Source organism: Augochlora pura, chromosome 11 (genome assembly GCF_028453695.1).
Source record: "Augochlora pura isolate Apur16 chromosome 11, APUR_v2.2.1, whole genome shotgun sequence".
Lineage (NCBI taxonomy): Eukaryota > Metazoa > Arthropoda > Insecta > Hymenoptera > Halictidae > Augochlora > Augochlora pura.
The window spans coordinates 4,950,709-5,094,887 of record NC_135782.1 but is presented as its reverse complement, the minus strand read 5'-3'; the positions used below and the strand labels follow the sequence as shown (position 1 = coordinate 5,094,887).

Genomic DNA, 144,179 nt, shown 5'->3' with positions numbered 1-144,179 from the left:
CGATGCGTAGGTAGCTATATAGTCCCAGAGGACTGGTATGAACGAAGGATTGCGGATCCAGGAAGAGGTTGGAATCGCTGACTGGCAGCACGCGACAAGGATCCGGCGGAAGGGCGGAGAGCTCTTCCCCCGTCGGACAATCGGCATTTCATAAGCCGTCAATTGGCGTTGTTAAAGGCGTCAGGTGAAACGGCAGGCGTGACGCCTCATCGGCGTTGGCCGTCGCCGAGGCGGGTACACGGCGAACGTCAGGTCGTTACAGCGCCAGATACGAGGATCTCTGACGGGGCGGTCGGTCCGCAGGACGTACAAGGTGCTGTGGCTTGACGCAAAGTGCAAGGAGATGCGATCGACGATTATGCACTTACGGTGTTACCGTATATAAACGGGGCCCGTATAAGCCCTCGCCGGGTATGCACACAGCCCCGGCGTACATATAACGCGGACCAAGCCACGAGAGCAATGTATCTTCCCTGTGACATTGGGGCCCGCACTAATCGCGCGACAATCTTCGCCGCGCGGCCTGCAGAGGAGGACAGAAACGGCGGGCCGGGACGAACGGAACGAAGAAAACCCGCCGGGATGCGCGTACTTCTCTTCGGGACCGACGAGCCGCGCAGAGGCGGATAGATTCGCGGCAATCCCAGAAATTGGGATCCGTGGATGCTGGCGACCAAGGAGGGGGTTCACACCTTGCTTCGTTTACGAGCCGTTTTACACGGTCCGTGCCGCGTCGCTCGTATATGGCTGTTGCTAATTTTCGATTAGGTCTGTTACTAGTTCAGCTGCTAAGGTGTTCAGGATGCAACAAGGCATATCTTCCACTGTAATGAGTTTTAGGTATGATAGTTTCGTTAATCAATTTACTCAGTTTTTGTAGGAATTTAAGGGATTGATATTTTATCCATTTCAGACTTCTTTGGTTTTTCTTCTTCTTTTAATTCTTAACAATTCTTCATCCATTTGAAATGGTAAGATTTGATTCGTGGGTTATGTGGGTAAATCTGCTATCGACAATTTGATGAAATTCCTCTAGGAAGAATTAACTTATGTTTAATCACATTGAAATCCGAATGAATAGACTTTCAGTGCATCATTGCAATAAACGCATCACACTATCAGTATTAAACTGAAAATTCTACCGTAAAGTACAACTACAAGCGACTTCGAAACAGCCTTCTTCCATTAGCTCCTTGTTGCGACTTAAAGCACACAAATCACTCTGCAACTTTGTGCATCCGGGACACAATTAGACTCATAAATGCCGCATCGAAAGGTCGTCTCACCAGTTCAGGCACAAATTGGCAACCCGATCGGCAAAAATCGGCCCAATCCGCGTCCGGACCAGGATCCAAAGGAGCCCTGAACGTTTAAAAAGCAATTACACTCGTAAATGCCACATGGAAAGGTCGCCTAACATTCTAGACACAAAATGGCTACGCGAGGCAGCTAAAAGATCGCACCGCCACCTATTTGCGCCAAGGCCGGTGAATAAATCCGACGCGAAGAAACAACAGAAACGGAATCCTCTTCCGGAGGAAGTGACGGTGCCGCAGCGTCCGAGCAGTAAATATTGCGAAAGGAAGGAACGGGAACCGGGTGTTACTTAAATCGAGGGGGCAGAGCCCGGCGAGCAGAGGCGCGAAGTGAAAAGGGGCACGGGTAGGAAGATAACCAGTTGTGCGAATCGAAAAGAGCAGCGAGGAGTTGTAAAGCGGAGAACGCGGCTGCGGAGGGATGGCGGGGAGGCGAGACGAAGGAGAGAGAGAGAGAGAGAGAGAGAGAGAGAGAGAGGAGACAGGAAGGGTGGTGGGTTGGCGGGTCCGCGATATCGTTGGAGCGCGAGAGCCCGCGACAATCGTATAATTAGGTGTCTTGGCGGACGGTACACAATATCTGCGGGGACGACACATTGCCGGCACCTAAGCGATCCAGCGGGTCCTCGGACAGCCACGATCGCGAGCGGGCCTATCGTCCAGGAATCGGTGTGTCCGGCGGGTAATCGATGCTGGAATGCGGGCCGGAATGCTCGAACTGGTCGACGAACGGGATCACCCGGATGCTGGCGTCGCTTTCAACCGCGCGGAACAGCCTAAAAATAAGGCTTTTCGGCCGCGGGGCAACGTGACCGGCATGCAACCGGCCCGTCCCCGCGTCACCTCGCGCCGATCCCCGTTTTTGCGAAGCCGACGACGCGACTCGCCGCCGACTATTCCGCGCGTAGTTCTCTCGTCCATTGATCGGCGATTTTCCGGGCGGTAGATCCGGAGCGCGGAATATCGCGCCGAGTCGCAAAATTGAATATTCACGTTGCGTGCAAGCTCACCGCCGTCGCCGCCGCCGCCGCCGCTTGAAAATACTTCGCAGCCCGTTAGATCGCATTCGCTGTAATTTTTCTGCGCCGAGATACCGATCGACCCGCAAAGTTCACCCGGCGGAGCTAAGCGTATTCGCAAAGCTTCGTCGTCGCTGCGGAAGGCAAAAAGGAGCTGACGAGGACTCGGCGATGGAGAGCACGGGGACCACGGGAATGGAGAACAAAGCGGTCGCACGTAACATTGACGCCTTTCTGGGCGCGGGACATTGTTTTCCCGCGCGGACAATTAGATTGTTGTTACGTTGTAGTTACGAGTGCAGGAGATGTTTGCGTTTATTAATTGTGATGCGTGGACACGGTGTCCTCGGAGCCTGCTATTAGCGCGTTGCATAAATTTCTCGCGAACTTTTTCCTCGGTAGGAAAGGATCTCGTTGCGATGAATGATCGCCTTCGGGCGAAGGTTGCGGAGGCATAGATCAATCGATAAGTAGACAGCGGAACATAGAAAAGTTCGATCGAATAATGCGCTGTCAGGAAACCGTAATAGATTTCAACGTCGTCGGCACATGTTTCACGTAGAAAGTTTGCGCATGGTCTGACCAATAATGCTAGAGTGTTGCCCGCCTTATTAACTTTAATGCTCCTTCTCGTTTTGCTTGGTCAGCACTGCCCTTTAAAACCTCATTTCAGTTATCGTGATCCAGAGCGATTTACCCTTTTTACAGGATATTTCAATTCGTCGGGTACAACAGCGTTACGTTCCACATATTTATATTCAACGGTTCAAAGTTAAAATTATATTTAGTTACGGTTACAATTTCAATATTTTAGAGCGATAAACTTTTGATGAATACATTTCATTAATTAAGGAAGCTATAAAACACGTTCCGTCCCTCTTTGTGAGACGTCTGCGTTAATTAACTCGATTGAACTCGGTTAAACGATACGCATGCCTTCACAGTTAAATCATATCGGACGGTAAATAAACAGTTGCTTGCTAAATTGATTTTCTATTCAACAGATAGGTTGAAATTTAGGTGGGAAGAAGGGTTGTTCGCCCGTATATTTAGATAAATCGAATTAAATTAAATGTCGCGCCGATTCGGCCGCCGATATATTTAATTACGGTTCATCGGGACCGATAAGCGATCGTTACGCAATCGTGGTAACTGTAACCCCGGCTCTGTGATAGCCGATCGTTTCATTAAGAGCATCCAGTGCTCATTTTGGAAGTTGGACACCGCGGAGGCCTTGAACGTGTGTGCCGGAGGGAGGGAGGGAGGGAGGGAGGAACGGTTTACCGGTTCGTCGGGACAGAAATTTATCTCGCGACTGTCCGAGAGTAATTAGCATCGCGCAAACGTATTCATACGAGGCGGAGTGAAACTCGAGCGTGCCGTGGCCCACGACCGTATTAATGCCGATAAAAAATTGCGGAAGCCAGCAGCTGCGGTGGCGCTCTCTATCGAACAGAATGCTCCGATACGGATCTATCGAACGCGCCTATGCCGCTATGTCGACTGCACGCAGCAAGCAAACCTGTAATTTATTTCCCGGCGGCCGCCTACCTTCCAACTCCAATATAATCATTATAATTATTGTCTCCCCTTCAAGTCGACCTCGATAATCATCGTCTGTATTTGTTACACGGCTCGCATTAACTTCGCACATTCGTATGGCCGCTGTCTAGCCCCGCCGTGCCTCGACACCATCGCTCCCCGAGCTGCATCCATTGTCTACTATTTTTGCTCACCATTTTCTTTCTCGTCTATCCGCCCATGGACGAATAGGTTGTAGGTGGATCTGTCTCAATTTTTAATTAATATTTTCATCGATTCCGCAACGTTATTTCCGAAGAAAAAAAGTTCAGGTCTGTGACATTTCTATTTCGACATTCGAGCCTTCGAATTTTAATTTTAAATATACCATACTTCTAATTTTAGTTACCTCATGCACCTTGAAAATTTCATATTGATCCCATAGAAATTCTGAGGAAATTTCTACTCTTTTAAATTTGTTTATCTATTTATCATTCGTCTGCAAAATAAATTAGAAGAACGTAAGGAAGAATTGACATTTTTGTGCAGACAAAACGAAGAGTTAACAATCGTATTAAAATTGATATTTGCGATAATTTTGTAATCTTAATGATCGCCTTCGAACATCAAACTGCAGCGAGACCCAATTAGAGATTCAATTTCATTAGCGGCGTCCCCGTTTCAAATGTACCGCTCCAAGTTCAACTTTGGCCATTTTTCGAGCGCGACAACCAGGACGTTCGGAGCCACCGGTACAGTTCGTCCGGGGCATGGTACAGCGGCCGCGACATTATAAATTGCGACGATCCATTCGCCGTGTTAATTTGTCCGCTCTTCAATTAGCGGCGGAGAGCGAGTTCGGCGGCGCGGCGTCGAATAAATCGAGAGCGGCCGGGCGACGCTTCGCTAGCGGCCGTTCGTGACTTTCTAAATCGGCCACGTGTGTGCCTGCTCTGTGTTCCAAACGGTACGTTTGGCCCCCTTCTAAACCGTGTTCACCGGCGCGGCGTTCGATTCGGCGTTACCTGCCGACAGGTGGATGGAAGAAGGCACTCCCAGCCCCTTTGGACTGCTTCCAAAATCTTTTTCCCGACCCGGCACCGGTGCCTGGAGCACGCTCCATTGCGGCACAGGGGCGAAGGAGAGAGTTTCTATAACGTGATTTGTCGAAACTCCTTTGCGTCAAAACCCGCGCGGAACGCTATTACCGTCTCGATCGATTCCGAATGCTCGCGCGACCACGTCGCGGGGGATGTTTTCCACCTCCCTGTTTACTTGTTCCCTCGTCACGCCACAACTTTCACACGCTTTCAGACACTGTTCGGAGAATTTCTACCGATGGTTGCAATGGATGTGGCGAGAGAGCAGCAATACCATTACCGAAGCGATCGCCAGCTAAAACGTTTACGATTTGCGGAGGGGAAAATTGACAGGAATAAAAAAAAATAACGACTGCATCGAATGCAGTAAACGAGAATACTAAACGAAAGCTACCACAGACGCGAGCAAACCTAGGACACGCGTAGACTCGCATAGAAAGCACACCTGTCGTTATTAATAGAAATACTTGCGGCTATATTTTTGCTGTTCGAGTTCAACGAAGTTTAACACTGGATTTACGGAGCACTGAAAACAGTCATGGATTTTTGCAACCACGGTAAATCGTAAATCATTCATTTTGACAGGTATCGTACACCTAGCGTTAAAGAGTCGTGTGGGTAACATAATAGCGAGCTTGCCGGCAGGATCTAGAAAGTTGGAGTGGCAGGAAAAAAATAGAACTCGCTGTCGGTTGTCCATGTAGAATCGCGGAAGGCACGAAGCGAACGCGGCGGTCAGAGAGAGGCGTATCGAGGAAGAAGCGGGGGCGAGCTATATCGCGATGGGGATTTGATGAATTCGCGGTATTGACATACGTGACAGTAATTTCCATGGAAAAGCGACGGTATAGTCGGACGTAATATTCCGTCATTCAAAAACGTGGCGCCGCCGCGAAGGGAACTTCGTGCCGGCCACCTGCAGGTAACCTGGGAGCGTCACGACGCCGCCGTCGCCGCGAGTTACGGCCACAAATCACGCAATTCGTAATTGCCGCTGCCGACTACGCGATTTCGTGTGAGGGGCCCTCGGGACGGGGAACGGGGGCCGGTGGTGGTAGCACGTGCACGTGTGGATGGAAATCCATAAACATCGATTGGCTTCTGGCTTCGCAGAGACGAAAACGTCGAACACCGGCGAAGGCTAAATATTTCCGTGTCGTGATCCGCCACTATGAAACCGCGGAAAAGTTGCTTGAATTTGCGCCCCGATGTCCGCATGGACGATCCGCCGGTGTATCCGTTCCCCCGAATACCCCGGGAGAACGGTTCGCCAGGCATTGAATCGCGGATGACACGACAACCTCCCTCGGTAACCGTCAACCACGACAGAAGCGTTCTCGGCACTCGAGCATTGATACAGCCATTTTGCGATCGTACCGTGCCGTTCCGAGGAAACCCTTATATCTTAATACCGCGACAATTCAACCCTCTTTTCCGCGATGCTCGTTCCACGATGTCCATGCTGAATGTCCTATACGAAATTTCAAATTCCAACAGTCATATTTCAAACGATCGCATTCGATATTTCAAATCTTAGCTATTATATTTAAAGCTTCATATTTTAATGGTCACATTAATTCTTTGCACTCAAGTGGTGACTTCGGGGCACCACTAAAACTGTTTTATCACGTTCGAAGATGATTTTCATACCGCTGAAGTTTATTTAAAAATTTGTTAAAAGTGTAACTGTTGCTATCAGAAAAATTATTTTAGATTTAAAGATAAAATAGCAAAGTGCAAGCCATAATGGTCGCATTCAAGGTTTTAGATATTTATTCTCATACGTAAAATTAAATTCATGTAAAATTAAGTTCGCATTTTGTAGTCTATATTCAAAGACTCCTCCTCCACCTTCCACATCGTAGAAATTCCATTTCAAACATTGTAATCCGATTTTCGCGTTTGAAATTTGGAACGCAGCCGGCCGCCTCGAACGTTGAACAGTTAACTATGAAAACCTGGAAGCGCGATCGTGCCTAAAATTACAAACGTCAACCGTTACACGTTCCCAGTGGCTCGCACGTTAACCTTGACGGTCAGCATGCTTTTGGTTTGCGCGAAACGACAATTTCCGACTGTCACACGGTACACGGCTCGCTCTTTCGAGAGGCCGGCTGTAAAAGTGGTAGCCAAGATTGCTAGAAAATCGTCGTCGTCGTCGCGGTCTACACCCGCCCCGCCGGGAATATTCTATTTTACGCCGAGAGCGGCCGGGGTTTCTAGTTCGCAACATAGCGCCGTTTGTTACACGCGACCCCGGATGGCGTGGGGTGTGATAGTGCAACATTGTACCAACACACTGCAATTTCCGTAGCGATATATTACCGCTCGCGATCCAAGTATTACTTGGGGCCTCCGTCGATGTCGGCAACGGCCCCCCTGCCACGGCTCGCGGCCCTTGCGAGTGGCGTGGTTTGATTTGTCGGCGGAGGCAGAGCGATCCGCGCTGTCTTTCGTAGCCGTCGCGGCAGAAATCACTGCCAATAATAAGCAGCCACGCGACGCACCGCGGCAATAACCCGTAATGGATTAGCCCGTACGTTCGGGGTCTAATACGCTGTAATCAGTAGCCCGTTCGCGAGGCGTCGCTCCATTTACATTCGAAAACGGGCTGGCCGGCCGCGGAAGCGGATTCGAGGAACGGAGAGCTGCTCCGCAACGAGCAGTAATTTTCTGAAACAGGCTCCTCCTTGCTCCGGCGATGCAGGCCGCGCGACCGGCGGCGGGGCTCGAGCGTCGCGGAAACTTAAATATTTATTATCGGGTTAACATCCGCGGCTGTTCGGTTCATTAGCAACGCAATCACGGTGTATCGAAGCCCTTTAACCATTCGCTGTCACACTTCCTGTACCACGCGCGTACGTCACACAATTCTCTAGACTCGGAGATTTCACGATACTATTATTATTCTTTCAAAAATTAACGATACCATCGACACCTAAATATTTGTGGATATAACTTGAACGTTCTAGAACATTATTTCCTTTATCAAAACTCGTTATCGTACGAGTTTATTGAATTAATTCCTAATTTCGCCGAAAAATAATATGTGGCTCATTTTGGTCCACTGTGACACTAGAAGATAACTATCTCTATTCGAAGCATCAACTACTAATACCAATGGTTAGATTATGTCAATGGTACATAATTACTTAGGTGAATAATATATTTACTGAAACATGATATAGACTGCAAACGGTACCTAGGCTTTCTGCAAATATTCAATGTGCAGATAGAGGCTTTCGAGGTTAACCAACGAAAATTCGCGTCGCATGGAAAATTCGAACGTAATCTGGCCTTAAGATCGACGCACACGACGTCTACCTCCGACGTCACGACGCACTATATCACGCACCGCGTCGGAACGTGTTACAATGGTAACACGCTCGCACCCGGGGCCATACATTATGCTACGTCCGCGTCCCCGAGTATTAGCCGTGGCTCCTTGAACGCGAGTAGTGGCACACCGTAGTGGCTTTCGGCCCCGTCTCCGAAGGTCGGCTGAAAGCTTTCTTCTCTCCGGCAATTACGGATGGTACCATGGCCACGCTGGTCCCGAAATCGAGAAACGGTCAGCATCGATCAGGGGAGCCGACCAACAATAATAGCTGTCGGCGTCGATCCTGTCCGCTACTCGGCCAGCAGGGAGAAATGATAGAGTAGGGAGTCATTTCTACCTCCGATCTGGCCACTCTTCGCATTTCCTTTCGGCCAATCAACGGTTTCGACGACTCTGAATTAGTTTTCTATTCTTCTCGAAATATTCTCTTTATCTTTATTCTAATAATGGAGGTTAACTTGGATAGAAGCAAGTGAATTAAAAGTGATCTTGTTTGTTATTTCCAGTGGTTTAAAGGAGAGGAAAGAAATTTTTAAATTCAAATATAGTTTAATGTATATTATTTGTACTGATTAGTTTACGAATACACACGTGTTCGACAGACGGAGATAGTAATAAATCATATGACAACCACACCTTGATAAGTTACTTCAATAGACACCGTGATTAGATCGATTACATGTTTCTACATTTTCTACGCAATTATTCTAACAGTTATATCGTCAACACAAATGAATAAATAGTGAGGTAATAAATAGAAAATGACAATAATAGTCAATTGTTAATAAACCTACCATGCCGTCCAAAGTGACCATTTTCACGTCTTTCATACAATAATTGTAAAAATTCTAAAGCTCCCTTCATAGGAAATGATTGAATAATTTAATGCATAATTGACCACGGTGAACGATGTGTTGAAACGAGGAAAAGCCTGCTTACGGCACAGCGCAAGTTCATCGGTTTAATTACCGGTAAGTTTCGTGTCGAAACACCTCCATCTCAATTGAATTTTCCCTTGTCCAGCGCATTGGCTGTCATCTAGATCGAGGATAAGAAAGAATTATTGCGCGCGCTCGAAATGTTCCAGCCACGGCTGCACCTTGTGATTCTAATTAGTCCTCGGCCAGATGCGTTTAATCCCTTCGGCCAATTAATGGCACAGCTTCGTCAGCCAGCAGCGTTAGCATTCTCGGTCACCGATAAGTTAACCAAACGGAACTCGAATAGCTGTCCATCCCTTTCTCGCCCGTGCAAGCGCCGGAGACGGGGTCCCCCCGGCTCCTCTTGGCACGTGTACCACAGATAGGGGTACCAGTATGACTATGTAATTGCGAGTAGGCCCTATGCCCTCGCCTTTTTTCCCCGCGAACCTCGAAAACAAGGTGGGCGCGTTCCCGGCGATTCACCGCGCCGGCATAGGTGTGTCCGTGCGTTTTCTCGGCATCCGGCGGCCGGTGTGGGTGCGTTCGTGTGTTCCGCGCTCCTTCCTCCTTCACCGGCGCTGCCTGCCATCGTATCAACATCGCACTTCATAATCCTGGCAGTGTTTCTGCGCGTCTCGATCCGTTACCTCAGCTCGATCGGCTGGTTCTCTATTGCCGCGGGTCCGTGATCATCGAACCTGCCGTTCCCCTAGTGTCCCAGCCTCCTCGCCTGGCTTCTCTACATGGTACTTCGTCCGAGTGAGTTCACCGATTTGCTCGTCGTCACTGCTTCGAGCCTTTGATCTCCGACCTGTACAGATTTTACGCGACGCTTCGATGACCGTAAGCGAGTCAGTGTTCAGAGATCCTGATCTCTGGTGTGCAAAGATGACGCGGAAAAATTGTCCACAAACCTTCAACGACTATAAGTGAGTTTGCCATTTTGTCATCGCCAGTGCTAATAAACCTATTCAGTGCTTCAGTTTTTGCAAACCCTCGACCGGTGCCAGTTCTTCAATGAATCGAGTTGGAAGACTTTAATCTCAGTGGTTTAGGCAATTTGGAAAGTCGAGTTAAAATCTCGGTTTCAGTGAAGTTGAAGATCTGTTTCAACAATTATCGCGTCTGCTTCGAAAGTGTTCCTTTATCATGAGTTTGGAGTTCGAATCCTGTCGGAAGTCACTATCGTCTTCAGGATGGAAGGTACGACGCTTAGCCGTGTTTCGGGTGGTTTTTCAGGGCTCGTGGCAGTGAGAAGGGTTACCCAGGGCTCGGAGTAAAAAAGTTCGTTACAATTTGCCCGGTTGATAGGACGGAGCCCCGCGAAATGGAGCAAAGGGACAGCGCTAAAAGACGTTCCGACTGGGGGGCCCCGGAGCGGTTTCGAGGCTCGCCGAACATCCAGAATGCTTATCTCGAAATAGATCGCGAGAATTCGGTGGACGAGAGCCGGAGCCGAGCCGCGGAAGGTACGCGGGAGCCGTGGAATGCGCGGTCCGACGGTTTTTCCTAGTTAAATCCATTCCCGACGGTTTCACCGTCGCCGCCACTATATCAAGCAATACGCATTTCTGTCGTGCCAAAGTGAAACGCCATTTCTATCCGTCAGGCATCGAGCCAGCCGTACCCGGTGAACTCCGTGCACTTCTTGACCCTGATTTTTTAGTATCGTGCCGCCGTTCGGACGGTTTCTAGGTTCGTAATGGCCGACCGTAAATCACCGGGAGCTTCAGAATCCGCTCATTTCGGTAAAGCGCGGCTTCTGCCACGGATTTCTTGAGTAACGCCGTGCCAAGACACAACGCGGACCTTCGGCGTCGCTCGTTACATTCTCGAAGGTCCCCGTCCAAACATATGATCGATTCGCTCGAACTCCCTTCAACGATGTCTAAAAATTATCCCTCTCAATGCCGAACAAAAGAGTCGTGTGCATATCCGATCAGAATATATCAAACGAGTTTCATAGAGTTTGCTAAAATTCTAGACAGAAATCATAAGAATTTGAAAATCTAAGATTATCATTTTTGGCATTAAAAGGGTTAGAATGACGATCTTAATTTCTTCTTGGATGGAGACGAAAGCTTGACGAATGTGGCCCTTTGCACTAGAAGACATTATTAATCCAGAACTCTATACATTTATTTTCTTTTTGCAGTACACGCTACATTAGAAATGTTATCAGTTTTATTTTAATTAATTGAAAGTATGGCCAATCTGATTGGTACCTCGAAGTCGTCAAACAGGAGCAAGGAGTGACCGGTGTTTATGGCATCTAGTTTACTCATATTTCTACCCAGTTTCTTCTACATAATTTCTAAAGCTACTCGATTGGAAGTTATCGAACATAATAAGCAACCATCTTAAAAACAGCGCAGCTGCTAAACCCAGCCGAAGGAATCTTTTTGTTCGAAATCTCGAAGGAGTTCTTCGAAGAGGAACATCGAAGTGGTTCCAACCCCCACCATGCGAGGGTTAGAAACGCCGTAGGAGTAGGCTGTGATTTGGTTCTAGTAGAAAAATGTGCGAGCATTTGGCAAGGAGGTGAGCCCTTTCTCCGGCCGCAATCTTTCTCCCCAGGCTGTCTAGCGACAGGAGGGTCGAAGAGAGAGAGAGAGAAAGAGAGAGAGAGAGAGAGAGAGAGAGAGGGGGTGGAGGGAGGAGGAGGGTTCGGCGGGAGGCTAGACGTAATTTGCCCTGGGGGCCCCGTGGGTGGTTGCTTGATTCTTGGTTGTGCTGTGCAGGATTGGTCGGACGTCTGACAGTTGACGGATGACGAGGCGGCCTTTCAAGCTCTCCCCTTTTACGCCCTCGACTCTCTGGACGCGCGGCCGTAGCCGGAGGTTCAGCCCGGCTCGGCTCGGCTCGGTTCGGCTGCGGACCGAGCCGCGTCCATTATGCGCCGCGAGGCAAGGCTGAACCGGGCGTAACGGGATTATTAACTGAAATAGGCGTATAAGTCATGCGTCTTCGTTCGTGCCCCTGCCCCCGAAACTGGTCCCCCCCCGGTCCCGGCCCCCGCTAAACTTCTTCTCCCACAACCCGGGGGCCGCGTCGTCCGTGTGTGGCGAAGCACACGCCGGGAAGAGTCCTTGGAAATTAGAGAAATTCCGTGTCCCGCAGCCGCGAGAATTCTCAGCGATGGCCAGCGGATAAGCCGCGGCACGCAGCTGAGATGCGAATCTCCTTTGCCGCCGAGAGTGGAAACATTAAAAATAATTTCTACTTCTCGGTGGGTTTATTCACTCGGCGAGAGTGCCCGGCCGTGATTCATCCGACTTATCGCGCCGCGATCCTGATTGCCTCGCTACACGCGTAAACGCTTTTCACCTCGTGAGAAAAGAAAATGGCTCCCGCGGATCGCGGTTTTGTCACCTGCCGCGCGAAAGTCGCCGACCACTTTCTTCCAAGACCTACAACCTGTCTCGAGATTTTGGAAGTGGCCAGTTGCTCGTTTTGAAATTTCCAGCGAAATCTGACTGAGTAATAGTACAGTTCAGTCCTTGAGCATTTCAGTGCCGGGGCAAACTAGCTCGAAAGATCCTTCCTTGCGAAACGCCTCTTACTTTAGCACAGGTGTCCCTTGCGAAGGATGTCCTTGCTTTCCTTTCTCGAGTATCCTTGCATAATGTAACTCTTTGACTGCCACGCTTACAATCTCAAAAACTTGATAAAAGTCAGAGTATCTTACTCCGTTAAATTAAAACTGAGAAGTTCAACTATACATCTAATTTTCTCACGTTCTTCGAGTTCCGATAAAATCAGGAAGACGTAATAAATTATTGTAGAAATTAGCATCCAAATTGCTCAAACGTAATCAAAGTGTTAACAGTAAAGAATTAATTAAATTGTTCAGGTCCAGGTCAGCTAGGAGGAAGAATCTCAATTCAACACCAACCTAGGACGTTTTCTAACTTCTATAATCCTTTTTTTTCCAATAATCAGACTTATTTAATTAAAATCCCAGTAGCTAAAATATTAAAAAATCTGTAAGGTACTCTACAAACTATACTACCGCCAGGTATATCGAAGTAAAGGAATCAGAGTATTCAGGCATCTAGCCGCCCTTTTCCCGCTCGAGTTCCAATTGATTCCCATTCGGACGCAGCTCGGACGCGGAAGCGTATCATCTCCGAACGTCAGCGCCGACCGGCCACAAAGCGGGAAGATATTTTTCAATAACTGGTGTAAGATCGTCGGCCAGGCGGCGTCCGATAAGCGGTTGTCGGATCGGGATTTTTCGATGCCGCGGCCGCGATAAAACACCCCTCGCGCGCGGCAATGATGCGGATCTGGAGGCGATGCGCGAAATGTTCAGCAACAGAATCCGCGCTTCGTGGCCCGAGCGTTTAAAGCCGTGCGCGCGGCGCGCAACAGCCTACAACGCCGGTGTCACGTTTATCTGGGCAACGATCAGGCGCGGAGAGCGCACCGCGCTGCGTGGCGCTCTCGAACCTAGAAGCCGGAGGATACCTAACCGCGTGTACAACCGGCAAACCGGTTGAACTCCCCGCCGGTTTCCTGCCGATCCCGTCCGTGGAAAAGTGAGCACAGTTTCCTGCGACTGAAATTCGATTTCTTGCCGGCCGTTCGACCAGCGCCGGCGATTTTACGCCGCGCTCGAACACCTTGAACGTTGATCGGCAATTAGAGATTTCTGGTAATTCCTCGTTCGTGTCTGAAGAAGCTCCGGCAAAATCGAGAGGAAGAGGGAAAGAATTTTCGCAAGCGACGAACCCGTTCGCGTTCGACCATCGCGCGTTCCGCGATGATAATCGAGCGGAGAATTTAGAAAGTTTTACCCGGAATTTCGTATTTTATCGGTCATCTGTTCTTCCCGTCAATTCAACGAGCTTGTCACGTACGCGTCGTTTTATCGGGGAACGCGATCTAATTTCACCAGAGACGAAATTCGCGGGGTCCACATCCATCCGCGTTTCCATTAAACACGCGGACTTCTAAGCCAACACAAGCGAAGAGAGAAGAAGAGTGACTTCGCCGCGAAGTGTTAATTAAGTTATTGCATCTTCGTGGTCCGTCTTTAAAAGCCAGAGACTTCAGCAGGCAAAAAGCTTGGACAGGATGCTCCGTTTTTGTCGTTAGCCTCTGAACAGTTAGCGAATTGTTTCCTGCGACTGCTTTCCTTAAACAGCGTCCCCTTAGGCTCGCCGGCGAAACGAGCGGAGCGATATTCATAAATAATTGTTCGCGGTAGATCCCAGATAAGAGGGCACTTAAGCAATGAATATCAGATGATTTCCGCTCGGATTTCCGCAAATCTGTGCGTCGGACCGTGGCCCTTTTTTTTTACCCGCAGCCTGCCTGAAAAACGGTGGAAATTAGCGTCTCCATCACCTACCACGCGAACTACAAACGGCTGCGTGTAAAGCGGTTCTGTTTCTTTTCCTCGCAATTTGCCGGGACCTGTTCCACGTGTGTGTGTGTGTGCGCGGGCGCGCGTTCCCGTAAACGTTGAGCACGCTAAACACGTTCCGCGAACCCTAGGACGCGAGTAAACAGGAACACAAGGCGCGCGCAGAAACCCGGCGCAGCGCTCGGAGGGTAAATGAAATCCGAGCGCGCGGGACGATCGGCGTGCACTTTTTTCTCGGAGGGATGGCCTAACGCGGCGCGAACCACTAATTAAGATTATTCCTCCTCCGGTTTATCGCGGTGGCCGGGACGAGCATCGCCGCTTCTCATTGTGCAGTTTCGGTGGAAGTTCGTGATGCGTGAGAAAACGGACACGAACCGGCATCCCGGTTCGTGGCGCGATTAAATCTTCGCCTTTTCCACGTTACGTGTATCGCTGCGCTTGTAAAAACGGTTATGTGGGCTAATTGGTCGTCGCTGATCTTTCTTTTTCCCCCCTTTTCTCTCCCCCCTCCCGCTCTTTCTCCTTCTTCGTGCTTCTCTCACGACTTCTCCCCTCCCTCCTTCTCTCTTTCTCTCTCTCTCTCTCTCTTCTTTCTTTCTCTCTCTCTTCCTTTCTCCTGCTCTCCGTCTTTCATTCCCTCCGTCTTCGTCGACTCTCCGCCCGGCCGTTTTGCTTTTGCTAGGGTCTACGCTCTCCTGCAATCCTTTTTCGTCGTCACGTCACAATTTCCTCCTCGGTCCCGGCTCCCATGAGTTACAGCATCCATGAGGAGTATTACTACCTGTCGAACCCGACTCGTACACTCTACCCCGGCCTATCATTTATCATCTCATTTTATAGTCAACCGATCGGCCGAGCGGACCCCGGTGTATAGCCGATAGCGTTTACGCTAGCGAAACGACGATAATCTTCTGCAACGCGCGCGCCCGCGCGCAACCCCGGCACGGCGAGAGCGCCGAGGCGAATCTGGAAACGGAAAAATTAATACCGCGTCGCTCGGCCTTTTAATACTGTCCGGCCAATCTTATTTTTCATTACCGGCCGGCGATTTATCGCGGCGATATTTTAAAAACTCAACCGTTCGACGGGCCGCCGTGTCCCGAGTACTCGATCCCTCCACGGACGCGAAATTGACGGCGAGGAATCAATCGACGTTTTCGAAATTACTTTATCTGTCAAATATTTAAACGCGTATTGCAGCGTGTTACTTTCCGTCGAGGTTCGCAGCTTTAGACGGTGAAACTATAATTTATGTCATTCGTCAACGATATGGAGAATATCGATTATCATAACGCGGATTTTACGTAAAATAATACAGGTTTATTCGAATTATGAAACTTGAAATTAATACGTTGAGATTAACTTAAATATCAATTTCTTGGAAATATATAACAAGTTCCTGCTAATGGACATTACTTTTAAACTGTTCGAATGTTTTCACGGTTTCGTGTTTATGGAACAGTGACAGGAGGAACCTGGAACGTGCGCTACCATTAACCGCACGTGTTCTGCGATAACGATTTTGTATTATGGCTAAGAAACGTAAATTCATTCTGTGAGTGTTAATATTTGAAAGTCGCAGCTTCCCTTTCGACGACGTTTTATAAAAGATCACGATGCATTTAATACAGGAAATGAAATGAATATATCTATGCGAGCTAGCGAAACTGGTAGCGAACGTGTTAACAATAGTTCGGTAGCGTGTTTTTTTCTTTTGTAAACATTTTGCTACTTCAATTTGCTTCTAATGGTAGGCTAGCAGAAAGCTAAACACGCGAGGAAGGCACACTTAAAAAGGCGATAAAAATACTACGAAAATAAATTATGTGCTGCGTTTATCATTCAAGTGAGTCATTACACTCGAGTAATCAGGTAAACGGTGACAGGTCATCGCGAATAATAGAGAGTATAACGTACGGAAAATGAAATTGTATTTCAAATAGGACTTATCTACGAACCGACGGAAGTGTTATTCGTACGAAATATGAACAGAGAATGACTATGGTATATTCGAAACTATTTTTCTATCGTTTTTAAAATAGCGAAATCCTTCCTTCGCAAATCGTTTCAATGCTTTACGAAAAATCTGCATGTGCTATGAATACATAAAAATCTCTAGGCTGCCAATTTTTCAAATGCACGTAAACGTATAAATCAACGGGTACGGTTTAGCATTTTTATCTCTGTTTTACAACGCGTCATGCTCTCGTCGACGAAGGAAACTAATCTTTAATTCTAATTTCTGTAGAGTTTGCATAAAGATCGATAACTGAGGCATTGTCGTTAGAAAATGGAAAGAATTACACGTCGCATCGTCGAGAATACTCGGTGACTTTGTAAAATCTGTCTTTCAAGACAAATATCCGCTCGTCGTTGCGACAAAAGGATGACAGAGGCCGTATAGAGCAAGCGAAATTCGCTGCATCGAACAACGATATAGACGTATGACGTAGTTCGCGAATAGCGGCAGCGAAAACAAGCGCAAAAGGCAGCCGATCAGAAATTGGTCGCCGCTTAAAGGCGTCGTTTCGATGCGGGACAAGACGGAATGATGCGCGATGGATCATCTAATCGTTATTCAGCGTGCGCCGGTCGTTCCGTGCACCGATGGGAGCAGGAAAGACCGTGGGCGCCTCGACGCGAAAACCGGCGTGCCATCACGCTCCCGCGCTCTATTCGCCCCGATCTCTAATAATATACTTTGACACCTCGCTGATCCGTCGGCCAGGACCACCCAAAATGATATCGCGGCGCGGCTGATTGGTATTGCAGAGGGGGGCCTCAGCGAGGCGCGCAAACAAACGGCAGGTCGGGCCCGCGACGTGATTGATAAGCACCGCCACGCGCCCGTTCCTGGACAAATACGCTCGTCGGGAAGGCGACAGGACCGCCCGCGGTCTGCTCCGACTCGATTCCGTTGCCATTATTCGCCTCCTCCGGCGGGCACCGGGCGCCTTTCTGGAAAAGAGAAACGAGCCGATTACGGGGCCGGAAAAACGTGCCGGTTACAATGTTGATAACGGCCACGCAATTATGCTCGCGCGGGCAAAGAAAAAGACCGCGAGCGGGATCGGTTGCGGATAGGCACGAGCGTGCTAGGTACCTACGCGCGCAGAAAACAGTGGGGACCGCACGCTGCGCGCTGCGCCACGAATAATACACGCGAACGACAAGAAAGCTCGAGCTTTTCGCATTCTCTGTTCGTCTCGCGCTGGGAACGTGTTCTCCGCCGGGTGGAAAGTCGCGATCGAGGATTTATCGCTGTCAAGAGAATTTCAGAAATGCATTGAGACGTCTTTTTGCCGGGCGACCCGAGCTCCGTCGATTCTCTTCTTCCCTCGGCGCCATCTTTACTTTCTTGGTCGCTTTGCAATTTCTGTTTCCGTCGCCATCGAATCGTCATCTGCGGGAAATCGTAGATTCGGGCGTTCTTGAATTTCTTCTTAAATGCTGCAAAACATTTGTTCAAATAGTAAAAAAAATAAATTATAGCTGATAACTTTTTTTACGAGTGAATAATCCAACTTTATATGTTATGTGGATTTATGAGGTTGAAAATTACTATCAATGTAGACTTAATTAATTATGTACAGGAAACTTATATTTTGTAAATAAGAACTGTATATAATAATCTATTAATTAATTCTGCTATGAGTTATAGCAATTTAGATCACGCATAGCGTACCTGCTGTGTCTCGAGTGATGAACGTGTCGCATAACTGATGAGATTTCGTCACAGTAGCCGAATCGTGTCTGTACGCGATACGTGGACTTTATTTATCCGACCGGGAAGTTTATTGGCGCATTAATCGAGGGGTTGGCCAAGGTGCAAACAGCAGAGACTCGGCCGGATCAAGACCTGGAAAGTTCCGTCGGTTTCGAAACCGCCTCGGCGGCAGAGTTCGTGAAACTTTTACGTGGCGCGTCGTGAGAGGCCCCCTTTCGTCGAGGCATAACCTTAATTAGCATTTCCGTACTAAACGTATGCACAATTTGTCCGATATTCGCTGTAAATAACGAACGCTCCTGGCTACCGGCGCGGCGACCGAGGCGAACGGTTATATTTGCATACATGAATATTGAGACACCGATATCGGATTAAGTGACAACTATCTCGAATAATTGCCTAAAAAACCGGGTGCCGGGCGCGGCGTTCGTTTTAGCCGGGATTCGGCAAAAGGGAACCGGTTATCGCCGATTATCATGTTAGGATAACCATTTCTTTCCTTTTTTTTTCTTGCGTCGCGATCGAGATTCCGTCGTGACCACCGTGTGTCGATTATGCAAACGAGGCGGCGGCGGCGGCGGCGGTTTCCGGGCCGCGGTTATCGCCGCGAATTTAAAAAGCCCCGCGCCGGCCACGGTTCGCCGGTTTCGTACGGTCACGTGGGCGTGACGCGCGCGTTCGGCGGGGGATTTCCTCGATTTTCCCGCCGCGCGCCAGTGCCACGGCCACCTATCGAAGCCGGAAGGAACCTCGTGAAAGCGGATGTTCCGGAAAAGCACGAGAGATGGCGTGCGGTGTGATTCGAGGTCGCGAACCGTTCGCCATCGGCCGTTTTGGTGCTGCCACCTTCTGTGGATGCCGCTAAATTCAAGGCGGTACTGACCTGCGCGTGTCCCGCACCATCATAACACACAGAACCCGTGAACGCCATGCTGCCAGAAGATTTATGGGCCGTATCATGGCGCGGCATCTAAACGATTATTTGCTGTTAAACGTAAACGGCTTATAAAAACGAGCCTGCATAATAGAGTAAATATAGGCTCGATGCTCTCGGGCCCGGCGAAATTTATAGACCCACTTAAGACGATCTTGTATCGACGCGCTGACCGGTAACCCTTAACCCTGACCAGGAACTGATCGTTTCTCAACCAACCGCAGCGAGACCGACCGCGCCAATTAATTGCGAATTCCTGAAACTTTAGAACCGGCGATTTTTCATTAAAAATCCTCCATCTAATCGATCGGACTTCTATGGGGCGCTAACCACCCCTCTCTTTGATCCGAAGCTTCTTCCACGCTGTTTTAATTTTTACCCGTCGTTGTTAACGCTTTAACAGTCTCAATTTGTATATTATATTTAGCGTTATTCTTGAAACATCGTTCTAAATGCTTATCCTAGAAATTAGAATGTTAGACGCTATCCGAGCATGCAAAGAGAGGTCGTATTGTTTTAACATAACATAACATAATTTAGATCAGGAGATTAAAAAGCTGAATAAATCTTTTTGTTTATTAATGTGACTAATGTTAGACGCTATCCAAGCATGCGAAGAAAGGTCGTATTGTTTTAACATAACATAACATAATTTAGATCAGGAGATTAAACAGCTGAATAAATCTTTTTGTTTATTAATCTCACTAAAATCGCTGTTGCCATTGGATAGTCGATTAAGTTAGATCCTGTCTAGATTACGTTTTATCTATATCTTTATTAAAACTCTCAACGATTGCGGCGCATTTAAAATGAAAAGCAACGCTCAAACCGTGCACGCCGAGATCCACCGCTAGCTTTCGAATAAAATTGCCGGTTCGGCATTGAAAAGTTGATTAAGTCGGGCGCCGGTGTTAGCGGTTTTTCAGGCGATAATCGAGCGCCGCGAATTTTCTGATTAAACGATGCCTGACCGCTTCACGATTCCCCGGATTCCGGAATCCTAATTGGAGGCGCAGCCTAGGCTCTCCGACCGCGAAAGTATTAATTACTGAAAATTATAGCCGGCGTCCGGAATAATTGATGCGCCGCGGCTGTAATAATCAGGCTCGTTTTCCTCGACGGATAATCCGACGGATATCGCAGGCTCGCGATCGTCGGTCCACGGAGGTTTCAACGCGGCCCGGGCGACAAATGTCGCGGGCTGCCGTCTGATTATCGGGCAGGTGACATCGATTATCGGGCAGGGCTTCGACGGTTAGGTCAATACTTGAGAAGCGCGGGGCAAACAGCGGCGGGGGCCTCGATTAAACATTCAGACGTCTCGATCGTCTAGCTCGTATATTAGGCACGTGCTTAGAAACGGAATCGGGCGCCTCCTATGAAGAACAATAATTTATTAAACGGATACGTCATCGCCCTGTTGCGATAGTCGCGCGCGTTTCCCTCATTGAGAGTCAGAGGAGTGAATCGGGCCATTTGAATAACAAACGGTATGCAAATTCATTTGCCCTGCAGTCGTTTAGTCCTCGTACGAATTTATCTCCCGCGGCATCCGAAAATACACCGTGGCCGTTTTCGAACCGTACAGAACACCGTCTCCTCGAACATAACTACAACAGCGTTACCAACTTCTATTTTCTATGGAGAGGCTGGAACTAAAGGGTGACAGTTTTCTGACGCCGTGGTAATCGAGGCTTCAAACAACTAGGCTGGTGCATACGAATGTTGGCTCGCTAAAAGAATAGTGAGAATTGCATATTTAAATTTTGCTCGTTTAAATTCGTAAACTAGGCTCATTAAAAAAAATTTAATAACCGCGGAATTCCTACAAAAATTCGATAAGAGCGCATTATTCTAATTCGATTAGGGCTCGAAGCACCGTAAATCACGGCGCAGTAATTATATGTAGGTTTGATTAACGGGTGTCCGCCGGTTTCCCGAAAATTCCGAGACGGAAACGCGGAGATTTATCGGAAATTCGCCGGACTCATTGGTAGCAGCGTCGGCGTAACAACAATACGGAATAAATTACCATATAAATAGGTTCGCCGTTACACGGTGTTTCCTTGTAGGAGCCGCGGCCGCTCTACTCTCTTCGTTAATCCGGCCGGACTACTCAGAAATACCATCGGCAGGGAAACCTCTTAATGTTCTATTCTTACATCTCGCAGCGACCCGAGGCTCACGTGATAGCCTCTGCCTCCAAGAAGATTTTAATTAAGCCCGCCCTTCCAATGTTTCGTCTGATTGGATGAGCTAATCCCGTTCGTAGAAAATTTAGGGTTTCCCTTCGTCCACGGCGTTGTCCTGCCCGGGCACCCCCGGGGCCGCCCGTTAACATTTTTTCGCGGCCTCCTAAGAAAATTATCATGATTTACGCCGCCGATAAATAAAACGCGTCCACCCCGCCGGGAAACGCGACGCGTTCGTCTCCCGTCGTTCATATCGTTCGCTCAGGTATTTTTAACGCGCGTCACTTCCTTCCGAATCACTCGTTCGTTCTTGTTTCACCGCGACGAAATTGTTTCTCGCGGCGAAATGAAATTTCTACGGGGTCCCCGGAGTCGTTTTATAGTCCGCTGGAGTCGAGGAAACGGTTGTTGCACTTTTAATCGTCGTTCAACTACCAAAATTGAACCGGGAAGATATAAGTCGGTGGATAAAATGGCCGCGCGGATTTTCCGGGTTCCTGCTACGCTATTTCTGCGCTGGAGAATTTTCTGTCAACCCTTAAGACGGTCTTTAAAGCGAATTCTGAAGTGGCTGCAACTAAATTTGTATATTCGAAGAAAAATGCATCGAGGAACATTAAACAATTATCAGGCAATTTTAAAAATATATTGGAGATTCTCTGATATTTTCTAAAATTTTTTTTAAATAAATTACTGTCGCCATTACATGCTAGTAAATGACTCTATTTGTAGTAATGATCCGAAACAGCTTCATCGTTAAAGGGACAGCGTGTCCGCTATGGGACACCCTCGGTAACAGCTCGTTTCCTGATGAGTTTTCCAGAAGGCCGGTCGGCATTTTTGTCCATCATCGTGGAAGAGCATTTGGGCCGGTGGGTGGAAAAGTTGCCGGCCCAGGGGTGGAGGCTAAAGGGAAAGCAGCACGTCAAGGGGATGACATCTAAATCTCCCTTTTCGTTTCACGCTGACTGCCCGCCCTTTCGCTGGCTGCGCTCGCCGCCGCGCCGGCCCTCCCCTTCCCCCCTTGCTCGCTGTCTTCGGAGGGGTGGGTTCTTTCGGTACACTCGCTCCCAAAACCTTTGACCTGCCCTTGGCTCTCCCACCAGGCCGGATTAATTGAAAATAAAATGGATCGGACGAATCGTTCGCCTAGACACGAGTAGTAAAATTTACAATATTCTTTCGCTGTTATTTCATTTACATTATTATTTGTACCTTGTAAATATACTTTAAAAAATTCTTTATATAATTCTCTGGACTGTTGTTAATATTTTATTTCATTTATTTTATTAATCAACTCTCTGTTATTAGAAGCTAGAACTCGTGTTTGAAGCAGCTTATGTTTATTTCGAAATTTGTAATCATCTTGTGTCCATTGTCATAATTATTAATTTAATATCGCTGTTATTAGCTTGAATTTTTATAAAAGAAATTAAAAGGGCATCTGACCTACTGATGCTAAATAAATAATTAAATTGCTAAGATATTCAAAGATTTCTCTTTACATATTATACTTACTATATTAAAACTCAACGCGCCAATTAAACCTTTGAGAAACTCTCTCAACACTCAACAGTTTAATAAATTGGTAAAATAATTTCGGCTGCAAGACGGAGCAACAAATTGTCAGAGGATTATACTTAAGCGAATATTTGGCGAAACGATCCCTCCGATTGGCGTAATTTCGACTTCTGGCAGTGCTGGCAGTGCGAGAGGTCAGCGAGCGATCCGTCGGACAACGAAAGTAAAATTCCTCGCAGTTTCCACGAGGGACGCGGTAACGAGCCGGCCAGCAAACAAGGGCAGAGGATTCGGATGGAAAGCGCGAAGTTCATTGTTGCAGGTATTCCAGCGGGTCCCGGGGTCTTCGGTACAGTTTCACGCAACCGAGCTCTTTTATATTTTTATGGCGGTGAAAGTCGCCGCAGCCGATGGGGTCGCGACCGTGAAGGCATTCCACGTCCCTAAGTTTTCGCCCCGTAGCCGGAAAAACGGGGACAATGCTGGGATTCGAGAAAGAGAGAGAGAGAGAAAGAAAACGAAAGAGAGTTTCACTTTTGCCCCACCAGGAAAAACCTTTGAAAGAACAAACTGCTGCTGCTGCTGTTGCTCTCCGCCGAGAAAACTAAAGGATCCTAACGGTGAATCCTCGGCGGAATCAGTTTCGCAGGATCTGCCGGCGGGATCTTTCGGCCGGCAGACTTCAAGGACCTCGTCATGCTCGTGGAGCTAAAAATTGCCGCGATACGATCGGCCGCCGGTTCAAAGTGTAACGAAATTTACGCCAGGGACCTTCGGGAACACCGGAGAACTCGTACCTCGAAGAATTCCGTTTACGGTGAAGGACAGTTTGATCGTGGATCTGCCGGCGAATTTTTCCATGTTTCGTCGGAGTTGCGAAGATGGAAGGGGCCGCGAGAAGAGTGCCCCGAACAGCGTCGGCTTAGGGGGAAGAAACTTTAATGAAGATCGAGTGCTTCGATATCGATCAGGACCACCCCCCGTGTACGAGCAGGAAATATTTTGCATTTTATACTTTGAAATTGACAGCCGTGCGACCGTGAATTTAACAGCTGGAAAATCGCTGCCGGTGGTTGAGAGTGATAAAAAAGAATTAAAGGATGGAGAGTATGCGGAGCCTTGGTATTAGCAAGTTTAATGAAAATTTGATAGGTGGGAAACGATAGTGGCGATAGCTGTTCGAAGCACGGTGAGGTTGATGCATTCCGATGGGTATTCGCGGGATCGATCGTGTACCGCCTCGCGGGCCCGCTTCTACCGTGGAATCGAAAGCGAGAAGGTGAAGAATTGCCGTGGATACTTTCGCCGACGTTGTTCATAAATTTCTGGCCACGCATTGTAATCCCCGCTTCCGGAGTTTACCGTAAACAGATCATCTTGAATCTTCCGGTTTGCCTCTCGGCGCGGCTGCGTTCCGACGTCGTCGTTCTGATCTCGTTACACGATATTAACAACGATGTAGATAAACAACCACTCTTGCGATTCGCCAAAAGCTCGGCTACCTAAATGTTCAACAGAGGAATATTAACAATATTATACCATTTCGTTCAATTCGCCTTAAACTTCGAGTTTTATCCAAGTACTCTTCACTAATCTTCCGATAAAAATAATAAATCCGTTCATAAGTTCATCTGGTTTTAATTCAGATTAATAATTGTCCAACAGTTCTGTCTCCCACGTCATTCGTTGATCTATAATTCTCTCCTGTTGTGCGACTGTTTACTTATTCGTTCCGAGTGGTTAATAAAATGATTAATTTTTTGAAAATTACGGACTCTGTCGTGTTAACAAGATTAGAATTGAGTAGTTTTGAAAAAATTAATCTCTTTATCATTTTATTACTTTATGAAGTGTGAAACATGTAAGGCAATTATTAATTGAAATTAAAATCGCGCGAATGGACCGATCCAATATTTTGGAGTCTGTTACTAATTTGCGAATATTATTATTATTGGCTTCTTTTTAGTGTCTAAATTTGATAAATGCAACGATTGCCGTATAATGAATGAAGTTTGTTTTTGGGGCACAAATTTGGAGAAATCCAATCCAGCGGGACGGTACATCCATCTCCCATCAATCGAAGACATCGATCGGGTTCGCGACGTCTCGATCGACGGCCGAAAACCGTTCAGGCCGGAAAAAGTGACAGTGGCGGTGTTTAAATTCGCAAAACACGGGGCCCGCGAGTTTCCACGTAACGCGCCGGCCATTCTACGAAATCGTGCACGTGTGCAACGCCGGATTCAGCTGCCTCGTTCGGTTCACGAATGAATTATCGCCCGTTCGGGGTTGGGCTCTTTCATTTCCAGTCCACGCGGTAGCTCCGTCCTTTCCTCCCTTCTTTCGCTCTCCCTGTCTCTCGCACTCTCTCCCTCCCATCCTCTCTTTATCTCTATCTCTCTTTTTCGCTCGCTCTCTCATTCTCTCTCTCTCTCTCTCTTTTTCGCTCGCTGTCCTTCGTCCTCTCTCGCTCCTTCTCTCTCTGTCTGCTCTTTCACTCACCTCTCTTTCTGCCGTATCGGTCGAGCCTGCCGTCAGCAACGCTTTTTCCCATCCCTCCGCGATTCCGCCTCGCTCTACACCGCCATTCTCCCCCTTTCTTTTTCCATTTCCAGCGGAAAGATACCGCACAACCAACCCCGCGGATTATTTTTATAGACTCACGTGTGCTCGCTAAACACCCTGCCCGCTTAGACCCCCCCCCCCCCCCCCCCTCCCCCCCCCCCCCCCCCCCCCCGGTTCTTCACCCTCGCCGTGTTTGTTCTTCGACTCAAGTCGCTATTTTATTCCACACAGGTCGCCGCTTTGATAAACGAGTTTAAAATATTTGGTATTATTTTTGCGAGAACGTACATGCGATTTCTTTATTTGTCCGCATCGTTTTCTTTCACCGACGAACGTAAAATGGCGGAAAGAAGCCTAATGATTTCTCCAACGATTTTATAGACTATAGAAGTTTAATTTAAATTAATTTAGCAACATGAAAGTAGTGTTCTAACCTGTTAATCTTGAAATATTTGATTTATATATTTTCTAAATACTTATATCACAAAATAATGTCAAAATAAATAATTAACTGAAAAGCGATTCTTTAAATTATTTTAAGCGTGAATAATAGATAATTATAATAATCATCACTGGGAAACGGGTTGAATAATTGTAAATTCCCGGTTAACAGGTCAAGAAGAATGCTAAAAGAATTTCATGCTCTAAAGACCGCTGAATCCGACATTTTGTGTCCCTCACCCCGCGCAAAGTTGTCTCCGCTGTTCGCAGAAGTCGGAGCCGGACAAGGGTGTGGAAATTTGATTTTATTCATGGCCACCGCGTCGCAGTCTTCTGCCTTTCAATTAGGAGTCCTTTTGAAACCAGTTCAACAGTCAATTATTTAAGAAAAGGCGGCGAGACGAGTCCGATATATATATGGACGCTTTAATGCGAGCGCGTGGAATCATCTGCTTGGTTGAGTTATGCGTATCGGTAACCAGGTGGTTGAGGGCAAGAATGAGACTCCGGGGTTCTTAAGTAACTTGGTCCACGGCGAACGTTGGCTCCAAATCCGGTCGCAGTCAGTTAAAGTCCAGTTAAGGTCAGCTGGACTCCCCGAGGTGTCTTTCGCGTGGCCATCTTGAATGAGAAATTAAAAAGAGCCTGCGAATATCTCTGCGAATGATCCTGTTGCACTATGTTCAAAAGTAAATAAACTAACTGTACGTTAGCCTGTTGAAAAATACAATTTTATAAAAATCTAACGAAAGTGCAGTTGTTACAAGTAGAGCGTTTTTCCAGGTTTTTTTCTCGCAACTTTTGAAAGTATAGATGGCCGACGGTCGCGCAATTTCCGAACCGCTTTTTCACCGGTTTGACGAATTTGTTTACGACATGATAATTTCCAAGTTTGAGAAATGGTGTCTGGAAGTTTCGTACGGATACTCTACGGAGGTGGGGCGACAGGGTCTCGGAACCTCTTTCGAGAGGGGCAAGCACCCGTCACAACAGCTGCTATCCTCTCTCGAGAGCTGCGCGTTTCCAAACTCCTCGCCGCTTCACCTTAATAAAATCGATATTAACTCCGCCGGTTCTTTTTCATCGAAACGCCAACGATGGCCGGAGAGCATTTTTCTCGCCTCTTTTCTCGCCGAAACGAACTCTCGGACAACTTGCATTTTAACTTGCATTTTAACTTGCATTCCCACTCTAGAGCCGCGCTCGTTTAAATTACTTTTCTAAAGGCCGGATGAATTTCTCGTTTCGTTTGCCGGGAACGGTACGCTCGCCGCAGAGAAAGCTCTTGGTACGTTACTGGCAGAGGCGGTTTCCCCATCTCCGAGGGTCAGAAATGCGTGGAAGGAATCAAAGGGAGAAACGCAATCAATCGAGTGTTTTCCTTCTGAACAATGGCTTGCAAACGAAAAGGGGGAAGGGGACACGACGAGGGTAAATTGAAATTCCGTGACACGGAAGGAACTCTGATTGGGAGAGGGACAGGAGACGGCAAAATGGCGAGGGACTGCCTTCGGGTGCTCTTTGATCGCTGGTTTCGCGTTCTGAAAATAAATTGTGTTCGGCAATCTGTCTTCAAAGGTATTGTACTAGTTATCAACAACCATATTGCCTTTAAAAGTAGATATAATTTCCTAAATCGCAATTTTACTAAGAATTAATATATAACAGCAAATTTTAATCAGTTACCTGTTGCAATTTATTTAAAAGGTGCGCAAGTCACTGTAATTATTATACTATACATGTTTGAAAAATTTTCTTTATATTATTTTGTATAAGTACAGCACTTATAAAGAATATATAATTTAATATGAAATGTCAATTAATAATTATTTATGAGTACACTCGTCATATAAAAATAGAAATATTTTATATTATGCAACGAGTATACTGTTAAAAAGCAGCAAACTGGTTAAAATGTTTTAAGACAAGAAAATATAAATTGTCACGCGAAAACTATATACAATGCGAACAACTAGCTCGTTCTTTTCGTAGCGACATATTCTAGTTACACGCTTCTCAAAGACCTAAGCAGTAACCTAACTGGGTTTAGACAGGTCTCGAAGGGGTTTTCCAGGTTTGCTAAACAAAACGCAAGAAGAGCGGGGTAGGGGAGGAAAGAAACAAATTGTCGATCGAAGTAACGAGCGCGACACCCGGCCGGTCCGAGGGGGTTGAAGTTTAATCGAGTAGGAGAGGAAGAATAATGGCGGGAAGGAGCCGAGAACGCCATCAATTGAATGTTTTCGTTTTGAAGCGTGCGCCGGGTCCGATCGCGGCGTCGGCAGAGGATCGGCAGGAGGGTTGAGGAGGGTCGAAGAGGAGAGTATAGAAGAGAAAGAGATAGAGAGATGGAGAGAGAGAAAAAGAGAGAGAGAGATTGGAGGTGGTATGGTGCAAGAGAGGATACAGGGGAGGGTGCAGAGCCCCCGAAGAGGGTAAATTGGAATTCCGCGACGCGAAGAGTGCCTCGGTTAGCTGCACGGGGCCAAACAGGGGGTCAGTGGGGTGAAGGCGAGAACGAGAGAGAGAGAGAGAGAGAGAGAGGGAGAGGCCAGGAAACCGGGAAAAGCGGCGCGGGCGGAGAAGAGAGAGAGAGAGAGAGAGAGGAGAGGAGAGCCGAGAGAGTACCGACACCCAAGGAATATTTACTGCCATCTTCTCTACCACTTACCCACAGATTCCCTGCCCGAAGTTGTAAACACCTCTTAACTGTATAGAGATAGTATCTCGGTTTCCCTTCTCGTGTATCCTAAGCAGTTACGCGGCCTGTTATAACTAAAGGATTATTAATTAGATCGGCCGCGATTACACGCGATATTTTCCTCTCCGCTTTTTTTCTCTTCACAGTTCATCCTCTCACACTTTTCTCCCGGCCATCTTTCCGCTCTCCCTTTTTCAACGAGCATTACACACGAATTCTCTCTTTCTCTATTTCTCTCTCTATTCCCCTCTCAGTTTTGTTGCTCTCTCTCTCTCTTCTCTCCTGCCCTTTCTCTCTCTATTTCTATTTCTCTCTCTATTTCTCTCTCTATTTCTCTCGCTATTTCTCTCTCTATTTCTCTCTCTATTTCTCTCGCTCGGTCTCTCGCGATAGCGAGTGCTGCAGCAGCGTTACCGTTCTCTGTCGCGTTCGTTCCGCTGCCGAGAGGTTTAATTGATTCGAACTGCCGCGACTATCGGATTATTAATTGCGCTGTTAATCGGGGACGACGGTAATTAAGCTGTCGACGATTCAGTTTTATGATGCCCCGCGCCCTGTCCGCTATACTTCTGTCCTTTGTGCGCCGGGATCCCGCGCCGTGTTTAGCGGGAACAGCGTTACGCGACTTCTCGCTTCCGGCGGGGCTTTGTTCCCCGCGCGATTCTAGCGCGCCGCCTTTCTTTCGCGTTCTTTTCCGCCTCGATCCCGTCCGAAAAAGCAATGGCGTCAACTTCCGTTCCTACGACAACGATACTACGACGCGACTGTTCCCTGCCGTATTTGGCACTTCAGCTTCGGAGCGCGTTAATCATCGGAATGTTCTGTGTTTGCTAGAAAAATGAGTCACTCGAATATCAAATATTATGTATGAACGCTGTTCCGGTCTTTCGAGACCGAATAAAATTATGTTCTCCTGTTGTTAATAGTTTAAAAATACCTCGTATGAAAACCATTTTTTTAAAGCATGTTTCAAAAATAGTTTTGTTAAAAATTGATACACGTTTAAAAACTGAGATATGCATTTTATATAATATACTATAGAAAAATGTTTCTAATGTGACACGTACTTTGTTATTTTATTTGCCTATTTTGTTTCATAGGTTGGACATATAAAATAGTAATTCTTAAACTTCATTGAATTCGCTATATTGTAGTACTTATGAAAATAATTATATACTTACCATTATTGAGATATTTATAACATGATCGGACATTTGTAATGGTAATAAGTTAAAGTCTCGTATCAGAAGAGATATGAAGTAACTGTACCCTAATTAATCAGTCAAGGTAGCATAGGCACACGATAAATATAAATCTTCTTTTCCTTCGAAGAAACGATTACGATCGAAAAGCTCGCAATCGTAAAGCGATATCAATCCATTCTTTATACTTTTATTTCGCACATGGATTCACAAGATACGAATGAATAATGCCCGCATTTACCGATGGACAACATTCGTATCTTAATCACGAGTCGGGTTCGGCCTCGCGCGGCGACCGTATTTCCCCGTGCAACAGCAATTCCTCCCGGCCACGTTTCCACCGATGAAATCGCGCGAATTAAAAATGCGCGCCCCGAAATCTCCGATCTTTCCTCGTCACCGATCACGCCGAACCCGTTGCAAATTAACGTCAGAAGCACCGGCGAACGTGTCAGTTGGCAGACGAACAGATGTCTCGAAAGCTCGCCGTGCCCGCCGATTACCGGCTCGGAAAAATACGACCGATAAACCGGGGCTGAAATTATCTAGATCGGCCGGCTAACGAGCGGCGATCGGTAATAACGAGAAGCTCGAATCGCGATAGCGGCGCACGAAACGAAAGTTGAATTCCCGTGGAAACACGCGCGGGAATTCGTAGGCTTCGTTGGAAATAACGGGGCGCCGATAATTCTTCGAAATCGACGAAGATCGGTAGTCGAACGTGAACTCGTCGCTCCTATTTCATCGCGAATTGCTCGTCGATCGTGGACACTTCTTTTTCTGTGTCTCGACGGTCCACCTGTACAAACCTGACGTTCGTTTGGCAATGACTGAAGCAATATTTGCCCTGTCGTGCAAAGAAATTTCGCGCGAGACGGCCTTCGCCGTAGGAAAGCTCGTCGACGATCATTATCGACGTCTGAAATTATTATTAAACTTGTGATCGTTATCGCGTTATGTTATCGCGTTTTGGCCGTCGGTTAATTAGTTGTTAGCAAATATAATGCAGATTTAACCTTGCAGACCGTTTCATTTTTAGACAGAATAATGACTGCAATTCCATTTCCTAAGAGAATAAATTTCGACCTGGTAAAGATGCTATTAAATCTTATAATTAATGAACTATTATAGCTATTTATTATATCTTAATTCATCAACGATCTTAGTTAATTCAGATATTATTATTCAGACGTTTATTTACGAAAAAGAATACCTTTGGAAGATATACGAGAATATTAAATTTTAAAAATAGTAGTCAAGAAGAGAATTTAACTAAAAAAAGAATCTAATATTTTGCATAACATATTAATGTTTTTAAATTCATACCAAAATCAAATAATCGCAAAAGTGAGTATGCTTGAATGTTTCCTAGTATCGATCATTCTTGGATTAGAGGCACAATGTGTTCGGAACGTAGACGTCAATGGGGTCTCGCGATCGGAGAGCTAACTCGATCGTCATGGCGACGTCAACACGGAAATCCGCGACTTCTATTTTATTCAAGGAGAGAGTCAAAGCGAAGAACGTTGTTCGGCTACGTGTGCTGAAAGCGGAAACACCGAGGATTCGAGACGAAGATCCGCGGAGACGCTCGCGCAGATGCTCGACGCTTCGAGAGTATTTTATTGCTCGTCCGCAGGCTCGCTCCTCACGCTCCTGTGAAAAATACTGGCGAACGGATTACGGACGATTAACGCTCTTCAAAAATGTACACTCCGTTTAATGTCGCCTCGCTGCTATTAATTTTTCATGCTTTTCGAAGAACCGTCGGAGAAAGTCCGAAAAAGATCCGTGAAATAGGGGTTGAAATTTTCTAAACGATCTAATTTAATTTATTGTTACTTGCATGGATATTTCTTAATTTCAGTGCAGAAATTAACGAATTTGGATTTCAGAGTTAATTGTGGTTTTATTCGATGTTTATATTAGAAGGATGAAAAATTGCAGAGTGCTAATTTTATTACAATTTTTAGACTGCAGGTTCGAAGACTTGCACCTTGTCTTTTAAGCCCTTTTCCTCGGTGCCATTTTAACTTTAAATCCAAAATAGTTAAATCCTAACTGTTCCCTAAATACAGACTTGTTAACACTGCAAAGAGTTAATTCCCGCTTCTCGCAATCGAAGCGGAAACTTTTTATTCCGTCCAGAGATTCCCAGTCTACGCGAGAAAGTAGAATTCTCTGTAACATATAAAACTAGCTGCTTAAATTTCTACGCCTTAAGATTACGAATTCCCTCGAGCGTAACCTTCCTCCTCTACCCACGATTCTCCTCGAAACCAGAATTCTATCAATACACATGAGTCGAATATAATATAAACCAGAGGAGCCGCAATAAATCTCAATCTAAAAGGAGAGCAAATTTTCCAAAGACCCGACGAATATTCTCCGAGCATATCCCCGACCAAAATCCACCCCCGCGAGCCGACCCCGAAGTCACGGTTTCGCTTTCCGGTCGCTGTTTAAGCAGTCTCGCGCAGAGAGATCGAAACGTTGTACCGTCGCGGTGGAAAAAGCAAGGAGCGTCGTCGAGCGGAGCGGAGCGGCGCGGCGCGGCACCGGAAAAGCCAAGAAATCGAAGCCCTGAAACAACGAGCGAGACGAGCCGATGCGCCCTCGCCAGCCGGAGACGCGGCGGAGATGTAGAACGAGAGAGACAAATAGAAGGAGACGGTGAAACCCACTAAATCAATACTCTGCCATCGCTCCAACTACGGCTGATCCCCTCGCGCGCACCCCCTTAGTCGCCGTTTTCCTCGCGCGCTCTCCGCACTCCGCTCACGGCGTCCTCCTTCGGGCGTCCTTCTCCGCTCGGTTCGTGGCGTGCCACCCTTCGTTCCACCCCCGTCACGCTCTCCGGGGCGAAACTTCTCTCCGGCTACTCCCGCAGAGAGTTCGCTTCTGCCGGGGGGTTGGATATTCCCCTTTCGCGTCCGAACCCGAGCTCCGCGAGACGTCGACGATCACCGGGAAACAGCCGCGCGACGGATCGCCTTTAGGCTCCGCAGATATACGGCGGTCGCGATTCCTCATCCGAGCCTTTCCGAGCCGGAACCGACGGACCGTGTCCGACCGGGTTTCTTCCTCGTCCAGGTTCGATGCTGGACGTATACGACCTGGAACGTGCTATTCCTCCGACTTTGATGCTCCTTGCGAGCAATTTATCCAATTGCAATAAACGTATTTTAAATCGTCTGAATACAGACGGAAGTAGAAAAATTATGATATTGATTTTACTGTGTTTAATTTTATTAACTGAGTGTGATTTTTTACTGTGAGACCTCCATATAGCTTTAGATTTAGACTTTTATGTATATAATGTATGTTTGAGATATAGTTTGCTCAATAACGTTGGCAATAAATGCTGAAAATCAACTTTAAAAAATTCCATAAAATCTATGTAATTATATTAAAGAAACTAGAGAGATAAAATTCATTGTAATGAACATATACAGATAACATTAATTTTGATCGAATAGGGCAGTGGAGTCGGTTTTACTGCAATTTTATTTTATCAGAAATCACATATTTAGAATAAAAAAGAAATAATAAAATTCCAGCCCTAATTCTTAAACCAACCCTTATATTACAATTAAAATTAAATATAAAACCTGTTCAAAAATTAGAATTACGGGAAAAATATACTCGTCATCTGCTTTTGAGAAGAAGCTAGTTCTTTTTCAGTATTGAATCTAAAAAATACAAGCAACCTGCGTTGACTTTGCCGAGACCTGCTACTTTCGAGGGACCGTCCCCGAAGAGAGCAGGACGCTGTCAAGCTTTAATAAAACTAAAAATACAGCCCCTCCGGGGCCGAATATCGCCCCGTTACTCGAAAAAGAAGTATTAGCAGGTTTCCCGTAAATCGTTAAACGTTGCGGTCTTCGAGAACCGAGGAGCCGGGAGCAGGCCACGCGGATATCACGCGGCTGATCAACGAACTGGGTCACGTAGCTTGTGCGGCACACGCTCACGCAGCCGACGACCATCTGCGGACCACTGCCGAACGTACATAATATATCTACGATCGTGAGATTCGAACAGCCTCCGAAGAAGTAGGAGGAAGAGGTCACTGATTGCCAGAGGGGCCCCCGCTTCCTCTGCGCCCGGCTAACCGCTAACCCGGCAAACGAACGGCCCGGCTACCGTTTTGACGGTCACCTAGCCGACGCCATTTGCCTTGCCATAATCTCCCTACTGTCCAGCCACGTCGACACCGTGCGTGATTCTGCTGCACGCGGACCTCCGCTGAGTTGACGCGTCGCTTCAACCTTTCTCGCGTCTTTATGATTAAATGAATCGTGGCGGTGTAAGTCAGGTTTTCTACAATGTAGAGATACAGGCAGCGTATCGGTCATGTGAGTTGTTTATTGGCTAAAATTGTTTAGACAATTTTTAGTAACTTTATCATTTATTTCAGTTGTGTTTTTAACACTTTGGTGTACAGACGATGATTTAGGTCTTCGTGATTCTGACTCAGTCAAATGTCGAAATGAGAAAATAAGCAGAAATAAATGCGATTCAAATAAACGTGGTCTTGTTCTCGCAAACGTACACGGGTTAATTACTTTCCGGGCTCGGCGAGTTCAGTGTTAACTAGTTGGTCGACTTCGCAGTTTCTGTTCCACTAAATAGCATCGATCCTAATTACCCGCGGTCGCTAGGCGAACGAAGAATGCCCTAAGAGGGTGCGGAAACAGTTCCATCGACTGCGGCGCATGTATCCGCAGACTGGTTAGAAGGTGCCGCGAACCGATGTCCCCGGAAGAATGCGAAACATTCGGTAACGCGACGGGTCACGGAGCAAGCCGCGTTGCAGCCGCAGGCGAGACCGATTAAAAGTCCGGATTAGCAAGTAAAAAGGAATGGATCCCGGTGTCTGCCAGGTTCTTGAAGGGAGCATCGAGTCCCGGCGAGTCCAATTACACGGGCACCGGGTTCTGCTTTGTTTCACGGCCGCTGCCCTGACGCCTGTATCCAGAGCCCCGGCACACACTCTCTCTCTCTCCTTTTCCCGCGAGCGGGCAACTTCCGGCGCGGCTCTCCGGCCCTCTCGACGAGGCGCGGCGCGGCGCGGCGCGGCGTTGCGATTCCGCTCGGCCCGAACGAACCGAGCAACGCGTTCTCCGTTCCCGGCGCGCCACGCTCCTGTGACTCGCCACGGTGTCCCGTTAATTTCTCGCGATCCGCGCCGCGATTACGCGCCGCCCGCCCGAAAATTTAGCGCTTTTCGGCCACCCTTTAAATCTTCGCCGCGGTCCCGCAGCCGGAAATAGCGTGGTCGCAGCCGCAGCCGCGGCGCTACCGCCACCTAATACGCCACCGGGCGACCCTTTATTTATTAGGCGTATCAGCCGAGAGTCCCATTGAAACGCAACAGTTAATTAACCGCGGACCGCCGAGCTACTACTTTGTGCCTTTGCGACGGCTACGCGAAGGCGTCGCCGGCCGTACAGCTTCTTTTGACAGCGATCTCCAGTCTGTCAGACTCGGAAAATGCCGACCGTGGCACGGTTCGTCAAGGTGCTATCTTACCAGTTGTAGAATGAGCGAGTCTTGCAACCGGATTTTGTTGCAGATACGAATCAACGGAGAATTTCTTAATGATTGTCCTTTCCTGCAGTGCTCTCTTTCTCTTTGAGCACTCGCGAAATGATAATTGTGTAAGTTACTTGCACGAGATAAGCTGAAAATAATGTGACCGAGATGCAAAAGAATAAAATTGCTGTACCAGTGTACTGCATCACCTCTTAACACAATATGATCACACACATTATGCTGAATCTTTTTCAAATTAATTTTTTCAGATCGCGTATTAACATAGTACACGTTTTTACTGATACTTTGCATATTTACTGTCTAGCGAAACCTGTTTATAAAATTAATCTAACGGTCCATCGATTATATCGAGCGTTAATGCTTACATTTGAATAATTTACACACGATAATACCGTCGGTGAATTAGTTTAAAATCGGGCAACAATTTATCGACCGCGAACGATCCGCGCCGATCTCGACAATGCCCGAGGATCATGCGAAAGAAATTGACGCTCCAGGGAAACAGCGGAGCGTGTTTCACGGATCGCCGCGGTTAGATAAGGATTTACTTTTCCAAACATGCAATTAGAGCCGCGATAACGTGACGTAACGCGCGCGTACGCTAATAGGCGGACGCGGAATCTCGCCGGAACGGAGATGCGCCCCGCGGAATTAATATTTATAACGTAACGCACTCTTTAGCGGGCTCCCGGCGCGTACACCAGCGGCGCGTTATCCGCGATATCTTCGTAGCCGCAATTAATTTCCTCGGTGCGCGGCCGCCGCGGCCCGGCTACGTCTCGGCCTCCGTTTCGCCTTAATTAATCAAATTCTTCTAACTGTGTTACAGGTAAGAGCGCTTTGATGTTTCTGCTACGCCTACGCCTGCGTTGATAGTCATGCCGGTAAGTGTTAATTCCAGTGCCGAGCCGCACGACAAGCAACATCTTGTAAATCGTAATTGGGGGAACGCTTCGAACCGCGGCGGGCTTTATGAGCCAATTCGATGCCGGCAATTTGTCGCTCGGAGCAGCTCTCCGTGCTGCGAAAAAACGGCCGTTGCTTCTGCGAATTTATCGCTTGCCGTCGGAACCGCTGAAACGAATTCGTTGGAGCGGGAATCGAACGCGAGTCGCCCGAGAAGATAACGATAATGCTCGGTGTTATTCGGTTGAACATTATAATTTTAAAGATGGCAATACTTTTCATTCGGATCCGACTTTTCGTTGATGAGTATACCAACGGTTGAGATTCTGGTTAGCGTCTCCCATGGACAGGTCCCATGTACGCCCATGGGAGTGTCGAGGCTTCTGTCTGTTCCTCCAGATGTGACGTTTTTTTTCTCGAGCACGTCGCGCCGTGGAAAACGGAGCCATTAGCTGCTGGAAAATTAAAGTCTCACGCGTTGATGTATTATAAAAATCTCATATTATTTTCCCTTATTACTATTACCATTATCAATATTTTATTAAGCTCAATTCCGTTGGAAAAATTAAGAAAGCCTCCGACACGCTGATATTAAATAGTTCAACGAATAATTATAGTCACGAAGAAAAAAATTAAATACAGTCGAAATGATCAGTTTCCTCGCTGATCTAGGAACCGATCGATGATTCGGGGGATGAAGTGTGGCAAGGCCTGGCGACGATCGGGGCCACGTGCCTGCGGTACGAGCCACGAACGAAACGTACGCGTACGCGAATCGAATTGAATGCGAAGCTCTCGAACCTCGGCGAGACGTGCGCGGCCTACGAGTTTGCGGACCGCGCGGAAAATTGCAGAAAATCCCGCGCGCGCCGCTCGCCGACGGATTCGACCGTCAATCTTTCAACAGGCTGCGGAGCCGACCGAGCAACGTCGGCTCGCAAACCCGGGATAGAGGCGGACGGATACTTTCGTGCGCCCTCGCCGCGAATAGAGCCTGATATATCTATCTCTAACGCCCGGCTAGGCAGGAAGTGGTATAAATAGGCGAACACGCCGTGGACGAGCGCGTGTCGATCCGCAGAACGTCGAGATTCACCTGCGACTTTGATCCTTTATCCTCGATACAGCTTGCAAAATGGCCGAAGAAGGGATCCTGTTGTTCCTATCCAATTTCTTGAGAAATTACAACTTTTACGATACATTGTTGTCGTCAGTGCACCCTTTCTGGTAATTTGGAATTACCAGTAACAATGGAGGATAAAATAATAATTATCGAACCATTTTGTTAGTCTATTGCAAGTTAGATATCAAGAGAAAAGGGATTAAATAGTCTGTTAAGTAATCTAAAATTAACAAAAGCGGCATATACCCTATTACTTCTATATTTAATTTGGTATCTCTTCGTCATCGAGGATGAATCACTATTTAGAGCATTCCATATTAATTTGTATCTTCGAGTGTCTGTTGAATTCATTAATCGCCTAGTATTTGCTGGAACAGTAACGTACGAGGCTCCAGCATCGAAACACATGAAAACTGTTTTCGAGGCGTCGTATAATCCAATGATCGTTCGCAGAGTCGGCCATTGTTCTTCCGTAACTGCTGCCTCACTATTCCCCTCGGACATTGTTTATTGAATCTAATTGCGTAACAGCCGAACGTCTTCGATAAAATCAGCGATCGAATATGCGCGAGAATATTTCCGCGGCGCCTTCATTTCTGCCGCAAGAAAGTAGCGAGCGTTCTCTTCGACGAAGTTTCGAACGTTCCGACTTCGACAACGTCGCTCAATGTACTTCAATTATCGTGGACGAAATGAGCGAAGGCCGGGCCGAATTGAAATAAATCGAACGATTAACTCCCGCCCGCAGTGGGACCGAGCTCGCTCCAACGTCGTGCTCGACTAGCTGCAGCTGAAAGAGAACACGCCGTGAAACCAAATGTTGTGCACACGATTTCTGAAAAATTCTTAGGACCGATCCGGAATAAGGAGACGGTAGAACGGCGACAGTTTGGCGAAAACATTGCGAGCCGTAAGAATGTCCACGGTTCACTTCGAGGGATGGTAAAGTAAAGGCGAGTAAACACGGTCGCGCGCGGTTCACTTCGAAAAATTCCAACATCCCCATCCGCGTTCAATAAATCGCTTGGTCGCGCGGCAAGACGCGGCTTGCTCGGAAAATTCAGCACCCCCATAAACAGTCCGTCGTCGGTAGTTTCTAAGCGGGTGCCGGGCTCCCTGGTCCGGTTCGTCGTCCGAGCAATTTATTTTCCGGTCTCGAACCGAGAGACCGTCCAATACGGGCGCAACGAGAGAGATCCAATACGGGCAATCAAACGCTGTCGAGCGTACGCCTCCCTTTGTTGACGCAGAAAGAAGCAGCGTGACAGGGCTTCTCGGGCGACCCCCCTATCTCCGAGGGAGAGAAACCGGAGAGAGAAAGGCTCTGCGAGAGGGAGTGAAAAGAGAGAAAAAGAGAGAAGGAGAGAGAGAGAGTGTGCGTGTGTGTGTGCGAGGAGTGGAGAGAGGAAAAGGCGACGAGAGAAAGGCTAGATAAAGCCGTGGAAAAAGACGGAAAGATCGCGCGCGAAATAGAGGAGCGTGGAATCTGTGAAACAGCGGGGAAAGGAGGACGGAGAGAGCGTCGGGAATACGCAACCACCATCGTGCTGGATCACGGGGGCGTAAAGAGAGAGAATAGAGAGGAGAGGCGAGAGGCAGGAGGAGCGAGAAAGAGAGAGGGCGAGAGGTGGTGGCGGTGGAGGGGCGCGGGGGTGTCGCGGGTTCCACGGCGTCGAGGGGGAAGGGGCGATGCTCAACGCATGTGCACAGGGCGCCTCGCGTCGCGGCGCTCTGGTCCCGCCGGCTCTCGGAGGCTGCGAAACCGAGCGGCCGGAATTCGCGGATCAGAGTGGTCGGATCTCTCGCTTCAGATCTACGCTCGGCGCGAAGACAGAGGTGACCCCCGCGGTTTTCCATGAAAATCGAGCGACGACTCGCGGGAACCGTCCGTTCGACGCTGGCCCACGGTACGGTCGCACGAGGTTGCCTCGATCAGAACGTGGAACAGAATGGTGGTGCCGCGGTCGCGTCCTGGCCATCGGTGACGACGAGCACCGGTCCGCAGAGCAACCGATCTAGTCAGGAGCGCGGAGTGCACGTGCTGCGACATGACCGCATCCTCGAGCCTCGGGATCAGCGTGGTCGTCTAGCTCCTCGGTGCTCGACACCGGCGTCGGCCGGCTCCAGTTAACAGAGACAGAGTCGCAGAGACCGGGAGCAGCAGCATCAGCAGCAGCTGCGTCCACGAGAAGAAGCCGGAGAGAGGCTTAGACAATCGCAACGCCCGCGCGGGTGCATGACTCGCTAAAGCAATCGCTCGCTTATTTTTTATTGTTCTTCATCCGCAGACGGCATAGCCTGGATTAGACGACGCGCGCGCGAACCGTGGACCGGGCACGAGCGCGTCTACCGAACAGTGTGAGCAAGCACGGCCGGAGTATAGTGATACCGCGGAAGGGTTTTGCCGGTTAGACCGTTCGAGGCGAGAGCAAGGGTGATGGTGATTGGACTCGTATGCCGGCGTGGTTCACAGCAGAGTAAGCTACCGCGAAGGACACATGTTCCGTGGAGGGTGTCGGGCCGTTTCCACTGCACGGGGTGTCGTCTGGCTGGCCCGGTGACTGTCCGCGATCTCCATCGGACCACGAGGCTGCCCGAGGAGGAGCTGCTGGCGCGTGGTGGGAAGAACCAGCCACGACGGGGCCCGGCGCCGGGGCACGAACAAGGCCCCCGGTGCAGGGAAGAAGCCAGGCGGAGGGGGAACCCGGGCCCGGCGTAGCAGCAACGGCCCTGAAACTACAGGGGAACCTAGCTACCCCCTTGCACAGGGGGGACACCAGGCGGAGACCTCGCCGACGACGGCGACGGAAAAAGAAGCGACGGAGGTGAGCCCGCTGAATTTCAACCCTCTAGGCCGTAGGAGTTTACCTCGATTTTAACCCAACATCGCTACCCCACTCGGCGACGGACGACCATCCCTTTGTTTTCGTTAGGCTTTCGCGTCCATGTTCTCGATGCTCGAGCTCACCTCGATGCATCTTTCAGACAAGTGACGACGGCTCTCCTGTTTTTTTTTTCTTGGTGAGAATAAGTGTTTGGCAGTGACCACACACGGACGCCAAAGTGTTACCGTAGACAAGCAACCACGTCGCTGTCAATGGCGCCGCTTATTTTGGTAGTGCAAGTGATCCGCTACGGATTTCTGGGGATCTTTGTTAGGGATCTAGGACACTGGCACCAAGGTTCGATTGTGCGACAGCTGCTTGGTCAGTCCTTACGGTACACGGTGCTTTCGATCCTACGTTTCGACGCCTGCTACCGTTTCTCTTACTTCGATTGAAACGCGGTCCATTGTTAGGGGTAGTTCAAGTGAAATCGAATGCTGGCGTAACTCAACGTAGCTCGCTGCTTTATGCAGGATTATTTTGCCGACTAAACTATTAGTTACTTAAAACAATAGAACACATGACACCTTTATTACTATTTTAGAACAGGAAAAATCACTGACTCGGTTAGATGACGATCAGACTGCGGATTTTTATGCAGAGTAGAAAATTGTCTGCTTTAATTGCATGACAGAGGAGATGTAGAGACATTCCCTTTCCTTGTTAATAACTTTAATCAGCTGAAAATATTATGATTATATCAGTATTATATTATTATTATGTCACGTTATGTAACGTTACATTATATGATTATATTACATTATGCTTAATTTGAAACCCTTTCATTTTTTTAGTACTTTGTATCTGATCGCCATATCTTCATAATTTCATGAAATCTGCAGTCTAGTGATGGCTTTAGAGACTAGAGTTATTAAAAGAGAAACATTCCACTATTAAAAATAGCTATCCTACGTCGTCTAGGATTTGGATCAAATGAAAGTACTCGGAAAGAATCGAATAAACGATCGCTCTCGGTGAATTCGCCGTACAATTTCCATGTTTTCTTCTGGCTCGATCAGGATCCCGGTGTCCCCGTAGGCTCAGGTCGATGGAAAACGAAGTCCGGTCACGTGTACGCGAAAAATTCGGTACGCGGTGTGTTTCGACGACCAGTTTCTTGCCGCGCGGAGAGGGGCATCGAGCGCGACGAGTAATAAAACGATGAGTAACGAGTGGAATCGGGCGCAATAACACACGATCGGACAATAAGAAAATAAGACACGGTCGCGAGAACCAGGGTCCTGTTCAATATTCGAGGAACGTGGCCGGCGCGACGTTCGCCGTGGCAAAAACGCGAAAAAAATGCCGGCCGCTGTCCGTCGGGCGAATTTAAACAATGGAGGGATTCGTTTTCGAGCGCGGAGACCAGTATACCGGGTCTCAAATCCGCTTTCTTTTCTCTTGAGAACGCGGAGATTCGTTCGACGAGAATTCGAGGCTCGTGACAGGCGGATGATGAATGAGCCGATCCCGTGCTATTAATTAGGTTCGATAGATGTTGCGCGGCGTTCGTACGCGAGGCGCGGCGCGGTGGCAGCCTTCTCGAGATAATTACTGGCGATTCTGTCATGGGAAAGGAAAACTCGCTCGCTCGGAATCGTGGTTTTCTTTAATAAGGCAGTGGCAGTTCCTTGGACGAGAAAGTTGCGAAGCGTTTGAAATTCTTCAGGGTTTTGCATCGATTTACTCAACTAATTGAGAATAAACGGCGGCGATCAACGTTAAGTTTGCAGTTATACTAATCTATGCTGACCGTGTACAATTTTCTCAGGTTAGAGAGACGATGATATCTCAACTGGTAAACGCATCTCTACAATTTCTGTCGATTATTAATTTAATCGTAATAGAAGGATTTTTGAGAACGAAAACTTGTTAACCAGACTTTCGTTAACCTCGATGAACGGGCAACGTTCCCGCGGATCAGAAAACTGTGAACAGAAATCACGGGTGAAACGGCGCCGGTTAATCCGTGCATAGTTAATCAGCGTAGGAGGTGTGCGACTCGAGAAAGGGAGGCGCGCAACGAGGTCGCGGAGGCGAGCGGCGCGCGTGCAACATAAATCGAAGGGAAACCGAAAGCAGACAGTCGCGTCGTCTACGTACAACAGGTCACTCGTTGAATAATTTACCATCGGGAAATGTTTGAATAGAAACGGAGGGAGGGGGTGCCTCCTGCGAGCGTCGCCAAGGACCGACACGAGTTTCGCGTGAAACCGTGGCCCCGAATCGCGACGCTTCGCGGTCGCAGCTTCGCATCCATTTCTCACGAGACGCCCTGCGTCTGCGGTGCCTTGTTCTTGGAGCGGCTCGCAAATTTCCCCGCCGCCGCCGTTGCGACGCGGCTAGAAATTTCATAATTGCCGGGAACGGTGCGAGTTTTTATTTTCGGTCCGGCTCTTCTGAATTATTTTTTCACTCGGGGACCCCCTGTCCACTCGCCACGCTTGAACATTGTTGTGCAACATACGAATTTGCCGGCGAGTGACAAAGTGCCTGCGAAGAAGTCGCGACAAAATATCGCACCGGACGCCACCGGCGAGCCGCTGACTGACTTACGAGCAGGAAGCATCTAAATCGCCCGGTTACAAGCTGCATGACAATTCAATTTCTGCCAAGCGGTTCTTGAAGTTTGTTTCAACGTCGAGCGGAAGAGCGAACACGAACGTCCGTGTCTGCGACACGGAGAGTTTCAACGAGTATTTTGAAATTTCCAGAGTCCTTTGTTCTAATCCGAAATACTCTGTTCCGAAAATTGTACCACATAAATTGTGATGTATCGCTAGCCAGCGATAGAAATTTGCGTCCGTTCGCAAATAATTCGAAAATCATTTCTGCGGTCTATTTAGACCGGTCGCTGTTTACTGTCAGGTACCAAACATTTTCCAGCGGCGAGCTAATGAACGATCCGCGAAAAACGCGCGGGCGTAACACGGTCGCGCGGACACCGAACGAACGCCTCTCGTGAAAGGGCTCTTATGATAAAACGCGGGACGTGCGGGAGATAACGTGACGTTTAAATTAACGCCGGGCCCGCAACACACGACACGCTTCGAATGTCACATTACGATACCCCCCCGTAACGGTTGATCAACGCTCCCGCCAAAATTCGTTACCGGGTTCCCGCTTATTCATCAAAACTCACCCGCGCCGGTGTATCGACGAAACGCGTTCGACCGCCGACGAAGTTATCTGATTCCCCAATTTTTTCATTTTTTTTTTTTTTTTTTCATTTCCTTTCGTTCGCTCGTTCGTTCGACCCGGTTGTCTTTTTTCCGCCAGCGTTCCGCTCCGCTTTTCCCTCCCGCCTCCGGTTCCGTTACTCCCGGAGGCTCCTTCCGCCCCCCGCCTCCCCCTCCTCTCGATGAAATCGAAAGCTACGCCCGCAAAAATAAATGATCTAGATCCCGTCGAGAGAGTCGCGCCACTGAAAAATTGCCAGTTGAAAAGTTAACCGTCGATGTATCTTTTGGCTGCGCGCGCGCGCGCGCGGAACGTTGAAAACCGGCGTTTCGCGGTGCTCTCCGATGCTCTGCGAGAGAGAGAGAGGACACTGACACGTTCCATTGGATACATTTGCATTTCTTTCTCGTTATTTTACGCGTTTTCTTGTTGCGCGTTTGATCGCCGATCTTGTTCAACGTCGGCGATTTAACGACGGACACTTTTGCCTTTTTTTCTTCGTGGTACTTTTCAGCGGCGATGGTTGACGCGAGATTTACGGAGCACTGGAAACAGCTGTTTTATATTGGCTTGTAAAAGTCACAATATGGCATTCATTCCGGATCTTTAACGAGTGTTGTATTGAAAAAATAACTCGTAAACGAAACTTTACGATCTGAATAATCGTAAATTTGAAAAGTAGTGTCACTTCGACGAGTTCCGTAAGCTAATGTTGATCTGTGAGATTCTTTAGCGAAATTATGGAATGGATTTTGCAAAATTTCTTTTCGGGATTGTTTGTACAAGACGAATTATTACCTGCCTTTTTAACGTGGTTACGAACTTCAATAAGGACACTGAGATATTTCCTTTTTACTAATGACAAAAATAGTTAAATAACTCTCGTAATTCTTTTTTAAATTTCTGACTAAATGCCACCAGACCAAAGAATAAAATTACGTATTACAGAGATAAAATAATACGTTAAAGTATTCCATTATCACTGACGACAAAAACTTGATTCTGTTTTATAATTTTCACTTGAATAATATCACCTGAAGAACAAAATCGTACATAAATTCAAGCAGCAATTTAATCCGAAAAAAGAACGACGAACGAAGCTGAACCCCAAGCAGAAAAATCAGGTGTGAACCTCCGAGGGGAGTTAATGCCCATGCGCTATGTGGAAAGGAAAGGCAAGACCACCGTGTGATTCGCGTCCACTTACGTTCCCGGCGAGTTGGTCAATTTGTAAGGACGCTTTCCCAGGTTCGCCGTCCGGCAGGAATTACTGGTTCGAAGAAAATGGCGCTGCCGATCGGCGGGACGCGCGTGCCTGGGCCCATTCGGTAATTCGCTAACCGCTCTTAATTGTAATTGTACCGCGCGGCGGATTCCAGGCCGTCGTCGATGGCGGCGGGGGTAGGGGGCCGCCCGGCAAAAACGCGGATTCCAGTGTTAAACCGCTTGCGGCCCCCGGGGTTTCTTGCCGGGGAGGGTTACCGGTCGGCGTCACAATCCCGTTTTTCTTCCGTCGCGTCAACAAATTTCATCGACGTGCCGATCAGATGCCGGGGCGACCCTAAACCCGACCACCGGTGCGCGGAGCCCTAAGGGAACCCGTAGCTGGTTACACGCGCGCGCGCGAGGAACGCTTCCCGGGAAGCATTCCACGGGTTCGTTTGTCCGGCCCGCCTAGATCGCTTACCTAGATACTTTAATGGCCGGTCGTTTTGATTAAATGCCGATAATTGCCCGGTCTCGGGAAGAAATTCGCCGTTGCCGCGTGCGGCTTCGCGCCGCGCCGCGCCGGGAACGGTAATCGGCCCCCTGTCCGAGATCGAATCGATGGCGTGCTGATCGAGAACGATCTACAGAGAAACCTTCTCCTTGGGTGAACTGCCCTTTTACGGCTGCATATTTCCTTCGGAGAGGCGGAGTGGGGACGGTATAACGTGGTAGCGGAAACCGATTCCGAGGAAACGAATCGCTGTGGGGTTTTAAGTGATCCGATGCGCACCTGGGAGCGTTCGCGGGGGCCAATTCGATTCTTCTAATGGCGAAACTTGACGAAATTGCGACGAGAACGTTCACTGTGCTCAGAAGCAAATTAACGAGAGCAGATCGTTATTATTTCTGCAATGGTGCGAACAATATTCTGACAATTAACACTAGACCTTAGAAAATGCTTATCGATAATTTATTAATAGAATTATTTATTAATTTATTAATCGAAGAATTCACAAAACGGACGCCACGGTAATTATCATAACCGTTTCGCAAAGTATAGACGCTTGATACTAATACACGCTGGAGGGATGATGGTTAACCCTTAACCATCTGCTAAGCAGGTATTATACTCCTACGACCGGCACCTTAATTTTTTAAGCTTTTGATTTCCCCTTATTCTAAGCTTCAAAAATATTTACAAAAATCCTGCAATACTTATCGAAGCTTCTACTTTAATCTCCAATTGCTGATTAAATTTCTATAACCGAATAAACCAAACAACCTCACCCTTCCGCTTACAATAATATTAAAAACCAACATTTTCGCCCGAGCACTTACAATCCCAGGTAGCCGGCGAAGGGTTAAAACGCGCAAATGTATGAATCACGCGAACGCGACACGGTCAGACGAACTATGAAACTTCCGGCGACCGATCAATGGATACGAACGCGAAATGATGCGACCAGTGCAGTACACGTACCTTGCCGTCCTAGCCGCGTCGCGCACGACCATCTGCCGCCGGGCTGGAAGCTTTTTCGAAAAACGCCATGCTGGTGCGCGTTCTTTTTTTATTGTTTCGTGAAAATCGAGAGACCGGTGCCCTGGGCGCGGCTCGCGCAGAATTCTTAGGCTGGAAAGGCCGCGATGCTGGTTGGCTGAGGTTCCCCTCGCTCGTATTACGTCCCTTCCGTTCGTGACAGACCCGGCACAGGGGGGGATGTGGGGGAGGGTTGCGATGGCAGGAAATGAAGGGAACGATGGAGAAGGAGGCGCGGGGGAGGGGGGCCGGGGGGTGATAGGAAAATTTGATGGAGGGTGGCTCCCGGGAGAGGGGAACCCGCGGAGTGAATGCGGAGAGACGGAGACGGAAAGGGAGAGAAAGAGAGAGAGGGGGAGAGATAGACAGAGAGAGCAAGAGAGAGAGAGAGAGAGAAGACAGAGAGGTGGAACAGGAGGAACGGAGGGCTATCAATGACGCGTTAGAGCACGTCACGTCGTGCAACACATCTGCCGCCATGCGCCGTCATATATATTATCTTGACGATACGTCAATTCGGCCACTGATCATTATACTGATTACCTTGGCACGCAAACTGCCCGCGTGTGCGACCGTTCTCATGACTCGGTTATTAATAAGCCTAGGTCGCCGGGATTTCGACAGGATCACCGTCTTCCGACAGAGGATCGCCCGGATCCTTCTCAGTCGATCACAGTGATCCCTCCGACCCGATCTCTCTCCCCCTTCATCCAAGTTTTATGGATAGGAAAGTAACGTTGGTTTTATGCATGAAATAATATGCAGTGAAAAGATTTTAATTTAAGAATTTGCTTCGAACGAAATTCGTTCTTCAAAAAGTTTAGTCTCAAGGGCCTTTTGTCTAACACTATTTAATATTGTCGCGAGAAATTGTTCCACTGGTGCGAGAAATGAAAGAGGGGTGATTTTATTTAGAAAAATGTTTCTTATTGATGAATAATTATTTAATGTAGTCAGGTCAGTTCTCTTATATTGGAGAAGTATTAATGAACATGTTGTGACAGTTTTATTGTTAAATAATTTTCAAGAAAAGTTTGAAGATTATCTCAAATTATTGTTTCAAAAAATTATTGGATAATTATAAGATAAAGTTACGTATTATTTGAAATAATATTAGAAACAATACTATTTCTAGACCGTGTATCTAATGCAAACGTAGAAGCCAATTACAATTATGTTTCCCTCTCAAATTTAAATTTCATTTATCCGTTTACTCCGCAAAAACTCCGCAAATGTGTCGACGTCTTCGTAACGCAATGCGCCTAAAAAGGATTGTTCGGCCCCAAGTGCCTTTGCTCGCCAAAAAAAATATGGCACCTGGCCGAAGACACGGAATCCCCCGAAGTGTGAAAAGTGCGGCGCGAGAAGGTATCGGAAGAATCGACAACAGAAAACGTAGAGAGAAGGTGGAGGATGGCGAGGAAGCGGGCAGAAGGTGCCGAAGAGAAGCAACGAAGACCGACACTCTGTGCCTAACGCAAGGCCCCGGAGCGGCCTGCGCCATAAATTTCGATATTATACACGAGGCCTCGCCGGCCCGGGGAGAAAGAAGAGAAAACTGGCTGCTCGCGGCGAGGGTTGGAGGAATAGCCCGCCGGTGACGCAACCAACAATGCTCTCACGAGGTTTTAACTTTCTTTTTTCGCTCCCCCGGCCCACAATGGCCCGCACGCTCTTGCGCAAACTTTCCCCGATTTCCCCCGGCCCGGCGCGAACCGAAGCGGACCGTTCCCCACAAAAGGACACGACCACGGCCCCGGAGGATCCTCCGTGATCTCCCGGTGTCTCTCGGTCCTTTTTTTCTTTTTTTTTTCTCTCGTCCCCCGTCCTTCATTTCCGCTCACGGCGGACTCGCATTCAAGGTCGGGACATATGAAAACGTGACGACTGTGCGCACGGGATGCAGCACGATCCCGAATTTGTTCGTCGCCGTCTGCACGCTCCGGGACTCCTCTCCTAAGCTGATTCGCGCCTGAGAAACGGGCAGGGGAATTAACCGTGGACTTGGCTGCGAACATCGACTCCTGCTCGCATTTTTACGATTTTTCTTGTACCTGGAAAATGGCACCGGGTTTACGTGATTATAGAACCGATGGAAATCGAATACATGTCACGAAAATATTATTCGAGGCTTCTATAAAAATCTACGTTTACAGAATAAATCGTGACAATTTTGTAAACTTTTCCAATTTTTCTACAATCGTTCAATTTCGGTCAAACAATTGGTTAACCGATCACTGTGCAAAAGAACGAGAAAAGTCTGCCAGGAGACGTGTTCGAGATAGCGCACGTATTGTTGCCAGATAATGAAGCCATTAGGAGTTTCATTGAGTAAATGCAGAACGCCTCCGTTCGTACGAGTAAACAGCCGGTGTCCAACTCGTTTGATTTACGTAGCTTCGACCAGATTCTTGCATGACAGATGAGTTCTTCATATTCTTTCGTTGCCGTAGAATATTTCGAATTCCCTGCGACACTAGCTCGTAGAGATATTAAATCGTTCGTTTGATGTGGAACAAAATATATCGGTGAACTCGAGTGGACGTTTGCGTCTACTTCGTTTTAACATTATTTAAACATTATTTAAAATTATCGCAGCTGTGAATTAGATACTCTTAGTTACTCTGATATATTTTATAATTTTGCTTCTTTTCTGATTTCGTTTATTTGTGCGTCATCTTATAGTAAAAATCGTGCTTTCGCTTTTGGATTATTACATTTTTGTAGACAATTTGCAAGATCTTTATTTATCTAAATTTCAAAGTTAGTCTTGCGCTGATTGACTTTTGCACCGTCGATAAATGATTTCAACAGAAAAGACAGTAATAAAAATCGCAAATAAATAGTCGGCGAGTATTAAAACGTCACCGACGTGTAAACATCGCGACAGATCAAACACTCTGGACCGGCGGCATGAAAACAGCTCTAAAAGCGGAAAGACGGTGCGGCCCGCGCTTGAGGATGCGCGCCGTCCTGTCAATTATCTCCGTCACGGCGAGTAAAAATCGTCCCCGGGGGCCGTTTCCCCGGTGGCCGGTAAACAGGAGGATTCTTTTAGCCAAAAATCGGGAAAAACGGCTCGTTAAACCGTCCCGCCGTAAATCAAAGACTATTTGTCCCGCGTCGGGGTCGTCGAGACGCGCGGGATCCAGGGCGGCGCGGCGGTCGCGCGCGCGATCTTCGGGAGTGGATTTTTATTTCGGGAATGAGCGGTGGCATGCAACGTGCCCCGCTGGATCCCTCTTGTTATTTCTCGTACTTTCCATCGCGATAAATCACGGGCGCCGACGGAAGGGCTGAGGAAGTAAGACCGACAGAAGGGGGCAAACGCTTGTTGCCAGACGGGAAACCGAAAACCGCTCGCGCTGGAAAGTCCTGCGCGTCGCGCACGAATTTATCGAGACCGCGCAAAATTCTGGCGTTCGCGGCGTTTTTCCGCGCGGTATTCGTCCAGGCCGCGGTTCCGATTTTTCAACGGGCATAAATTTCTTCGGCCCTCGATCGCAGCCACCCCCGATAAATAGTCGCGCCGCGAACAATACCCTCCCTCCCTCGAAAATTGACCGCTTTACACGGTCGAAATGTGTCTTTAATAGGTTAACGGGACGCGCATCGATATCTATTGTCGGACACACAAGCGAAACGCGTCGATGTGTCTCGCCGTTGTTTCCCATCGCGACGGGAAAAAGGCGGAAAAATCGATGGGACTCCCGAACCGTGACTTCTCGATTTCTATTGTCCGCCTATCCGCGTTAATCTCTTCCTGTCCCCCCGTGGAAATTCCGCCCAGAATGCCGCCTATTCCAGTGAATTTACCGTCATGGTTACGCCGTCGTTCGTGCCGCTCGTCGAACCTCGTTGCTGCACGAAATTAGGCGCGCCGCCCGTTCAACGAAATCAAACAGGAATTAATTTGCGGACGACGACGTTGCCCGGCGATCATCGACGTGGAAATTTATTTTCTGCTCTCAACGATTAGAAGCACGATGGAACCAGCTGACGTTACGGCTGGAATTTTCATTGGCCTCGTCGGCCGAAGGAGCTTCGCGATCGATGCTCCGCGGGACGAGGTATCGAGGGAGGATGAATCATCGAAGAGAGCGCCCGCTGCATTAGGAATTGTTTCGCAATCAAGGAAAAAAAGTAATTCGTCGGTGTAACCCCCGGTGCCGTGGGCGGGCAGATATAGCGGCGGGGACCGGCCCTAACTCGATTTCCCCTAAAACTTGCCGGTGGAAGGAACGCGGAACCGTAGTCGTTAATTTCCCGGAGAACGATAGAGCTGTTACGCAATCGGCGAAAACCCGCCCCGTATTGTTTTCGAGCGTGAGCTTCTTAAATTCGAGTTATTTTCGTCTAGCGCTCTGGGCAAGATGGATGGCGCGTGGGGTTTCTGGCAACATCGTTGCTCCTCGCGATGGCAACTGCTACGCAGCAGTGGAACTAGAGGAACAGAGGTGACGAGGGGAGGAGGGAAAGGGAGACGACACGAGAGAGTGAGAGAGAGAGTGAAAGATGGAGAGGGAACGAGAGCTCGTCCTCCGTTGGAAGTTGTTCCCGAGGAACGTCGCGTAGTTGGCGAACGAAACGCCAGCCGCCCCCGTACGTCGACGATGTCTCTTCTTCTGCCCTCGGCCTCTGTCCTCCTCGCCCTTTCGTCTCCTCGCACGAGAGAAGCACCGTGTGACGCCTTCGGGGCGCCGTGTCTCGTTATCCGCGTGATTTATGCCGCGCTAATTGCACCGCGGCGAACAATAACCGCCGCGGTCTGCGGCGATTGTCAAGGCTGATTCTCTGCGACACAACGGGTCCTCCTCCTTTTCGATTGCTCCGGGGTCCTTTCGCGATTATTCCTTCTTCAACGTCGCTAAATCATTCCAACAGATTTCGGTGCCGTCGCTTCGAAAGGGGCGAGGAAACATCGGCTTTACAGAGGATTTTAAAACAGAGACAGATATGGCTCTGCGAAATGTGAAACCGCGGAAATATGTTAACAATTTGACGGCCGACCTCGCGTACGCGTGACTTCGCGAAAATTTAAATAATAAAAATTGATTCAGCTTAGATTTTTGAAGAATGTAGCATAATCATATTATTATCAAAATTTATCCTGTTTATGTTATTATAATTACAATATTAACACTTTGACTGCCGCGTCACCCATATATGGCTAACAAAATTATTTAAAATTTCATTTTCGAATATTAATTTCTTCGCCGATCCATTATAATTTCCTAATTTTATTAAAATTCGCAAGAAAAATGTTTGAATGTCGCTGAATAAAATACGTCAAATTTATGATACTTTTGAGGTTGCCGCGGCGGCAAAAGTGTTAAGAGATCCATTCGCACAGCTCTGCATACCATTATCGCGTGTTCGAATTGACTAATCTCTTCACACTTCATCTTCAAGCCTCAAATAACAAGGCGATTCAGTCGCAAGAATTATACGCAGTGTTCCCATGTTAATGTTCTCTACCTACCCGATTCCAGTTTCGTCGGACGTATCTCAATCCGGTTTGCCACCACAATAAAGAGCTGCTGCAACGATTTTACACTGGATTACTGTTAGTGAACTTGGCCCCGAAAGAAGGGCTGCTCTCCATGTCGGCTCCATTTTTCTTCCTCGTGATCTTTTCACGCAATTTTTAATTGCTTCGAAAATTTAATAAAAATATGAAAGAGAGAAATATAAAAAAGACTTACGGAATTTAATTTCATATAGATTATATAAAATGGACATCAGACAAACCATTTTGGATTTCGATTTAAAATGGCTTCGTCTAAAGAGGATTAATAGCGAAGAGTATAGAGATGTTTTTACGAACAAATGATAAAACATAAACTTATTTATGGTAAAAATACTAAAGTAAATAATTACCTTTTCGTTCGATTCGATCAAAGGAGTAATCTATAGAAAGGAAGACCTAGATCCCATAGCACCCTAAATCTTCCTCGTGCCATTACCCTTCGTCGATCCCCGATCCAGACCAGAGTTCGCTCCCAAAAACCACCATCGAGAAAACGTCGGGACTAAAGGAAATTACGGTGTGATAACGACGCGACCATGCCACGTGGTCCGAATCGGGATGCGCGAGGTATCCACCTGGCCGGTTCCCATGGATCCGCCGCCATTCCTTGTTCGCGGGTCCGAGCTTACACGTGTACATAGCCGGGAACGTTCGACGCGGTGCTTCTGTGTGCAAGCCCGGGGTCGTCTGGTCGGTTATGCAAATAACGTGCTCGCGAGCGTATTCACCGGCGCGGAGATCTCCGCTCGCGTGTGCGTGCGCCGCGAGAGAGACTCGACAATGGCCTGCCGATTTATTATTGTAAAAGTCGAAATGCGTGACGCAACGCCGCGTTAAGCAGTCCGCCCCGATGTCTCAATAGCCTGGTCCGGAGAGGGAAGGAAGGAGGACGGTGGTCCCTGACGGGGTCGCGATCTTAATTCCGCCGCGAGAAACGCAAATCACCGGCGACCGGAGCGGTTTTTTTCAACCGGCCCGTAATTTATGGCAGGCCGGGGGATGTTTGTTTCGTCTGTTAGCGCCGAGAGCAAGCGAGCGAGCGAGCGAGCAAGATATTTCACTGGTTGTAACGAGTGTAACGAGGCCCCGACGAGGCCTCGTCGCGCCACGACGTTACATAATCGCAGTTTTGCGACGAGATACCGAAGGCCGCCGTGCCTCGTATCTCGCTTTTTGACGATTTATCGCACGAACCGCCGGGAATCCTGTATTTTTGAAAGTCCGACGACTACGGCGACGCTTCAAAGGACCCGGCCGACGCACGTGCAATCGCGACGATCGCGACGAACAAACTCGAAGAACTCGCTTTCCCGTTTCACCGGGAAAAAAACCTATTTTTCCCGGTAAACGAGACAGTCTTGTGGAAAAGCCTCTCGACGTATTGGATCGAACTCGTAGCCAGAGAAAGCGTGTAAAAGGCCTTTAATCATCGGTAATAAGTCTCCCGTAGTTTTTTTCCGACGCACGCGACAGTCTGTCATTAGTCCGGTCAATTTGGTACGACCGCGATCGTTAAAGAAATACTTAGATGATTGCGGCTTGTAAGGGAATCAGCGTAATAAGTGGTCCTCGGGGAGTGGTAAAGAAACTACCGAGCCCTTGCTCCGATATTTACGACCGCCATTGTCGGACAGCCCGGAGGAGGGATTTTCGCGGCGGTACGTACGAATACTTACGAGGGTCCGGAGATTTCCCTTTTCCTTCCTCGATCCTTCCTACGACTCCACAGAAATTGTTTTTCTATCCATTATATCGCCTCGGGCGGTTCTCTCGAATCCGAGTACCGCTGTCCTCCGGATTCGGTCGTTTACTATCTCTCTGGAACACGTGCAAACTGCTCCACGATCTCGAAAACTTCCGCGACGGTTGATACTTGGAACGGTGAAACAATGCGCTCCCTCGCATTGCTGATCGACCACGATATTTCCTCTGAATGTTTATTTAAAATTTATTCAATGAAACATGGTGGGATTTTCTATTTTACAAACACGTTTCAGATATAAGCAGCTAGGGAAAATGCAATTTTCTAACTATATTCCTACGTTATAAAAATTGCACAGTATCTTTATTTCACTAAAGTTTTATTATAAACTGAAATGACTTAATAAACATATTATTAAAGTTTACTTGAGCACAGTAATTTAATTAAAATTGTATTCGATTGAGAAGGTATAAAATTTGGGGTGGCTTTAATTCAATCCCTCGTATTCTTTAGTATTTATCGGAAGAAATATTGTAAAAATAAATTCTATATTCCTGCAATAATTATGCAACTAGAAAACGACTAACATAGAGCATTAGCGATCGGATCATCAAACGAGAACGTCTCGTACGTGAAAATATACGACCAGAGGCGTTCTTGCTTGCAACCGCAGAAACAATCAGTCGCAAATCCTGTAATCGAGCCGTGCCTTGTAATTAAAAGTCCCACGCGTGCACCGGACGAATAGCAGAAACCTAATAACAGCTTTCCACCCTCGTACCTCGGCGCGGGAAACTTTTTACCGAAGAAGGGAGGACGCCCATTTCAGCTAGGAGCCGGAGAAAATCAAGATGGTCGTCGGGCAGGCGTCGCTGAGCCACTAATCGTCACCAGATGGTGGGCAAGTCGTGGCCGTAATTCGTTCCTCGTAATTTTTCTCGCAACGCTGCGTGCGCTGGCCTCTCTCTCTCTATCTCTCTCTCTCTCTCTCTCTGCCCGCATACATGCGCGCCGGGGAATATCAAACCGTATCAAAAGCGATCGGGGCAATCAAGAGGAACGGCGGACGGTCGCCCGGCTGCGCTCGAGCGGAGCCGAGAGCCGAGCGGAGCCGGCTGTCCGTTGTTGTTCGCTGGTCAGCAGGCAGGCAGGATATCATCTACCGATCCTCTCTCGTTCCTTGGCTGCGAGCGGAGGAGGGGACGACCATAGGGCAGCATATAATTATCAAGACCGTAATGGCGGTCATAAATCATAGGCGCTTCTCTCCCCTGGCCGGAGCTCGTTTCTTTCTTCCCTGGCCGGGGCCCCGAGACCGCGGCTCTGCCCACGGCTAGACGATGAATACGCATGAGAAATCGGCCGAGTCGATTGGATAGAGTCATCACTCCGACGCCACGGACGCCGGCCGACTCCATTTTCTTTGGAAACTCCGCCACACGTCTCGGCGAAAAAACCTGAATTTTTCTCCTGCGCTTTCACGGAGATTTCAGTCTCAACACCTTGTACAGAATTAATTTCGCAGTCGCGTTCTGTTCCTAGTAATTTCCCCGATTTTTGTTTCCTGTGCGTATAATTTTGTGTGAACGGAGACAGCTGGTCCTTCCACGAACCATCTATAAGCATGATTCAGAGTGAAAGGATATAAATTCGGCTTGCGTCTTGAGGGACACCTTGATGGACGAGTGTTGACCGGAGTAAAAAAAAGTAGCCGATGTTATAATCATACGTTTTGGACTTTGAGGTCCTGACGAGTCTGTCGAACCTTGGGGACGCTTTCAGCTGTCATCGTCTCCTTCGAACAATTTATATCTCCTGGTTCTGCTGAGCCTGTTACCGCTGTTTGGTAAAATATACGACCGTTTAAAAAGAGAACCGAAGAAGGTAGCAGTAAAGTAAAGAACAGGGGAAAGAGATAAAGAGCGTAGGAACAATATAACCAGCAGCGAAGATTCCCAGATCACGCTCAGCCGGACGTAAAACTGCAGAAGTAAAGCTAGCGATACAGTCGGTCGGGCGAGGAGAAAGTTCCCGTCGTCCACCCACGTCTCAATTACGGCAAATAGCGAACGATCGCGCGCGAACGAAGGGAACGAGCGATAAGAGCGGAATAAACGTCGCAATAAAGCCGTAGCCTCTCATCATCCAGCCCGGTAACGTATCGAGGGGAAACAAAGGCCGTGACGGGTGTAATATTTGCAGAATCGATTCGACGGTGGCCGGGGCCGGGGAGGCGAATTTCTCGACAAAGAAAGCTGCCCCCTTGGCTCCGCAAGGACAAAGGGATATCAGTTTCGCCAGTAATCAGGACCCTACGGTTCTATCGCCTCCCCAAAAGGTCAGCCTCCGGTTGTTCCGCCAATGGCGGACCGTTCGATCGTCTCTCCCGGGACAAGATCCTTGGATCCACGGCCTCACCAGCAAACACACACATACACATGAGGCACAGGGACTCGTTCCCAGAGACGATGGGGCAACCATAAGCCGGCTCGCGGGGCCAACCCTCCGAAACTGACATTCTATCTGGCCGTGACGACGGGGTGGGCCTTGGTCACGGTCCGATGGTGGGGGCGAGCAGGAAGCCGGGAAAAGCGGAACAGGAAATGGAACTTCGCGTCGAACAATAAGCGCGGACACGATGTTTTCGTGGGGGTACACGAGCAGCCATTAAAATGCGCCGCGATCGTTTTACCCTTCGTCGAAAATCGAGGAACGTTCGTTTTTCTAGATTAGAGGGTTTTTGTTCAGACAAGTGTTTTACCGCCTAAGGGAAGTTATAGTGGTGTGAGTGATGAGATATGAAGGAACGTTTACATTTTTAGTGGCATTTGACAGCTGTACTGTTAACAGAAATATTATCAGAATATATTGTATACGTTTGCATTAGAAATATTAGGATAACTTTTCTATACTAGAAATGATTCTTCTCTCTCTTGTCATCGACGACTCGCGCAGACACCGTCAAGCAAAGTTTCACGAGGCTTCCGTATGAATTTTTTTTCGGTGCAGAAACCGTCGCGGCGGGCGCTCGCGAATGTCCGTTCCGCGGTGAAATTTCCATTAGACGGTTTCTTGCGAAGAAAAATGAAAAACCGTGGCCCGGGGACGTCCACTTGGCGGATAACGAGGACCCGGCTTGCCCGCCAGAGAGATTTCCGTCTCGCGACGCGGCGGCCCCGGCTTGATTTACTGCATTTCGGACAATTACCGGGCCGCGTCCATCGCGCGCCGCCGTCGCGACTCTCCGCTGTCAGTCCGCTGACATTTTATCATGATTATGGGGTGGGTTCTGGTCACGGTCCGATGCCACGGCTAGGGTAGAGGACACGGCCGAAAGTCGAAACCGAAGCAAAAGGGCGGCGGAGACGCCGCGCCGCTGCGCGGAGCGGTTTTCGACCGCGAGGTAAGCAAGAATTATGATCCATCTACGTCGGTGCGTACGGGAAGGGACCAGCGATGCGCTTTTTCTCTCTCTCTCTCTCTCTCTTATTCTCTCTCCCTGTCTCTTTCCGGGCTCCCCCTTTTTCGTGTCGCGTTTCCCTTTCGTCCGGCCCTGTTCCTCGTTTTCCCTCGTTCGTTTCATTACAGTTTATCACGTGGACAACGGTGTCCGCTGATAACGAAGGCGGCGACGCTCGGGAGACGCGGATAGGGGATGATGGTCGGAAGCCCGTTTCTGTGGACCCTCGCTAGATACTTTCGACGATTTTTTAAATCATCGTAGTGGATCTGTTCGAGTCTTCACTTGTCAATTTTGTTCCGTAATTTTTGTTAACTGCAGTGATCAGAGAAGCATCATAGATAGATTGCATCTTCCATTAAATAAGAAGACGGTATGTATTTGTAGGGATATAAATGGATTATTAATTATATTAAATGGAAGCGCAGGGAGTCAAGGTGGTTATAATATAAGATTGCAGCCTTTGATAAGGAAAGATATAGACACACATTTTGCAATAAAATACGCAACATATGCATATCTATTCCAGACAATTTCTTATACAAAGTATAAAATGCATACTGTCTACTATAGAAGAATTTACACCAAACACACCACCCTCGCAAGATCCATTCCACAACCGAAACCATTTCCTGCACAATCACCCTCCGTTTACCAAGAAGCACCTATCGCTCCCAGCAATCATTTCTTAGCTTCGGCGAGTCGACAGTATTTCGATTCCTCGAAAAACTCCGGCAACCGAAAACCCACCCCCGACAATGTCCGGCTAAACAAGACACCACGGACTTTCTCCGAGGCGTGAAACCCTCGGGAAGCCGTTCGAATAATATACACGTCACCCTAACGCAGTGCCGTTCGAAGCAAAAGCTGAAAGAGAGAACCGAAAGGAGAGGAGAGGGAAGAAAAAAAAGAGACGACGAATTCCCAGCGTGTTGGTTCTCCCTCTCGCTGCCCGTTTCCCGTTTCATTCGGTTTTCTTCGATGTCGGCTGGTCTAGGGGATGCTCGGGGGTAGCAAGGGGCGTCGTGGACGAGAGGGAGAGAGAGAGAGAGAGAGAGAGAGAGAAAGAGAATGAGCATCGCGCCAAAGAGATAGGGTAGGGGTAGCGTAACCGAGGGAAAGCTCGGGAGGGAGGGAGCTCGTCACGGTAGGAGGGGTTGGTTTCCGAGGGGGGATTTCAGGGTGGGGTGCGCTGACAGCTCGACGCTCTCGTCCGCTCCACGCTCGACAGGAGGATACGCTTGCCTGCACACATTCACCGGCTAGGCACAGACACACACAGCGGCGCACACACGCGAGCGTGAACACGCGCGCGACACGACGTCCTTTTTTTCCCTACGGCTCGTCTTCGTCTCCTACACGCGCTGCACACACGAACACACGCTCGCTGCCAGTCACCGGGAACCGTCTCTCTCTCTCTCTCTCCTCTCTCTTTTTCTCTCGCGTCTCTCCGTGGTGTTTCCCTCTCTATCTGTCTCTCTTTCTGGTTCAGTCTCTCCGCGCGAGCCGGCCGTGTGTGCGTGTGCGTGTGTGTGTGTGTGCGCGCGCGTTAGCCGTCACATTGCGTAGTTTCGTTTCTGTCTGTACTTCTGCCGGAGTCAGAAGCTTCGGAGTCGCGCTGGCTGCGTCGCTCGCATGGACACGCGGCTCTCTTCCTCCTTCTCCTCAGCAACGCCGTCATCCTCCTCTTCGATGACAGTCGCCGGGGGAATCAGTCTGCGATCATGATCGACCAGAGCCGCGCCGCAATCGCGTACCGCCTGCATTCTGGTGAACCGCGGACACGTGACGCCGAACGTGACGTTCGCCGGATCCCACGTGTCGCCGAGTGAACCAGTGCCGCGAGACAACCGGTTCGATCCTCGATTGTCGATCGCCGGTACCAATACGTGTGCAACTACGAACTCTGTGTAAAGTCGACGAATAGTTTATTTGACTCGGTTTGCGAGCTCGATTGAACATTGTCGAAAGTCGGTCCGTATCGGTTGGTATTACAGTGACGTGTCGCGTTTCGTTTGGTTTGTCCAGGTTCCTCGAACATCGTGCGACATTGTTCCGTATCGGTTGGTGGTCGAGTGTCGTCGGTGAACTCTGTTTGATTCGGTGTGGAAGAGCGGATGGATGCTGAACTGTAACCAGTGGGAGAATTCGTTTGACTCGGTTTGAAGGACTCGTTGACGTTCAGGTGTGCTCTGTCGAATTTAGTTCGAAAGATCGATCGGACATTGCGCGATCTATTTCGAGTAGCGTCGTGTTGCGGACGAGGTAAATTGGTTTGACTCGGTTTGCAGAATTGGCTGAAGAGAATTCGTTCAATGTGAAGTGCGTATCGTTGTGTATTTTTCACTGGAAGGATCGATCGAACGTCGCGCGGATAATAGTCCACGTAAATTGTTATTGAACGAGGTAGCTCGTTCGATCTGGTCGGCGTTGAACTGCGAACCTCGTTTGACGCGGTTCGGCCGTGTCAGTTTACGGAGTCAAGGCTCGGATCGTGCCGTAGCGGAGTTGAGCCTCAAGGGTAAATTGATCGGGTTATCGAGCGATAACGTTCCCACGTTTATGATCGGCGGTTCGATTGTGTCGAATATTCCCGGCATTCCGCAGCAATGAGTGCCGACCGTCACCCTCGGACTAACTTGTCGATCGCTGATCGCCGCTCGGAATATTTTGTCGGCGACGTTGATCCACGTGGATAACACCGGAGAACAGGTACGCGGCCGTTCCCTGTGTTCCGTTCGTGACACGTAAGTGAACCAGATGTATTTTTTTTAAACACGGCGTTTTGCGGAGTGGCAGAGCCGCGGTGAAATTCTGAGCTAGTTAGAGTACATTCTGGGAGCCAATTTATTCGCTAAAAAATGGAATCGCGTCGGACCCCCTCCGACGCTTTCGCTTTTCCTGCTCGAACGGGCTTGGAAACGTTTGGCCATCGATATTTGCTAGTGGCATTTACAATAAAATATCAATCCGACCTACGGAACGCGAAAATATCGGAGTAAATCGGAGTGAAATCATAGGCCAACCGGATTCGGTACTTTCTAATACCTGACCAACTAAAATTCCCAGAGCAGACCGCGAACAGACCTTTGTAAATCGCCAGCTCGATTAATTAACAGTACGAGATACAAACACGTGCAATAATCTGCAAAACTATGCAGATAACATCGTCTCATAACAAAAACAAAAATTATACTAAAATTTGACACGAGCTACAGTGTATGTATAAACACGTTTTTCATAGATCGGTGGATCCATCTTACGAAGGAATTCAACCGAACAGTTGTACATACATAAAAATGAGTTTGAGGTACTCGAACCGACCAGACCGGCCGCCGACTTCCCAAACATTCTAAACCAGTTAGCAATCGGCAAGACAGTTTTTCTAGATCATCAACGATATCGGTCCCAACAAGCACGCGAGCGATTATCGTGGCCGGGTCGCGCGAGCGGATCCGAGCGGAGCCGGGAAAATTCTGTTCCGCTATCGCGGCGAGGTTCCTTCGCTTCGAAGTGCGCCGGGGAAAGCGTTGTTCGCCGCGTTGTTTCCCAACGTGTATATCGATAGAGGTGTGTATGCGTAATTGGCGGCGTGTTTGCACAGTCTGGCCGTTGCAGTAGCGCGTCGCCGGTTTTCGCGGTCGACAACGCTCCGCGATAACGACGACCGAGTCCCGCGCACTTCTCTCTCCCTCTCTCTCGCAGTCCCTCCGTCTCTGTCCCACCATCTCTTGCATTCTCTCTCAAACACGGTCTCACGTTAATCAGTCGATCCCGAAGAAAATCGAGTTTCTCGCGCGAGTGATTGTTACTTTGTGATCGCGCTGCGAGTGTCTGCGATCCTTGCTCCGATGGGATCGTGTCATCAAGGACGCGTCTCGAGACAGGTACGTGTGATAGAGAGATGACAGGTTTAGATATGATCGCGTTTCGATATGCAATCGATGAGCAGTTCCATGAAATTGAACGGAGACGAATTGATAGAAAAATTGAGGTGAATTTCAGTCGTTTTGTATAAACGATTTTAATCAAGTCTATCTTTTTAATTATTTTGATTAAATATTGAAAGAATTTTAGGACGTGTATGTGATAGTTTCTACTTACTGAAATATTAATGAAAGAGAGATCTGTAGTTCAGTTATTAATGTGGAAAATTCAAAATTTAATAATAGCCTATTTAAAATTCATTTAAGAAGTCAGTAAATAGATTCCAAGTTCATTGAGTTGTATACACTTCTCCACCATTCTTCTCCATAGAAACCATAGACTCCGAATAGACTTTGAATAATCAACAATTTAATAAAACCAGCCATCTCGTAAAAATTATCACGATCTGCCATAAAATCGACGAAGAAAAAATAAAAAATAAATATAACATCTGACACCATTCCTATCAAAATTAGACCACTTTTGTTCAACCCCCGACCCGCCGAAATCAAGAGTCAGAAATTTCAGTGGCCTCGCGGCGCGGCAAGTGCATACATGATGCATGAGGCCGAAGAAGTCTGAAAAGCGGGCCGCGCGCGACACCGAAACAATTATCCGGCTAGTGTCCCTGGTAGCGCAACGCTAAGCGTTCGTCGTGTGGGATCTCCCATCGGTCTCGGCGGAACGGTTATCTCTAGGAAGCCGTTGGAACGCGAAGACAAATGTCCGGCGGAGAGCAGCGTGGAGCGCGGCACCCCCGCATTATCTCGGATTAAAATCTGAAATGCAGGTCAAACGGTCCGTCGGCGTTCGGTGGCTGCCACGTGGCACGGGACGGCGGCTCAGCTCGTTAACGCACGGTAGCCAAAGGACACGCACCCCGTTGCTCGCTCGCCTTATTTTACCTGCGACAGATAACAGACGCGTCTTGCATAATCTCCCTGGAACCCGGCATCCTTGCCGGGCTGTTTTGAATCCCGGCCAGCACGCGACCCATCCTGGAGCACGACACTGTGCCGTAGCCGCTGTACTGCGTCGATGGTTGCCCGAACAAGGGCTGGGAACGCACGCGAGCCGCGACGATGCTGCAATTAAACCGTTGCCGTATTTTGACGAGTCCGATTCGTGACGAAGATTTCGCGCACAGTCTGCGGCATAAAAATGTTCCTCGTTTCTTTTAAATTGGAATACAATCTGATTCTTCTGTTTTATCGAAATCTCGGAATAATGGTAAATTAAAACGCACGCGAAACACGAATTACCGGGTTCCATTAAGCAAGCTGTTAACCACTTAGCTGCGTCGATATATTTTTAAGATAAATTTTGTTATGCATTTTATCGATCACACTGGGTGTAGTTTGTTTTATAGTTGTTGTAGAATTATCCTAAAGTGTGCGAAATGAATGTTTTATAAGCATTTTGAGCAAGAATGCTAAATATGAAAGAAAATCCTAGTACAAGGGGTGAAATTGCTGCACTGTCTCTTGTCAATAATTCAGCACTCGAATAAAGGAAGCCACCCAATAAATTTCTTCGAAGAAATTCTTAGAATCGAGAAAGTTGTAATCATTGCAATTGTGAACACTGTGGCGGTGAAAATAGCGATCTCACATTTTCTATTCTCAAATTGTTGAAACTGTGAAGAATCTCTCTTGAGAAACTATTAATTTACTATTTTTCAGCTCTAAATCAATTGAAATTTTTCTATATACAGTATATTAATTTTTCGAGAAATGAAAAATATTAATAATTCGAGAAATTAAAAATATTAATATTTCGAGAAATGAAAAATATTATTTCGAGAAATGAAAAATATTAATGATTCGAGAAATGAAAAATATTAATATTTCGAGAAATGAAAAATATTAATGATTCGAGAAATTTAAGGGTGGGAAGACCACTAGACCGATGAAAATAACAGAAGTCGGTGATTATTTTATATTCGGCTCCGATGCATAGAAGAAATTTGCTCGAAGATGAGTCGAGGGTTGTTTCCTTGGATTTCTGTCATAAGCGGTGTAAAGACCGAGAAAAGTTTGGATCGGGGATCGTTCCTGTTCGGACGCAAAGGGGTAGCGGGAAGAGGTGGAACCGTTTCGATATGGTATCGCGACCCCATAAATATTTAATGAAGCTAACCCGAACCCTTCGATCTGACGAGGGTCACGGATTTAATCCTCAAGGGGATAATCGCGGGAACCGGCGTGTTAAGGAACGCGTTTACAGCCGATTAAACGCGACTACGTTTTCGCGTGCGCGATAATCGCCGCGAAATTAATAGCGATCGTTTCGAAGAAAAATGTGTGGCTCGCTGCCCTATTAATTCAGCGTCACCTGCGCGGTTTTCTTCGTTTATGACGGAAGCTTCGCTTCCTGGAAGAGAACGGAAGAAGTTCTTCGATGTCGCGTTCTAATTATATATCAGGTGACAAAATCGTTGAGCAAATTTTTCAGTTGTACATATAACGTAGATTTTATCCTTTTCATTTAACAATTGCTTTACAAAATAGTTCTAAATAGTTACAACAAATACTACAATAACACCCGTTAAAAATCGGAATAAATGTCTTATTGTTACTTATTATAGACGGCAGCTCTTAATGTTCCATAAATCTATCGTTAACGGTGTTCTACGTTGACAGCACTCTGTGTTTCCACAGAAGAAACTTTAAGATCTCGATGCCGCAATATTTCGAACAGGTATCCCCACATCGGACGTGTTTGAATTTCCCCTCTAAAATTAGTCGGAATTGCATAATACGATTTTTCAACCCATTCGCGCCACCATCCGAAAATACTTCGACTGCTCGCATCCTTCCGCCACGAGGCTCGTGAAAGAACGAGATCAATCTCGGTCGAAAGATTCTTTGATCTCGCACGGGAGACAAACGTTCGCTCTTCGACACGAAAATGATGTAAACGATACTGCGCTACAAATCGTGGCTGCCGCAGGAAGCATCGATCACCTTCCGCCAGCGTTCCGCTACCACCGTTGACAGAGGAATGAGAAACACCGTGTTCCGAACGTTGCTTTTAGCTACGGCTGAAATAAATCCGAAGACCGCGCGATCAATCCTGAACCGCTTTCTAATAAATTAGGGGCCTCGCGAAAATCGAAACACCCTCGACGACACTGCTCGTCCTCTCGACGACTCTGGACCCCGTCTCTTGACGCCTCGCGACGTCTCTCCTTCCAAAAATGCCAAATCCCCGCGAATGCTGCAACGCGTCGCCGAAGGTACATTCGCTGCTAATCTCGACGCGTTCGGCGAGTACATTCTGCCGGCGAGCTAGCCGGCGAGAGCAAAAATCGGGAAAAAATGTTGATGACACCGCAACAGGTTGGCAGCAAATTACGAGGCGAGGCGCGACGCGCGCGAGCTTTCCGACGAAACGCGGAAAGGCAGAATTTATATGAGCGCGCGCCGGTGGATGTTGTTAATTATAGATTTGTTAAGAGGAAAAGAATGCCGGCCAGCAACATAGTCGCATGCGAGGAACACGTTTTCGAGCGCGGCGTCGGCGCGCGCAAATATGCCATTCCGACTGTGTGTGCCGTTTTCCAATGTGCAAACAACGGATAATCGACCAGGCACGACGACGGGCGACGCGCGACGGTTCGCGCTCCGTTCGCGGACACGTAACGCAGTCATTAGAAGTCAATGCTACGCGTTCGTTAACTGCTTACTTCCCTCCGTTGGGCCTCTCGCGGCGCCATTGCTCCGTTAATCGTATTTGTTGCACCGGGCCGCGGCTATTCCTGAACGGGCGACGTGTCGCAAATTGTCAACAAAAATCGTGCTCCCGTCGGCGAATTATCTAACCCATTTCAACGCGATAAGCAATCATCCGTTTGACGTAACGTTTTCGACATTGACCGACATTTTCCTTCCGCGCGCGGCAGGGAAGCATCGAGTTTGAAATTTGCATTTATTGCAAATTGGCTACAAATTATTTTGTCACCGTGAAACAGTTATCGTGAGCATTTCGTCATGTTAATTGGCCAATTATAGAGGTAACCTTTTTTTTCGGTTTGCATACGGCGCGAGGTAAAATGCCGCTTGAAGTTCTCCTGGTAATTGGTAGACGATAGGAAATATTTATTTTTTTAAACTACGTGGGAAACCGTGTTAAACCGTTGGACGTTCCCGAGCGTCGACGGTTCGAGGATTTTGGCGATTCTTCTTTCTTGGTTTTATTTTTTTTAAATGGCAGATCGAACCGGCGCCGTTAGCGCAACGGATCAAGGAGAGAGGTTGCACGGAGGGAGAGGTCGGCTGGCTTGTAATAATCACTATGGCGGAGTCGCCCACGTAGAAACGCTGCTGACCTTTCGCGAGTTTCCACTTTGTAGACAGCGTCGACTAGAGTTTGAACTTTGCCTCACCTTCAGGTGGCAACTACGCCCGAAACCCGAATTCGAGGGTGATCCGAGACTATTCCGGGGGTGAAGACGCTTCGCTGCGCTTCTGATTTAGTAGATTCGTAGCCGCGAGGTCGGTGTTGGGGTGTCTAGTAGCTTAGAGAAGCTTACACAGGGGGATGAGGAACGACCAGAAAGCGCAAATGTCTCGGCCTTCCGCATAAATTAACGATTATTCATTCGGACTGCCATCGGCCCTACTTCCCGCGGAACTCGAATCCTTTTTCAAATTAAAAATTTCTCTCGGACATTGATACGCTCCGCGGAGTGCCTACCGGTCATAAATTTGAATAGATTCCCGCGGAAAATCAATCGAGTAAGGCGTATTAAATGTTTTTATTCAACGGCAAACAAATTAAAAGAACTAACTTTGTATCGATCGATCGAGATATGTTAAATTCTTTTATTCTTCCATTTCGTTCATTTTTAATGAGAATATCCTTTTATCCTTTCATTTTGACTTATTTTAAACAGAATTTCTTTTATGTCGTTTGTTTTTCAATAGAAAAATTCTTTTATTCTTTCATCTTGTTTATTTTTTACTAAGAGAATATATAAATATAATGATTATAAAAGAATGTACAAAGTTTTTGATGCTACCACAGTCAATTTAACTTCGCCAGATTTTTGCTACGAATTAACATCTGTTTAACGATTAGGTGGAAATGTTTGCCAGGATAATTCTCGGAAAAGTATCCAATTACCGCAAACAGGTTCCTTTCATTGATCAAACAGATTTTTCCAGAAATTGTGCACGTCGAAGCGCAAAGTCGAGATTCGAGCAGGAAAAATCGAAGATGGCGTTTGCGTCTCCTTTGTTGTTTTTTATTCGAGGTTTTTATACAGCAGCCAGCTTCTCCGCCGACGTACCGGCGTTTATACCTCGATAGATTTAGATTCGGTGGATCTTGGTTTTCGGTAACGGATTATTAATCACACGATCGCGGTTTAATGACACGGCAATCCACGGTGGTTCGTTCTCGGAACTGCTCGGATAGCGAGAGTTCGGTTAATTCCAGGTCATCACCGCGTTGTTCCGCAGATTTCTGTTAATTTTGGGGTAGCCGCGGAGGGAACCATCCGAACCCCCTAATCAGCCACATGATCCGCGTAAAACTGACCTTCGGCTTCTTTTCGAAACTCCTCCGGTTGCCCCATAAATCAGTGACTTAAAAAAGCCCCGCTACATTTAACGATTTTCTACTTTGGAATCTCCGATGTGTTACCGATCGGATCGAATTGTAAATGCACGGATAAAACTGTGAACGCATAGATAAAACTGTAAATTGCACAGATAAAACTGTAACAGATCGCCGATCGATAACGCGATCGTTGCTCGGCTCGCGCTTTTACTCGTGTTTCAAAAGGGATACAAATGTTTCCTGAAACATAGCTGGTCACGCTCTCGTTCGCACGCTTTCGAAACAACCGGCACAAACATTCTTATCCGACCTCTAATCAATCATCCTCACTATTTATACTGTTAGCACCTCCAGTCGATATTTCTTTCGCCGCGGAGCTTGCTATCTTGTACGGAATGAACGTGGCGGGGCATCGTCGGCTCGAAGTGGAGTTTCTTCTACCCTGCTGCGTTCTGCAGATCTTTCTTCAGATAATCGTTCATCTGTTGGATAATTTGCAGCTTAATATCTCTCTTTAGTTACGAAAGTAGTACATTTTTCAAACGCGCTTTCGACGAATCAGTGAGCCAATTACAATCTCAGTTTTTCTTGGTTGTAATCATTTGTTAGAAGATAAAGAAAATTTAATATAATTTTGCTAGATATCTCCATCACGAGTCAGACATACGTGTCAAGGTATAGCAAGGGGTTAATAGTGGATCAAAGTCGCTATAAATTAAATTACCTATAAATTAATTGAGCAAAAAATTTGTCAGTAGATAATACACAGATTATTGCCCATTAAAATGTCTTAATCGAGGATCGCGAAAGCTAAACGAGCCTTCTAAACGATTCTTGAAACTGCAGCCAGCTTCTGGAGGATCAAAGGACACCGTCGCCGTGCACCGACCTCGAAAAGCTCATCAGCCACGCGAATGCCGATCGAAAAGGAACGTAACGCGGTTGGGAAAAAACCCGGGCAGGGGTAAAAAAGGGAATAATGCGAGCCGTGGCCGTGAACAACCCGGGAATGATTTTCCACAATGGCATACCGCGGCCGGCCGATACCCGTTCGAAAGGCAATAAATATTTCAGCTAACCACCGCGTGTGTAAGGCGTGCTCCGCAAAAGCGTTCCATTCATACCGCGGCATAACTCCGCCACGATGTGTACTGTGTACCCGACTCTTTCCGCGTTCCCCTACCCCCCCCCCCCCCCCGATCTGCTCCCCCCCGCGCGCGGCCCCCACAGTGGCCCCGGCAGCTCGCGTGGCCGCATTGATACATGTACGCCGGACCCCCTCACGGTTTACGAGCTGCTAGCATGATTTATCGCGATCGAGACCGCCGCGAGGATCATTAGAAACATCGCTCTCGAACCGCGGAACCCGTCCGGTACGATCCACGATCGCTATACTCCATTGATCCGCGCCGTTTCGACACGGGTCCCGATCACGGGGACCCGAGGAACTATCAATGAAATGGGGGGCGGGCCTTCGACAACCGCTGAATCGATCAGGCGAATCGGTCCGAAGATTTGTGACCGGGGCCGGTCGTGTTTTCGAATCCATTTACCGCGAGTATTAAAAACTATGATGGATTCTTTTCGGTTGGCGGAATGGCTGGCTTCGGGAGTCCATCTTGTTGCTACATGAAAAAGCCATTCGACCTAATGTTCTCATTTCTGTGTCATCGTTTTCGTTTCATTTATGCGGGATTAAGCGAATTTTCTGCATTTCAACCCCTCGTCGATGGCGTCCGTACGATACGGATCCTGTTTTAATGTTAATAATGTTAGCGTTAAGACATTAATTCTATGACTTTGACATAACCTAATTATCGTATAAATATATTAATAAGGGATATTAAGATTTTATTTATTTTTATATGGAACAATTGAAATTTATTATATGGCGCCAACGATGAGGGGTTAATTGTGCTTCGGAATCGTCAAACAAATATAAAGGGTTGATAATATCTTGATTAATTTTTTTACATAGAGAACGAAAGCTTTCGATGTAATAAGGAGTAGTTTTGTGTAAAAGTAGTTCGAGATACATCGAGGTGTGATTAATTGTTTCTAAAGAAAAATAGTGACTTAAGAAGTGTCCTTTAAACATAATTCTTAGATAAAGACAGTTTTAGCATAGATAAAAATATCATTAGTGAATAATAAATGTTTCTAAGATAATTGCAGTTTTGTAGACCACTTGTTCAATTCTTATCGCGAATACATAAAACGCATAAGCATGTAGTATATTTTCCGCAACGTGTCTGTAAAAGCAAATTGAATAAACTTTATAAAGATTGTTTCGCGAAGGGGAAGGTACAATCGGAAATAACGTTCGAGTAATCGTCAGGTTTCCGCGCGAGCGGTCTGGAAGTCTCTCTGTGTTTTCGAAGCTGCGGAGGTAGCGCGCGGGAGGGTCGCCTGTGTGCTGCGAGGGGTGGGCACGGGAGGCCCCGGTTATCTCTCACGGTCTTCCGATTTAATTAAGCACCGTTTCTGCCTGAGCCGGGAACTTTCGATATTAGGCCCGGCCCCGTATCTATCGGGTCGAGCAAGCAAACTCGGAACTGCCAGCAGCCCCCCCTACGGTATGTACACACAGTGGCGCGTCGCCGTCGCCGGTTGTGTATGGGTGATCTCGTTCCGAAAGTCCGAGAGAGCCAGCGTTTCGGAGAGCGGGGTGGAAGCCAGCCGGCGGCCTTTGTTCACGGCGTCGGATCTGCCGGGCTTTCATCCCCCTACCACACTGTCCGGGTAACCCTCCGTCGGACGCTGAGCGTCGCGACGCCTCTCCGCATTCTCTCTCGCTCTCTCTCCCTCTCTCTCTTTCTCTCTCTCTTCCTCTTCCACGCGCCTCTCTTCTCTATTCCGCACGGCTCTCCGTCCTCCGCTCTCCCGCGGTCCCTGTTTCTCCCTCTCCGGCAAAGCCCCGCCGCCCCTGCGTCCATGCGGCTCCGCCGCGGCCTTTGTGCTCTTGTCAACTTGTCAAACTACCCCTACCGTGAGCTTCGCCGAGGCAGCATCCAATACCAACCCCCGAGCCAACCGCTCCACGCCGCCGGCTAGCCGAATCCTCGCTTCTCACCCTGCCACCGACGGCTACTCCACCCAATTTCCTCCTTTTCAACCTCGCCCGGCTCCTACGCAGAACCGATCCTCCGACACCGCTCTTGTCCCCGGCACCCTCCCGAGCCTCCTACCCTTCTCTCCGCAACGCTCTCTGCCACTTTCTGTCTGTCACGCGACTACCAGCGACAGCAGGCCGCGTCCACCGGAAACGTATTTCCTCCGGGAGACCAAGGCCAACAGCCCTCCGTTTGATCTTACTTCGATTATCCTTGTTTTGGAGGATACTACCCCCGTGACGGTCAGAACTGTCGGCTCTTCTCGTGGACGTTGTTAGCTTGATTTCGAAGCTGCTCCAATGGTTCTCTAATTCGTATTTTGTTCGTATTTTAATTTACAACTTGCTTCATAGGTTTTTAAGGCAGAATGAGGGTTTATTCGAATAAGATTTCATTCGTGTATGAGTTCATTCGAATAAGATTTTATTCGTGTATGAGTTCATTCGAATAAGATTTTATTCCTATAAAAATTCACTTGAATAATATTTTATTCGAATTAAAATTCACTTGAATAATATTTTATTCGAATTAAAATTCACTTGAATAATATTTTATCCGAATTAAAATTCACTTGAATGAGATTTTATTCGACTGAGAATTCACTTGAATAATATTTCGTTCGTATAAAAATTCACCTAAATAAAATTTTATTCCTATAAGACTACACTTGAATAAGATTTTATTCGAACAAGTATTGTTATTATAATTATTAATTTGTACAGTACTTAATTTATTAATATCTATTCGAAACATTCCGAATAATGGACAACGCCGCGGTAGAACCGCAGACAGAGCAATCAAGAGGAAGAGGTTTTCGGTCGGATCGATGGCCCCAAGAACAAAGAAATGGCTTCGAGGGAATAAAGGGGGGAAAATAGTGGGAAAGAAGGAATTCGCGAGCACGCCGGCCACCTGTACGCGGGGAGACGGTTCGATTTCTGCGCTGGGTGTGTGCCGGCCGTATCGGTATTCGATCTATTCAAAATATCCTCGGCAATATCCTCGACGCACCGCGCTCCAGACGATGAAATATTCGACGGGGGCAGGCAAGGTGTTTCCTCTCGATAAACGATAGCGGGCGTTAAAGCGCGGGAGTCCGACGTTCCGCTGCCGCCGCCGACGTCGTCGTCGTCGTCGTGCCGATCCGAGATAATCGACTTCCCCTTTTGCTAATTATATCCGCTAATTGTGTAATGTCTGCGGCTGCGGGTAACGCGCGACACCGCAGCCAATCGCGAGCACGCAACGTTCGCGACACGTGTAGGAGCTAAACGTTCCCCCTCGTGCCGGACATTTTCGCGATTATCGGCTCGCGATATCGGCGCCGCTCGCGAGCACACGCCGCCCTCTCTCTCTCTCTCTCGCCGCTGCGAGATCAATTTGCATTCGCCTATTTTTCTTCGACCGCTTTTTCTTTGTTTCCCGCTTCCGGTGGCCGAAAGAAAAATTCACCGCTTCGTGAGTGAAAGGTTCGTCGACCTTCGACGCTCGCGGCAGTTTTATCGATTTTTATCGGCGATAGTTGTCGCGTCGCGATTGTTTCGGAAATTGTTCAGATTGGTTGGATTCATTTGATTGTTAACAGGTGGCGGATTGTTTGCGTCCGCATGCCGATGACAGCGAATGTTTTTTTGTAATCGATCCCGCTCGGGATGTCTTTTATAATTTGTCGTACGTTATGTTCTCGCAGAAAATGATCGAGTAAGAAATAAATACGAGATGTTATTCTCCATTTGTTACATTTGCTAAAAATTGCCCAGCAATTTCTCGAAACATTTCCCGTACAATCTAGATGCATAACGCGGCCCTTTGATATCACAATTGTACAGCATTTATTGCGTGTCAACAAAGTGCAGCGCGACGATAAAAGGAAGATAAAGCTGAAATTACAAGTGCAGCGGCGAGTTTCAACCGGCGGAGATATGAAAAACTAGCCTCGCGAACACGCATTATCGGCGTCTCTTTTTTTCCTGGTGAAAAAGTAGGCTATCGAGGTCGATCCACGGTGCAACAATTTATTAGAACGAACAAAAAACGATGCTACGGATTTAATTCGAGCATAAAAATATAAATGCGAAAATATTGCCGATGCTTCGGGAGCAACGAGCCGACGAGAAATTAAATTCCGAGTCCCAGCTCGAAGGGCGAATTCTAAAAATCCCCGATCGCGGTGATCCACCCTGTTTTCAGCGGCATCAACCCTCGCTCCTCGAATTCCCATCGGTGGTCGGCCACCACCACCCCCCCGTACTATCAGCGCCGCAGAAATTTTTTGCTCGCGGAGGCTCTGTCTCGCGCGTTAATTCGGAAAAACGCGTCGCCGTTCCGGCCCTCCCCCCCGCGCGCAGCGACGGGCCGCAGACGCGACATAAATTAACCCCGGGGTAATTATTTCAAAGTCGGTGGCGGCCGAGGGGAGCGCGAGGAGCCGGCGGGGGTGGTAGAGACTGTTGGAATTTTTGACTCACCTTGTACAAGCTGTCTGTGCGGAGAGCGAAGGAGACATACGGTGAGCGAAACTCTCGAGCCGGGGTGAGCCCGTAACAACGTTCCGGCCGAGCGAGCGAGCCTGCCGCTTGATTTATAGGGTGGCGTCAAAACTTTCCACTCTCCGCCGTGTCTCGCCGGTCTTATAGGCAACCCTCCGGCGAACCCCCCCGGCGCCCCTCGTCCGAGCATCCTCGCGACGAAATAAAGGCTCACCTTTCGTAATTTTCGGTAACCGAGCCTGTTACGCGCGAAAACACGCGTCCCTGTATGCCGCTCCCTATGTCATTGGTCGTTAAACCTCACCCCTTCGGCTACTTCGGATTTCTACGGAACCCTATATAACTCGCTCCAACTACAGAGTCGTGTATTTAATTCAATTTGATTTTTAGCCACTATGCTGTGTTTTGTTCTTTTGCTCTTCCTTCATATACGACGAGGTTATGCAGCGCGATTTTTAAATCTCATTAATCAAAGTAAATTTATCTATTTCGAAAATTGTATTTTCGTTATTAATTTATATCTAAAGCGTTCAAGTTAGACCAATTATTTTGAAAACAAAATTTAACCAAAAAGGGCTAACTTTGAAAAATTGAAAAACACAGTGCGATGATAAAGGGTTGCTTAAATATCTAGTCATATTTTTTAAAACTTTCTCTGATGAGGCTACTTAGTTACGACCGTAAGGGTTATTTTAAAATTCAGTCACAGAGGTTGAGAGATCATCTGACTCCATTAGGGTCGTATAATAGGAGGGCAGTCTTCGAGTGTTTCGCATCCGTTTTCGGGTGTCAGTCATTCTTCTTCCAACCCTCAAGATGGCCGCAGCCGGGAATCATAGGTGACACAATGGCGGTTGAAAGAGGATTTAAAGGGTCAAGGTAACGATGCGAATGTCCCCGGTAACCGAGAGCTTTTGGACCCTTTCTAATGAAGGTCTCGGGGGGTTGTTACCACTCGCGACGAGTAAACCTTAAGGTTGCGGATAACGAACGTTACCCCAGTGTTTTAGGAGCGCGTATAGGCCTCGTCTCATCGGTCAACCACACGTCCATAAATTATGAATTATCCGGTCACTTCCCCAACAACCCTTGCAGTCTGCTGTCCCTCCGGAAAGCAAGTTGCAGCATGAATTCAAATTATCCGCTTTAGATCGTCGCCAATGGCCGCGGCCTTTTCCTAAAATCCTGGCCGCAAATAGAATAATGTTCTACTTTAAATCCTTCATTGAAATATTAAGGCTTCTTGATCAACTTTCCAACTGCGATTTTATTTAATTAAATTTCTCAATTCTCTTATTGACAGATTGATTGTTAAAATCTAGAAACACCTGCAAACTCATTGTAACCTAAAATGTATATTTAAATTTATTAAAAATTCATTATAATATAAAACCTATATTTTAATTCATTAAAAATTCATTATAATATAAAAACTATATTTTAATTCATTAAAAATTCATTATAATATACAATTTATATTTTAATTCATTAAAAATTCATTATAATATACAATTTATATTTAAATTCGTTAAAGACCACCCCTATTTAAAATCAATTAACTTAAATTTATATTAGATATCTAAGAACTTAAATTGAGAATTAAAATTCGTTACATCGACGCTTGTAAAATCAGGGGATCTTTGTAAATGAACGTTTTGAAATTCTCTTTCGTACGGAACAAAGTAGCTGGAAACGGAGTCGCCGTTGTTGCTCAATTTTCTCGGCTGGGGGTATCTTGATTCCTCTATCTTCCGGACGACTTTTAAAGCGCCCTTTAGAAAACTTTCGTTACTCGACGATGAACTGCGCGATAGTAGGCGTCCTCCCCGCCCCGGTCGGGCATTTATTAACGAAGTAGGATCTAGATTTCGTGAAACCTTGCCTCGGACTTTTAACCTCTCTGCCCGAGTGAAACTCGCGGCGTTCTCAGGGAATGGCGGCGGCGGCGGCGGCGCGTTTTATATGCACCGGTATGTACGCAATACCGTCGGCGTCGGCGATTACTATCTGGTCTAGCTTTCGTGCGCGATACGTACGAGCATCCGCGTGTCTCCGTTACCATTTTTTAACGACCGGTGTGGTCCGGCGCCGAGAGGTGTTGCCCGGCCGCGCTCCGTTCCCCGCCGCGGTTCTTCCCAAGCGAATTATGTAAATTAAATGTTTGAACTTCCTTTAGGAGAGGCGACGGGGCCATCGTCGACGAATCTTAATGCCCGTAGACCCGGCTCGGAAAGTTTCTGTAGTCTTGTCACCTCGCGATTAAACTGATAAGCATCGACAAGCCTGTCCTCCCGCGGGCACCCCGCGGGAACAAATTACAAAATTCACCTGCCCGATGTGTTCGCGAGGCACGCGTTATCGGGCGTGTGGACACATAATTTTCAAATTACTAAAACGATTATCGGGAGGGAAACGGGTTCGGCTGGTTCTCCCAATCGAAAGATTTGATAAGCAATCAGAAAAATTGTTCGCCACGGTAAACCAGGCCTTTTTACATAACGAGAATAACGCCAAGTGTCGCGCACTTAATTGGAACGTGAGAACAAGCTGTTATCTCGATGTACGCCGAAACCGGTTACAGAAACGATTACAGCTTAAACCTTAACCCTTAACCGAGGTATGGCGGCCGCGACGGTCCCACGCGGCTTTAAAGAAATCATGAATTGCAATTACATCGTTGGACGGTCCGAGCAGGAACCCTAAATGCGTTTATATCTTGCCAAAAAATATGTTAACCCTTTTCCACTCAATATAATTTTTCCAAGATTATTCCAAATGAATTGGACCTTTTTTGATATTAGGGCGACTAGTTTTCTTAAGAATAAGCATACGAAAATTACGTTATTACGAAATGATAGCCTACAATGCTTCTCCAAATTCTGACAAATTTCAATTCGAGGACAGATGCGAAGAAACTGGATCGTCTCCTCTTTCAAGGAGCATTTCCAAAGTCGGGCGACCTTCGGCTCGTCGAAACGAGAGCGTGACCAAAAGAGAAAGTCGGCCGGCTGATATTTCGGCCTGTAGACAAAAAAGTTTTTCCCGAAAAAATGTGAAAGTTAGGCTCTCGGGCTCTCGGGGCAGTTCTAGGTGCCGGGCACCCCGCTGCGAGGGAGCCACGCAATATTCGAGCGATCTCATTTGGGTCAAACGAGCGAATCCTCGGCCGGCCCGGCGCTTTTCTCTTTGCACGGTTCCTCGACCCTCTGTTTACGGTGTCCGTTCCCTCGTTGCTGCGCCCTCGCCGAGCCCTCCGTGCCCTGCGAAATCGATCTTCTTCCCGCTTTTGCTTTGACTTCTGGCGCCCTCGATTTTCTCCTATGGAAATGCGCCATTTGTTTCGCCGTGTGGCTCGAGGCTGATCCCGAGGAAACGCAGCAGCAAATTCAACCCTCGTATCGGTTTAATGCATTCTTTATCGATGCCGAACACGTACCACGCTTTGCATTCCGTTTCACCGTTGGTAAAGTTAATCGTTCGGTTGTTCATTTTCCAAGCAGAAATTCAGGATTTCATTTTTCGATCGAGGCAATTTTGCGTTAATTTAATATCGCTGTTTAACGCATTTAATTTAAGCCTAAAACAACCCCCTAGAAATTGCCGATAATTTTATGTAATTAATAATTTAATTCGGTAATATATAATGATATAGTATTTATTAATATATAATATTACATTGTGTCTGTACAATGTTACCTTAACTGGAGAATAAAAGAAACTAGATATAGCGTTAAAAGAATCAAAACGGCTCTCGAAACCGCTTTCCAGCGTACTTTTCACTCCCATCTTGGGAACGAAAGCGAGCGAGGATTAATATTTACAAGGTGAATTTCCGGACTAGGACAATCGCGTACGGCGAAGAGAAATATTCCCGTCGGGGCGGCATTCGCGAGCGATCTCGAGCGGCTGATTTTTCGAAACGACACGCGCTTACGCTGTCAATCGACCGCGTTCACTGCGTTGCTGTCCTGTCGTATAAATTAGAGTGACTGATCGAAGGAGGCACATAATTCATGGGATCGGACCCGGTTGGCAATAATTCCCGCGCCGTGAAATATTTAAAGATGTCAACGGCGCGCGTCAAACATAATCTGCGGATCATACATTAGTCTCTCAGGAACTGCTGTGCATTCGTTTCTACATGCGCGGATATCATCGGCCGGGACGAGGAAATGGCGGACGTGTCCCTGAACGTCGTGGAAAGGATACGGTTCCGATAAGGGTTTCATTGAAAGGACTATATTCACGAACCTCGCGTTATCGTGTCTCGAGTGCTTCGATCCGGATGGAAAACAAAAACGGGCGGCTCGTCGGAAAATACGAGCGTTGATAATCTCGAGCGCGCGGAATTGAGCCGCCGCCGCCGGTGGCTGGGGAACGAAACGTGGTAGCTGACGCTGTAACCGAAGTAAGTTGAAAACGAACAGGAAAAAACGCGTGTACAGGGGCGGAGGGGGAGAAAAAAAGGGCCGAGGGTGTAGTAATACATATCGTCGGCCGGTAGAACGCTGCCGGGATTTATCTGCGACGTTCATGGCCGACTATTCCGACCCTCTTCATCCCCTGGGCTGGTGTGCCCGGCTCCCTTTAACCAGAACTTCCGCGCTCCCTGAGGTCCGCGCGGCCGTATCTCTGTTTATTAAATACGCTCTACGCTCGCAATCTGATTCTTCTTTGAAATAATCGGCGGCAGAAATAATTCTTGAACTCTTACCGAGGACGATAAAGGAATGGTTTTAGTATACTAATCGTTAGAATTAATTAATGCTGCAACATGACAGTATTCATTAAAATTTTCGATGTTTTTTACTGGCCAACATTTTATCTGTAAATTCTGCATTTTATGATATAGATATAATGTAGAATAATGAAAGTTATGTTAAAGAAAAATATTTTCTATATTCAGCAAGCATTGAAATATTGAAAGCTAAACCTACCATAGTATTATTATAAAATTATCACATTTGATTGTTGATGATCGTAATCATTTGATTGCAGTGAGTGTTTGAATTAAAAAATCTAAGTAAAGACTCTTCATAATTTCAACAAATTTAAAATACAAAGTGCAGTATGTTTGTAGCGTTAATTAGACATGGTTCAGCACGGTAGCTGCTTCGAATTGTATGTAGTTGTAAAGTTATTAATAATCTAGGTTCCTTGTGACGTATAAGACACCCTCCGACGAATCTGGCAACGAGCGGCCGATCAATAAGTACACGGTTCAGCCCTATATTCATATCTTCGATACAAGGATTGCGACGATCTATGTAGAACATCTAGGAAATGATTAATTAGCGTCAGCAATATAATCCAAATGCTTCGATTCTTCAGCTACTTAATTACCAAGGGATTATCGCGTCTATAAAGTGAACCGCGGAACCAGTTCCCGAGCAGCAAAATTAGACGCGACCGCAAAGTAGATCTCATCTCCCCAGTTAAATGCAAGAATGTGTCTCAGACCTCCGCGCGATGCTAGATCCAAAGCCCAAACGTATCTACGAAGTTTATCATCACACCAGGGTTACCAAAATAGCCCGGAGTATGTCTACACTTTAGAAACCTACCGCACTTCGCTCACACGCAGTTACACGTTGCTCTAAAAATTGGAACCGAACGAATGAAGAACTTCTAAATTCTACAAATCAACAAATTTATCCATCGAAGCGATCTTATGTAATATCTGAACATTTTCCAAGAATGTCGAGTTTCAGAAAATGGCCGCAACTCATTCGGATGCGATGTAGCAATTGAACAGCCTATTCCCAGGCTCGCGGTAGCCAAAGTGTTAATTACCAAAAGCCGGCTATCAGAGTCCCTGGAACCAGTTATCTAGACGAGATACACCGTATCCGCGAGGCGGATCTTTGCAGGAACTGCTCCTGTTGAGATTTTTCCCGGGGAGACCGGTATGCGAGAAACGCAGCCGAGCCTCCGCAACATGTTGGTTCTATCTTGCACCTAATCAACGCGGAGAGATCCGCGGTACGAGAGACTCGCGGGAATCCCAATGAATTCCTCGCGATCGGCACGGGAGGAGCGGGAGCGGGAAGCGACGGGCCCGATCGGGCCGGGACCGGCGTCTTGCGGTCAGCTGACTGGATGCAAGGCGATGCATCGAGAGTCGCGCTCGGTAGGGGAAATGGAATTACGGATGCGCTCGGCGTGTGCACGCTCCGCTCCTCTCCGCTCCTGATCCTCCGTCGTTCGCCGGCTCGCTCGGAGAGCGGCATAAGCTATTGGGCGGCCGGCTTTTGAGCGGCCTTGCAAACTGGTTTCCTGCAGGCCGACTCGATTATGCTAATCGCATATGCATGTTAGCATTTGGCTGATCCGCTGCCGTGCCCGTTCTCCGTTCACCGGTCTCTCCTCTGGCTGCGTGCCGGTACCTGCGTGCGTAAACGCGCGCACGAACCTCTCTGGTCACGTGTGCGTGTGTGTGTGTGTGTGTGTGTGTGTGTGCGTCCGTGCGCGCGTCACAAAGACCACCGGCAGCCGGGCCCAGGATATATAGATCCTTTTCGGAGCAGTCCGCACGAAACCTTGATCGCGGCCACCCTTTAGTTGGCGGCTCGACCTTCCGCCAGCTGGACACCTAACGCATAACGGTATCCCTCGTTGATTTCCCTCGACGCACTCAACTTCTCTCCGTTATCCCTCTTCTCCTCCTTCTTCCTCCTCTTCCTCTTCTTCTTCTTTCTTATCTTTCTTCTTCTTTCCTATCTTTCCTCTTCTTCTGCTTTTTCTCCCTCTTCGTCCTCCTCTTCTTTTTCTCCCATCTCTTCCTCGAGACTTCACCGAGGACACCTTCGACTTTCCAAGGGAGCAGGAAAGACCAAGTCCTCGAGGCGTGCTCCGCAGTTCGGAAATTTGATACTTGTGTTTTGAATACCGAACACCTGGAATATTATCTAGCCTGCTCCTCGGTCAACTTGTTCATGGAATATTCAGCACGTCCCGGTGAACTCCGTGTCCTGGTTCCTCGGGGGATCTGGGCTACTCGAGTGCCGTTTGCTCGCAGGATTCTTAAGTGTTTCGAATTCCGCGGTCCTTGGCTGCCGTTCGTTGGATCCCTGGTTAGTGGGTTGGGATGTTGGTCCAGGGAGATGATAAAAGTCTCTCCTCTTCGTCGAAATTATCAAGATCCTTTATTAATAATATCCTTGTGTTAGAGGCTTTCCAGGTTGTTCGATATTTTTTGGGAGATTGTAATTTAGTTTTATTTAGCGCAAGTGATATTTTTGTAGTGCCGCTTGGATTCCTTTGACGAAAGTGGAAGTATGTGGCTTCTTGAGCTAAATGGCTCGCTATTTATGCGTTAAACCGTGTGGGTTATTCTACAGACGCTGCGAAATGTCTGAAATACTTCGCCTCTTAGTTGTAGGTAATTCTCTTTGCTCGCTAACGCGATTATGTCAGGAAACTGTAGTTTGTTGACTGGAGAAGCTGAAATTATTGTGACATTAACATCTGGAACATATTAAAAATTTATAAGTTATTATTTACGCAACGTGGAGCGTTTTAGACAGTATAATATCTTTCCTGAATGTGTCAAAAAAGAGAACATGGGATCACGTTATTAATATTAGAACCAGCGCTCCCTAAACGTGACCAATGTATATCATTTTATAACAGTGACAAGATTGGATCTGTTTAAACTTCCTACGATTTTTATTATGATATATAATTGTGTGAATAAGTTAATTTGAAAATTGATGATAAAGGCATCAGGAATTGAAATAATTTTGACTGATCTGCTAGCACTAGTGTTAATATTACCTTGGAACATTTCACAATTTCTTTAAAAATCGCAGTCTCCATTTCAGTCAGCTATCTTCCATCAAAGTTAAATACTTTTCGCATAATCGATGATTAAATCTTCCTGAAAGCCCCCCGCCCTTAAACTTCCATTGGTTCCGCTACACTCTTTCGAATCTATCTTCGCGTCCACTACAGTTCTTTCGTTTTAGTGTCGACAGTTTCGCGCACCTTCACGGTCCGCTCGCTTTACAACTGGAGTATATTCGTCCCAAGGACTATTCCGGCTTGCTCGAGGGCCATTTGGCTCTCGGATAGCTCCGCAGAATACCAGATAACACGCTGGTCACACCCGCGTTTCCGGTAACGAGAGATCCAGTCCCCGGGTCCCCGGGTTGTGTCTCGTCGGTTCGATTCCGAGGCCGGTCTTCCAAGAAAGATTTTGTCTATGTTACGACGCGCGAAAACGCTCTCGCGCAGATAACATCGTCGAGTAACGCGCTCGCGCTCGCGAACGCATTCCGTTCTATTTGTGTGCTGCGTGCTCCGTGGTTTTGCAGATTTATGGGCTCCATCGAGGTGGCGAAGCATTGCGGCAATGAAGGGATGCAACGATAAGACCGCGAGTGACTCGCCCGTTATCTCGTTCCATTTAATCTGGATTCACAGCAATTCGTGCCCGCTTCTGCCGTTCTCCCCCCCGTTTGCCGCGAAATCATCGCGATCTTAATGGGCCCGCGATTAGTCGCTCAGAAAAATTGTTTCGGCTTTCCTCGCGGCCGCGAAACAGAGTAATTACGCTGTTTAGAGGTTTCACGGGGCTTCGACCCTCCGACGGCAATCTTGTGTTCGAGTATTCAGATGGAATTTCAGTTATGAGTTTATAAATAGTTTATAAATTTATTCATTTACGTTGAGAGTCATCTTTTTACTTTCCTTGTAATTTAAGAGGGATATTTTACGAGTTTTATTTAACATTAGCACTACTTTTTATCTGTCCTATTATATATTGAATAGTGTTCACGTTTATGTAAACATATTAAGTAAAAAGAGAAATTAGTTTTGTCACATGGTTTACTTTTATTTTATGCCAATTCGTAGCGAACTAAAAATTTCCACCCAGCACAGTAAATGAACTATTCTGATCGTACAATTTTACTGAAGTCTCCATCCAACCGATGACGAAGCTACAAAGTTTTATACAATATCGTGAGCTAAGAATCAAGCGATAAAGTTGAACAAAAACCTCTCGCACTACAACTTATTCCGCGGTGTTTCCTCGAATTTCGGCACCGTTCCCGCGTTCCGTCGAACAGAATGCGCGGAACAACGAGAGGAATCCGAAAATGGAGTCGAAACGAAAGCAAGACTGGCAATTACTGGAACCGCGCCCGGGAAAAAGGCGGTCCCATTGAAATTCTTTCGATCCTGTCGCGATTACCCAAGAAACCGGCAACGCGTTTTCCCTTTTTCACCGAACAATTATCCGTCGCAATTCGCCGCGTCGGCCGTCTCTTCCCGCGGCGAGCGCGCGCCCCGTCCGCGTCGTCGCCCGCGGCCGGTTAAAGAGGATGGGCGGCGAGGCCCGATTTCTGGCGGCGATAAACGCGCAGCTGAGCAGCTAATTTGCTACAAATGAAGGCGGTTATTAGGCAGGAAAAAGCAAGACAATTATTCGATTCGGATTGGCCGGGCGAACTGGGTCGGCGATGGTCGAATCGCCGGCCGTCGCGAGACTCTTCGTGTCGTTAGGCGTCGCTCCGCCGAAACCGGTCTCCCGTTCCGTCGCTTATCCGGTTATTACAGCGCGCGGTTTTTCAATTAAAACAGCCGCGACGATTAACTCCGACGAACGCCGCCTGGCATTAACCGCTAATTAGATTAACACGATACCGACGTATCCAGGAAAATTGACTATAAATATTCGTTCCGCGATTATGATACGGAATTAACACTACGCTCGCGGCCGTGGTCCGCTTATTATCGTCCGGCGATAAGTTGTTCAACACGTTCTACGACGTGGGAAATCGTTCGCTCTCTGTTCGCTGCTTGTTCGCCGATGCTGCAATTAGCCGTCGCGCTTTTAAACGTTACAGAGTGGGCGGTTTCGACGATTTCACGGTTAGGTTCGTCCCAATCTATCGCGAGAATCTTCTTTTACATTTCTATCTGTGTCTGATCGACGGATAGAGAATTAAATAATAATTAAACGCGCGAGCTATGTTCGCGTAGATGATATTTTTAGTAACGTTAAGTGCAATGCATATTCTCGTGGAGGTTGAAATATATTATCTGAAATTACTCGTAGTTGGTAGAGGAGTCCACGGAATGATTACACGTCTGGTTCGATGGAGATGTTAACAATGAAATTAGCTGTTGCGGCTAATGCGCGCCGGCGAAAGGGGGCAGGAAATTCCGTGTCGAAGGAACCAGGTCGGAACAGGCGTACTGGGTCACAATTTTCTGTTTCCTTCCTTCTCTTTTTCTTTTTTTCCTGTTCGCGGGACCTCGGTGCCGTAGGTGGCTCGCTCGAGGGTTCCCATTTTACGAGCTCCTTTAGTTTACGAGTGTTTTACGGCGTGCGAACGGCTGGCACGAGCCACGGGCCCCATAAACGTCAAATCCTGCCACCGTTTACGAGCCAACAATTTTTAGTAGACCGCCCCGCGGCCGTGATATCGCGCCGTTTACATAATCGGGCCGTTTCATCTGCACCGTTCGACGGCACACCTTCGGCTTCCGCGGCGGCGGCTTCGATTACCTACCGCGCCGACGACGGTTTGTCTCTTGATCAGCGTCCATTAGTTTATCGCGGGGAACACGACGGCCGTATGCAAATCCGTGCCCGGCGTCCGCTTATGACCCTCGAAAAACGGTTCGGTTTTATCGCGTCTTTAATTCGGTGACAAATGTCAAACGAACGTTCGTACCTTCCGTTTAATCGCGCGTGCTTTTTTTATAAATTGTTGCTCGCGATTCGAACGCCGCTTGCTAAACAAACACCGGTCTTTAAGTTCTAATATAAATATTCCGTGTTAATGTCGCTTTGCGGGAAATGAAAGCGCGGTTATTTTTGTAAACGCGACAGCTGGGATAATCTGATAAATCTATAACAATTTGACCGGTCAATTGTTTGCGCAACAGTTCTTTCATATATCATAAAATATCGGGGCTTTTCAAATAAATTTGCCTTGTAGCGCCGTGATTGAATACGCTACATTGTAAGCTTCATCCGTTTTTATTCTGCTTGGACAACTGGAAGCTTTTATTTTAGCTACAAAAGATCAAATTTTACAATTTATTACATTTTCGGAATTTTCCCCTCTATTTTCTGGAACAATTGCCGGCTTTTGTTTCATCGACAATTTTGTCGAATCTTTACGTTTTATTTACTTCGAGGAGATATTGGTTTTAATTAATTATTCAGAGATTATGCTTTTATAATTTAAACATTTTGGAAAGGGTGCGTTTATTCGGGATATTAAATTAGGGAGGAGGCTCTGCTCTTTTGAAGAGTTTCAGTGGCTGAAAGGAAATACGAATATTTTCTCAGACGGTCGCAGAGGCGAGCTAGGAACGGGAGGCAAAGAAATCCCAGGGAGGAGCCATTTTGTTAACTAGAGGCCATCATAGCTGCCTGACGTCACTTCCATATCCAGCTATGGCGTCACGTGACGCTCCACCCTGTTTTCAATCACCTTGGCCCCGAACCCACCCAGCTGTCAGACACGCTCCACCCCGTTTTTTCCACTTCTTTCGGCTATCGCTATCGCCATCTGTCGGGAATAACACCAACTCCTTAGACCTTTAAATGGCTAGTTAGTTTATGTCTTTTCCGATCGGTGTCACCACCGGCCAAAAACCATGGCATTGTCTCGCGGGCTTGGAAAATTTAAATCCACCGGAAGGTCGCAATAGCAAGCCCCGTTGCCAAAATCCTATACCCCATTTTGCCTGAGAAAAATTCTGAACGCAGCATTTCATTTTTTCCGGTGAAAGCTGCTTTCCATGGAATTGTAATTAAATTCCATTAAGGAGAAAGAAGCAAACAAATGATTCCAGGAAAACAATGGTACACGAACGATTATACCGAGACGGGCAACATACGCATTGTCCATTCAGTTACGTTCAGTACTGTAACTTCCGTAATAGTTTGAATATTTAAATAAAATTTACTTTAAAATGTTCAGAATGGATAAGACTTTAAAGCCTGGTAATTATAAAAATTTTATCCCCCAAAATTATAATTATTTTCAGGGCCTCCAATCGAATTTAAAATCGATGCGCGTTGCCTCTTTTCTCGACCATGCATCATGATTAGTCTCGTAACTATACTATGGATTTTTCTGCAAAATAAAAATTTCTCTTCGTCAATTGCAACAAATAGAAACTATATAAAATGTTGTCCTTGCTGTGATAATTTTATTGGATTAAAAATAATTCGCTAACATAGCAGCTATTTAATTTCGTCATAAATACGTAAAATCTTAGTTGTAACTTCCGTAATTGTGTGAATATTGAAATGGAACAATTTTTCAAATATTCAGGGATATTCAAATATTCTCTCGAACGTAATAATAAAAGCATCGTACCCTCGAGCTCGGGTACCCCCCTTTCGCGTTTCGAGACGTCGTGACCGCGCGAAGCAGGTGAACGAAAAAGCAGGAAAAGGAAAGGTAGACGGGCCCGTATGGACGGAAGAAGGGTTCCGGCTTGATTCCGATGGAAGCGAGCCATAAGCCTGTATCTCCATCGGCGGAGGAGAGAGAGAGAGGGTCTGAATAAATAAGAGGGAGCATACGTTCCGCGGGGACAAGGCTGTTTCGGTTCGGCTAGAAGGCGGGGGGGAAGGGGAAAAGAATACGGTAAAGGCGAGTCCGTAAACCGGGAATTGAGTTAAAATCCTGCGAGAGGTAGAATTTATACGGCGATCCGGGGCTCGCGCACGCGGCGGCGGCGGCGGCGGGGGTGGGCCGGGGAGTTACGGAGCGCATGGAATCGCTATCGGCGGCCATTCATCAATCCGGGGAATCAATACGCTGGAATTAATGAAAGCGCCGCGCGAACAGCGAGCTAGCGGCCGGAATGTTAATCGCGATCGTCCCGCGTCCGACCCATTCTCGTGTACAGCAAACTCCCAAGGGCCCCACCTCCGCCCGAACCCTTCAACCTGCCACCCGAAGCCCCCCCGAACCCCCCCTCCTCTTTTCGATCCGTGTACATCCGCCCCCGCGCCCTCTTCCCACACGAACGTCTCGCTCTATCCACCGTAGCCAACGCCGACCACCGTGCTGCCCACAATACCGTCGCACCCGTGCATTCTATTCCCTCGTTTCGAGGCAGCGCTTTTTCTTTTATCCACGCCGATTCCGACGGACGCCACCCTCCTCCATTCCACGTCGCTTTCTCTCGACCGATCACGGTTTCTTTCAATTTTTAAATTGGAACGACGAATGTTGGCCTCCCGTTTATTCCGATAGTGCCTCGCTGTTACGACATCAACGATTTGTATTGCTTTGCGATGGCAGGGATTATAAATTATTTCTTTCTCTAAGAAGGAAAATAAAAGCTTAATAAGAATGAGAATTTTTGCTAACCCTCTGTTCTCGCACTGGGTCAGAAGTTTTCGCGTATCTTTTGGAAAAGTGTTTTTGCCATGAGAGGATAAAATTAAAAAAAGCGAGATATTAAGCTCTAATAAAGGATAATAATGTTTCAAAGATTCGTTAAAAAAAAGCGGAGGGTTGATATCGTGTTATCGTATTTAACAAGAATTATTAAAATAAATATAAATTAGGAAAATATTTCGTCCACCAAACTATACAAAATATCTTCATTTTCCTACTCGAATTTCACAGTTTGACGATAAATAATTTCCGCTTAATTATTTGTAATAAAAAAGGTTCATAGAATCTTCAACCCCTTATCATAAAAATTCTTTCACAGTAAATTCTATTTAAAATTTCGATCGCGAATTTTACTAAATTATATAAGGGTAGTACTTAAGGGTTAATTACGTGGATGAATCAAATTAAAGAGAAATAAAATTGCTCTAGAGATCGTCGAGTCTCCGCGAAGAGCCAGGGAACGTTCTAAACTTGTTTCATTGGTCTCGCGCGCCTCGAAGGGCCTCGAAGCCATCGCTGGCTCGAAGAGGGAGGTTTCACGGCCAATTTACCGGGCGGTATCTTCTCAAAGTTTCCTCCGTTCCGGCGACTGGCACGGAACAATCGGTACACAGACAGTCTGCCGTCTGAATGAAGTCCTTAAGTCACCGCGACGAAACCAAAGTTGCCGGGCGACGCGCGCGGTCGGTACGGAAGGTTACCGGCTGCGATCGATAGATCGTTCCCGAAGGATCGATGCGGTCGATAAGACACCGACCGGTCTCGCCTTACACACCGTCGCGCGACGTCCGTGTCACTTCCGCGAGATTCGAACGGTCTTTTAGCCGGAACATTCGAACTATAATTAAATCACTGAAAACCGCTGTTTCCTTTCGGAACCGACGCGAGTCGTCGGAGCTCTGGTTGTTCCCGGAACCCGTGTTTTAGCCAGAAGACAAAAAGACTCGCGTGTTTCTAGTTACGTACTAACGAGACCCGGAGGAAACCCCGTTCGGAAGCGGTGCGACAAATAAAAATTAGTAGGTCGGGGAGAACGTCGACGAGGCGTTCAGTAGCCATGCTGCCTAATGGACGGGAATTTTTCCAAATTTAACGATCGTTTAGCCCGCCCACACAGAAGGGCCAAAGCAAGTTCGGCGTCTGGGCGATGGCCGTCACCGTGACGAGCACGTGTGTACCTCGCCTTCTGTCACTCTTGTCAGGAGTCGAACGAAGCTCGGGGCTCCCTCAGTCCGTCCGGCAAAGATCAGCAAACGGATCTTTTGCCGGTCTCCGTGCTCGCGGCGCAAAATTTCGTTCATCTCCTATACAATCGTCGTAATAAAACTTTGATCAGTGCGTGGAGCATCTGTTACGGTGTCGCGTTGTGCAAAGAAAGTCTTGCTGGTAGCTTCCAAGCTTCCGGACAATTCGGTACTTGTCCGAATCATGAGTAAAACACAGTTGGTCAAAGTGTGCAATGAAAATGGCAGGGTACCGCGGGATATTTTGTACTGTGACAGCTCAAACAAAATAATAAACTTCATGTTTAGTATATTCTGTGAAATAGAGATCGTCTGAAGTGAATTAAAAGTTGAGTACAAACTCCTTCCTTCTGTTAACAATCGTTAGGAGGCAACTGTCCAGTAGTTTCATTGTTTCGCCCTTTTTATATTTATTATCTTTTTATATTATCTTTAAAAGCGAATAATCGATGCATCGGAATATTTTTAACACCACTGTTAGAACATAATATATTTAATGGTTGCATCTCGTCTGCAGATTGTTAACGGCTACCGTCGTTCTTGTTACAGGTGCGGCACAACTTCGTTAGCAGGGTGGACAGAGGAACGGAGCGTGTCTGGAGCGGCTTGGCGCTTTGAACGAAGGTACCACACCGAAGAAGACGTAGAACTCTGATTACCATCTCTTCCCCCCCACCCACCCTCCCCTCGTGTACAAGTTAAAACCTCGTCCCTCCCCTCAAGCCAACGGCTTGATAACGTACGGTTCTTTAGTGCTCCAGTTAACCGGTTGTTTCTTTCTGATTTGGTGAGCCCGCGAGTGTGATAACGTCGACGAATCGACGGCGAGCAACAAGGAAATTGAATTCAATGATACACTAGTGTTTACACAGTGATGGTGGTGTGATAAAAATATATAGTGCGCGTGTCCGAGAGAGAGAGCGAGCGAGAGAAAGAGAGAGAGAGAGGGAGAGAGAGAGAAAGATAAAAAAAAAGAGAGAGAGAGAGAAGGAACGCGAGAAAGAGTGTGTGTTCGGAGTTGCTCTGGAGGTGAATATAAAAAATATACATAGTATATGTAAAAATATAATACATTTAAAACGTGTGTGTCCGTGACCGAAGAACAAGGTGTAGAAACAGAAGGAAAAGAGGAAAGAAGGAAGAGAAGGGAAAAAGTGTGCAGAACAAAGGGAGAAAGAGAGTACAAAGTGAAGAGGACAGTGGTCCGAGCGCGTTGGTGAAAATTCGGGATACTGGATCAAGAACAAACCACGGAAAGCACCCAACAAGACCGAGGTGGCATTAGCAGGTGGGACAGGTGGGACAGTAGCATGAGTTCGTACTTCGCGAATTCATACATCCCGGACCTGCGAAATGGCGGGGTGGAACACCCGCATCAGCATCAGCAGCACTACGGTGCCGCCGTCCAGGTGCCCCAGCAGACGCAGTCGGTTCAACAGCAGTCTCAGCAAGCCGGGGACCCGTGCGACCCTAGCCTCCTCCGGCAAGCAGTGCCCGGCCACCATTATGGAGCCGCGGGCAGCCAGCAGGACATGCCTTACCCGAGGTTTCCGCCGTACAATCGGATGGACATGCGGAACGCGACCTACTACCAGCACCAGCAGGAGCACGGCAGCATCGACGGCATGGGCGGCTACAGGTCGACGTCGCCGAGCCCCGGCATGGGACACATGGGACACACGCCGACACCGAACGGACATCCGTCCACTCCCATTGTCTACGCGAGCTGCAAGCTTCAGGCGGCCGCGGTCGATCACCAGGGTAGCGTGCTCGATGGACCGGACAGCCCGCCGCTCGTCGAGTCGCAGATGCACCATCAGATGCACTCCCAGCATCCTCACATGCAGCCGCAGCAGACTCAGCACCCGCAGCAACAACCCCAACACCAGCACCTACAGGCCCAGCAACAGCACATGATGTACCAGCAGCAACAGCCGGCGCAGGCGGCCACGCAACAGTCCCAGGCCGGCATGCACCCTCAGCAACAGCAGCAAGCGCAGCAACACCAAGGGGTCGTCGCGTCGCCGCTTAGTCAGCAGCAGCAGGGCGCTCCTCAGGGCGCGGCCAGCGCGAACCTGCCCAGCCCGCTTTACCCGTGGATGAGAAGTCAATTTGGTAAGCTAACTATACTCTGGCCTGGATCCGCCATTTTAACCCTAAACGCCGCCCCCTTCGGTATAAACCGAAATGACTAGACGCTTCTACGTTACTTCTCCACCTCTGCGTACGTCGCGTACCCTGATAAAAGTCTTCTACTTAGACTCTACTAGTTAGACAATCGTTGCTCGCTGCCAGTCGTTTTATTTCAGAAGTCAAACCGTGTTTTACGGTAGACATTTGTCTGAACGTTTCAACGACATCGTAGTTAGCTTTATCAGGAAGACAAATCGATGCTAGCCCGTGTGTCCGTGGGAGGTTCAATCACGGCGCGCTCCACCCGGAAACCAAAGCCACGGAATCTCCAATGTCTGAGGTTAGCTAGAAATTGTCACTCCGACGGACATGACTTCATTTACATGAATCTGCAACCAAACCGGTTTCAGCTTCCCACGGCCACTAATTAGATTCGTTAGAGTAGTAACAGACCCGAAGTCTGCTATCTCGGCGAATGCAACCGAGTCGCGCAGCTTATCAAAATACAGTGACTCACAGAAGTCGTTCGGAGAGATTCCTGCGCGTTCCTCGCTCGAACATCCTCGCGATCCATTGATACCGATGCCAGCGCGAAGTTTCATGTTCTACCTACAAAGTGGACAACTCGCGGAGGATATTTGCATAAAGCGGAAGCGTAGGGAAAGTCGCGTTGGAACGAAACGAGAGTTTTCTAGCAGAGTAGATTCGATGTATTCAGGCGATTCGCCGATTTTTGTTCGGCACCGCGGACGACCTTTTCCACGGAAGGAAGACGTCGATTCGCCGCGGAAAAGAACGGCAAGGGAGAGGGAAGGAATTTGGTATTCGCGAGCGTGGATACGCGGCCGGTGATACACGTGACGCGGTTCTCGAAAATAGGCTCAAGGCTACCGCCGCGTGACCAGAAGGTTTCGTAGAAAGCAAGGTTTTCTAGAGAGGACGCCAGGTAGCGGCCGGCCGCTTTCAGATTTATGCAACAGTAGGTAAAACTAGACCACATTTGTACGGTCCGCGAGCCAAGATTGGCATAATGTCTCCAGTTTCTAGGTATACCGACGTCCGGAGTTATTTATTGCGCTGACCTTTTAGCCCGGTAGTTTCACCACACGTACACCGCGCTAGCCCCCCATAAAAGTTGCCGCGCCGCGGCCTCAGTTGGCTCCACGGCTTGGCAGAGCCTCCGCTCATCCACTTTTATTCCCATGATGGCTGCTTGTTTCCATTCGACGTACGGACCGCTCGCTTTCCCGCCGCCGTACATTGAAAAACATCCACGAAAATCCATCCGCGCCCACGGGCGACACAATTCTTCGCGTTTCCCCATGCTCGCGCCGACCGCGTAGTACTACGAGCGCATTTCCATTTTTGCGACACGACCGCGGTCGCGCGACATTCTCTTGCTTATCCGAAAGATCTTCGACGGTTTATAGAAACATGAGACCTTTCACGACATTGTCACGGAGCTAACAATTAGAGCTTCGTTAGAATTTATGGGGTCCGAAAGGGCGAAGGGTGCGCGATCGCGGTGCTGTCGCCGCTGCAGTTCCGCAATTTCGGTAACGTTGGCTGAATCGCTTCGATTTTATGGAGCAGTCGGAGAGACTGCTCAGGTAGACACTAAATCCTTTCGATCGCCGTGATCCAGGAGGCAATAGCCGGCGCGCCACCTGCTTCCCCGAGCGCAAAGGGATGACGGGAAAGGTACGCCGAAATTCTGTCCGCCGCTGCGAAGAATCGCAGGGGTAATTCCGGTGTAACGAGTTGGGAATTTATGACGGCAATAACGAAGTGATAATAGCCGGCCCCCCTTGAGTAGTTACCGGGTTAGGTAAGAGCACAGGTTTCAGCTGCCCGCTGCGTTTGCTCTTATTTCCTGCTCGGTCTCGAAATCCTGGGAAACGCAAGGTCGAGCCTCGTTGCACTTTTGCATCACCCTTCAGTTGTTCGGTGACTTCGGGCTAGTAAAGATCTACTTTTCGTCTCCTATCGCTCTAAGTGCTCCGGGATCTCTTATCTGCGATCGAAGAATTTTTCCTTGAAGTAAGTTACAGTATTTCTTTTTCATAAACGTTCGAAACCAAAGCACAGGAAAATTATAAACTCTAAAACGATAGTTTATTTTTTATCTTTTAAAAATGTTTATCGAACAAGGCTTCCAAAGACCATCTCTCGGTCCAGTTCGGAAGTTGCACGAGCCTCTCGGCTCGCCGATAAAAGACCCGTGTGTGCGTACGTTGCTGCCAGTCAAAGAAAGAGGATCGAGTGCATGAATCCGCTCACAGATGTCGGCACGATGACGTCTTTTCTCGGTTCGTCGAACAATGCGTGCCCTCGTGGCCCCAGAACACCGTATCGATCCTTTCCTCCCATGTAATCCTGCGTGTCGAACACGTAAACTCGGAAAATCAATTCGCCTTTTCTCTTTTCGTATTTAAACTTCGCCGAGTATTCAATCTCGTTCGCCATCAAATTCTGCCCAGAAAATTTCTCACCCCCTTTAATGCACATCCTCACCCTCTATCACCTCTGTCTTGCAATCTTTCTTATCGAAGAAAAAAATTTGAAGGCGCTATTGTTCTTATTGAAACTCTTGGAGCTCAAAGAAATTCTGGTGAAAGGATTCCTCACCCTCTACAATTTACACCACCCTCATCTTCCTCTGCCTTGATATCTTAGTGAAAAGAAGTTACGAAATCTATTACACTTTTCGTAATTTTCGAGTTCAATGAAATTCATTGTCATCCTCTTCAGAATATTTTAAACATAGCGTGCTTTTCTTTACCTTTTAAGCAAAGCTAGAATATTTTATATACTTCATAGAGTTAGAAATGTAATCTCATTTTTCTAATTGTGATCCTATAATTCCAAAACTTCAATCTTTGATTGTTAAAAAATGTTAGGACAATTTAATTAAGAGGGTAGTTCGATGACCTCGCGAAAAGAATTATTTTCTCACCCCTTGCAATTTGCATCCCCATTCTCCTCTTCCAAATCAAAGTTAAAAATTTGAAAACTCCATTACCCTTTTATCAATTCCTGGAGCTCAAAAGAATTCAGTAAAAAAATTTTCCTATAATTTACATCTTACTATCTCGGTAAACACCATAAGAACCATTCGATTCGTGTCTCCGAAACCATCATCGATGCATCGTCGGCCAGTGGCGGCAACGTACGGCGGTTACGCTGGTGTTTATTAGTTCGCACTCGATCCCATTACCCTTACGCGGCTACCAATCACGACGAGGTTCATATCAATTTATCTGGCCATCCATTTCAGGCGGTGGCCGCCCGTTTCTTTCCCGACGTTGCAAAACACCAGCTGAGCTAAGCGCGCTCGCGCTCGCGCTATAAGCAGGCCACCACCCCATGAATAATGCATGGCTCAATTTTATAGATGCAGGTGCTCCCGGGGCATTTGCCCGGCGAAACCGCCGAGATTCCCTGGCACCTTTTGCGGGACATTCGCGTTACACCGGTTAGGAAATTCCGGCATAGTTCGCCGGCCCCGGCGAAACACAACCGGCGCGAGGCATTTCGAGTGCGCATCGGTCGCGGTTTACTGCCGAACGTCACGAAGAACCCGTTCCCGTACGTGCATGATTTCTAAGGCGAGCCGGCTAATACCGTACCGCCGGTCCGCCATTTGCGGATAGGACGGGGGCCCACTGAATGGCCACCTGTCGATCGATGCGTTCATTTCTGTTCGACTTCCTGATTTATCGCACGTTTTCCATCCGTTACTGTGTAGGATCGAGCAGTTGATCTTCTGTGTCGTCCGATGAAATCATTTTGTCAGGCATTAGACGTAATTCTCTTATCTCGCGCGGCACGTGTAGATCGTAGATTGCAGCGCCAGGTACAAAGTTTCCCGCAAAATAAAAATTCTCGGTTGCAACAGTCGGGAGTTAAATAAAAACTCATTTCCATTCCCCACGCTTTTAATTGCTTGAAAATAGTCTGACAGCATTGCTAAATTTATCCTTCTGTATTTCACGTCTCTTTTATCATGAGTGTGTAATGGCAGCGCACATTCTAATTATAAAAATCTGTTAGTCGCCATTTTCTCGGGCACATTATTGACGTCCTCCAGGCAAATCGAGATCTGGCATCTTCGACCACGCGAATCTCCGCGCACGCAAAATCCACTTATTTCCATTAAACACAATCAGTACCGCGGGCCGAGATTAATGTTTCCGGGCGCGAATCATGTCCCCGTGGAAAATAATTCAGCGGCTCGATATGCGGATGCACCTCCGCGGGATTTTCAATTTAATTGTGGCCTGTCGTTCGGTATCTCGTCCGGATCGCTTGCTTGAACGTATTCCCTTTTCCATCGGATCCTGCCGGAAGATAACGCCCAAGAGGAATCTACGGAAAAACGTGCGCCCGGCTGGTCTTCGCGCCAATTAGTCCGACAGAGAACACCGGCGTGAAAAGTTATGCCAGGTCTGTCTATGTGTTTCTGTTTCTGTGTGCGTGTCGGGCGTCGTTCGACCATTGGTAATTACAAAGTTATATTCGAGAAGCACAAGGGAATGTTATCTATGTTGCGCGATGCTTATTATCACGGGGGAAGATGCAATATTTTTGCGAGCCGGGACGCGTGAAACGCCACCGCGTCGCGGAAAGTAAGCCACGATGAGCTCGTAATTCAGGTGCGCCGACACCGTGACGCGGCCCAGGAATTCCACCTGATCCTGGTGGAAAAATCGACGCGAGGCGAGCGGACCCGATTCCGCCAGTCGAACGACTCCGCGAAACGTAAACGGGAGGTTAAACATTCGCGAGAATTACCGTAATATTGTACGAACAACTTATTATATATTTATCAAGCTTTCTATCTTTTTACACCTGTTCGGTTCGTTCAAATTAAATAAGGTAAAAGTACTTAAGGAACGCCGCTCGAGCGTGACTCCCTGAAACACTGGCACGGTTAATAAAATAAAAAAATATACAGTGCACATGAAGGTGGATGCAAATATTTTACCAACATTTTTACACGTTGTTCTTCGTTAATTTACTTAAATAAATACTGTTATATAACAATCAACAGCAGAAATATATGTTTATTTGAATAAGGAGATATATAGTATGCTTCTACTTGACTTTATTCGATTTATTTTTTATTTATGTTAAAGAAATATTTTACAGTTCATTAAATTATCTAGAAATGTCAGTCTATCGAACAGTAGTATAAATATTCAACGATAACATCGACGATAATTTTATAGTCACTGAAGACCGTTCCAAAGTACGTACTTTTACTTCATTATTCTTGGGTCACTTGTTTCATTCGCGTGTCAATGGGTTAAGCTAGACACCAAACGATACAGCAACTTTCCAAACGGTATATCGCGTTGTTAACGCAAATTAACCTTTGCACTCGAGCGGTGGTGACTCCGAAGCGGGACTAAAAATTCTCACACCACGTTCCGAAACAGTTTCTCCACTGTCATTATTTCTATTTTGAAAGTTATTAAAAATATAACTGTTTTAAATGTCGAAGAAATATTGTAGATGAGAAAAACTATTTTACAGTTAAAGTTGCTCCGAGTGCAAAGGGTATTCGGCACGCTGACGGCCCAAGTGGAACAGCTTGGAAAGGCATAATTTCAGCGAGGCGATCAGGATTATTAATTTCGTCCGTGATTTCGGGAAAATTCGTCCTCGATCGCCTTCGGATCGCTCGATCTTCAATCTCGGGGAGGGGGGAGCCCCATCGGGACAGACGATGCTTTTAATGCGCAAGATAATTGCGATCCTCTTGCGCGAAAAGATTTATGATACAACCACTCTCTTTCTCTCTCTTTTTCTCTCTTCCTCCCTCCCTCTCTCTCTCTCTCTCTTTCTTTGCCGGTCCTCTGCCCGGTAAATAAGCATGCGCCGGTGCAGCCGGTGCATAGGTGTGAGGCTTCCGTTATCGCGTGTGCACGAACGCACGCGTGCACGTGCACGTAGGTGCCCGCCATCGCATCGCATCGCCGCCGCGTTCCTTATGTAATCCCCGGCACCGACACCAGAGAAAACGCGCGTGTGTCTGCGCGCGAACTGCGGCGCGTCGAAAGAGTGCATTACCACTGAATTAATCGCGCGAATATCTACGTAAATGGCCAATAACCCGTGCACCTAATGAGGAATTAAAAGCGGCCCCCCCCCCCCCCCTTTCTCCGCCGTCCTCCGCCGTGCCCTCGCCCCACCCGGCCCGCTTCACTTTTTCTTTTCTTCCCTTTTTCCCGCTGTTCTCTTTCTCCGTTCTCTCTTTTAACTGTACCTCGATTAATTGGGCGAACGGATTTATGGACCGGACACCATAAGCTGGACGAACGAACTTCGCGTGGCTCGCGCAACCACGTGGGCGTGTTTATTTGCCTGGGAGGACTGCTTTTTTAACGGTCGCCTTCCGGGTTCCTCGGTTCGGGGGTTGGACCCGAGCTCCATCGCGATCGGCCCGCTCGTTCGCGATCTTTCCCGTTTAATTATTACGATATTTTATTCCGCGTGTATAAGATGTTATCTCGATGATATTTGCTCGCTTCGCGTAACTTTCTAAACGCGTCTTCGTCAGTTTTTCTGATTATCCGGGTTCATGCTCGACGGGGTTAATAAAGCATTTTTAATTAGACCGCGGGATTTTATGCATTCGCGAGGAAAAATGAGCAGAACGAAAGCGAAACATTGTAATCACTTGATTTAGAACTGCTGTTGCGTTATTAAAATTAACCTCGTTAGAATGATTAAAGCACGGCGTAAATGTATGTTGCAACCCGTGCATACGATTTTTATTTTCTATAAAAATTAGAGGCTTGTTTAGAGAGAGAGCTGGAGGTGTGTTAAATATTCTGGAGGAGGGATAAAATTCAAAAACTTTGTTTACGAATTTTAGGATATGTCACGATTTTTATCAGTTATCTAAGTCTTCTGTTATAATACTTCGAAATTATATTTTCAATTTTTAAATAATTAGGAGCACGTCCCTCCTTTCTCCATTGTTTCAGCTATTAGGAAAAATTAATGTACAAAGCCTAACAAATTAATAGATTATGCAATGATAAATCAAAGTAGGCAATAGTTTCCCAGCATCATCTCGATTGTCCTTTCCATTTTAGTCCGATTTCCCAAGAAAATGAAGCACGGTCGTCGCGTTGCACCGGCACCCAAGATCTTTCCCATGATCTCGCTGCGAGCTTTCCCAGCACGCCCGTCGGCTTTTTGTGGACGGCTTTGGAAATGCCTAATCTGTTCACGTAACGAAGTCCCGGGAGTGTTCTCGCTTTCACCCGAGTTTCCCCCAATTTCGGTGGTTTAATTTATACACGGCGAGCTAGGCCAGCCGGTGAGAGACCCATATCCCGGCCGCCCGTATCGTCCATGGTTGTCCGAGGAGTTCATGGCGGCGGCCCAAAAAGCAAACGGACATAGGATTTCCGTGGACCCATCCATCATCGTCATCCGCCCCTACGCCCTCCGCCTACCACGCCACGACTTCCTCTCTTTCTCTTCTCTCTTCCCCGGCCCTTCTTCTCTCCTCTCTCCTCTCATCTCTCTCCTCTCTACTCTCTACTCTCTTCTCTTCTCCCCCCTCCCACGCGCGGCGTCTCTCGTTGCTCTCGTTCGCTCCCACGTCATTTCCTCGACGCTCCTCCTTTCCTTGGCCCTCTGGGGCCTCCATCCTCTTTTTGAATATCTCACGAGGCCGCCATCGTTACGGACACCAATCTCGCGCGCGGCTAGCATAGTAGAACGAAACGGATTTCGAGATGGGAATCTCGAACCGAGGTGCAAACCCCTTTTGCCAACTCTCGTGCCTCGCAGCCTCGAAATCCTCGCCGGCCACATGGCGCGCTGGAATTTTCTTCCAGGCCGGTCGGGGCTGGGCGATTTAATTTAACTTAATTCAATTGTATTTAATTGGATTTGATCTGGTTAAATGTACGGGCAAACTTCTTATAGTAAAATTTTTATAGTAATAGAATAAGAACGTAACAAGTTGTTATATGAGGATATTAGATGAATTGAAAATCATTTTTATGTTATTGATAATGTATGTAATCTCTGCTTCATCCTGTGTTTTCTGAAATGATTGAAGACAATTTTTATTTTGCATAAAATTCCGTGATCTAAGTTAGGAATTTAGGAGGTTTAAGTATAACGTTTTCAGTAACGAATGAAAACGTTGAGGTAAATGTAGCCGTCTGAAAGCCTTCCAAAATTTTATGAAAAGCTCCGTTTCTTTGAAGAGTTCTGTTCTTGGGTCGAAAGAGCGGCGACAAGGTCCGCACCTTCTATGAATCAGCGAATCGGTCCTTTCGCAATCCAACGTCGGCAACTATTTCGCCAAGCAGAGCCCATTCATCAGCTCTTCAATTCCGCTCGCTGTCCCCGCATCGGCACGAAACGCGGCGATATCGCGGCCGGCGCACGGCTCGGGCCATGATTTAAGTGTCCGTAGTTTAATCAGCAATTGCTCGCGGTTCGCCGAAGGACCGTGCACCTCCGCGGAACAGGTGTAAATGAAAAAGAAGGATCGCGGACAAAGTAGGACATCGGATAAGGCCGAGTGATATCCCCGGGTACAAATGCATACGTCGCGCGTAGCCATCCTCGCCGCTCATTATCTCGGCGTTCTAGCGGTCCTCCGTTGCTTTCAGAGAGCCAGGCCTCCTTGTCCGGCTGTCTGCTCGTCTGGCCGAGAGGCAAAAAAACACGCCGAGACCGAGGAGGAAGGGTGAGAGAGGAGCAGGGTGAGGAGGAGGAGGAGGTGGAGGAAGGTCTTCTCTATCTGGTACTCCGGCTCCCCTCGGGGGCTTCTAAGTTCCCCTCGCTCTCTATGAGCGTCTTGACGTTCTTCTTGCCCTCCGCCGCGTCTCTTGGCGGCGACTTCTGTTGAATTCCTTTTTCCGTCGTCGTCCTCCACACTTCGGCCCAGGTGGCTGTACCACGCTTAGGACACATCCACCTCTGTCGTCGTTGTGCGGCCTATACACGGCCGCGCGGCGACGAGAATAATCGCGGCCAGCTGCTCGTCCGCGGCGAACCGAACCAACGACGCGGTTCCGATCGGTTCAACGACTCGGTTCCTCGCGTTCGTCCCGTGTATTTACATGCCGGCGATGACTCGTCATTTCGTCTGATCATCGATGGTGTTCGCGAGGTGCTATGGGTTGGGGGCTCTGAAGAGGTTGGACGGTCGCGAACGGATGTTCGTTTTGGACGCTAATCAATTTGGTAACGGTTAAGAGAAGTTATAAATGTCCCCGAAATCTTGGGGATACGGGCGATGGCGCGACATCTAAGTGGACTATCAAGGTCTGTGAAGACTCGTGGATGGAGCAGAATTGATGGTCACCTGCCAATGACGAAAGAATCGGTAATAAATAAACGAAGAGGGCTGACGTACTTGTGCTTGATACCTCTTAACTGGTTGGCTCGGCGATCTTCATCCGGGCTGTTCGATAAACTGCCACGTGACAATGGAGAATCAAAAGATGATTCAGAGGCTCTCGTTCGGTGCCAGAATTCCCACATCGTCGACTACAAAAGACCGTTCACCCGACAAGCAATCGGCCGTTCTCGTTGCCCATATTTTTTCCCTGGGCATTCCTCGGCAAACGGATTACCCTAATCCACCGGCCGGTCCGCAATTTTTTCGACGGACGATTCAGGAAGTCCCCCAAGATCGAAGAACGCGGCTCTCGAAGCCGCATAAACAACCGCCGAAAATTCCTGAACGAGGCCTCACCCCCGCGTCGGCCGTTCTAGTAAAAAGCGGGGGTCGTCGTCGGAAAGAAAGTTCACCGAAAGCAAACGTGACGCGAGTCGGCCTACGACGGAAGCAGAAAAAGCGGGAGACGGATAGCCGAGCCGAAAATATATGGCGGCACGGAACGGGGACTTGGTGGAACTTCGATCACGTGTTCGGGATTAAAGGGATGCCAGAGAGCGGAGCCGGCTCGACGCGGTTGGTGTCCCGCGTGGTCTTCTTCCTGGTCGGACAGGTGTTGGAATAATCGTCGCTTCGTTGGGGAACCGCGACGCGGCGGAGCGTCGCTGACCCATCGGAAACACCTGAATCCTCGAAATATCCATCGCAGACGTTCTCCGGGGCGGTTCGCCGGATTCCTCGCGATTAATCTGAACCTCTGTCAGCAGCATCGGCCGGTCATATAATCCGACGGGTCTGTGTGGCCCGGAGGAGGACTCGGAGGGACCCGAGGAGTAGGAGGATGAGGTTGAGGCTAGGAGGATGAGATGGTGGAGGAGGAGGAGGATAGAGAGAGGGTAGAGACCGATAAAATTAATGGGATATCTAGGGTATCTAATCGAAGAGCGTTTCAAGGCCTGGCCTTAAGGTGCCCACGTAAAGCTTAGCTTAATTGGGCAGCGAGTGGTGGCCGCGCCTTATTAGCGGGTTACAACATCCGGCTGGCTAGAGCTGTTCGTCTGAAAGAGTCCTGCTCTCGTGTATCCTGCGGCGGCTCTGAAAAGGAGACCAGCTAGCTGGCTGGAGGAGAAGCGGAGAAGCGGAGCAACTAGCCTATAATAAGCCAGCACGGTTGTGTACGTTCTGTTCTGTTCCGTTCCATTCCGTTCCGTTCCGTTCCGTTCCTTCATGCTGCGCCAGTGAAGGCAGACCCATAAATCTCTCGGGCATACTCCAGGGGACATTTGATCCTTGCGTAACCCAACGCCGTTAATTTATTGCCCCGCGTTTAAAGTCACCTCCGTCCGCGAGAGAGCAACGCCGGCACCGGCATCAGAACGCGCCGGTTCAGCATAAACCGAGAGAGGCTACCACCGCGCCGGGGCCCAGGTTTTCTTGTTATCGACCTCTTTAACACGCCCTCCTGCTCGGGTCCATCCCCTACGACCCCAGATAAAAAGGGTTCCGACTAGCGGTTTCACGAGCCACATTTTTCTCGGAGTCCTTTCACTCGGGTTTCGTCGTTTAATAACGTTCACAATTGCTTTGATACCTGCTTTCGGCTCGGGGAGACGGGGCGCAGGTTCCGCTAGGTGATGCGAGCGAAAATAATTTACTCGGAATTGATAGGCGCATTTGTTACTGCTCGATCCTCCGAAGCTTTACGCGAAATGGAAGTTGGCATTGTTTGCTGCTAGGAAAAGAAGTCAATTTCAACAGAATCAACCTGTTTTATTCAGCAGTCACTTTTTTAGTTATTGATGTCTCCTCTGTAGAATCCTTTTTAATGAACTTTCTAAAATTATTTTTATGTGTGACAGTTCTATTATACAGATTCTTAAATAACTGTAGCATGAGAACACTCTTTACGGGTACAGATAATTGTCTAATCAATACACGATTCCAATGGAATCATTTTATAAGTGAAGAATAACTTTTTCTTTCGATCTTAGCTTTACCAGTGTTGCGCAACCACGTGGTGAATGATCAGAATGATTTATCTGTGCATTTGATTGCAACAATGGATAAAGCAAACAATGTATTTGCACTTTGATCTTTATAAATATTACTTCACACTTTTACTTTAACACTCTTTCTACACTCATACCTACCTTACAATCTTACAATGCCCATACTAATTATAGATCAAGCTCAACTAATTGTTCTCCCACAAACAGATACGATCCATTCTTTCGTGCTCATTGCCATAAGGCAATGACTTTCATTACTATGCGATGACCAATCGCCTTAGGTTTGCTCTCGGTTATAATCCACTTTATATTTATCGAATAAATTTCCAAATTTATACCTTGACGTAATTAATTAAAAAATTCTACTTTTATTTTGTTTATTGTTCATTACCAGTTCCAATACCCCACATGACGAGGCTAGCCAGTGATAGCACACGTTAGATGAACGTTGTCTCAGCTGTCTCAGTGTACCAGTCGCTCGGTCAACGGGAAAAAGAAAATCTCACACCCTCGTCCGGGGCTCGGCGCGGCCGTGTTTCCCACGACGTGCTCGCACGATGAAAACGCCATGAAATTCTTCGAGCCGGTAAGGCTGTGCACCGTGGTGATTAATTTGCCGGAGATCACGCGCGCGGATAACGCTTTCGCACCGTCTCAAGGACTCCCCTCGCGCGAGCGCGCGCGCGCGCCTAGGATCGAAACTAATATTGTTACCTCGGCGCCTTGCTTTCGGAAAAAAAGGCAGCGGTAATTCATTGCCGAGCCGAGTGAACTTTGCTTTGAAACGCTCGATAGCAGTTACTTATGCCCACTGATAAGTCGGTCTCCCGATTGCCTCGCTCGGATAGCCTTGAAATTGGCCGCCCATTATTCCGTTGACGAGTTGTCCGAGTTCCTTACAATCTTCCCTCGAAGATTTTAAAAAATTATTAAAGAGACAGTAATCATTCTTGCGAAAGCTGTGAAATAGTTACTATATTTTATATAATTTTTGTACTATATTTAGTTCACGAATAACACAAATAAATCATCGTTAGATCGAGGATTTTAATAGTTACAATTTCGAACGCTATAAAACTTGCGTTTTAAAACGTCAATGTATTTTTAATTCGCCGAGATAATTAAACGATGAACTTGCAACTCGGTTCCCGTTGCTCGCAGCAAACGCAGTCGATCATTACTTCGCCTAAAAATCCGGCGGCCAGTCATCGCAAGTCGGGAACACTTGAATTAATGAAACGAGCGTCCATACATCTTCGGCACCTTGCAAACACCGCGGTGATTATTTAGCAGAAATGTTTTCCGCAGGTGTCGGCACAAGTGGGCAAAGATCATAAGAGCTCACTTTCCGCGTATAGCAATTAGGTTCGCGTTATCTGGCCAAGCCCGCCTCCCCAATTAAGCAACAAGCTCGGCTACCGAGAAAGAGGGAATTGTTCAGCGTCTGATTCGTTCTTGGTCGAGCGGCGCTCGATCGGGAACGTTGAGACCCGCGAACGTTGTATGCTCAACCGGAGAGGATATTGCCAATATTCCTCGCTACCTGGTTATTAGGGTAATAGTTGCTCGGAGCGAAGTTATGCTTTCTGAGCCGTTCGAGGTGTCCGGACGCGAAGCGGCCGGATCGGTCGGCGCAGGGATTCCGTGTCAGGGAAATTGATCGAGCCCCCCCCCCCGTTGATCCGCGGAATTTGGAGCAGTTTTGCGGCTCGACCGTTTCCACGAGAGCAGGCTAACGAGCAGCGTACGGTTCTAAAACCGGCGTATTCTTCGCCGATTATTATCTCCTCCGTTCTCCGTAGGACAAACGAACTTTAATAGGAAGCGGTCGGCGTTCGCCGGTACCGGGAATCAGTCAACGACCGCTTTTAACGCCGGCCATCTTTGTTCCGCGGGAAAGAGAGCCTGGGAGACGGCCGCTTTGACCCAGCTGACTGGCAATTACTTGGACTGTCCACGTTCCCCGGTACATGGTACACGTAAATCCTTCGTTTGCCGGTCCCTGGCAATTAGGTAATAAGCCTGTTATCGATAAAGAGGCGTGAACTAATCGGCGCGGGCCGGCTCGAGCGTGACTACCGGTCGTTTCATTATTCCGTGAACACGCTTTGATGATCTTCTGGGTCAGAATGTAGACCATCACCGAGAGCCACCTTCATTAACCGTCCGACGAATGAACATTAATAAGTCCCGACGCTTGTCGCGGCCGCGCGGCGGCGGACGCCGGCCGGGACGCTCGTCAGCGTCTTTGACGGAACTCGGCGTGTCTATGTTTATCTCGGGGGGTCCTTTGATTGGCTCGACTAGAACTCCAACTTCGCGGGAAGCCGGGGCTGGACCTATTTCGGGGCCCGGATTGATCGCGGTGTGTTACTCAAATTGACGCACACTTAGTGAACGATCAATATCATCGGAAGCTTCGCCGGGCTTCCGAGATGCTTACAGATTGCGGTGATCATTTATTTCGATGCAACCGGCGGCGCGCTGGTCGTCGGGGACCGAATTTCCGGTCTGCGGTAGCAACGATAGAACATTTTCACTAAATAAGCGGAAAAGTCTCTGGTATGATCCTTCTTCAGCTTGGAGTAGAATCATCGTTATTGAGATTAGAATAAACCACGTTCTAAAATATTCTTCTTAGAGACTATTATCATTAAACTAAGATCGATTCTCCTGTAATTAACAGTCGACGGAGGTATAAATTATTTACTTGCAAATTATTATTTTGTATATCCAGAACGAACAAAGAAGTAGCTGCAGATCGTCCTATCGTAAAAGAAGAACGCGCATCTGCCAGCACTCGAAGCATTGTCTAGAATGGTACGAAAGAATCTCATTGAACCTCTTTCTATTTAAATTGTTTCCGAGATTTGCATAAACACGTTAGCCAATGTAAATCCGCCAGGCTAGCGGTAGGAGGACACGGTCCGAGGGAGCTAGTGAAATGGTTAAAAGTTATAAGTAAGGAGGCTAGAGATTGGTATGTTGTTAATTTGAGACCGTAGCCGGAGGGAGGGTACAAGAGAGGGCATCTTCCCAGAGTCGTTCTCTCTCGGACCTCTCTCCGGGTCCGGCCGGAGGGACGGGGAGAACCCTCGGAGAAACGGTCTCTCTCTCAGGAGGAGAGTCGCCATCCGTCTTCATCGGCCGACAGCGCGACGGGCGGCGTTTGCCTCGAATGCTCACCAAGGAGTTTTCTTCTTCTTCTTCTTCTTCCTCTTCTTCTCTCTCTCCTTCTCCACCGCCTCCTTCTCCCGTCCTCTCGGTCGTCCTCCTCCTCTCCGGCCATCCCCTTCTTCTTTTTTCCCTCCCTCGTACCTCGAATATTCTCGTTTTGCCCTCTTGCGCTCGTGTGGCAACAGCCAGCCTAACCCTTTGAGATTATGCCTGCGCGAGACAGTATGAAGGCTCGCACGGACACAGACAACCTCGAAGACCCGTCCTAGCTGGTTCTCTCCCTCTCTCTCTCACTCTCTCTCTCTCCCCATGTATACGCAATGTTCCCCCCTTTCCCTCGCTCCCTTCGCGAGCACAATTAATATTCTTGTTCGGGATTCGTGTACCGCCACACCGAGCGCAGATCATGTCACGGATATCTGTTAGGTATCTATCATACGCAAACGCTAAGCCCACGAAAACATCGGCTTTTTCTCCGGCTAGCGTTCTCGTCCGCGGGATAGAAAAATGCGGCGACGCAGGTTGCTCCGTGTTCATTGACGCGTTTGCGCTGAATCGTATTTGAATCTTTCGATTAAACAGCATTTAATAGTATAGATTTAATAGCATAAGATCTTAATAACATGAGACGTTGATTACTGTAGGATGACCAATTGCTGTGCATTCGTTTGCTTTCAGTAATTATTAACTTCACATTTATCGAATATAACACGCTATATATTTTTCTTCTTTTATTTGGTTTACACTTTAATTAATTCTGTAAGTTTATACATTTTTAAGTGTATAAATTTTATTTGATTTATTTCTTAATTATACCCGAAAGGTTATTAACTGTATGTTTATCGAATAAGTCGTATTAAACTTTTCTTAATTATAAGAGAAGCAAAACGAAAGAGTAAAAAAGATTGCTACGCCTTTTTCGTTAAATACAAAGTTAATTATGATCGTTAAGGCTCGCGCGATTGATCGTAGAGCTCTCCGCGCTAGCCGATACGATAAAGATACTCGGCAAAAGGTTCTAGAATGGTACAAGAGAACTGCATTTATGCAAACGGAGTTTTCCTCGGCGTTATCGGGACCAGTGTCAGCCACTTCTGTTACGGCAATGACGCTCGGCCAGATAAATCCGCTCCGCGCTGCTCTCCGCAATTCCGCAGCCCCAACATTTTTGCGACCGCCCTGATTCTTCCGCGAGACTTCAAATTTCTCTTAGAATTTTGCCGTATACTATCAGCGGGCTCTCGAGCTTACAGTTTTTCCAAATCGGCACGATTAAACATAGGAAATCGCGGTCGCCGCTACGGAATGCAACGTTTTGCACAAGTTTTCCAGGCGGCACCGCGCGCGTTCTGCTGTAGGTGCAGTTGCATCGTTATCAAGGGAGTCGAACTTATAAATCGTGCTCGTTTATCCAAGCAGACAGACCCGAGGATGAAGGTCAAGCTGCCCCATTCATCCTCCTTAAGTATTCCACTAGATCGGCGAACTGCTAACAAACGTGCTAGCGATGCTCCTATCGAAGGCAGCTGAAAAAAAAACTGTTAGAAAACGTGAAATATAATTGATTGTATTTTCTGAGGGTGTACCGTATTGTGACAGTTTGTTATGAATATCGTGAGTCTGAAAATATATCTGAAATGATCGATTTTCTTGATCGTGCGAAGTAGGAGACTTTATCTAGAAAATAAAGCTATAACTCAATGATATCATTTGCAAATAAATGGTATCACAATTGGAACTCTATTGTGCTCCTAATATTTTAAAATATTCTGAAAACTGGCAAATTAGTAGACAAGACATTTTAACTGAGAAGAGAAGCACAGCAATTATTAAATTTTTGTAAAATAGACATAGGTTATCCCTGCAAATAGAAAGACCCCACTGATATTATATAAAAATTCTAAACTACATTTAAACGTTAAAAAATAACAATCATTGTGATCGGTTGTTGTTTCAGAGAGGAAACGAGGCCGGCAAACGTACACCCGATACCAAACCCTGGAGCTGGAGAAGGAGTTCCACTTCAACCGATACCTGACCAGGCGGCGGCGCATCGAGATCGCGCACGCGCTGTGCCTGACGGAACGGCAAATCAAAATCTGGTTCCAAAACAGACGGATGAAGTGGAAGAAGGAGAACAAGACGAAGGGCGAGCCGGGCTCCGGCGACGGGGACACGGAGATCTCGCCGCAGACGTCGCCGCAGGGTTGAGAGAGCCCCGAGGAGTGGAACTTCCAAAGAGGTCTCATCTCTCTCAGGGTCATTAATACCTTGTTTCCAGCACTACCTCCTACCCGAACACCCCCCCGCGCCACGAAACCCGCCAACCCTGCAAACCCCAACCCCCACCCCACCTGATCACCTCCAAATACGACTACCCAGCCCCCCCTCATCCCCAAACCCCCCTGAAAACAGCAATGACGCTTATTTTGTCGTGTTAATCAAGTTGCTCGTACCAAAAATGGAGAAGAGAGACGAAGGGAAATATAGAGACGAACGTAGCCGACTGACAGCGTGGATATGATAGTGTGGACGTGGACGATGACAAAAGGGATGAAGATAGCGAGAAAATATATATATATCTATATATACATATATACATATATATATGTATAAAACGAGAGAGAGAGAGAGAGAGAGGGAGAGGAAGAGAGGCGGAGAGGAAGCGGAATGCGAGATAAGGCGAGCGGAAGGACACAAGGGAATACAGAATGGAAAACGGGACACACGAACGAGTCGGATGAAGATTTATAAGGACACGCGATCTTATAATAATCGTAATGTAGCGGAACGCCGTGGGAAGAAAACGAAGAAAAAAAAAACATAACGGATCGGATCGGATACGGAAGAAATAGGAAACTAAAAAAAACTAAACTGGATCACATGCTAATCAGAACCGCGTTAACCTCTATTACATTTAATCGAATGTAATTGTAACTAAAGCCTCTATAATTAACGATAGGGATACAAGGGAAGCCGGAGAGAGAGAAACGAATATACGTACTTTAAACAAAAAATGAAAGGAGAACGATATGGGAGTCGCGCGACACGCTCGCGGATAATCGCGGAACCGATCGATTCTTAATTTGTAAGTAGTGTGCGAATGTGACCGTGGATGCGTGCACAAGTGATATACATACAAATATATATGTATATGTACAAATATATATATAAATAAATATATGTATTTAATATGTATTTATATATATACATATAAATCTATATATATACGAACGTATACATAGGACGCGCCACGTTGATCGAGAAAGGAAGCGAGAGAGAGAGAGAGAGAGAGAGTAAAAAAAACGGGAGAGAATGTCCGTGTGAATGACTGCTGGTCTAATCGAGTCCTTGTGGAGATACCGCGCGAATATACCTTAGTGAAAGCGTTTTATTATTTATTCTCTTACGTCGTACACGCGTAGAGTCGTAGAGCGGTTAGCGAAAAAAGATTTAGCGGACGCAAAAAAAAAAAACGTGGACGGACCCGTGTGTGACCGCGTCCGTCCTGTCTCTGTTTAGCGAGTAGGCGAACAAAACGGTTTAGCGTTCTTATTAGAGGGAGAGAGAGAGGGAGAGGATCGTTTAGATAGAGTTTTTCTCGACAAAATACCGCGGTGGCTCAGCGAGGGTAATTCAGTTATCGCGAACGTGCCAAGTGTGATCATCGGATGTGTTTCTCCAGTGTCGGGGAGGATCCGGGATAGCTGAAGATGTGGGGGACCGAACGGATCCCGGTAAACATCCGCGCACACGGATCGAGAGGAGCCGATGGAACGGTGTGGTATATAACAGTGAAATCAAGAGAGAGAGAGAGAGAGAGAGAGAGATGGGTGAGGTATAGAGAAAGAGAAGGGAAAAGCAGAGTCAGTGTCAGTGTGCTTGCAAATCGGTTGAATTCCAGTGATTTTCGGTGATCGATCGGATCAGGTCTCTCGGATCTTTCGGGAATCGAGCCGCGGTGTCGAAAGACCGGAAACGCTGGCTTGAGAGAGAGAAAGAGCGGAGGCCTCCGTCGGAGCAGAATCGAGCCGATTCGACGGTTCTTCGTCAGTGGCGTGCACAAGGTCAGTCCAGAAATTACCTATTGTTTCTTGGTATTTTTATCGAAAATTCTTTTCCAAAACCGGATACTGCCCGAAGAACCTGTCGGACACTCGGTTCGTCCATTATTTATTTCGAGAAGACTACACCGATTTTCTGATCATTTTCACGCGAACCAAAACGGCGACTTCGACAGCCGAAACTCATGATTTCGTTTGAAATCATTTCAAGATTTCATTTTTCGTGGAAATGTAATTCAGACATTCGAAATATTTCACATAGATTCCAGAGTTGACAATTTTAATTTCATTTCGATGCCGTCGAAGGCGCGTTTTCGTTCGCAGAGACGTTTCGTAAATTCGCGCGCCGATTCCGCGTCGACGATCGACGTTCCGAATAATTCCGCGCTGAAAAGTGGGCGATCCTCGACGCGATACCGAGACTCGGCCGATCTTCGCGAGCTTTTTCGACCGGTCAGCGAGAAATTTACCGCTGCTCCGCGCGACACGAGGCCAAGTTACCAAGTGATGTAATTCGTAGCGTATTTTTGGAATAGGATGCTTTCGGCATGAAACCGCTTGGCACCTTAATAGCGACTCTAGAGAGCAAAGCCGCCGACAGAAAACTCTACTCCGCCGCGAAATGATTCAGAGTATATAGCTCTTTGCCCTCTCCGAGAGACCGACATTTCAGCCGCCGCGTCGCAGGTAACGTCGACAATGTCCAGTGTTTCCAAAACGGTCCAGGAAGAACTTACCTTTGAAAAGAACTGCGAATTCCAATCTCGTCCGTGTGTCGCATCAATGAGTATTCTGTGCTTCGCCGACCCTGCTTTTCTTTTCGAGTCCTGCTGTCTGAATGGAAATAATTTTTATTCTTTAGTTCACAATTCAAAGTACAGTTGCAATAATTTTAGTATCATGAAAGACGAGTGTGTTGCATCAACAGGTTTGCGGACACTTGCTGCAAACGCTCGAGGCAATTACAACCCTTATTCTGAGGCTAGTTGGTCCTAAAATTAAAATAGATGTAGGTTCGTTATTTTTATTCGTATTTCAAGTTACCTTTCTAAAATTGTTGCTTAAAGTCTCTGTAATTAATTAATTTAAAATTGATCCATAAGCTATCCACTTGTTCGCGAGCCACTGTTTCACCCTTCTGAAAGTAAAGCGATTACAATATTGCGATTTAAATCGTTTAAAAGTCGAATATCTCCTCGGACAGGTGACAAAGACTCGATGAGACCAGCAGGGCCCGGTTCTCCGTGGTATTGTCACTAAAGCAACCCCCTAGTCACACGTCTCCGAGCCGCCCCCGCAAACGATTTCGTCGAACGCGTTAAGCGTGCCAAGCAGTACCGAGCCAAACAACACCATTTGTCGGGCCGATCGACGCGTGACCGGCGCCGGGCACGCGTGGCCGACACGTCGGAGAAACTCCGCCGCGGCGAATTCTTGTGCTGTGTTTGTAAACCTAGATCGACATAATTTAGTTTCTACCTTGTATACACGCAATCTACGATACACGTAATAAACGATAATTAAACGAAATACGTAAAATATGTATAGTGCGAGAGGAGGGTATTTAAAAGAGACGGGAGAGAGAGAGAGAGAGAGAGAGAGAGAGAGAAAACAGGAAAATCGAGAGACGAAAGGAGAGAGGGGGCTCGTAGGGAGCGATCGAGGGGAGAACCTGGCGCGGATCTCGTCGCGCGGGAATTTCGAATCGAGGTGAGAACGCCGGGGAAACGCGGTTCTCTTTCCTCGATCCTGAAAAGCTGAAACGGAGAACGGGGGAAACTGGGAGATACAATGGAACTGATATACGTAATACATGGTCCAGCTCGCGCACGCGCATCGATTGAGCACCGGCCGGCCTTTCTTTCTCGAGAGATTTATTTATGTATAACTTTTTGTCCTTGAGGAGCAACGAACTGTGAACAAAAAAAAATAAAAAAAACAAAAACGGAAGATCTTCTTCGACGATCGCTCGCCGTCCCTCGCGAACACGCCGATTCTCTCTCTTTCTTTTTTTTTTCTCGGGGTGGACGACATTGGAGAAGCGGGAGCGGAGGGGGGGGTGGGTGGGGGACAAAACACTCCGAAACGTACGTTTACCGGCGAAAGGGGTCGCGATCCTAAATTGCCCGGGCAAATTGGCGTCAATTAAGCTCGATCGCCGACGGGCTTCGTATCGGTCTCGGCTGCGGGGTTTTCGTAAAACTTTTCAGGAAAGAGAAACACCGGCGATAAATAATGAATGAAACGCGCGCCCTCCGAGACACACGGCCGCGTAATTGCGCGGATCCGTAGATTATCCTCGATCGCCGCACTACAACGCTTCCGCCGTTTTAATTAGATACGATCGGATCGGAAGATCGAACGAATTAGCTTGCTTTAATAATTGATCATTTTTCACAAGAGTCTTCTTCGATTGCCATTGTTTTCCTGGTGTAACTACTGCTCGATCGTTCTCCAATCAATTCTTGATCAAAATACGTAAAATTATACTTAAAATACTTAAAATTTACCTTTGAGTAGATCGTATAACTTCGTGCAAGATTGCTCAACAAATAAATCGTAATTATTGCCAAGTCTTTTGTTCATCTCGACGCGTTCACTGTGCTTGGTCCACGGTGTAAGAAGAAGGAGATTTCTCTCCTTTGATCCTAGAAGTTTACTTTTAATATGTCCGCAAGTTGCTCTGCGAAAAATTCGTACTATCAGTGAGAACTTTTATTATGTGTGTAGTATAAGTTACACACACAAATATAATTTCCGAAAGCAACGTACCGGTGAGCAACGATGTTTCATTAGCGCTTCTTCTTGCGGATACTCATGGAAGTAAACTTTTGACGTCACAGAAATTTTCTGACGAGTAACGGTAGTCGGTGCACTTTGTTCCATTGAGTGAAGACTAAAATTATACCTTAATTGCTGATTTCTACAGATAAAAAGATAGTCTTTCTTCGACGTTGAGGTGCGGAACGACAAAAGACGCGTCGCAAAGTGGCCGGTCGCAGCGGTCTGTCACAGGTCAGCCTGTCTGGTTGCGGTCGACGGTGGCTATCGATTACGATTTATAAGGGCCGCGATGAATCGATTAACCTCACACGGTTCGTAGGGAATTTTTGCGCGTCCCGCGGTAGGTAAGTGAGACATGTGTTAATTCTGGGTACATTAATCAGCGATACGATCTATGTAGGCCAGGTAATGACCGGCATTGAAGCGTTAGGGTGCGGCGCTCGAGACAAAGGAAGTATTTATTGCCCGGTTGCGTCACTGTATCAACTGTTACGACACACGGTGGTGAACACCGGTGAGTGCAGGCGAAATTTCACGCATAAATGCCTGGCTGACAAACCGTTTTCTGCGACTTCTCGCAGGCCGCGCTACGCTCCGGTCCGGCACGGCGCGATTAATCCTCGTCCGGGTTGTTTCAGTTGATTGCCAAAGGTGGCAGCGGTCGCTCGTTCCGTCTCAATTCGAAACGGCGATCGCGTACCTAGCCGAGGAAAAAAGGCCGAGGGAATCGGTTCGCGGGCCCTCTTATCTGCGACGCCGAACGAACAGAAAGAAAAAATAAAAGATCGGCCGCCGCTATCGATGAATTTATCACCGGTATCTCTCTTTGCCAGCGATCGTTCGCGACACGTGGAACACACCGAATTGTGCAATAATGGCCGCGGTTTAATCAATCTCTGCTTGCTCGCCGCTCGCGTTTCTAATCGCCGGGAGGAATTCTCTCCGAAGGAAAACGAAAGAAGGGATCGATGGATCGCGAACAGGGATCGAGCGATCGTCGTGTACACCAGGCTAGCTTAAAGTGAAAATTTTTGTATCCATTGGATAGTGAACTACTACTTATATATATATATATATATTATATATATAGAGTAATTATATATATATATATGAACATATATATATATATATACACACACACACACACACACAAAGAGAAAACGCGACGATTAGAGAGGCGAGGGGGGCAAACGCCGCCTCGCCGACCGGAATGTGTAAAATGCAAATTATATATTTTATCTTTACTCTTATATAGTCGCGTAAAAATTAAACGGATATACGTAAATTAAAAAAAAAAAAAGGTTGGAAGCGAGTGCCGTGATTGTACCGTAGATGTTAAAGCGCGTTTGGCAAAGAAGATTAAAACGCCGGTAAAAGAGAAGAGAGAGAGGGAGGGAGAGAGAGAGAGAAACCATAGATAATGGCGGCAGAGGTGTGTGCACGTACGAAGTGAGTCACTAAGCTAGCGCTTAAACGATAAGGTTTACGTCTAAAGCCTAAGTCTTAAGATGATAATTAAATAGAATTAAGGAAACGGGCATGTCGGTTGCAGCGAGCGGGGGCGATGGTCCTTGGAAAAATATGAAAATCACCGAGGAAGGATGTCGGTCGATCCTTTCGGTGAATCCGCGGGGTTTGCGATCGTTGTATATAGATGTGTCTATTCGGGGTGCTCGCAGACTCCGCGCGAACGGTTTTCGTGCGGAAAACCAGCCTCCCGCCACTTATGTTAATGTAATAGCTCCGCGTGATATTTATTGACGTCGCGTTGCCGGCGGACAGAGCGTGTCTCTCCCCTCTCTGTTTTTCATTAATTGTCCAATAAATGTTTTTTCTTTTTTTACAACCGCAACACCGTGCATTTCTGGTTCCGGAAACCTTCGTGGCAGCGGACAGCTGAATTGAACTTTCAGAGTGCCTGCCCACGATCCTAATCAATTCACTTCTATTTCATTCGAATTAAATACGTCGTCTGTTCCAGTCGGGCTCCCGCCTCGTGGTTCAACCCTCATACATTTCTCAGGCCGAAGATCCACCCCTTTTTTCTACCTCTCGGTAAATGCGTTTGACTTTTTGCTGCTTCGTTCGTCGGATTGATTCCTTTAACACGTTTAGAGGAACATTTTAATAAATTATTATTCGGTTGTTTAAACATTTCCTTCGTTCTTTTAAATTGATCGAAAGTTACTTCTAGCCAGAAAGATTTGTGAAAATATTTTTTAATCGCCCCAAGATTTTTTGGTTAAGGTGTTAAAACATATAAAATAGTTTAGGTTGATTTGAAGGTAAATTTTAATTGTATTAGGGTTGAACAAGCTGGAGACGCAACAGCGACGTTTAAAATATTATAGAAGCGTTTTCGTTTTGGCAATTGGCAAAATTAGTTAGCCACGTCCTCGCACGCCCATGCGCCGAAGAGTTCCTGACCGCCTGTCGCTCTCTGGACAGGCGTCGCTAGATTTCGTATACCTTTCTAGGATACTTGTGTATCTACCTAAATACGTAACGGAAAAATAGGGGGACGGCATCTCCATCCAGCCGGTCTCCTCTGCAGGCAGCGCGAGATCCATCACTCCGTGTGCTGTAACTTGAACGCGTTCATCATCCCGAACAACTCAACTAACCGTCTTTTTTACGATGCGAATGGAAACACACGAGGCAGAAATGAGCGAGAGAAAGAGAGCGAGAAAGAAAGAGAGAAAGAGAACGAAAGAAAGAGCGATTTCATATCGGCGAAATAGTAAGAGAGCGAAAGAGAGAGAGAGAGAAAGAGAGAAAGAGAGATTGTGTTTGCTACATTCTATAAGATCACGCGTACCGCATTCTTCCTGACGTTCCACACCAAAAATACCGAACCTGAGGACGCTCCCGCGAACCCGTAATCACGGCCGCCTGTTTCTAAGACGAAAACGACGATCGTACACGATTGTGTTCACGGTAATATATTTATTCGGCCGGCTACGGTGGCGCGGCAGCGTTCGCAGTTTATATAGTGATATATCGTTCAAGCGTTTTCTATCGGCTTTAATTTCCACCGAGCAGTTTTCGTCTAGCGTCGTGCACGAGAAGATCTCGAATACACCGAGTTCGGCGAAACGGGGCCGGATTCGTCCGATTCTCCGATATGTTGTACAACCGCGATTATGCATTTGTAAATATACAGGCAGCGATCGGTAGCGTGTATAATCGCTTTCCCTTCCGCGACTCGCGGTTGTGTGCGTTGTCGTCATTGTTGATGGAGGAATGCATCATTTTCGAATTCGAGTAAATCAACTAAAAACAAAAAGGCTACCCCAGAACGCGCGGTCTCGTCGACAGGGTTCCGCTCAGCGTGAAGACTGATAGACACCACTCAGAAAAATCCCACCCCTTAAAGCACGGTCAATCGAAAACAATACGAACAGAGAAAGAGAGAGGGAGATAGAGGGAGAGAGATTGAGAGAACAGTTTTCTTCGGTGGGATCGTCGTTTCGAGAGACTGGAGTCGTTCCAAGTCGTCAAACATTTTTACTTTTAGAAATTACCTCGTCGGTGAAACAATAGTACTTATTCGGGAGTGTGTTCTGATTTTCTGTACCGTCGCCGGCCTATGGATCAGCGTTCCTAGACCGAGCCACGGTAAATAGAATTATGATAGCGAGTGAGAGAGAGAGAGAGAGAGAGAGAGAGAGAGAGAAAATAGAGAGAAAGAGAGGGAGAGAAAGAGAATCGAAAAAAAGAGAATAGAAAGAAAGAGATATAGAGCAAGAGAGTAGAGAGAAAGTGAGGGAGAGAAAGAAAGCGAGCAGAGAGAAAGTGATGGAGAGAAAGAGAGAGTATCGCGCTCTTGTAAATAATTCCATTTTTTTGAAAGGATCGCGGGCGCAAAACATTTACCTTTTTTCTTTCTTATCGGCGGGGCAATGTGAAAGGCGACGTCTGACGTCGTGGCGTCGAATCGCGAAACGCGACCACTGTATACGATACCGTGTAGGTAAAGTAGGTACCTGTTTAATAGACTAAAAGAATTACAAAGTAACGGTAGCAGAGGACTAATTAATTACTATTTATTGATACGGTACTGTAACGATATACGAGAGCAACCGGCCACGATTACCGACGACCCGGTCGCGACCAGCTCGGACCGGTCGTCCGCAGTCGTCTAGGAGGACATAGCGTAAAAGGATGACAATATTATTAAGAGCCGCGACGTTTCCGTCCCCTGATGCGAGCACGGTCGCTCCTGTGTGCCGCGTTTCCCGCAATTTATCCTTAATTCGTTGTTACTGCCATTCTACCAACTCAGACTTCGAAGCTTTTCTTATAAAACTAGGTCTATGCATTTCTTCCTGATCGTAGTTGTCGGTTCTACCTTGAATTAATTGGGAATATAACATTTAGTTTTCAAGTACTATATAAAATATGCAGCTATTAATTTTCTAAATTACGTCCTTTGTAAGAATAGTAGGTGAATTAATTTTATTTTAACATTCTAGAAGCAGTCTGTTCCTTTCGTCTGTGATCTGCTTCAATTCTCTGCACTCAAATGCAATAAATCGAACATTAAATTATTCAGCTGCGTATAAATCTTTGCTGCAGGCTGTCTGCAAATTAAATAAACCGCGAATTAGGAAGGAAATTTTACAGCCGACTGTTTCGATCGTGAATGCGAGAAGCAAATTGCTTGCAGCCATTCGAGACGCCCCCAAGTATTTATTAGCTATGTTTAATTTCTTTCTCGTCTCATCGCCACCCTCGAACCACCCCTATCGTCGGCACACTCGAGTCATCGTTGTTCCACGGACACATTGCCCCCACCGATCCGGTGGAACATCTATGTACATGTTACTATAATACAAGAGGAGAACGCATAACACGCGTCCGCATAGAGAACTCCTCGAGAGGAAAGCACACGCGCGTGTATACGCTTGCATAGATGCGACAACGGTGTTTCACGGCCCAGTGACAGACGAGAAGACCGGGTACAACGCGTTCGTTCGTTTTCGAAACGGTGACGCGGCGCGAAAGAAAAAATGAAAATGAAACATTAGATAGGGGTGTGCGCCAACCAGGCCGAATGAAAATGTGTGGGCCGCACACCACTTTACCGAGATATAAGAGGAAAAGATGATATAAATAAATGAATCTATATATATATAAATATATATATAAATATAAATATAAATTATATATATATATTTAAATATAAATATAAATATGAATATAAATATAAATATAAATATAATAGTATTACGAATTATGATAAACGTATATAATTATTTTGTAGTGTCCCGCATTATGTAAACTAAATGTACACATGGGAATGAGTGGGAGGGAGTGAACGAGAGTGCGCGCGAGATTAAACAAAAAAAAAAAATAATTATGAAACGAGAGTGTGTCAGCGATGTTGATGACGACGACGATGTGACGATGATGATGATAATGATGATAATGATGATGATGATGATGATGACGATGATAATGATGATGATGATGATGATAGTGGGTGATGGTGACGACGATTACGATAATAACGATACGATTGCAATGACGAACGATATGCCACGCGAATGAGCTACATATGTATTATGAATAACGACGACGACTACGACGACAAAGACGACGATGGGAAACGATAATAGTATTATACGCTATCATGTCGACAAGTCTAAACCGTATTGTATTATATTATATAAGAGTCTGTCCATATTAATAATAATTATATTAATTATAATAGCTGTGTTTGAAAACGAGAAATAAATTGTGGTTGAATATGAAAATTCCGTGCCAGAAACTGTCGTCGCACACGTGCGGACCGGATACATATACATATATGCATGCTCTCCTCTTCAACTTTCGTTCATGCTCGCACGCCAAAACTTTATCGATTCGTGCCCGGAGCCACACGGGGGATACCGCTCGCGCGAACCGGTCGGGTTCGGTCGACCTCGATTCCCGAGATTGATCGAGCCAGCCCCGTGTTGCTTCTTCTCCTTCGATTAATTAATTCGTTCGTTTTTCCTATCCCACCCTCTTTTCTAATCGCGCGACCGCGTCTACCAGCTCGATTCCGCTAAACTTTCAGGACATAGCGCTCAAAGTATTAATTATAAAATTAACTCTGTCGCTGCGAAGTCTCCTGCGAACATCGTCTCGGTTTTAATAGCGAATTTTTTATATTTTCAACCCTCTTACGCTCTCATTTCTTTATACCTAATTTCGTCGACTCAAGTTTTTCAAAAAATTTTAGTAATTGCAGTAAGATTGGTTTGTAAAAGTTTGAAGCAGCTGTAGCTTATTTTCTCAACCTGGAAATTTCTTAGAGCCAAAAATATTAAATAATAATTTAAGAAGTCTTTAATTTACATTTTAATCGGTCGGAAAAATCGAAAATAAGAATTAATCGAATCCTTGCTGAATATATCAGAATTTACGAATTTAAGTTCTTTGAAAAATCGAAGAAAAATCAATAAGTAGCGCTCATAATTACTGATTAACTATTCCGAGGTTCCAATCGACTACACGCGTTCCCGCGAATCGGTGTTTACCGTAACTTTGCAGTAAACGTCCCTGGATCGAGAACGAGCGGGCCCAGAGCATGGTTTCACGGTCGAGCGAAAATATTGTTCGGCTGGGTACGCCACTGGGACCCTTCGGAAAGGTTGCCGGGTAACCCGAAGGTTGCATTTATACGAATTGTGGCGGAAGGAACCATTGTATAATCCAAGATGGCCTCCACCTCGGAGAGGATTATTATTGGCTAATACGAGGCAAGAGGCTCCGCCTTGGCTCACGGCTCGTGACGGGATGATTTATTGGGATTTCTGTCTGTTCGCCCCTGCGCTGCAACGAACATACCGTGGTGGTGCCTAGCTTCTAGGCGGCCCGGTATGCCTGGAACACTGCGATATTGGATTTCGACGTTTCGCCAAACTGCAGCTGCAACCGTTTTCTTCTCGCCGCGGTGGCCGGGACGTCTCCATTCCACGTGGAATTCCGTGGCTGTTTGCCTGACCCAATTTCCATTCCCAGCTGTCGCAGGTTATCCTCCTTTGTCGCCGATGTTGCACCGAGTATCGTCCGGAATGCACCTCGGGCTGCTTTCCGTTTCTTTCATCCCCGTCTCCATAAACAGCTTCATTCCTTTCAACCCTCTATAACGCTCTACTTTGCTCTTACGTTTCTCGAACTTTTCGTAACACCGAATGTACACATTTTTATAGCAGCGTTGGCTACTGTGACCAATTTCTGTATCTCTTGGTTATTTTGGGTCATATTAAATTTCCTTATTCAAAAATAAATAAAATGGAAGGATCAAATGATTTAGCATGTTTTATACGATAGATATGAGATTAATTATATTTGTCTTTCCACGGTGACTATAGTGACTATTATTCTACTATTCTTCTATGATAGATGACGATAAAAATAGCGGAAAGTCTAAATAAATTCTAAATAGGTATTCTAAATAATCTATTACGATTTTACAATCTTTTTCGTTTACATTTATATTCTAAAGATTAAGTTATAGAGGGTTGACTTCTGGGGTTGTCTTAGCTGCGTCAAGCCCCAAAACTAAAGCATAAATAAATATTTCTTGCACGCGAAGACGACAGCTAAGACGGTCTCCGGGATCTTTGTTCTCGCAATTGACGATCCAAACTGGGTGAAGATCAATATTACGCATCGACAAGGATGTCTGCGGGATCAATTTCCGCGGTCCCCGAGGGCCGTCCACGGCCAAGGACGGTCTGCTGGTAGAATTGACCGCGTTAACTCGTAAATAGGCAACGACCGTTGCGCGAAGCTGTCGCACAATAGGCCGTAAACCGTCGTCGCCGACGGACGAATCTTCGGCAACGAAGACGTTCTCTCGTCGAGGTAAGTATTTTCCAAATCCGAAGAGGATCGTCTTATTCAGCGAAGCGGAGCGCTCGCGTGAGTATCAGCAACGAGACACAGTTCGAGGCAAGGATACGCTTGCTGACCTTTGCCAATTCCGTTGTTGCAGGTGCATCCAGGTTGCTGAGGTGACCGACAAGAGGAGCAACATGGTTAATGGAGAGGGAGAGAGGACGACGGGGAAGGACGAGACGGCGGAGCAGAGAGCTGAGAAGATAGAGGGGCTCGGTGGGAGGATGGCGGTCAGAATTTATGGCCGCTTTATCACTTTACCGGCCTTGCCGCGTCTCCGCGAGGAGGGCAGGATCTCACGATGAACTTTGGCACTCGACTCCGCTGCACTCGACGAACGGTGAGCCCTCTAACTTTCTTGTTTACTCGCGTTTCGCCGGCGAGAGATTACGCGTTACACCTGTTTCCTGCGTTTACTTTTTATCTCGGGCGGCCTTCGATCCCACCGAGTACGAATTCGGTTATGATCGCTGCAATCGTTTGGAGAGAGAGAGAGAGCATCCATCAACGTCTGCTGTACAGCTTCCTTCTTCGACTTCCTCTTCGACTCGCAGACATTCTCGTTAGAGTTCTCGAGCAGATGTTTTCGTGTAATAGGTTCGACTGATGTTGGATCATTCTATTAGGCTCGATTCGTTGCATCGATGTTTTCATGTTGCGAAGCTCGTAGCCTTCTCTTTTTGGAGATCTATTTGTATTGTAATATCGTGTTAGACTCGTTACGATTGTTTAGGATATCGTTCGCGGAATATAAATGTTATCTATTAAAATTGAATTAAAATTTTACCCTTAGTGCAAGTGCACGATTTCTGAAAACGATTAGAAGAGAGGAAACATTTTTAAGACACTTGCATTCCTTGGAATTAACTGCCATTATTTTTATTTTATTCGAGAATCCACAATTTAATTATAAATATTAAACCAGTCAGTTGTTTTGACTAGCAAACTTCTCATAAAGAAATTACAGTATTTTATAGCACAACGAATATATTAATTCAAGTAAAAAACTAAAAATTGGTGATGAAATTAAAAAATAAAACAGTCACTTCATTACAACTTAATTTAGACTACAACAGCCCCATGCACGCTTTTCAAAGAGATTGCAACAGCTAATTATTTAAGAAATACTAAACGGGGTAGCTCTGAGTGAAATCGTAGCACATGTGTCTTAAATAAATTCAAGAAAAGCGATTAAACTTTCTCCACAATAATTGTACTTTCACAATCTGCGTCAGATAATGCAAAGTGCCATATTAATACCATAAGTTCCTGCTAGAGCATGGATCCTTGAAAGTTCTATAGCTCCGATATGCTCCACCAGCAGCTAACAGATCAAAGATCTCCCCTGGACGCTAAAGCTCCATCAGCCCAGAATCCTAGCTCTATTCCGCGAAGAATCTGGAAAATTTTCGCCCAATCGACGCTCAGCGATCCAGGCGACCGCATAACGCATAAAGTAACCCCCATTAACAGACCATAAATCCAATCCCTGCGGCACCGTTGTTACGTATGAGCGTCGTTAGTGTTAATAGAGTGTTAATTGCTCCTATACCGCTCTCGATTCTGTTCAGGTGACGGAGCCGGTGGTGGTGGTGGTAGAAGACGCGAAACGGTCTAGCCAAGAGAAAGAGAGAGCGAGAGAGAGAGAGAGAGAAAGAGAGAGAGGTGGAGAGGCTCAGCCATAGAGGATTCCCGGTTGCGTGTCGTCCAGCTACTACTAGCGCCGTGCTTCTGCTATTTTGCATAGGGAATACATCAATTTTCGGCGCTTCCTCATCTCTCTCTCTCTCTCTCTCACTCTCACTCTTTCCCTCCCGTTCTCTCCCTGTCTTCTAACCACCCCTACAGGGCTCATCCCCAGTTCGACTTCCGGCACGCACAACTTCCCCCCCACCAGCTGCGTCGGACCGGTTCGCGTAACCGTAATTCGCATCGAAGATAATTGATATCGCGGCCGACCGCTTCCCTCTCGCGGCGAACAGGGGCTCGGTGATCGCAGCCCCGCTTCCGTGACGTCTGTCCCCCGCGATCATCGTCCTCGATTTACTGCGCCATGATCGAGACAATTGTCACGGATTCGCGGTTGTTCGGTGTCCGAGGATTCAGTCGTTTCGCTCTGATACGCGACCTTCGCGACATTTTCGGCCGGTCCACTGCACTTGCATGCGCGCATCGCTGCTTTCATGTTCTTGGTTGCAGTCTTGGATTGGCTAAGATGTCACAGAGAAAGATTAAATATCGTTCATGATTACGTTGATTTTTAAGAAATATTTTTTAGGGTGTGGAAGGGTGGAAGTCAAACTTGCGGCAGTTTCGTACCTTTTTTGTTATATATCTTAGTCGAGGAACTTTATTTTCCTGTTATTCTAGTTTGTATAGTATAGTCTTATATAGGTACTTAGGGATTTGGATTTGAAACGCACAGTCTAATAATACTGTAATAATCATTGATGGAGTCTTAAAAATAATTCTTAGGTAGAGATAAAAATCAATCCGATATTTTCTAGCCGTTTAGGGTGCCTACAATTAATGACATTAACGAGTAATTATAATTTAAAACAGTAGAAAGGTTTCTCACACAAAGGTTTAACCTAAAACCTTGCATCGGTGTTTCCAAAATTCTGTACTCTTTGCATCGAGTACGCTATACTAGTCGACTGACAACAAAAGCAACTGAAAGAGTTTCGCAAACGGCAGAAACGGCACAGCTGGAAGATAACGGCCGTCAAACTGAATCCACACCTACCCCAGAGTTTTGAGCAGACAAGATAGGCGTTCGACAGTGACCAAGCTTGCACGGTCACCGGCCGTGCGCACAAAAGGGTTTCCAATAATTTTGATGCATCGATCGCCGGTCGGCGGCGCGATCTTATCGGCGCGCACAATCGTCGAATAATTCTCGGGGTGGTTCTCGCCGTGAGTCCCCCCCCCCCCCCCCCCCCCCCCCCCCCGATTGATTCGTTAATTAAGTCGTGGAAAATACTTTTGCGCGCACGCGACAGGACGTATTAATCGGCGAACGCCGGAGGTCATATATTGTTTGTGACGCTTTAGACGCGAACATTGATTGCGAGAGAGACGCCGGCGTCGCTCGCCGGCACGCGGAGGAGAGACGGAGCGGCTGCGGGGTGGTCTGCGGGGGTGGCTGTCCCGGGGGAGGAAACGAAGGAGAGGGGGCGGCGATATTATTGATTTATGTGCCGTTCTACGTTATGTATTCTAGCTCCTCCACACCGGGCACCGAATGATCCGGAGTGCAACGGTCTCCACGGTTTGAGCTTCGACTTTGAATATTCCACGGCCGACCCCCCTCTCCGATCTTCTCGGTCTCTTAGACAAACACTATTCGACGTGGGGACATTCGTTAAAATGTTGTCGTTAACGCGCCGCGTAAAAATAACGGAGCGAGTGCCCCGCAGACTTTTATGGAAATTGCGACGGCGCTTCGTAAATTATTGCACCTCTGGCGAGAAGTTGAAATGAAATCGATCCTAGAGTCGTTGTTAGTTTTATTGGGCATGATGGACAGATTTAATTAGTTATATTTGAACGAAATATGAAGAATATAATGCATGTATAGTATAACTAGAGTAACCTCCACAATTCAGTTTAGACTTTGTGGTTTTTCCAGCAGATACATGTTTATGAGATTAACAATCCTCAAAGATTTTATGGATAGATTAAATTACGATGCTAGTTGAGATTGTCTACATACGTCAGCCATATGCAGTGATTCTTTTTAAATGTACTAGCCTTGAATAACAATACAGAGGTACTGCTAACAATCTTGGTATTACATTGTTCCATGAGTATACCACCAGTGTACACTAAGAACATAATTATCCTCTCACTTTGCTGCATTATATTGAACCATAGTAAACCTGGCAATTTAATAGAGAATTTCTTAAATTAATTAGCAATGACTTGTTTAAAATTACGCGACAATATCGCCGACACTGTAATTCGGTTAAGGGTTGAAAACCTAAAGCACATTGTCAAGCTAATACTTCGCAGATGCGAATAGCGTAGAAACACCCCTCGCTGCTGTTCGCACCCTAAACGGGTCAGTATCGAGAGACGTTAGGAAAGCGCGCGTTGTCCAAGGAGGTTGGACCTTTCCATCAGAGTCCGGCTCGTCAGAGGGTGCCGGGAAAGCAACTTGCGGAGTACACGGGGTCGCCTATTAACGCGCCGGGGAGGGGGGGGGTGGAAGTTAGGGTTGAAACTTCCCCCCCGGTATTTCGCGGAGTTCCGTGCTGTACGTGTCGTCGATACGGAAAGGCTAAATGCAAAACCTTGTAAGGGGAGATGGTCTCGAGTTCCGACAGGCCAACAAAACATCCTCGCAATTAGCCGTATATTCCGATGACACCGGTGCAGTATCCCCGAGGGTTAGGGGTTCCGGGGGACAGGGGGGGGGGGGGGGGGTCAAGCCGAGCCTCCTGGCACGCCCGCTAATTTTGCGCGCTCCGTAGCTTTCAACCCCTTTTCGCCTTGACCAATTCGACGCCCCCCCCCCCTTCCGGAACCGGCAAAAATAAATAATGAAACAACCGGTTAAATAATAGAAAGTTTCCGGATTTATGTTCCGGCGAATTGAGCCTGCAGATTGAGCGGATTCGGGCCGCGGAGCGGGGAGGGGAGGGTTCGGCGGACGGGCCGCTGGAAATTCGTCGGACGAAATTGAAAAGTGGCCGAGAGATATGCCCCCGGACGCATATCGGTAGGCAGATGGATGAGGAGCGGGGTCGAACAGGGGATTGAAACGGACAAACGGACGTGAAAAAATACCCGGAGCGCGGAGAGCCCGATCGACTGAAAAGTGCTCACGGATCCGGGCAAACGCGTGTTTTCACCGGCTCTCTGTTTTCGCTCCGTCGTTCGCCACTCTAAGGGTGGTGTTATTGAAATGAATTATGTCCAGCAAGCTTTGTTGATTTTTCCCGGTTTTGACGACCGGACACGGCGCTGTCGCTCCTCTGGAGGTTGAACGCGTTCGACTTAGCGTAATCGCTTTGGCTAGCGACGCAGGATTTTCCGAGAGCACGCTACGCGATACGCTCCGACGATCGTGATTCGTTCTATTGTATTTATTCGCGAGGCTGGTTTCGATTGTCGCCGGAGCCACCAATCTGTTGATTAATGCGCGTTTCGTTTGTTCCAGGTGCCGGAGTCGGGGATTTTACAGAGTCGCCGCGATGAGAGCGAACGACGCGAGGATCGCGGAGACCGTGGACCGTTAGCTTTTGGCTACTTTGAACCGGAGGCCTAAATCTTCCGGAAATGATGGATCCTGCGGCATTTTGTATAGATTATGGGGTATAACGTGGCCGCGGCAGGCAAAATATGAGTCACTCTACTCGCAGGCATCTACTAGCTTCTACCATTTCATATTTCCGTGCCATTTCCTTGGCATGTCACGAGGCTTTCCAGCGAAACTTCAGGAATGCCACGAATATGCAACAATTTAGGTTCCGAAAATATTCCCGCATATGGTTCTTCTCATTGGGATGATCCTGATTCAATTAATAACTGACTACAGCTGCCGGAGAATTAAAATTCAGATGGAAATACGATAACTTTGGTTCGAAATGGACTTGCAGCGTCGCTACCCTCGATGGTTGATGTGAAACTATCGCCATGCAATCATCAGCAACGACTTCGACTTGCAATCTTTGAAGTTGAATAGACTGAACAGCACAGACACGTTGCACAACTGTTAATAAACGATTACAAAGCCACCAACTGAGAATCTACACATAAAACCATCGTATGATCATTTAATTACCATGAACGACAACCTGTATCATCAGATCTTTGAGTAAATTCACCATTAATCACCATTTAACCAAGGAACAACTTCAGCCTACAATATAGTTATTAATGGACAAAACAACCTAATAAGATTTAGATGAACAACATTACAGGAAGATTAGACACAGCCTAGAACAATCAAAAAGTTTCACCGCCCATTGATCTACAAATTGATTGATCTACAGTTTCCTAATAGATTGAATTATTAATTTCAAGATCAGCCTAAAAGCATTCAGACAACAACTGCAATAATCCAGCGATAATTAGATCTGCATCTAATGATCTACATCTAAACTAACCCTATGATCATCCAATCACCTTCAACTACCACCTGAATTTACAGTACCTTTAACAAGTCGATTATCAATTAACATCGCAAGCAGAAAGTCTTCCAAGACATTCAAAAGAGAATGAGACACAACTTAGAAGAATAATCACAAAATCCCATCGATGATCCACGCCTAAATTGATCGTACGATCAACCACCCTATGATCAATCACCCTTAGCTGTCAGCTGAACCTACAGTGCCTTTAATAATGCAATTAATAGTTAATTAGGCGACCGGAAACGCTTCTATGACTATAACAGTGGAAAGAGGATTAGGCACAGCTTAGAGGAACGATCTATCGCGACCGGCCACGTGGTCCGGAATGTCGATCGAAGATCCACGGGGGTACTGGCCGGCCGGTTTCGAAATTGGCGCCGTTTCGGAGGTGGCCGGCAGCCATTAGGTTGCCCCCGTGACATTCAGAGGGAGAGGATGATGGTTCCATCGAGTAGGTAGTGCCTAGACGGGGCTCCACCCAGCACTTAGTTCACGTCGTGACTGTGGCCCGGGGCACGGCCGTTTCCAGGGTACAGTCACGCCCCTGCCGTGCCAGTACTGTACTCCGATTCGCTGGCCCATATCTCATCTGGTCCATCGCATTAGCCTAATCTGCCAACTACGAGAGGAATAGAGGGAACGCGCGGGGGGGAAAAAAACAACCGAGCAGGGGAATAAAAAAAAAAGCCGAGCAAAAAGAAAAAACGCGGCCATCAATGGTTACCCCCGCCGACGACGAGATCGCTTGGCGAGGTGCTGCCACCTTCGGACGAATCGCAAACGCTGCCGATCGATGTTTCCTTTTTTTTATTCCCTCTTTCCCTCTCCCGCCCGTCGCTTCGCTTTCTTGCTGTTTCTCGCTCTCTTTCTCTCCCTCTTGCTCCCTTTCTCTGCTTTTCTCTTGTTCTCTTTTCAACAGGACGTTACCTGGAACGTTTCCGCGTTCGCCTCCGATTCCTTGATATTCAGGGGAATATCCTTTGATCCGCGACGTGGACACCCTCCGCGATCCGATGACACCGCAGCCCCGATTTTTCATTGTCGTCGGGGACCCCCTAGCGTCGGCCACGGGAACTACGCGAGCGGTATTCTAGAATCGGGATGTCGTGGACTCCGCGAGGTAATTTTGTTCCAAGTTTTAATTGTGCTTTGAATCACGCCTTTGGTTTTAAGGTATTTTAGTTTTTAGCAATGTAAATTGTCCTTTCTCGCACGATTTGTTGTAACAGTTTTGGTCTTGGTTGTTGGTTCTAGAAGTAAGATTATGGTGTTTGGAGAGACTAGGATCGTTGCAAGAGCTAAATATTTAATTGTTTTAGACGAATCTTGGATACTTGCTTTAAAAGTACGGAGATTGTGATAATTAAATACTGAACAGAATATAACGATAACTATACTAGAATATAGCCATTAGTATATTCCACTTATCTAGCGTCAATTATGATTCCATTCAACTAAAATATTCCCATAACCTTCTTCTATTGGTACACGTATTCTCCAATAATTCTACAAATTTAACTTTGTGTCTATCGAGTACATAAATTACCGTATTTATTTAAATCTTTATGATTGTAATATATCCCCGAATTAAAGCAATCTTTAGACTGTATCTTTCTAATTTCAACAACCGCGGAACTAAAAATGTGAAACCGGTCATTTCAATTAAAATCAGTAGACTTACTATTAAACGTCGTAATATATCTTACCCTATAATAATCGCTATACGGAAACGAAATTATGCGATGTTTTCTTACCGTTTCTCGAACGATTGCGCTCATTGACAAAAAGTACGTCATTTTCGCACGATAGTCAATAGTACGTCGACCGCAATGGTTTTTCAAAAAGCATTCGTTACCTACCTGGTATTCTGGAACCAATAACACCGTGACCATGTTTGGACCTCGTCGGCCGCAAACCGCGTCATTCATTGTTTTGCCGTACGGTGATCGTGTCAGGCCGTTACAATGACCTTAAATCGTTCCGAAGTTCGTGGAAAAGAAGCCCGGTATCGCGTTCGAGCAATAAACTTTTTATAGTGCATCTTAGGAACACGGCCACGGCGCGGTCTGCGAGTCAGTTCGCGTCTCACGCCGGAAGAGGAAGCAACGCGGCGTGACGTCGTCCTATGGACATCCCGAACTGGTTGGCAGAGACGGCCTGGAGATCGGTGAGTAAGTTTTGCATGCGATTTCTTGCCTATTGTTCTGATAGGAGACGCCCGATCGGCAGCGAGTTCGAACGCTGCGGTTCTGGCTAGCGACGGGGAAACGAGGATGCAGAGTTTTCTTTCTTGTGAAAGAAATAGTAAAGTCTACTTACTGTTAGGTTGATGATTTTTCATTCGTAACACAGCAAAAGATTTAAGGAAGTAATCGTATTAGTAGAATAGACTTTGTTGTATTTATTCAGTCTTTGATAAGGTATTTCGTAAAAAAGACTCATTTTAACGAATCAAACCTTTTTGGAGACGTTTTCAACTGCCTATGGTTCACAATCTATATTTACATTTATTATTTGTTATTATTTTATCTTATTTATCAGTATTTATTTTATTACTACTTATATATTATTTTAATCTATATTTTACTTCTCAATCTATGTTCCAAACCTATTTAACATTAATGGCAACTTTATTCTCGCGTCGACAAATTATTCTCGCAAACATGACGACTTAATTTCCTTTAAGACTAACGTTTAAAAGAATATTTTTTGATATAACAAATAAATCATAAAACGAGCCTTACGATTCTCAAATTTATCTGCTGCAAAATCGTCGAAGCAATGTATCATTCTTGTATCGTTTATTATGAAACGCCCGTCTTCCACGTCGTCACAATCATACCTGTCTGACATAGTAAATGCGTCCAAGATGCACTTTATCAGAAGACACGCGGATGGTCCTTTTTGCATCTCGGATTTCAAAGCTGTTTAAATAAGATCGCAAACGCGTAGAGCCGAGCGACGCAACGGCCGGATCGGGCTAATAAAATTTATCGTCCGATAAAATCGTATTAACCGCCGGCTAAATATCCGCGAGCAGCTTTAGCGATGTAACAATTCGCATTACACGATTCGTAATTTAATCAGACTGCAGCGGCACCGTTGGCCGCCATTCCACGGGATTAGAGGGCGATTATGAACGAATACGAAGTATTACGAGCCATATTACTTTAGCTACGTAATCCATTACCACTCTATTATTATCGAAGCCGGCAACAAATCACTCCTACCGTTTCCCTGCATTCTTTACAGTCGAAAACAAATTTTTACGCTTGTGTATAAGCTTTATTACATGCAGTGAAATTCGCTTCGAATCCGTAAAATGCGAGAAAGCAGGGAAAGCGTCTATTTGTTGTTAGTTGGTATCGTGAATCGCAGTTTATGAATTTTTATTCTATTCGTTTGGCTATTTGTACATCTGAGTTCGCTTTTCAGGAGAATTTAGTTCATTTCTTAGAGGAATTTTGTTCATTTTTTTAGTAGAATTAGGTTTAATTTTCAGTAAAATTCTAGTCGCTAGTTTCGTATATTTTTATACAGTTTCTGCATCGAACTCCGTAGTTTTCGTCATTGCAGGTAAAGACTAGTATTTGTGATAAAAATTATTAAATTGTATATTAACTAGCAAAAGCATTTAAACGCTTTGAAACTATAATTGTACTACTGTTAATTGATTAACATGATTAAGGGTAGAAATCGATATCCAAGTACTAAACACTAAACTAAGTTTTATTCCATATCAATTATATACAACAAGGTTTAGATAAGAACAAATTCTTTCTCTCAATTATTTTAATGTCCTGGAAATATCATAACTTTCTAGTCACCTATTCGCTTCTCGTCATAGATGCACATAATCCGTCTGGCCATAATTCAAGGCAAAAATCTTACAGAACGGTTCCTGTTAAGGGAATTGGCTTATTTGCCGCGCGATGACGAAACAAATTCGTCCAGTTTCGAATTGCCCGACATAAATCCTTGTTTCCCCACGGCTCGCACGGAGTCCACAAAGCTGGGACAGCCGGCCGTCCAAGAAAAAAGCCAGATGTCGGCGAAGAACCCTGCGCAGTCCCCCAAGTATTGCGACGATTTTCGGGCCCCATAAATTGCTCCAATTTTCGAAGGAAAACGCGGCGTGACACGTGTGTACCCTCCGGAGCGACTCCGGGGTTTTCTTCGAGTTCGGGGACAGACCTGCGAATCACCATTATTGTTCCCTGGCAAGGTCGGAACGTGTTGCGCAACCCTCAAGACAAAAGAAACACGTGAATATGAGGGCACAATTGGTTACGCGGGATTCCGGGGCATTCCGGACCCCGGGGCCCGACCTTTTATTCACGCAAACCCTGGATGTTCTGCCACAGTTTCGAAAGTAGAGCAGAAACCTTTGTCAGCGATCCTAGAGCTTCGAATCCTGTCGAGATTCACGGAAACGTAAATTTACCTGAGGGTTGTAGACATTTAGGGGAGGAAATGGAAGAGTTTTGACTATTATAGAGTGTTAGCTTTCTTTAAATTATAATAGCTGAGTTATAATTATCTGAAAATGTGATTCGATGATTTCTTGTTGTTAGAAAAGCAATTTTTATTTTTTCTGCTGGCGTTAATTATTTTAAATAGTCGTAGCGTGTCTTTAGCTGGTTTATTGCTTTAATTCGACGTCTATCATTGTCTAAGGGTTGAAAAGTATAGTCTCTAAAAAGTAATATTTGACTTATTTATTACAAAAATTATTCTATACTCCCGACTACTATAAGGAGTTAAAAATTCACTGTTGCTAAAGTATTATAAAGATATATAATTGTACAGGGTTCCTAAAATTCTCTGCTGTTCCCAGAACTAAATCTCCTTTACTCTATTAACAATAAATTGAATATTCTCCCTAAAAAATAAATCGTACAGAAGTGGATCAGCTTCCCCACTTCACCCTGTACACGATAGATCAACATTACTTCGTGACAATTAAAAGTTCGGTCAATGATCAGGGGATTCCCGAGAAGATTGCAAAATAGCAGGATAAAGGATGAACGGAAATTGAGTTTCCCAGGATTTTTCCACTGTCCGGAAAATCTGGGAGGCGTGTACCAAGCCGTGAAGTTCCCGAGCGTTATAAATCGCAATTAACGGAATCGTCGCGTATTCAACGAAGTTTCGCTCGCCGGGAGACGGCGAGAGGGAATTTCGACGCGTAGACGTGAGATCGGCGGTGCCGATCTGCCGCGAATTGATTATTCAGTGGAAAACTGAGGCAACGACGGACGATAGGGCGCGCGGATGGGAGGCTTAAGTGTTCGTTTAAATTAATTCACGAGGTTGTTAGGCGCGTTAAGCGCGGTATTAGTTATTAGGCCTGGTGTTAATTATTCGAATGAAACGAGGTAACGCGCGGGGCCCCCGCATCGCGCGCGAAATTAGCCGGCGGCGTTCGTTATGGTTCCCGGCGCCTCCGCGAATAAATATTTTCGTTCCATCAAGTACGCGCGTAATTTGTTGCAAGAAGCGATACGCGTGACTTGTACGCGACGCATAAATTTTGCCTGCCGCAGGTGCCGCGCGGTTCTCTTTTTCGTATTTTTCTTGCGCGGAGCAGTTATCGCGCGGCCGACGCGCCGTCGCTTCTCGTCCCTCGGTTTTCCATTTGTTCCGAATTATTTTTCACGAACGAATTATCTAATCGACGTCGAGATAATCTGACGAAAACAGTTTGTTTCGCGTTCGCCGAGTTATGACGAATGGCGCGGTCGACGCGCGTAAATTATTTAAAATTGCGACCGTACGTAGACAGGAACGGTAATTGGCCATTAATTTCTCGTTAGTCTAATACTTACAGCCGTTCCAGCATACATTATTTTCGATGCTCGTCCGCCGTCTTATCTGCTCACCTAAATGCGGACGCTTTTATCGCCGAGTTCCCTCGTGCTCGAGCGAACGCCGCCGATTATCCGGACAGAATATGCGTATTCCACGATTTCGGCATGATTTACCGGCCGCGTCGCCAGGCGTCAAACGTCCGCGCGAAAAAATCTGATTTACGGTTTCGCGGACCGATCGCCGAAGATTCGGAGCGACTGCCGCGTGCCCGCGCGGAATCGCAACACGGCGGGATCGTTCTTTAATTAAACGTCTCGCTTATTAACTTGTCGTACGATTACCCATTGACCTCTGCCAAGCCGGCGACTCCGAGGAACATTTATCTTTGCTAAATTACAGAGCTCTCACTATCATTTTCCGCTTCTGGACATACAACTTCGCCGCGATATTAATTGCCGGCGTTGTTAGAGCTGCCTTGTCCCCCGGCCCCGGGATCGATCTCACGAGGAAAATCTCGTTCCGGCGCGCGCGCAATTTTCCTAATTGTTTAACGATGAACCGGGACCGATAACGTAATTGGGTTCAAACCTGCGAGACAAAGAGCGGCGGGCCCCGTAAAGCCATTACCGGGAACCTTACGTTCCTTTATCTGTGCAGCCGTGTAATTAGTCGGAATTGAAATTTAATTCAATACAGCGAAAATCGCCGATCGTATCGAGCCCGTTCCACCCCCGATCGCTGGTACCGCTTTCGCGTAAACACAGGCCGAACCGGTAAAAACCGCGGCACGATGTTTTATACCCCCGTTCAATTAAATAATTATCGAAGCCAGTTTCCATCCCGTCGACGTACTCTCTGCGCGATCCCGTGGAAATTTTTATGCGACTCCACGGGTCTCGGTTGTTTTTCAAAACCGATCCCGGATTAATCTCGCCTGATGAATGTTTCCCCGGCTACGTTCGTTCGAGCAAGCCACCGGCGAACAAGTTCTCATTCGATTAATTGATCCGTTACGCTCTCGTTACAAATTCTTCCATAGTTGTCGAGAGTTTTTCGTTCTTCCGTTGCTCGAACGTTTTACTTCGATCTCGATCGAATTCCATCGCGAAACAAATTACGCGACGCCGTCTTTTCCGACAACGTTAACACCGTTGCACCAATTCCCCGTCGCCTTCGCAACGGAGATCTCGCAGCAACGTTAGATTATTAAACACAATAAATTCCGGCGTCGCGGCGGACAATATAATTTAATTAATTCGGAGCACCGTCTGCAAAATGGAACGGAAGCCGAATGAAAAAGTGTCGCGGTCCCGGTGGAGCCGCGGCAGGATTAATCCGAGGTCTTGTTTGTCTTCCGCTCGTCTGGAATCGATGCATACGAAATCACGGGGGTTCGGCTCTCTTTTTTCTTTTTTTTCTTTTTTTGTTTCGTTATTTTTCGCTCGCCATTCGGAGTTATTTCTTCCCTTTATTTTTTTTTTTTTTTTTTCGTTTTTTGGTCCCCCGATAAAAATGTTACCGGTCCCCGGTTACGAGCCCATATTGTAAGGGACACCTCCGACGATTTTTCACCGGGGCCATCGCGCGTTCCATTCATCAACCGCTTCGCACTGCCACGAGCCGTTTATTTGTCTTTCAATTCCGTTTATCATGCATCTGCGGATTCCGCGGCGGCACCGGTTTCGACAAAGGGTGGTCGGATTGGGAGGGAGGGAGGGGATGGGGCGCGGAACGTTCTCCGCGGAGACATTGAGTCGTCCCGCTGACAAATCGCGGTCGTTTACGTTTCTTACCGAATATTTTCGGCGTTCCTTCAGCGGCGGGCTCCATTATGGTCGCCGTAGCCGATTGATGGTCCCGAAATGGGCCACGGTGGAACAAAGTGGAAACAGTGGAGATCGATGCAGTCGTCTTTCGCTTGCCCCGGTCAACGTTCCTTCCCCCAAGCCGGCGAACAATGGCAGAATTCTGTAATTAGCCCTGTCGAGTAATTCACCGCGTTGACGAGCTCTCGACGCTCTAATTGGCGCTTAGGCCGCGACGATGAAAAATGGCCGCGACGACAGCGTTCCCAACGTGAACTCTTCAATGTAACGACAGCATAAGATCTTATCTTTTAAGTCTTACGTTAGACGCATCGTGTTGCATTTAATGCATTGTTAATCTTTTGGTAGTCATGTGTTAACAGCAACGAATATACTAATTTCCTATAAGAATTAAGAGAAAGTAATACGGTAAAGCAGGAGGATAAATTTCAACGTTTGCTCAATTTCATTTACAAAGAAGGGCAGACCACTTATTCAGTAATAAATCAAGAAATAAGTATTTCATTCGTCTCTTTCGCTGCCAACCCTAAACGTATTTAAATTCGGTTGACTAGCAGCCAATGGCTCAATTGCAATTTAAATTGATTCGTAGCCGTTGCCTGAACGGTTTGCCACTGATTAATGATCGAGGAAGTCCGTCCGCGATCACAGATTTCTAGAGTCGCGCGAGGAGGCCTCTGAAACGTTGTCGCTAATTTTTCACAGGATAATTTTCCCAATTAAAGTGACGGCGGACGTTCGATTCGTCTTATCGCGAGGAATTCCGCCGTCGATTCACCGATTCCTGCCGGACACCGATTCCATTTATTTACCTAATGATCCCCGCGGTGCCGCCTCGGAAGTAGCACCTGTTCCAACAATGACTCCGTTGTCGCTTATAGCGCAGGACCAAGATTAATGATCCCTTAATGACTACATAAGTGGCTTCGTGCGCCGCGAAAGTATAACTCAATCTTCCCCCGGTTGGAAAATATTCCGCGTCGCGTGTAAAACATAATTACGTAACTGTCGATGAACCGGAGAGAGAGAGAAAGAGAGAGAGAGAGAGAGAGAGAGAGAGAGAGTCGTACCGGTGGAATTAACATAACCGCGATACTTTACGAGGCGCGTTTAAATTTAAGGGGACAGCGATTTAGAATCGTGCGCAATCGTTTAATGTGTCAGGAGCCTTGAAGTTCGCCTCCATTCTCCGTGAATTGAACGATGCGGTTGCGCTACCAAGTGCTGGAATATTCATGCTGTTACACCGTTTCATAGCGAGCGGGTATATATGATAAATAAAAATCTGTCGAGCTTAGGGCTCGGGATAATTATTGACACTTTCGCGACGCAACTTTTTGTATTTCTCATGTTTTTGACGGAACTGCTTCGTATTTCTCTTGTCACTTTTTTAAATTGATTTATTTAACATCGCATCTGCTTAATAATAATTAATAACCTCTTGTTGGATTACAATGGTAAGGGTTACACGTAGACATAATATATATAACAGTTTTGTACATTAAATTATTTAAACACTAGGACTACAATATTATCGTCTTAATCTAGGTTACATAATAAATCTATAATATATAAATTCGCTAAAAAATTCAGTTCTAAATTTTATTGTTATTTACAATTTCTCTTCGTACAATCCACGGTATAATCTTCAGATTGAATTTGATTTCGTCGAGTTGAAAGTCGCTTTTGCTTTTGCCGGAGTAAAGTGCTCAATTAAGCTTCAGCTTGCTTCTAGTTCGAGCAAAAGAACTGTCTATGCTATTTTCCGCGGCAGACTTTCTTCAACTAGTTTAAAATCAGTACGAGGAGTTCTAATGAAAAAGGCGTGCACGGTCTTTCCGTCGAGAGAGTTATAAAATTAGCGAATCTGTTGGGGGGGATGGTAGGCGAACGTTTCAGAAAGTCCTAGCGCCGTCGAAGTTCCCGTCGCGATCCTCCAGTTGTCGGGCGAATTTCGGGGCCGTTCCACGAGATAAGGAAGTTGCCGGATCCTCCTCTGGAACGAGCGTGGCCCCGGCGCGCACAGCCCGCCACGCCGACTTCGGCTGCTAATAGCTGGAAAAGAGAAACGATGCGCGTTAGCCCGTAATTAGCGGACCGCCGATAATCGCGCCTCGCACGCGCAATTATCTTCGGAAATTTTAGAAAGCTCTCGTTAGGCCACGCTCTCCCAATTACAACGAGTACCATTTTAATTACATAATCGACCGCGCGGTTAGTTTTTTAATCGCGCCTCTGCCCGAGCGAACGTTCCGCGCGGGGCCGGCATTTATGGATCACAAAGAAGATTTTCTGGGCCTCGGATCCGCGGGGACCGTGCTTGAGCCGTGTCTCCTCTTCCGGGCCCATTAATCAGCCTTTGAGCGGCCATTTTGACAGAGGCCCCCTTCTGCCGGGCCACTCGAAATCCATGCTCGTAATCTTTCGTATCTCTTTGGGATTCGAAAATACGGTGAACTGAATAAATAAAACGGACGTTTCAACATCTTGTTTAATCTGTTAATAGGTTTTATTTTTAAGTGTTAGACATTAGTATAATATTATCTGTTCAAACATGCAAGAAACACTCTCCTAAGTAGCTGAAAAATTACATAGAGTAGAGAAAGAAGTATGAGACATTTACTAACCGAATTTATTGTTAAATTAATTTACAGTAACTTTATAATTTAACTCATTCGCCGTTCTAACATTTCATCACGTATAGGTTACATTTTAAAAGCGACATTTTCAAGCAGCAAGTGCACTCTGTGAGCACCTTTTAGTAGCTTGTTCACCGTTTCCCGTTGTTTCGCTCTCCGTTTGGAATAATTTCACCGGCAACAAGTTCATTTAGCGCGCCGCGCCGGTGTCCGCAATTTGACGTTTCACTCGTCTAAGCGTGTCTAATATTCGCCCGCATTAATCAAACGATGCCGGAAGAGGAGCGCCGCGGCACCCGGGGTTTGCAGCCGAAACGAACAGATCCCGCGGCGGCAGAATTCGCGAAGACGAGTTTAATAACGTATTTTTATCTGTTACAAGGATCGCGGCGGCGTTATCCGCGCTGAAATCGTCGCGTCGCGTCGCGCCGGTTCGCGCCAGCGCCGCGTCCGGCGTATTTACCTGACACTGCTAATTCCGCGCTTTAATTTCATCCGGATTACAGTTCTGACGTTTGTTGGCCGTTGCGTGGGCAGAAACAGCGGCAGCTGGATCCTGTTGTTTGTCGTTCCGTGCAACCGGGCCCGGAGACCGTAACAACCATCGAGAATTGTCTTACACACGTGGTCCTTGTTAAACGCTCCCGACAGCTACAAGCTCCCTCTCTGCGAGCCGGTAATTGAACGAAATTTCGGGAACTCCTAGGAGGGTCCGTTTCGCTGCCAAAACGCCCATTCCGGCGGCCCCCCCTCGGAACCAAGCCGCAAAATAAACCGCCGCTCGTCTGCCATCTTCTTTGCCATTCGTCCTTCCGCCGCGGTATCCTTTCTCGGGAAATTAAGAGTTTTTACACCGAATTCGCTGACCGGTTAGCCGGTTCTATAGACCATACTCGACACATAGAAATGACAATATTCTCTATTATAATGCGTCAATTATGTTCGTAAAAATTCGCTGGTTAAATTAGAATTTCAGCGGAAATGAAAATATATTCCTGAATTTTTGAATTTCTCGAATATTTAGATGCCAAGAGAAAATAAAACGTTCGTTTAGTTTGTAACATTATTTTTTAATTGGTGTATTCACGACAGGAATTGATATTAATTTTTCATTACAGATTTTCATTACATTTTATTAATTTTTCAGAACAGAGTGACTGGCTGCATCACTTGTCCAAATTTCATAATTTTTGGCCTTCGCGTAAGAAAATCGGTTTAGATTATTAACAAAATCATAAAATATATTCGAGTCATTATTCTCGTAAATAATACAACAATGTCTCGCGTTTATAGAGAACATTCTTTCGAGCCCAGCGGGTGACATTTAACAAAATCGCTAAAATAATCTGTAGCTAATAGATAAAATTAGGATCGTGTTGGTTTACGGATATAGATATCGATTCGCTGGATAAACCAGGGAAATTGTTGGTTCTCTTTGAGCGGTTTTTCTGGCCGATCCTCGGGTCATTTGTTGGTGTAATAGAGTACGGGGGAAAAAGTTTGAAGAACGCGGGAGCGGGCGTACTTGCAGCTAATGATACGAGTTTCCTCCATGGCGCGAACCAGGGGGAAGAAATAGGAGCTAGGGGAACCCGTGTGGGGGGGAGCGGCATGATCGGTATGGTGTCCGCATCAATATGGAACGATAACATGGGGCCTCGTGCCGAGGCGATATTTATATCTGACATTTTGTCGGCCCTTGTAACATCGAGTACGTCTAATAATTACAATGCCAAAGGGGAAGAGGGTGAGTTCCGCTTTAGAAATATCGCTCACGCAGCGAGCCAACGTAATCGCGAAGAATGACCAATGATCCGTTCGTTCGCAATGTTTCAATTTTATAAAACAAGTACCATTGGATGAGATTAAGCAGCAAGATTGCACAAAATTTCAAAATGAAGAATCTAGTGGACAGAATTTCTATTTATCGAATGAGACGTATTCAATTTTTCTATTCCTTTATTTTATTTATTTTCTAATAAAACAAGTTGTTATATTTTATTTGGTAAATATAAATTTAATTCTTTTATATTGTTCATTTTGGAACTTCTCGCACCCTTAATTCTTAATTTTAACTAATCAAAATTATTCTATAAAAATATTATCGTTCCGAATAAATATAGTATTCTTTTACTGGATAAATGTTGTTAATTATGATCGAAAACGAAGCAAAGGCACAGGAATTGGTCGCCCCACGGTAGCCGACCCCACTACCCTAATTTAAGACATCGGTACAAATCGAACAAAAGCGGCGGAGGAGAGCTAATTCTGAAATTTCAGCGGGCGTGAAAATCGAAGAGCTTTTAAAACGCAATTTCTACGGCTGCGTCGGATACCGCGGCTCGCGGGAATTATTAGGCATAAATAACGGTTATTTGTGCGTGACGCTAACGACGGGCCGATTATTAATTTCCATTATTGCGATTAGCGGCGTTGGAATGCGCGTTAATACAACAAAAAGGTTAATATGGAGGAGTTAGCTAGGCCGAGAGAGTCAAGACCTCTAACGAATATTAATAACGCGCCGGAGTTAAAAACATTTCCTGTGCATTACGTCTAATGTGATCCTGGCGAGCATGTCGGCCGCGTAATTGAATGCGCACCTACGATACGGGGATTAATATCAATTACGTCCGTTCTCCTCGTTTTGGACGTTCCGCGGGGCTATGTTTCGGGGATCGCGGAACTGATTTTCCCTGCTCTCGCGCAAAGTACTTTGACCTTTACGCTGTTATTTCGGATTTCTTCTAATTAGCCCGGAGCCTCCCCCACGCGATCCACGGATATCCTTGCTTGTACAGCGATTCGTCTATCCCCGTCCCCCTCGTTGCGTTGATCGTTTCCCTTATTGCGTCGCGGATCCGCGCGTTGCAAATCATTGTTAACTTAATCGCGACGCAGGATCGCGCAACTTCCGATTGGTCTTAACAATAAAATATGGAGAAAAATGGGCCGTGCAGCGGTGCTCGCTGATTATGCTCATTTGTTTTCCGGTATGCGCCGCGTGATTTACAAATGTTCATCACGAAACGAACGGGAGAACGTACCCTTTTCCTTGTCCGTATGTTCTATAGAATTAACCAATGGACGACTTGCAGATTCCTTCACATTTTTTTTCAAAATATTTTTGAGACACTTAAAATAGTCTTTCTGTTATTTCTACTGTAACAGTAATTTATTTTATCTATCGCGAAATAAATAATTACTTGACGATCTAAATTCGGTAACTGCAGTTTGAGGGTTAATTCGTCGTATCTTTATTACACGAATAAAATATTTTTATTATTAATCCGGCGTCGTTACCGCCACGATGTGCGCGACGAAACCGAAAAAAGAAAGATGGTGGGATCGACATCGCGAATGCAAACGTAGAAATCAACGTGCAATTATAAACCGTTTCGGTCGCAATCTGCTCCGATTAAATCGAAAGAAAACGCCGCTCTAATTCGAAAGCAATTTCCAATTGCCGCGAATCCGCGGCGCTGCGTCAAGCCGTCGCATCCGCGGCAAATTGATTAACAAAAACCGAGAACGCAATATCGAGAGAAAAAAAAAATCTGCCGGAGGGTGGTGGAGAGCTCGACGGTGGTGGGACGAGGGCGAGGCGGGCGGGGAGGCGCGGAGGTTCCTGGGGCGCAACGAATATTAATAACGTGGCAAAGTTAAAAATGTTTACCGTGCGTTACGTTTGATACGAGGGCCACGGACGTGGCAGCAGGGTCCCTCGTGATTGATTGCACGTCTCTGCATCTCTCCCTCTGACACGGGGTGTTCCTATGGATATTGCTTTGGTACGGTGCTGCACGCCGCCATCTCCCCCGTGTCTGTCGAGGCAGACACCGTACTCGATCCGTTCTATCCCCCTACGAATCAAATCTAGCCTCTCGCCGGGCCCCGCTTCCCCCTCCGCCGTATCGCTGATACACCCAACCCCGTGGTACCTCGAATGAAAATCATCGTTCAGGAATGCGACTCCGAAACTTCGACTTCGTTTGTCCACCGAATCTGCGTCCGCAATCTCTGCGGAACATGGTCGCGTCGGCGAGACAATCGAGACGATGCGACTCGGGCGAAGTGACGATATTGTTAGGCGAACGTTTGCTTTTAGCCTCTTCAAGGATCTTATTTATTAAAGATGTAGAAGTATGCTCTTAAATTTTTAGATGTCGGTACTTGTTTTCTCTTTAAATGAGATGAAGTCACATTTTACTGTTTTATTAAATTTCTTTGCCAATTTATAGGCGATTCTAGGGTAGATAAAATACTAAACCTAATGCTAACGATAGATAAAAGATGACACGATTCTAAAGGCTGGTACATTTAATTGTCTCTTGAACTAGATAAAATTCAGAAGGGTGTCAACGTTTAAGAATCGGTTCCCGTTTTAATAGTAACGAAGTCGACCGGTCCGAGGGTCCCCGTGTCCATCGGAGAATGAGCCGAGGGACCACCATGGTGTGTCCCGCGAAGATTGAATAACAAATTAACCGGTGCACCGAGGCTTTATTATTTCAAGGCAGTGGACCGTCGTGTGTTTTCGCGAAGGGGATGGCGAAAGGCGAATCGTTGCGCACGTTGCAATTAATTTCTTGCGCGGTCGCCGCGCATCGCGATTTATCAAACCGCGTTTGGCAACGATGTCACAACGGTGGCGATCGAAGTCGGTTCCCGAAAGCAATTAGTCGAACCCGGGGAAAAAATGATCGGCGTCGGTCGCCGTCGTATCATTATAATTAGCCGGCTCGCCGGATCGGGAGCGCGTTTTGTTGTTAGCCGGGTCTTAGCCGGGGTTGATAATCTCTTCTTTCGCCGCGCTCGTTAATGAGAGAGCGAGAGCGCGCGAACGCGCTCGTTGTAATCTCGCAAATGGCTACCGTGCAAACGTGACTAGACGATGACTGAGGGAGAACGATGGCAGGGAATGACGCTCAAATGAGACAGAAGACGAACGACCGTGGCAGACGTAAGCCGCGGGCTTCCTCGTTTCCGCGGGATTTTTGAAAGAGACCCGGCTACGGACACTCGAAATAGACGGCAAATTGGACGATGCTTCGCTGGCCGAGAGCGGATTCGCTATTCGCGATTAATAAGCTGCCACTTTACGACAGCCATGAGACTGTTCCGCTGTTTCGTCGCAGCATTTTGATACAAACTGTTCTGTTTTAATTGCGTCCGGATGATTTCGTCGTGCCACTGTAACTTGTTACAGCAATAACTAGACGGTCGAGATTCCAAAAGTGTTCCGAAAATTGTGAAATGCAACAAAATATTTCTACACCATTCTTGCCTAGTATGAAAGTATATAACAATGGCTAATATGACACAGAAGCAGAGGAAGTGGCAATTTTATTAAATAAAACCACATCAATAAGGTTTAAGGGTTGTCTAAACGTAGTTATACCAATTTACTGATTTAAAAGTTCTGTTCGCCCTTTTAAAACCACTAATCACGAATCACAATTCTATTGTATATTAACACGCGTAACTCAAGATCAAATGGAACGCCTTTTCAGATTTTCTTCCAAAAATTGTGAAATTCATTCTTGAAGATTTTGACTATGTAAGAAGCTAGATCGGATTCCTCTACCGTATAATGCGCACTCGCACGCAGCCGGCCATCGTCGCCCTAATCACCGGCGGTCTCGTTAACGCATCCCGTTCTTTTTGCGAAGCGGAATTAGGTTCCTTGACCTCACGACGACCCGGTACGCGTTTGGTAGCAACTGGTTGCAGTAGCAAGAATTAGCAATTAATCTTTTAGTTGGTGTTACGACGAATGAGGGGGAGGGGCGGAACGGGGCCGGCGGAAGGGGTAGAGAGCCGATAGGATGAGGTGGATTCAAAGAAGAGATACGTGGAGGGGCCAATAAAGAGGGTATCCAGAACAACGGAGAGGGTAGAATACAGAGAGAAAGATAGAGAGAGAGAGAGAAAAGAGAGATAAAGAGGGAGAAATAGAGGCAGAGAGAGAGAGAGAGAGAGAGAGAAAGGGAGAGAGAGAGAGCAAGCGTAGGGAGCAAAGGGAAGAGAGTAGTTACAGACCAGGCATTATGCAAACGACGCAACAATTAGACCGTGGTCTTCCACCGGTTATTTAGTATTTAATATAATTTACCTCGAGCCCGCCGCGTAATGGCTATCTTCACACATTCCGCCATGACTTTCGGATATCCAACAGGTACCTATTCCAGTCTCTGTTGCAAGCTAAATGATGGGGCTAGACGTCGTACCCGTATCCAACGATCATATTGCGGGGTTCAGTCTTTTAAACAAAAAAGACGCTGTATTTGCAAACCGGTAACCTTTGGGTGTAGATTGTTTGCTTGGCGACTCTGCAAATTGCCAAAAACTCTACGAAATCATAGCAATTTAATCGACGATAAGTAATCGCTTAACTATAGATACCGGCTGGAGATCAACATACTCCGACGAAATTTGGTTAATGCAAATATATTGTTGCAATAATTATAGCGTTCAGTGTCGATTGTTGAAATTTAACATAGGAAATATTTGTTCAACTATTTTGTGGTGATATCCAGTTAGCTCGCTATTTTTTAGAAAATTAGTTGTGGGGTCCGAAAATATTTTTATATTAGAGCCATAAATTCATGTAGTCGCTTTCTTTGTAAATGAACAATAAATAGCAACACTCGCAGATCATATATCCTTACCCATTTTTGGATAAAAAATCAAAATCTATTACTTGAGCTTCCCATAATAAAAATTTTGTATTTTATTGTGTTAGTAATACTATAATTTTTTCACATCTAATTTGCAAAATCAATTTGAAACGAAATTAAATAAATTATAGAACACGTCAAAAACACGCGTCAATTCCCGATGGCCGCGAAAGCATGAAAACTCGATCGCAACTACACCCGACACGGAGAAGTCTATTAACCGGTGTTCGCCGAACAAACTGTCGATAACGATTTCGTAGGTCCGTGGAACACGAGGAGGTGCGGGCAGGAGGAGCTCCGCCGAGAACAAAAGCGAATCATCGGCGTTGATGCGGGGGTGTCCGATAAATCCGGGTCGTCCGGGAAAAAAAAAGGAGAGAGCGAGCCTTCGATTTCCTGGCGTGCTTCCCGACAAAAGCATTCCGCTCGGATAAATTTCTACGGCGGCCGCTTTTCGCGTCAGCCCTTCGACAACCTTCGGGCTCTTCCTCACAAAGGAGGACCAGCGATGGCGGTGGCCAGCGAGACAGCAGTAGGCAGGTCCCTCGGGAAGCTGTCTACCTTCCTCTCTCTCCCATTCTCTCTCTCTCTCTCTCTTTCTGGCGCGCGCTCTCTCTCACTTTGCTCTCCTCTACGTCGTCCATTCTCTCTCTTTGTCCCTCCTCGGCTGGCTCCCCACTCCGCCTCCGTTTCTCTCGAACATGGAAGAGAGGCAGGGACGAAGGGGGAAGCTAAGGGGGGAAGAGAGGATCGCGTCTTGCTCCGCAGGACTCTCGCTCTCGCCACCGGCGCCCCCGCTATTTATTTTCCAGGATTTCAGAGTCCGAAGCCATTAATCTCCGCTCCGCAGCGTCAGTGGAGCGCGTCAGGGCGACGTCGGGGTGCGTGGCGTCGGCGACGTCGTTCTGCTCTTAGCCGCAGCCTCGTGTACAGCGTCGTGGCAGCCTGCTGCGGAGACGCAGAGAGAGAGAGAGAGAGAGAGAAATGAACAGAGACGGAGACAAAACTGGGGAGATGAGGTGTCGGTTGCGAGAGAACGCCAGGGGCGCGGGGACAGGGTCTTGGATGTCAGGTGGGGAGGGGTGTCAGGACGAAGGATCAGCATCTGGAGGGGTGTCGATCCTGCGACCACAGGACGATCCTACAACTTATGCTAAAATCGCGAAACGATCTTGCTGAAACCTCGATTTCTCTCTGGATTTCTCTGTTTTCTGGACATGATGCATAACTCGTTATAAAATAAGTATTAAGTGTATAAACCACAATGAAGCTTTATTATTTTATTACTATGGTGACTATTTTGATCTAGTAGATCTTAGCTGAGCTTTCGAAAATTTGTTGAAACTAGTTAATAATTTTTACCGAAGCATTCTTTTACAGAAAGTAATTCAATGAATTTCTCCGCCAATTTTATTACAATATGTTGAGTCGATTACAAAGTTGTTTTATTAACGTAAAAATGAAACACGATTTTTTAATGATTAGAGCAAATCTTATGCTCTCGTAGATGTCCTGTATTTCATTACAAATAAATGAATACTAAACGAATTGCTTTTGTAACATAAAAACGACACAACCTTCTAGCCAACTCAATAGATAACAATAAAATTGATGAACGGTTTAAATAAATTCAATCTCGTCATTTTTGTTTCACGAATAAAAATACTAAAGAAGATCTAGTATCTGTTGAAGAGTACACAAACATACTGAAACTGCAGCAACTGTCCAGTCCGTCGAATGGACGTCAGTGAGAATCTTCGATTTGATTATTTATGGACGAAAGGGTTGCGTGCGGAGGCGCGAGGAATCGAGGGTTTGTTCAATCGCGGTGGATACACGATTTCTGGGTCACGTGTAGACGTGAAGCTAGGCGACGGCATCCATGAGAAATGTTACACGTTGCGGCGCGAGGCTCCTCGATGATTCATGGTGTTACTGGGACGATGCACCTAGCACAGCCCCCGTTCTGTAGAAGACACTTCGGCCATAATTCTACGGCAGGAATCATCGAAGACAGTGTGCTCGCCGGGGTAGAACTTTTCAACTCCCCTGCGGTGAATAGGTGGCCCATGCCTTCGATTTCTGTTTGTTTTATTTGGAGGGACCCTGCAGTTGCAATTCTGCATTCTTTGGAATTTATGACGATAACTTCGGCGACAGTTCGTGCGTTGATTTCAGATTAATGATCCACTCGGTTTAACCCCTCGACGTACCATTTCCTTCACAGTCGCTGCGATTAGGAATTTTTCGATTGGCACAATTTCTTCGATGGAACAGAACATCCGTACTTAATTATTTATTACCAGTAATTTCCATCTTGAGTCGGACTCGTTAAAGTATGGCAAAGGATCAAATATAATTTTGCCAGAACGGTCAATGATCTTTAATTGTCTTTTATTAACGTCTAGCAATTTTCAATTATTTTTTACCTCCCTGAGTAATGGGAATTTCCTAAGAAGCGTAAGCGATGTAGCAATCCAAGTATGTCGGACCTTCTACGGACAAGCCAGTTCTATAAGTCGCAATTTCGATGCTTTTAAAGCAAAGTCTACCCTCGTGCGGCGGACATTAACAAATGCAAACCGAATCCTTCATTCCGAGGCCGAACCAACAAGAACCGCAACTATGGCGACCGAGGACGCGTGTCCCACTGTACAGATAGGCGGCCATTAGTACAAGTCCTATGCTCGGCGAAACTCCGTTCTGACTGTTGAAGAATCGTCTAAGAAACCGAGCTGCTCGGCTCATTCCGCAACGCAACCTCGTTCGAGAAACGTCCGGACGATTTCCAGAGGCGGGAACAATGGCTACCAGACGGCCTGTCAGCGAGCTGCTCCCATACACGATAATCAATAGCGACCTGCTGGAGATGGTCTATCTAACATGGCTCCACTCGACTAGTTCTGGACTAAGACGTCCAACAAGAAGAACACACGACCGGCCCGCATTATGAA

General features: G+C 46.9%; 1 protein-coding gene across 1 annotated transcript; it reads left to right on the top strand.

Annotated features, from left to right (window-relative positions):
• The first annotated feature begins 39,626 nt into the window (after positions 1–39,626).
• Antp (homeotic protein antennapedia) lies at positions 39,627–105,683 on the top strand. The gene is made up of 3 exons (XM_078194728.1): positions 39,627–40,289; positions 87,237–88,802; positions 105,346–105,683. The coding sequence occupies exons 2-3, from the start codon at positions 87,998–88,000 to the stop codon at positions 105,597–105,599; spliced, it is 1,059 nt and encodes a 352-aa protein (XP_078050854.1). The 5' UTR covers positions 39,627–40,289; positions 87,237–87,997; the 3' UTR covers positions 105,600–105,683.
• Positions 105,684–144,179: the final 38,496 nt, after the last annotated feature.

Coding starts and splice junctions, on each gene's coding strand:
- Antp (XM_078194728.1), top strand. CDS start 87,998: ATGAGTTCGTACTTCGCGAATTCATACATCCCGGACCTGCGAAATGGC. Junction 88,803..105,345: donor GTGGATGAGAAGTCAATTTG/GTAAGCTAACTA, acceptor TTGTTGTTTCAG/AGAGGAAACGAGGCCGGCAA.